Source organism: Acanthaster planci, linkage group LG18, assembly GCF_054643075.1.
Source record: "Acanthaster planci isolate LZ-2023a linkage group LG18, COTS_SCS, whole genome shotgun sequence".
Classification (NCBI taxonomy): Eukaryota; Metazoa; Echinodermata; class Asteroidea; order Valvatida; family Acanthasteridae; genus Acanthaster; species Acanthaster planci.
Window position 1 is genome coordinate 4,002,359 of NC_141794.1, and position 108,029 is coordinate 4,110,387.

The 108,029-nt window shown below is 42.4% G+C and overlaps 7 protein-coding genes across 9 annotated transcripts; 4 read left to right on the forward strand and 3 right to left on the reverse strand.

Moving 5' to 3' along the window:
• Positions 1 to 2,552: 2,552 nt before the first annotated feature.
• LOC110979022 (sodium-coupled monocarboxylate transporter 1-like) lies at positions 2,553 to 15,163 on the forward strand. Its single transcript, XM_022234468.2, has 15 exons — positions 2,553 to 3,330; positions 4,117 to 4,182; positions 5,213 to 5,264; positions 5,655 to 5,722; positions 6,014 to 6,168; positions 6,519 to 6,659; positions 7,252 to 7,387; positions 7,637 to 7,725; positions 7,880 to 7,992; positions 8,507 to 8,577; positions 8,891 to 8,977; positions 9,543 to 9,745; positions 10,127 to 10,227; positions 10,813 to 10,928; positions 11,329 to 15,163. The coding sequence occupies exons 1-15, from the start codon at positions 2,980 to 2,982 to the stop codon at positions 11,539 to 11,541; spliced, it is 1,962 nt and encodes a 653-aa protein (XP_022090160.2). The 5' UTR covers positions 2,553 to 2,979; the 3' UTR covers positions 11,542 to 15,163.
• Positions 15,164 to 15,465: 302 nt separating this feature from the next.
• On the reverse strand, positions 15,466 to 37,807 carry LOC110979011 (sodium-coupled monocarboxylate transporter 1-like). Its single transcript, XM_087148389.1, has 24 exons — positions 37,158 to 37,807; positions 36,555 to 36,620; positions 36,182 to 36,233; positions 35,809 to 35,876; positions 35,268 to 35,422; positions 34,246 to 34,386; positions 31,555 to 31,690; positions 31,266 to 31,354; positions 30,803 to 30,915; positions 30,412 to 30,482; positions 23,425 to 23,490; positions 23,159 to 23,210; positions 22,813 to 22,880; positions 22,294 to 22,448; positions 21,421 to 21,561; positions 19,726 to 19,861; positions 19,328 to 19,416; positions 18,596 to 18,708; positions 18,292 to 18,362; positions 17,973 to 18,059; positions 17,102 to 17,280; positions 16,488 to 16,588; positions 16,057 to 16,172; positions 15,466 to 15,962 (listed from the first exon to the last, which is right to left on the reverse strand). Exons 1-24 carry the CDS (start codon positions 37,506 to 37,508, stop codon positions 15,789 to 15,791), a joined length of 2,790 nt encoding a protein of 929 aa, XP_087004515.1. The 5' UTR covers positions 37,509 to 37,807; the 3' UTR covers positions 15,466 to 15,788.
• Positions 37,808 to 38,106: 299 nt separating this feature from the next.
• Positions 38,107 to 64,109, reverse strand: LOC110978998 (uncharacterized). The gene is made up of 25 exons (XM_087148529.1): positions 63,889 to 64,109; positions 60,932 to 61,369; positions 60,144 to 60,209; positions 59,458 to 59,509; positions 58,850 to 58,917; positions 57,658 to 57,812; positions 57,314 to 57,454; positions 56,738 to 56,873; positions 56,418 to 56,506; positions 55,825 to 55,937; positions 55,367 to 55,437; positions 47,075 to 47,140; positions 45,691 to 45,742; positions 45,282 to 45,349; positions 44,633 to 44,787; positions 43,905 to 44,045; positions 43,225 to 43,360; positions 42,816 to 42,904; positions 42,312 to 42,424; positions 41,989 to 42,059; positions 41,214 to 41,300; positions 40,488 to 40,654; positions 40,211 to 40,311; positions 39,505 to 39,620; positions 38,107 to 39,416 (listed from the first exon to the last, which is right to left on the reverse strand). The coding sequence occupies exons 1-25, from the start codon at positions 63,964 to 63,966 to the stop codon at positions 39,240 to 39,242; spliced, it is 2,946 nt and encodes a 981-aa protein (XP_087004655.1). The 5' UTR covers positions 63,967 to 64,109; the 3' UTR covers positions 38,107 to 39,239.
• Positions 64,110 to 64,150: 41 nt separating this feature from the next.
• LOC110980576 (uncharacterized) lies at positions 64,151 to 73,182 on the forward strand. Its single transcript, XM_022237402.2, has 8 exons — positions 64,151 to 64,713; positions 66,004 to 66,246; positions 66,766 to 66,852; positions 67,788 to 68,069; positions 68,617 to 68,820; positions 69,644 to 69,712; positions 70,196 to 70,277; positions 70,507 to 73,182. Exons 1-8 carry the CDS (start codon positions 64,587 to 64,589, stop codon positions 71,024 to 71,026), a joined length of 1,614 nt encoding a protein of 537 aa, XP_022093094.2. The 5' UTR covers positions 64,151 to 64,586; the 3' UTR covers positions 71,027 to 73,182.
• Positions 73,183 to 73,339: 157 nt separating this feature from the next.
• Positions 73,340 to 86,707, forward strand: LOC110980363 (uncharacterized). Of its 3 annotated transcripts, none has more exons than XM_022236979.2 (9): positions 73,340 to 74,071; positions 75,848 to 75,967; positions 76,862 to 77,107; positions 80,362 to 80,436; positions 81,317 to 81,559; positions 83,660 to 83,734; positions 83,944 to 84,171; positions 84,514 to 84,592; positions 85,230 to 86,707. In XM_022236979.2, the coding sequence occupies exons 2-9, from the start codon at positions 75,859 to 75,861 to the stop codon at positions 86,101 to 86,103; spliced, it is 1,929 nt and encodes a 642-aa protein (XP_022092671.2). In that variant the 5' UTR covers positions 73,340 to 74,071; positions 75,848 to 75,858; the 3' UTR covers positions 86,104 to 86,707. The 3 variants fall into 3 exon arrangements, with proteins under 3 accessions (XP_022092671.2, XP_087004653.1, XP_087004652.1); XM_087148526.1 differs by lacking the exon at positions 73,340 to 74,071 and adding an exon at positions 74,665 to 74,969; XM_087148527.1 differs by lacking the exons at positions 80,362 to 80,436; positions 81,317 to 81,559.
• A 146-nt stretch (positions 86,708 to 86,853) lies between these two features.
• Positions 86,854 to 96,309, forward strand: LOC110980370 (uncharacterized). Its single transcript, XM_022236993.2, has 7 exons — positions 86,854 to 88,149; positions 91,739 to 91,821; positions 92,248 to 92,481; positions 92,752 to 92,835; positions 93,506 to 93,868; positions 94,156 to 94,234; positions 94,673 to 96,309. Exons 2-7 carry the CDS (start codon positions 91,749 to 91,751, stop codon positions 95,565 to 95,567), a joined length of 1,728 nt encoding a protein of 575 aa, XP_022092685.2. The 5' UTR covers positions 86,854 to 88,149; positions 91,739 to 91,748; the 3' UTR covers positions 95,568 to 96,309.
• On the reverse strand, positions 96,206 to 105,931 carry LOC110980379 (monocarboxylate transporter 13-like). Its single transcript, XM_022237005.2, has 7 exons — positions 105,698 to 105,931; positions 102,033 to 102,487; positions 100,954 to 101,250; positions 99,721 to 100,085; positions 98,498 to 98,726; positions 97,797 to 97,940; positions 96,206 to 97,221 (listed from the first exon to the last, which is right to left on the reverse strand). Exons 2-7 carry the CDS (start codon positions 102,202 to 102,204, stop codon positions 97,040 to 97,042), a joined length of 1,389 nt encoding a protein of 462 aa, XP_022092697.2. The 5' UTR covers positions 102,205 to 102,487; positions 105,698 to 105,931; the 3' UTR covers positions 96,206 to 97,039.
• Positions 105,932 to 108,029: the final 2,098 nt, after the last annotated feature.

Here is a 108,029-nt window from a genome sequence, read left to right on the forward strand (position 1 = left end):
TCTTCTTAATCACTTCTGGGAGAGAGCAATAAAGACCGTCTACGCAATGCGACCAAAGGATAGGGTCAGTGTCTTCCCTCTTGGTGGCACCTTGAGTACGGGGAAAAATCCAAAATTGTTGAAAATAAGCCGGAGGTTCTCATTTTAGTTTTAATTGTTTCGGAGTTTTATAAATAAAGTTTTGGCGTTAATAGCTAATAAATGCGGTGTGCGGTTTAGGAGTTTCAAAAAGAGAGATGTTGTCCTTTTGGACGGACGTCCCCGAAGGGCTGTGATGCTACAGCGCAGACAATATATGGAAGAAGAAGCAAAACGAATCGAACAAAAAGAAGAGATAGATCATAAGGCAGAGCATCATGCTACCCGAGAAATGTCCAGGATGCTTGAACAACCAGAGAATTTAGAAACATATTCTCAAACATCAAAGAACCTTGCAGGAGAAATTGTGAAAGGCATTCTACCAAGGTTGACCCACACAGCTTCGCTGACGAACAACATTAAAAAATCACATGGCCAGCTAGAACCAAACACCAGTTCCTTTTTTATGGCAAAGAGGGAATTGAAAGAAGCTGAGATGCCCCAACTCAAGGCATGGACAAAAGGGACCATCTGCGACACACACAGCTGCCCAAGCTACAAGGAAGTAACATTCCACGTGTTACTTTGATAATTGGAATGAATGTTGCGGCTGCATCCACACCCCTACAGATGTCATGCAGTAAGATCGATGTGCCGTATGCCATCAAGTCGACATTGGGTTGGCTAGTTTATGGCCTGTCTGGATAGTTGAAGGGCCAGAATGACGTGAACATGAACGTCTGTTGAATTGACAATGGCTCACTACGGAATACCCAAGATAGTCCTTCGCAGCAGTTCGAGAGAAATAGGAATATGGCATTTGCAGAGAGACTCAGTGACGGGCAACAATACCCCTCAGAAGACTACAAGAAGTTCCTCTGCATCATGGAAGAATCAATTACAAAACAAGATGGGCATTATCAGACTACACTTCCACTCCGAGATACAAATGCGAAATTGCCTGACAGTTGCCTACCAGCTGAAGTGTATGCTGGGCGCCTACGAAAAAGGTTAATGGAGGATGGAGTGCTGAAGGAGCAGTACAGTGAGCTCATGACTAATCTCACTGGTAAAGGTTATGCAGAAGTGTCACGGCAGCCCGAATCCAGTGGTGGGAGAATGTGGTACGTTCCGCATCATAGAATTCACCACCGTCACAAACCAGACAAGATCAGGGTTGTATTCAACTGCCCAGCCATTGTAGAAGGCACTTCCCTCAATGACCAACTCCTTCAGGCACTAGATATGACAAATCTGCTGTATGTTGTCCTGGTCAGATGGCGCCAAGAACCAGTTTGCTGTGAAGGCAGACATAGAATCTATGTTCTACTACGTGAGGGTACAACCTGAGGACCGTGACCTTATGTGCTACCTATGGTTGTCAGACGGTGATCTAGATGCCGAAATACAGGAATACAGGATGTCTCAGTACATCTTTTTGGGGTAGTTTCATCACCAAGTTGCGCCATTTGTGAACTAAGAAAAACAGCCAACGATACGAAGGGGAGATACAACCCAAAAGTCACCAATGCTATTCATCACAATTTCTATGTGATGACTTCCTTAAATCAGTACCAACAGAAGACGAAGCCAATAGTCTGGTTTGAGAAATCCGCCAAGCCCTAGCAGAAGGTGGGTTTCGCCTCACAAAATTTCTAAGTAACAGCCTGGCAGTGCTGCAGATGATTCTGGCTGATGAGAGGGCAAAAATATAAAAGATCTGGACCTGCACAGTGATCCCCTTCCGGTGGAACGTGCACTTGGTGTGAAATGGTGCGTCGAAACGGATCAATTAGAACTTGGTCTTAAACTAGTGAATCCGAAAGCTACCAGAAGAAACATCTTATCTGTACTGAGCTCTGTGTATGGCCCGCTAGGATTAACCTCTCCTTATGTCCTTCAAGCCACGGTGATTTTGCAGTCACTCCCTAAAGAACAAGTAGGCTAGGCTGTCACGAACCGATTTTCAGGCAAGTAAGATGGGAAAGGTGGCCGAAAGACCTGCCAAACTTGGAGTATGTGCAACTGAACCGATGCTACAAGCCCAATGAATTTCGACAGGCTGTGTGTGCAGCTGCATCATTTTGCAGATGCCGGCCAAGATGGACACGGTACCCAGACGTACCTCAGATCTGTGACGAGAAAAGCCAGATGCACTATGAGTTTGCAAGTGCACAGGTCCGAGTTGCCCCCTGAAAGTGCACACAATTGTGAATATATGGCTATGTAAGAGCTAGTTAGTTTGGAATATAAGTATTTTAGCTTCGTTTTTCTGGAAGAAAAAACAATGAAATCTCATTGGGAGGGACCAAGCCTCTGATTCCCCCTCCCTGCGGGTGCACTACTGGTTTCATTCTAATTCAATAAAAGATTTTTATGACCACTTGCCATTTTGTTTTGGTAGTTTTCTCCGCTGTTTTACGACGTTCTGAAGGCAGAATGTAGCCCCTAATGACATGGAGAATATGTCATACACGCCCCCAACCATTTTTGCGTATGATTAATTTTTGATCTTTGGCACACGATCTGTTTACTGCGTTTGTTTGTTCTTTAGAGAAAAGATCAAAAGGCACCGAAGACAACCTGATTTTCAGCCGTGATATGTTGGGAATACAATGCACATGGGCTCAACAAATTACCACTCTAGTTTCTGTACCTCACAAGTACAAGGAATGTTCTTTGTGAGAAGAACATAAAATATCGCACAAGTACCATAAACAATACATCATAAACACACGCAATGACTTTTTACATAGATTTTGTGCTACGGGTTGCATGAGTTGCCTTGTCACTGTGACGATGCTGAAGTTTTTGTTGAATCAACTAAACTGAATCATTACCATTAATCCTGGAAGAACCAACTTTGGTCCTCGCGTAATTCGGAGCATCTTACGGAGAACCATGGCTGTTGACGACACCCAACGACTTTTCCAGGTCTGGGATTACGTGGTGTTCGGGCTGATGCTGGCCGTGTCAGTCTTTATCGGCATCTATTACGGCTGCACCGGCGGCAAGCAGAAGACGACCAAGGAGTTCCTGCTGGCCGACCGCAACATGAACCCCATCCCTGTGGCCATGTCGCTGGTGGCTAGCTTTATCTCAGCGATCACGGTGCTGGGCACACCGGCCGAGACTTACATCCACGGCACCATGTTCTGGCTGTTTGGGTTCGCCTACATCTTGACAGGGATCGCCGTGACAAGGTTGTTCCTGCCTGTCTTCTATCGCTTGGGTGTAACCAGTGCAAACGAGGTTTGTCTCTTTTGTTTTGTGTGTGCATGTTCTAAAACAGGCAAAGTAACACCGAAGAGAAAATAGCTTACTATGGGCTCAGGAGCGTTGGCGATTTTATTTCAAAACAAAAACCAAATTCAAAAATAAATAAAAAATCACGCAAAACTTTCAGAAGTAATAACAATAAAAGGAAATGCAAGTTCTGGTAATAAGTACGGTGCAGATGTAACTTATAAGTGGCAGTGTTAATTTTTGTGCATTTCACTTAGTGTTTTATGTCAACCGGCTTTTTGTAAATGTTGAGATGCCGTAAAATGACGACAAATTAAAGGCATTGTGAACACATGATCGATTGAAGTGTGGAAGGAATTGTTAAAAGTTGAAAAGGTGAACATAGAATGGATAGACTGATACATATTGCGACAGTAATGATGCTAAGTGACATAATTTTTGGCAATCAGGACAATGGTGAGTTAGATAATCTGGCGATAGTACTTGTGCTGATAGCTTTGCCTGCGTTGACAGTGACCACGACGCAGAACAAGGTAGTCACCAGTGTATGACAATCGCAACAAACGGTGAAGATGACAAGTATTAGGTTGAAAATAAAAGCAAAATAAAAAAAACCAAAAACAAAAAAACCCCCAAAAAACAAACCAAAAAAATAAAAGCCCCAGAATATAGAACCCAAATGACAGTGACGAGGCATGATATGGGAGAGTTTTCAACGATCAGCGTTAAGGTGAACTTTCTATCACGAGAGAAATTTTATTAATTTGGGGGAAAACTCCTTTCTCTTCACAGTATCTCGAAAAGCGCTTCAACAAGGTGGTTCGTGTTGCAGGAACTCTCACCTACTTCCTTCAAATGGTACTACTGTTATTTTGTTTATGGTCCATGCTTGCTTACTGCCCTCTACAAATTGTATGGGCATAACCTGAATTTGCTATGCAGTTTGTAATAAACTAATATTGACATAATGGAGTAGTTACAACAAACTTTTAGAGATAACCCAATTACTTAGTCTGTCTTTCATGTTTTCACAGCCTAATTTCACGAATTGAAACGAAACGAATATGCTCATAAGTTAGCACTAGCCGGAAAATATTTAGTGTTCAACTCTAAAATGATATAAGAAATTTACAATAAAAAAGTTACCATCATTGGACAGAATGCCAAATCTCCCGCTTTTAAATGTTGGGAGAAAATGCACCACGCTGGCTCGTTTCTACCACAACATTGGGGGAAGGGGGGATTGGGATTACTAGTCAATTGGATTGAAACCAACAACATTTGACACATTCTTTGAATCAAACTAGTCAATTCGACTATATTTTCTGCACCATGCTGGCTCGTTTCTCCGACACAACATTGAAAGTGGGGAATAGGGATTTCTAGTCAACTGGAATAAAAACCAACAAAAATAGGCAAACTGTTGACAGATTTAAGGAATCTTAGGAGTGAAATTTCTCACAGCATCGAACGACACACATTGGCTTATTACACGTCTTACACTGCGGGGTTGCCTTCTCTGGGCTTTGGTACTGCAAACAACACACATGAGCTTTTGCTTAGTCTTCCCTGGAAAATACTGTACATCTTCTGACACACAAGGGATGCTCTTGTGCACGTGTCCGGCACCTCCACTCTTTCCTGCTGACAGTAGGCCTTGGATCAGATAGAGTCGAAAGTCAAAATTTTACAGTCCACGGTTGGTGTTAAGACTATTATAAGACTTGCATTTTGAACACATATGCTTAGAAGAGCTAAAAATACTCGTTTCCACCACTTCACCCATCTGTGAGCATGTGCATAGTACAGACACTGCTGTGATGCAGGATCGGTTCCTCACATATGTTTGTTGTACTCAGTGACAGTATTTGTTTTTGTTTTTGTGAAGGTCCTTTATATGGGTATAGTCATCTATGCTCCAGCTCTGGCATTTAACGCAGGTGACTAATTTCTAGTTTTGTGCCTGTTTTTATGGCTTGAATTATAGGACAGATAAAATACTTTAATCATTTCTCCCTTTGCAAGCAGCGCAACAGTTGGCAACCATATTCTGCACAGTGCTCAAAAAGCCACAGACTCTTATTGAATTGACAGGCACCTTTATTTTTTAATCTTGGCAAAACCTACCCGACTCTGGATAATAATGACAGTACCTGGATTTTTATTTATTTATTTTGTTTTTTTTTTTAATTTAATACTTTTTATTGGAATCGGGAGATATGGATTTTTCATGGTATTTTTTCGCGTTGTTTTCCATAAATACAATAGTTCTTTTTGCTGTTTCGTTTTTGCTTTTAAACTGATTGCATACGTCTTCTTCTTGTTCACAGTGACCAATCTCAGCTTGTGGGGGTCCGTGGTTGCCATTGGTGTGGCCTGCACATTTTATACTACAGTTGTAAGTCATAGCTTTTTAAAAAAAAATTAACGTATAATGGGGAAAAGTAACTGATCAAAAAAGCCAAAATAATTCTTAAAAACAACGTCTTTTAGCATTCATTGAATTTCAGTGAAAGTTGACTTTGCATGTTTCAGATAAGGCATAATTCAGACTCAGAAGAAATCTTAGGGTTGTTTTGAAACAACTGACCAAGAAAAGGTCGTCAATGAGTTGCGATGTTTGCATGAAATAAATTGAAGAAGCGTTGTAGAGACTACGCGATTTTTTATATTTGTTTCTTTTTCTTAGGGCGGCATGAAGGCTGTACTTTGGACTGATGCCTTCCAAATGTGCGTAATGATGGCAGGATTTCTGGCCGTCATCATCGAAGGCTCCCTGCGTCTAGGTGGATTCATACAGGTCTGGAAGATCGCTGAAGAAGGAGGACGCATCGACTTCTGGAAGTATGTTGTTGTGTTGTGTCGTGTTTATATTGTGTTGTGCTAATTTGTTAAAATTTACTACACGTTGCGCAGATTACTGTTGTGTTGTTTTTGTTTTATTATTAAGTTTGAAGTCTAGTTCTAGGTTTGTTATTGTTTAGATTCTTGCGTTGCAGTACTGTTATTTTGTGTTGCGGTTAATCGCGTTGGCTTGCACTGTGCTGTCAGTCAGACGGTCTTGTTGGTTTGCACTGTCATCTGTAGGCTCTATAGTTGCCTTTCTGTTATTTTCTCAGTTTTTGTCGATATGTCAGATAAGTGCTCCGATCTTACCTTCTGTCACTTTATAACATGCCATTGTTGTGTTTCAGTTTTTCTCCAGACCCCTCTATCCGGCATACTTTCTGGTCGATTGTAGTCGGAGGGTGCTTCACATGGACGGCAGGATACGGCGTTAACCAATCACAGGTCCAGCGATACCTGACGCTTGGAAACTTACGGAGGTCTAGAATGTGAGTGTCAGTCTTGGAGTCCATTATACCGTACCGGTATGTCTGCGTGGACTTTGTGCAGGGAACCAACGATCGCGTTATCAAGGGAGAGAGATGTCAGTTGTGGGATTCACCATTCAAGTACGCACGATTTATAACTGTACGCTGAGCACACAGTATACGCTTATCGCCCTTTGAAGACGCCTTTCCATACCGTATACCCGTCAACACTTGCGCCAGGGTTGCGTATGCGACAGCCAAACGCAACACCCACGTGTGCTATGTTAATGAAGTCGATTTTTGTGTCCGTGTAGATGAATCGCATGAACCTATCGTGTACGCAACGCACCCCAAATACACACATGTGGTAAGGCGCCTTTTACATGACCAGTACTGAGGGGTGCCAATGTAATAAGTGCGAAACTGTTCTGGCAACCGCCAGTATTATTCAATGTATGTCTGTATCCAGCTATCGATGGTGCTTATCACGTGTACGGCCTGCTTTGTTAATTTCCGTCTTACAATGTCAGTACAGGAAAAAGAGGCAAGTAGTTACAGGTCAGCATTTTGCTAATTCGACCAAATTCCCATATTTAAATTCCTGGTTGTACAGCTCACTATACCTCGCAATTGTCGGCATGATAATCGTGGTGTCATGCGCCTGCTCAGCCGGTCTTGTGATGTATTCCTACTACGCCAACCAGCGATGTGATCCCTACACATCCAATCAAATCGACCAAACAGATCAGGTGTGGGCATGTTCTTAGGAATATTTAGTGGATTTACGTGAATCATTTCATCCAAATTTGAAAGTCTAATATTGTGATCGTGGTTTGGGTTAGTTGGTGTTAAATTTCACTGTCCTTTTCTGGCCGTCGGATGGATTAGGTTGGCCGATTATGTCGAGTTGGGTTTGGCAATGAGGTGGGGTGAATTTGGGATTGGCTGCATCACCGTTCCCGACTAATAACTTTTACTTCTGATTACATGTCTTGTAGCTTATTCCCATCTTTGTGATGGAACTATTTGGAGGTTTACCAGGCCTGCCTGGGTTGTTTACATCCTCTGTCTTCAGCGCAGCGTTGAGGTAAGACTTCTCTTTCGACTTTTCACGCCCACAGTACTCCTTTCTGTGGTTCAATCTACTTTCCAACCGTTATGTAAATTTTACATGCAAAGATACAGTATATGTGTAAAGTATCTGTATGTGTAGAAATTTGTTCCATGTCTCTTCTTCCTAGCACTGTCTCCTCGGGGCTGAACTCGCTCGCGGCAGTGACTGCGGAGGACCTTGTCAGACCCTGTTTCAAGAATATGCAAGAGGAGCGATACACACTCGTAACTAAAGGGATAGGTCGGTATACGTCATGTGCCTCAGTATACTAACTCTGTCGGGTTGATTTCTGATTGAGAGTGAAAGCGCTCAGCCCCGATAGAATATTCCCCAGAGTGCCTCTCCGGTTCTTTGCATGTGAAGACTCGGCTACTTGACTGTGGCTTACTGTTACCACCTCTTGTTTATTGCAGACATAGCTACTGAATACTTGAAGTACTTAATTAATCCTCAGTGCAAGCGATTACCTTGGAGGCCTAATTCCCGTGGAGTTGGAGGTGTTCACTAATTGGCTAATTCCAGGCCATCCAGCTTTCGGTAGCTTTGTCGAGTTGACTGTGGCTTACTCAACACAAAGAGGCAACAGATCACTGACTGGACCTTTAAATATATATATATTTTTACACTGATTAAAATGCCCTTTAAGAAGACATCTAGTTATTCATTTTGGCTTAACCTTGAAATTGTATAATTTTGTATTCTCCTCCCCCCCTTTTTCACTAAATCTTTCGTCTCGTTCTGGTATCATCCACAGCTATGGGATTCGGATTACTAAGTTTGCTGGCTGCGTACATTGTATCTCTCCTAAACAAAGGAGTCCTTCAGGTAAGTGAAAGTCGAAATGGTGAAACTTTTTCAGGTTTGTAAGCACGTGTACATCGAGATTTAAAGATTTTAGTCTGCTTTAGAATGTTTTGTCTACTACCAGGAATAATAATGTGCATCAAATGGAAGCCATGACGCAGTCTCGTAAATACTACCCAGCAGTAGTTTGATTAATAAATCTTAACATGAAACTAATACAGATAAGATCATGGACATCCTTAAAATTTAATATTGCCTTATAAGATTTTGTAGACTAGCCTTGCAGATTGTAAAAATGTACTTTAGCTGTTCGTTTCTTTTCTGTTCGATGCAGTTGGCTCTAAGTCTCTACGGCATGACGGGCGGGCCACTGATGGGAATCTTCAGTCTTGGAATGTTCTTCCCTTGGTCTAACTCGAAGGTAGAACATTGCCATAATCCATTTACACAGAACCCTTCTCATGTCTTGCAATGCACTTCACTGTGCCTCTTCCATGCAAAAAGATGTTTTGGTTTCTTTAACGTTCGTGGGGTCAGCCCCGCTGCAAATTCCATGCATTTCACTCTTAACGCTCTGTCTCCACCAGAGAATGCTTCACCTGCACCACCTTAATCATCCCCGTAGGCATTGCTCTAAACGTGATCAACGCCCTGACCACCATCTTTGTTGTCATATTCGATGTCATTATCACCTCTGCCTGTGTTGCCGCGTCCATACAAAAACTGTACATAGAATCATCGCTGTGTACTGTCAGGGTGCCACTGTTCATTCCTCAGGCCCTACACACAGACACATGGTCATCTACCATCAACACATTCTCTTCGACCGCTAATTCACTAACTTTCGCCAGCTCAAACTTTTCTACACATTCAGCTGGCATGCTTCACGCCACCAGTCGGGGTATTTGGATCCTAATCATCCACACTATTCTAAATGATTAACACTCAATTACACAATGATTAACACTCCCTCCATAATCCTCCAGGGTGCTCTGACTGGTCTCATCTGCGGACTCGCCACGGCCTTCTGGGTAGGCATTGGCGCGCAGATCTACCCGCCCGAGGTCTACAAGCCCCCGCTTGTCATTGACGGCTGTTACTCTACGAACGCAACCAACTCCACGTTCGATGGTATGGGCCCGACGGCCATGCCAGGCTTTACAACTATGACGCGTAACGAGGAACCCAGGTATTCCAGACTCTCGTAGACTCAACCAGAGGGACCCATTGAACATAATAGGCACGTCTAAGTCCAAAATACTCTGAGAAGGTTTGCTGAGCCCGTACAAGCTCGTCCTAAAGTTAACTGCCAATTCCAACATGGAAGTGTGACCTGATCTTGTTTAAGAGTTGCTTAACTTGTTCATCATTAAAAGTATCCGTAAACCATATCCGCCAAATGTATAATTTCACTCAAACTTAACGAATGTACGTACGTGCTATTCTGACAAAGGTAATATGGAAGCCACACGTTAAGCTAAGAAAGACATCCCCACACCACGTGCAAATCTTTCCCGAGCATTATTTTCAAGCATTATGTATTATCAATGCGTTGTGTCATTTCCTGAAGGCCCGCCATTGCTGCTTTGTACACTCTGTCATACTCATGGTACAGCTGCACGTATTGGCTGATCACCGTGGTTGTTGGCCTGCTCGTCAGCTTCCTAACCGGTTAGGCAATTGGTTGAGTTCATTTATAGGCTATATTGTTATAATTGGAATAAAGATATAGATTAGATTAACAGTTAGTTAAGATTGTCAAGTGACAAAGTGAGTCTTCCACAGCTAGTAAAGGAATTATCACTGATGAGATTTTATCTGGTACAAAATACATTCGCAAGAAGCAACCATACAACGCATGCAACGTTCGTTTCAGACTGGCCAAGCACATTTTATTCCTATTCATAAATACATTTTTGAGACAGAGAGTCAAAGCAGGTTTAAAAATTACACATTTTCAACGATTTTATTCAACAAGTTTCCCTTTTCCCCCGAATACCCCTCAAGCAAAGTTTTGGAATTTTCTTCTCGTGAGTAGTCGTAGGTAGTCTCCTCATATGGAAGTACGCGCGAGCGTGACGCCTTCTGCGTGGGGTATGCACAGCCAGCTGGTGTTTTGTTAACTGTCGAAACGGTTAATAAGTATTAATAATTAGAGTGAAAACATGAAAAATATTTCTGCCCTCCAACTGTTAGCTTTGACGAGAGTAATAAAACACCTACATGAGTTTTGGCGTCCATTTGTTTTTAATGCAGGAGCCAACAAGTCTAGCGATAACGACCCGATGCTATACCAACACATCGCCGATGCATGCTACTGTTGCCTGCCGGAAGTTATTAAAAAACCCATGCGCTGTGGACAGGACAAACTGGTGAGAAGCGGGACCAATATTAATGAGGAGGATCTGTAGGTATTGGAACTATTTGTTGACAAGCAAGCAAGAAAACCAAAGTCAAACAAATCAGTCAAACATTTCCTGTCGTCCGAGGTGACGTAACTCTTACGGTATCAGAGTTTAATAAAAAGGCCTTGCTAAGCTCAGAAATTGCCGAAGCAAACATAGGGTCGCTTCCGAATCACTTGGCTGCGGCTTGAAATAACACATGACTATATGGGGGCCTAGCTGCCGTCATTGCCATGGCTCGGACTCCTGCGCTTGATATAATAACAATAAGTGCCGCTGTACCAGGAAATTGTAAAGGGGTATATATCCATTTACTTTTACGTCACCGGCAGTACGAACTGAATGTTGTTTGCTTCATGTTCCTTAGGAATTCGAGGAAGATGATGACACAAGGGACATTGCATACTGCGTGAAAGAGGTTGATGACGTCAGGACGTCGCAGGACTTCCAAATGAATGACTACAACGGAGTGGGGATGATTACCAACTTGAAGTACGTACCTAAGCCGGATAATCCGGAGGAGAACGCCTACGATAATCCCATTGAAGACGACTCGGACCAACCCGCCACTCAAATGTAGGCCAGGTGTCTTTGCCTCCCTGTGCATGTTGATGAGCCCGATAAAAACATGCAAATTTGGTCCAAATTTGAAAAATAACAAGAGCTTGGGTTGTTTATACTTCATTAATTTCAAGTACTAGTCACAAGTCACAAACTGCAAATGTCTGCCAAGTGCTACTATTTCAATATATCACTTTCAGCGGATTAGTCCTACGTAGTGAAGCAAAAGAACCCCTCTCGTTACGTTAATACAATCTGTAGCATATCGCCAAGAATTAATTGAAAATTAAATGAATGAAAATGAATGAAATCATCATTAACTGCTATAGAGAAAAGGCCCCTCGGGTGCCATTATACAGTAAGGTTCCATTTGGTGGACAGTAAATAAGAGAGATTAAAACTTTAAATATTGCCTGGCTTTGGAATATAAATTTAATTAGGAACTGTTTCATTTAGATGTCTCTATATTTACCCAGAAAGTAACCATACAAAGCTCTTTGTGTGAACAGTAACTTTTGTAACAAATATTCAGGGATTTTCAGAGGCCATTTTTAAGTGTATTCGTGTACACTTAAAACACGTACATGTAGTGTAGAATAATTTGACAATGTGTAAAAATAATACTAACCCTATAAATATTGGTCTATGGTTTTGTCTTAAAACATTTAAAATGGTGGACTACGACAATAAGAAAACTACAAATCCTTTTACTGGCTACAAGACCGAATTATTTAACTTTTTTTAATTGGTATCTTTCAATAAGTAGGTTTTAGAAAACTTGACCGATCTTCCGTTTCTTAAATTAAAGGAGTTTGCTGTTAGTAAGTGTATGTAAAGGAATATGCTTGACGATTTCAATGTAAACGTACTGGACTATGAGACGCACGCTCAAAGCAATAATTTCTTTCCAGCCAACAATTGATAAACCTACAATAATAACGAGTAATAAGGTCATCCTAATGGATAATATTTTCACCGACAGCACTGAGCCTCATTCCACTGGAATCATAATATCTAAGTTATTAGTGATCATCTACCTATTTTTACATTTGGGCCCAAATTGATAAAACCAAAGAAAAACATTTCTTTAATTGGAAAAGAAATATTTGCCCCTCAAATATGAATAACCCTAAAAACAAATTAACTAACACTGATTGGAACTCGGTACTGTTGACGGAAAATGTTGATGGATGTTATACGAGCTTCATACAAAAGCTACATTATTTATTTGATGAACGTTACAAGAGATTTATAACCACGTAAAACATCAATGTTAATCCATGGATGACAATGGGGCAGTTAAAATCAATAAGACGGAACGAACATTATATAAACAATATCCCAGTAATCTCATGGATACCAGTAAGCATAAATACGTTAGATATACGAACAAACTTAATAACGTCATGAGAACAGCTAAGAAATTAAAGATTTTACCAAGATGTTTAACAAACAAAAAATAACATAACTAGTACTTGGAAACTCAAGTAAAATACAATAAGCATCCAGCCCCCACTGCGTTCAAAATAAACAACGCCAGCATTGTAGATCCCAAAACAATTGCTGACCAGTTTAATTTTTCACAAATGTAGGCCCTTAACTAGGTCAAGGGATCCCTGAATCCAATGTAGACCCACTGGATTATATTAGCGAGGATTTCCTTAATTCCTTGTTCCTTACGCTAGCCTGATCAACTGATGAAATTTATAATTGTATAAAAAGATTCCGAGTAAAAAAAATAGAGGACATGATAAGACCCACCATCAGGCTATCTAAGATATATCTCTATATATTCTGTGTCCTCTGGCAACATTCTTCAACTGCTCTTTTGAATCTGGTGAAGTATCAGATGAAATAAAAACAGCTAAAGTTATCCCGATATACAAAACTGGTGACCCATCTCTAATCAGCAACTATCGCTCTATTTCTATTGTACCGTGTTTCTCTAAAATACCAGAAACGTTTGTGGTAAATCGAATGTACAACTTTACGGATTTAGAGTCTCCTACTCAACTCAACTTGCACTGTTCAACTTTGCTGATCAAATAAGTTTATCGCTCGACAACTCCCTTTTACGATTGGGCTATTTTTGGATATGTCAAAGGCTTTTGACACAGTAGATCATAATATTCTGATTGGTAAACTAAATAAATATGGAATTAGAGGAGTTGCTCTAGAATGGTTAAAAAATTACCGAAGAGATAGGAAACTGTATGTAGTAGGGTAGAACACCAACTCTTCATTTGCACCAAACAGGATGTGGCGTACCTCCAGGCTCAATACTTGGTCCTATACTTTTTCTGATTTAAATTAATGATATCTGTAACTCGTCGAGTATACTCTCCTTTATTTATTTGCTGATGACACGTGTGTGTTTTAAAGCAGCAAAATCTTACCTGAGGCAATTCACATTATTAATTGGCAACTATGCAAATTCTGTGAGTGGTTCCATTAACTTGTATAAAACAAAAATGTATGGTGTTTTTTAATTAGAAAGTTACTACGAGTATCGCTGTTTATTTAAAAAATACACAAATAGAACAAGTTGATACCTGTTAATTTATGGGGGTAATTATTGATAAACTTTCTTGGAAGCAACATTGTCAAAAAGTCCTCATGTCACTTTCTTGGAACTAAGGCATCCTAAGAAAACTGAAACACGACTCACGTACATATAACTTTAGATATCTTATTCTTAATTTACAATATCTTGTCCTTGCCTCACCTTCAGTATGATACATTAGCATGGGTAACACTTACCCCTTCTATATTAATAAATTGTATATCATGCAAAAGAAAACATTAAGAGTAGTTAATAACTTGAAATCTACAGAACATTCTGCACCATAGTTTAGTAAATACAAAACCTTGTCACTCTTTGATTTATATAAATACCACCTCGGTGTACTGGTGTACACATTTGAAACGAAAATCTTAACCTAAATATATAACTCATTATTTAAGAAAAACTCTGATATATATTCTTATAACACAAGGTCAGCCGCAGATCTACACCTCCACAAAGCACGAATATCTCTTTATTTATCCAATGTCAGAAATCAAGGGCCTCTTCTATGGAACTACCCCAAACCAATGCCTACCTTTAGGTTACTGGAACTTTTCATAAAGTATCTTAAAACGTTGCTGTTGTCAAATTTTACTGACAATTAATAATTAATACTTATTTTCACTTTCGTCATTCCACATACTGTTGAACATTTATCATTATTATCTGGCCAGTTCCTTTTTGGTCATTGTTTGTTATTCCGTTGCTTTCTTTTTTTCTTATTCTTTATTTCAGTAGTTTCCTCTATCCCACATTGTAGTTATTGTCGTAGACATTTATTTAGTTAGTAAGAAACAGGATTATTGAGGCATACACAGATAAGTTATTCTATTTCTGATCTTTTAATATATAATAGCCCATTATTTAAATGATCAGAAACGGGTTAAAGATCTTGTACAAGCATTTGTTTCTTATCTGGAATCCTCATGTCATTTTTGTTATTTTAATATTAAATTCATGTGAATATTTCATTTAAGATATGGAAATAGGTAAACTAAACTAAACTAGAGCCTGTGAAATGAGTATTTCCTGTAGACAAGTGGAAATAATTATACATAAACAATTTCCCGTCCAACTGTAGTTTCAGTTTCTTTAATCTGCCGTTTTGGAGCCGCACGATGTTTGCCTTTCTAACCCGAATCCCAGTAACGCACGTGAAGTATGCAATGGGCGTCCCTACGCAACGACTGTGCATTCGTTTCATTGTACTATGGGCCGGCCACCTCATTAAATATGCGGAGCGCAGTGTGTACTTGCAAACTTTCCATATTTACAAGTTAAGTGTTGGTTCATCACGTATGCATATTTCACCGACATGTTTCATTATACGCTGCCGCAAAGAGCAAGCGAAGGCATCGTAGATTACGTTCTTTTAAATAAATTGTCTGGCTGCTCTATTGACAGTAAAGCATAATTTTAATCTTACAACATTGGAAATGTTTGAAAGTTACAAAGTTATTCAGAACGGGTGAACTTATATTGAAACTGCGAGAGAAATAACATAGACATTTTGCTAAAGAGATGAGGAATCCTTGCCTAGCAGAGATCTGTGTAAGATATAACCAAAGACACCTACAGTATACCCTGTCTATGTAATTTTCTTGCAATACTTTTGGGAATTCATATTAATACAAATTCCAAAGACCTCAGATATGTATAAAATTAACCCAGGCCTGCTTTTTGTGGAGGTGGTCTCATGATTACAGGGATGTGAAGACCTCATTGTCCAAGCCGTTTTCTGTGCCAGTGCCGCTCTGGTGCTCAGTGGCAAAGGTGGCCTTGCCAACGTCATCATTGTCGATGTCCGCGGCGTAAGTGGTCAAACCAGGTTTGACCTCAACGATCTCTGCCTCTTGGTCCTTCTCTGTGTAATCCTGAAATACCAAGAACATTGGTATTGCTTACATCTGACGGCTTGTTTTCTCAGTGATTGAAACATCTTCCTAAGTCTAAATTGGCATATCTTACCGGTTTCTCGTCTCCGCATCGCAGTGGCTTCTTAATCACTTCTGGGAGGCAGCAGTACACACCGTCCACGCAATGAGACCGAAGGACAGGGTCGATGTCTTGCCTCTTGGTAGCACCTTGAGCATGGGAAAAATCTTAATTTTATAAAGTAAGTTGAAGGTTTTCATTTTTGAGGCTTTATAATTAAGCTTCAAGCATGGACAGCCAATAGATAGTGGGCGTGTGCGCCGGTTAGGAGTTTCAGAAAGAGAAATGGCGTCTGTTGGGACCGTAGTTCCGGAAGCAGTTTCACAAGTCTAGCAGAAATCGTGACGTTGGTGTTAGGTGCACGCAGAGGGTGACCTTGGCACGAAGCCCACTTCATTAATCCCCCCCCGGCGTGCTTCGAGCTAAATTATGATAGTTGAACAAGGGAAATAGTGCAGGCTTACCTGTCAGAAAACTGACTAATAATCCAACGACAACGGTCACCAGCCAGAAGGCACAAGCATACCAGGCGTACGAGAGTGAGTATAATTCACCAATGGGTGAACTGAAGTGGTAAGAAAGGAGATATTGCTCTTGATCATTATGATTCAAACTTAGTAAAGAGCACTTTCACCCAAACGTAGGGCAAATTCTTAATACTATGGACAAGTATCAAGCAGTGGCGAGAATTTGTGCCGAAGATGGGGGTGGGGTGGGGAGAGGTGGGAGGATGACTTGCCCGGCCATGAAAATTTAAAAAGCAGTGTGGGGGATAAAACCATATGACTGTATAGAGGACAATGTTCATGGTGATCATGTGTATCTGCGTAAGGAATTCAGAGTGGTATATTTATGGCTTTTCAAAATTGTTTTCCCTTTTTGAGTGATATTTAATGCATGTTGGTTAGAAGTTTTAGAATTTTTTTCATAATCCGCATTAATTTTTTTTTGCTCAGCACAAAAGTGTGTGTGTGGGGGGAGGGGTGATTCAATAGCTCACCCCCCACCTCAAATGGGGGGGTATATATGTACCCCCGAATTTATGCCCATAGTATAAAGTGAGGCATAACTCACGTACGTTTCTGGAGCGATAGTTGTTGTCGTCATCAGAAGTGGGCTGGGTGTCGTGATGGACGTGGTCAGGTTGCATCCTTCGATGGTTAGCGGAGGTCTGTAGATGCTTGGCGGATAAATAATGGCCCCTATGCCGACCCAAAAGGCGAAAGTTAGGCCTGCTAAAAGTCCTACGATCGCACCCTTGAAAAACAAGAAGTGGATTTCAGGCAATATGTTACTTTTGAGTACGGCTCCAGGCATGCTTTCCTTAAAGTTGACTTTTTCGGAAAATCAGCGATGACTGAGGTGGAAATAATTTCGAGGCCGGTCGCGGATGGTAAAGCCGAGAGTGAAAGACAAAGATCAACGGGGCAGAGATGAAGGGCGATGGGTGGTAAAGATACCTGACATGAGGAAGGGACGATGGAACGCATCCTGACAAGGAAGCACCATAAAAAAATATTTTCAGCTTTTAAACACAATTTTGCTAACGATTACCAAACATATTTGGATGCCGAATATTCAGTTTTCAAGTTTGTTTTGTGTTCCTCGTAATTGAACATGTTCTATGTAATTTTAAGATTATTACGTTCAACCTTTAGTGCCTTGTGGCTAAATGGAATCCATTAAAAATCTAAACGCACTTAACATTTAAACATGTTTAAAAAAGGTACAGCTAAAAATGTTTAAATAGTGTTTACTAGCTATACACAGTTTTTGCAGCGTAATCATGGAAACAGGGACTGAAAAGAATAAAACTTTCAAGAATTACGGGATTGGATTTGTTGCTACGGGGGTTGTTGTTGATTTGGGGAATACAGTAGGTGAACCCACGCGGACAACAGTTGCAATAAGGCCTGCGCTGTGGGGATGTTGCTTCTGAGTGATCCTACCTTTGAATTTGTCCAGGGGAAGAACATCCCCAGACTGAACAGACCAAGCAGCGGACCTCCAGTCATACCGAAGAGGCTCAGTGCCAACTGGGGTTAAAAATCAATTTGAATGGATTTTATTCCTTTTGAAACTGTTATGATGCATGTCAATGTTGTTTGAAAATTCAATATGTCACGATACGAATTTAGGAAAAAACTCGGTATTGGTATGGACAGCCAATTCGGACTGAAATCTCACCGAATTTAAAACACTCACCTGACTTCATCAACAATGGATCGATTCAACCTGTACCTGCATAAACAAGGAGCCGCTACTCACCTGTAATATGCCTTGGCTGAGCAACGAGGTTATGTATGCGAGCAGCACGCACAGTAGGCCGAATCCAAGTGCTGAAAAACAACGCAGAGTTATACACAAATAGATACATGTGGATGACATATGGAAATAAATTGAATTGAATAGGAGTTTTAATGTCCTTGGAATACCTTGAGAAATGACCACTAATTGCAGAGAATGCCCGTTTACCACTCAAACGTCCATTATCAACTGTCTCCAACCGAGTGCAGCTGCCTTCTAGGTAGTGTACAGTTGTGTACAATGCATTGGATGATCTGGTACTCACCGATGCCCTTGGTTGCCAGCGCGTACCGCTCCTCACTGATGTGGGGAAAACATGGCTTGACCAGATCCTCAGCCGTCACCGCGGCGAGAGCGTTTAGTCCAGAAGAAACAGTACTACAATAAAAGGAACGTTATTTTTGATAAAAATGTATCTAAAGAATTCAGCTGAACATGAATATCTTGTTGAACTGAGCGGAAAACACATCTGGTTGGCAATTTCGACTTGTATATTGATAAGCCGCTGGGGTCAAACCAAAGTAGCGGGTGCTGGACAATCTTTACAAAGTGGAAAGTATTTTGTTTATGGGTAACAACGAAGTTAAATACCCATCCTCATTCATGCCGATCTGATGCGAACGATTTAGCTTATCAGTGCTGGTTTCCATACCCACTCCCATCGAACTGCGCGGGGGACCTCTCGCAAACACTTCACATCCTTCAAAACATTTGACAACCAATACTGGTCTTAGAATGTATGATAGTGTATTCACTTTTTAAGCCCAGGGAGTCGTTTTCTCATACAGATCAATGCTCCCCCATCTGTCTTGAGCAGAAGTACCCCCCCCATCGGTTGAAAAGAGCCATGTTTGTGGAGAGTGGTCATTTTGTTGGTTGCGACGCAACTGTAGCGCGTGCATTTCCTCGTCGAGCGTGTGTTGCTAGGAACGAGCGTGTGTTGCTAGGAACACTGTGCACTCTCTTGCTCTAGCTCGGGGCTCGGTTTATAACTCACCTCAGTGCGGCGCTAAAGACGGCCGAAGTGAAGAATCCTGGAAGGCCGGGGATGCGCCCAAACAGGTCCATCATGAAGTAAGGAATTAACTGGTGCAAATAAAGTCAGGTATGAAAATAATTGCTCACAGCGAGCCAATGTGTTATTCTGGAAACTACGGCACGATGGAAAAAGGCGGTATATACCGTTCTGCTATAAGATACACATTACACTTGTACATCTATATCATAAATATCACCCCCTGGTGTCTTATGTTGTCAGCATCTCTCCAACCACACCCGCTTTTCTAATTGCCGTGGCCAGGCAAGTCACCCCCCCCCCCCAATTTTCATCCCCCATCCCCCAAACTTTTCTGGCACAAATTTACATCACTGGTTAAAGCACTGTAAAATTCTCACCTGGTCTGTTTGTGAGATTTTTCCGCTGGTAAGAGGATCGCACTGCCTGTCCGCGTAAAAAGAATACATGACAAGTCCGGAGAGACAGGAAACCGAACCGACAATGACCATTCCCGCACCCGCCAAGCCTAAAGCGCTGCAAACAAATAGAAAAATCAGAACCGGGTTATGGACACCGACGATTGATGGACGATATACCTCTTTGCTAAACATTCTTCCCTTGGTGCATGGGACACTGCTGTCTCACACAGGTTAGCGTTTCAAAGCTATGTAGGTAGTGTAGACATGCCTTCGTAGACATGTAGGCAGGAAAACCAAGTCTTGGAGATAAGATTCGTTTTTTCGAATTGGTAACGCTCTTTCGAGGTACATTCTTGGTAAAGATTTCCCCCATTGTTCCTGTTTATTTTGTGACACATAGCCCTAACCTCCAAATGCCTTTAAAGCTATTTTTCAGAGATCAGGAAGCTTGTGTGCATGTGGGAAAGTCTACAGAAGTCTCTGCAACCAACATCTTTTGTTCAGAGGCTCAAACTGTGACTGTCACACTTGTATATTTAGACTGGCGCTGTTGCCTTTCATCTGCCTTTCATTTAGGTGATGTGTAAAAACGTACAGTGAGCTGGTTGGCACACAACTAGGTCTGCCATTGAAGTCTGTATAACACTTTCCGTAGTCACTTCTCCAAGGGTTTGTCCATAAGAGTGTTTGAGAGAGAAACCTCACTGTCGGTTTGTCGTCATCCACACATACATTGTTGCGATTAGTGGAAGCAGGACGAAAGAATATTCGAATACTTTTTTCGCACGCAGTGCATTTCTTTGGAATTCACTGAATGGTTTCTGTTTTTCTTCACCTAACAACCTGTTTTGTTTAAAGAGGAACACAGACTCCAATATTAGGTTTTGTTGAGTTAACTCATCTCCTTTCTTTCTAACTTTAACCAAATTCCAGAATGGTCTTGTATCGCCTTCCAAACCAAAAGGATGCACTTGTAACATATGAAGGGAATGATAGGCTGCAGGCTTGCGTCAGGTTTGGTCAAATGACGTCCAACTGACGTGGCATCTACAAGGTTACTAACGAACTTGGTCGAATCATAATTTATCTTGGTCTGGGATTTGGTTTTGTACTCTGAGGAGTGCACAAGCTACCTGAGAGCTTGGAAATGATCCACGAATGAAATAATCTGAATTCTTCCTGAAGTGCTCCTGATTTCAGAACTGACCGAGTTACTTTAATAGATCCAAATGAGCTTGAGGGAAGGTAATCGAACGCGCAGTAAAGTAATCCGTCTGTATGGTAAGAGCCGCATTCGGGGGTATTCAATTTGTTGGTAGGGATGCGACTGTGACGGGTGCCTTTCCTAGTTGTTCGTGAATCAGCGAGTTCAGTTCCGACCAAAGGAGCCTTTATTGCTAATAAAAAGCGCCCTCTCTTGGTCTAGCTCGAGGCCCATACTCACGTCAGCATCAATTTGTGCAGTTGAGACTTCAGGTAAGGAATGTATTGCTTGTTGATTTTGTGGTTTAAATTTCGCCCCATTAAAACAGCCGTTTGATGCAAATCGTTTAATGCTGACTGTAAACGAGATCGCATGAAAATGGACTTGACATGGCAGGTGTATTCTGCACTGACAATGTGACTGAATGTCATCCCAGTGGATTTAAAAACTCTGAGAATGTAGACACTTACACCCAGGCTCTTTTGACGCTTCCCGTCGTGATATAGCGCTGCACCTGGGCTTGATTTACGCCGTAACTAGTCGACCATGTGAAGCTTCCCCCGATAACAATGGACCAGAACGTGTGGCGAATGGTTGGGTCGAAGCTGAAACTGAGAAAGACAAGAGAAGTGAATGATTAGACGAAGCCGAGCAAGTGATTGTATATATACACGAGGTAACTTGTAGGTAGATTCGCATTCTCTATGCAAATACTTCCCTCAACGGTGACATACGATGGAAACAAGTAGTTCTCGCCACTGTCTTCATGGGGCGACGCTGTAGTTTTTGCGCGCATTCAGGTGAAAACCAGGCATGCGCACTAAGCTTCGCAGACGCGGTGTGTCAACGAAGGTGGTTTTTCTAAATACTCGAACTTGTCGTCTACCTACTATAATAAACAAATTTGATAGAGATATTTCAAGTAGATTGCCCTCTTGCACGTAGTGCTATGGTTTTGTCAGCATCATGTGGAAATCGTTATTGAGCCGAACACTTCAAAGTCAGGGGGTTAACGATTGGGCGAAGCACGAGACCTGCACGGAGTCAAGTATTTGAAAACCCTCATTATGACATTTTTTAATGGAAGTCGCCCAACACAAGAGGCCACTTGAGGTTAGGGTTAAATAGTAAAAAAAAAAAACTATGAGCATAAGACATTTAGAAGGAAGAAAAAAAATTGTTGATGTAACATTGTTACTTCGCAGAAAAGTATCCTCTATCGTCGTCAATAAGCATTTTAGTCCAAGATATATCATATTCAGAGTGCCATACAATATCCTTGCTTGTGTATCTTTTACTATAGCAACTTCTCTCTTCGAGATTTGTCTGATGGTTAGACTTACTTCCAGAAGTCGATGCGGCCCCCTTCCTCTGCAATTCGCCAGACGTTGCCGAGTCCGCCCAGCCGCATGGTTCCCTCAATGATGACAGCTATGAATCCCCCAAACATCACGCACGTCTGAAACACGTCGGTCCACAGCACAGCCTTCATCCCACCCTGTATGTTGCCAAAATGACAGAGTGACCTATCTTGACACTTGTATGCCTGTGCTTGCAAGTGAAGTAGGTGTGCGAAGCTTGGCCAGGGATCGCACTCTGGGAGAGGCCATGGATGGTTGTCTTGACAATGGGTAGTGTACAGTGATCATGTGCACTTGTCGCCATCGAACCACTGCTACCTAACTCAAGGTGGTAACATAACGTCGACGGTTTGTAGCATGAAACAGTTTGTCCTATAGTTAACTCAAACTCGTCGATTATTTGGTCACGATGCGCGGCAAAGACAGCAGTCGGACTTTCAAGTGAAAATCTCTGAACAGTTGGTCAGCAGACAATGATGTGTACGACAAGTCTTTACTTACAACTGTCGTGTAGAGGGTACAGACGAGTCCCGTTGCTAGAACAGACCCCCACAGGCTCACGTCAGTAACTGGCAGAAATGAAGCAAGTGAGAGTTTTTTAATTTAAGTGTTAATCTATATTTTCATCTTTTCCAAAATGAAAAAGGAGGAATTCTAGAAATGCAACCCTTTTGTCGTTGAAATAAGTTCCATCCACCGAAAGAATGACACTCAACACGCTTATTCTATAAATATGACCAAGCGTTGCATGAGATGACTTGGCATATTTTTAAAAAAGATATCTGCGAAAGGGAAAAAAAATTGCCTTATCCTGTATAACAGGCGGGCCTGAACAATACATACAAACCTGCATTGAATGCCAAGGCTGGAGCATAGATAACTAACCCCATGTAGAAAACCTTTAAAGAGAGAGAGAGAGAGGAAAAGATATTAAGTTCATCATCAAAATGACATTTCATGGAAAGTATGAATGCTGTCTTGTTGTTCAAGAGTTAACCAACATCCTTGATGCCCATAAAAGACATTTCGATAAGTAATTGCCTGAAACGGTCATTGTGGTACACGAATTTTGAAGGGAACTCTTAAAAAGCGAAAAAAACAAAGAAAACTTACCATATTCAGGAAAAATGTGATCGTGGCAGAAACGCGAACCGCTTTGTTGAAGCGTAACTCGAGGTACTGAAACGGAGAGAAACAATTCAAGAGGTGTCTTCACTATTTCTCTCTTGCTGTTTTTAACGATACCACTGTGCATGCCAATTTGTAACATCGCACATGGAACCATGGCGTCGATGACCAACGAAAACATGACATCGACAAAGGTGTACAAGACGAGAAATAAACGAGATAGACCTTGATGGTATAGTTCTACACAAAACATGGAAAAGAGTGGGGGAAGAAAAACAACGTTCACATTTTCTTGGCTTCATATCTTTGTCCCTCCCAAGCTCTCGTTGAAAATAAAACACATGAAAGCATTTCGAGCAGGCAGTTCTTTGTTGTAGGTGACATTTGAAATTCTGGGTGAAAAGGGCAATGGAAAAAAAAATGGCCGAATGTGACTTGTTTTGAGACGACGTTACGCCTTACCTCATTTGCACTTGTCACGTTCAGCCTAAAAAACACTGGGATGAACAGGCGAGACACTGCTAAACCGACCACTGGGTAGGAGAAGCAAAACAACCAGAACATGCTACCGAAAATGTAGACTTCGGCCGGCGTGCCCAGCACCGTGATGGCTGAGATGAAGCTAGCCACCAGCGACATGGCTACGGGGATGGGGTTCATGTTGCGGTCGGCCAGGAGGAACTCGGCCGCGGTCTGCTGCTTGCCGCCGGTGCAGCCGTAGAAGAAACCGATGCCCAACGAGATGAGCAGCATGCAGCCAAACACCACGTAGTCCCAGACGCCGAAATTGGCAGCATCTTCAGGCCCGGCCATGATGGCGACACTGCAAGTGGCTTACTGCGGCTAAGGGTCTACTCATCTGTAAGTCCGTGCTGGAGATAACCAGAGCAGTTTGTGATCTTGTCCCAATACTTGCCCTAATTTTTTTCAATTCATCTTGCAGGGCGTTGCAGAGATGTCGTCGAAGAACTTTGATCGGGCATCCGAAAAGCAGTAGCAGTATGTATAGTAATTAGCATTTATGAATAATCATAGCGGTAGATATTTGTGGTACTCAGTCACTCGTTTGGAAAATATGCTTTTGTTCCAAAACACTACCAAGTGATTTCTTTCAGATCATCCCTTGTTTCGTTTGTTCTTAGTGAATGGTAAGGGCCTTGGTATACAAAACGGAATTCAATGGTATAAACAATCTAAAGTAAACATTCTACATCAACGCTTAAAAAAGCATTTCAGCGCCCCGAGCCTGCGCAGTGGTAATACTTAATTAGTTCCAAACGGACAGAACGACTATACGTCCAGGTTTGGCTTATCTGCTCAGGCAAAGGCATTGTACTCCACCGGCCTAAAAAGATTATCAGTGGTATATGATAAAGGTCGTGCTAGCGTACGCCTGCCCTGGCATCGAGAGGGGCTGATGCAACCAAAAATATTCATGCTCTGAACTCCCGATGAAAAAGTTTGGGGTTCGCCTTTCAGCCTAAGAGGACTTTATCAGCAACCTGTTTATCCACTCTCAAACGCGGTGCAACGCAACAATGGCATTTATCACAGGTACTTTGATGCAGTTAATTTCAGGTTTTAACCGTCTGGACTGAATTTGTCCTCTTAATGTTTAGGAAATGACAACGGAGTAACACATGACATTATCGTCGGGTGACCCATTTCATTTCAGATCACTTTGGCTTAGACGGGGCCTGCTTGATCCGAATGAAATGATTTGGCAGACTAGGTATTAATCTTGAAGAGTAAACACTTTGAAAAGTACAGACTATCTTCTTTTTGAAGAGGGAATAATTCTGCTATGGATGAAACAATTTGAACGTTCTTTTCAGAAAAAATCCAGATTTTGCCTCCCAACATAAAACCTATAAAAACGCCAATAAGGCAGGACTAAAATAACCCATTCAGTTTGGTATCTTTTCTCCATGAGATATCAAAACACTGGCCTGTGAAGAGTCACTTGTGGAGAGCTTTCACAGACATAAATATACTGATGGCGCCAACTTGTGTTTCCACAGTCCCTATGTAAATCAGCTGGTGGTTGTACAACTGTGAGCCCAAACACGTTATGGGCAAAAGTCATCTTGTTTCCTTTGCACTGAGTGACACACGGGGCGTGTCTGTTGTTATGACCGTGTCCGACGTACTTGGCCATTGCTTGACAATGCACATACCCCTGTTAGAAGTGGCTGAATCACAATAGCAAACTACAGCGTGCGTTTAAGCTGCTGCCAAGTAGCTCGAACACAGAGGGGTCATGGTGGGCCAGGAAATTGTCGGGTTGCATTACCTTTGGGTCCGCCTGTCTGCAATGTTCGGACATAAAAATGCTGACGGGCCTGACCCCCCCCCCCGGAAAATTCCTGGATCCACTTTGAAGAGGGCAAATTTTCGTCTCCTCTTTCTGTACATTATATTGGTATTTTTGTACTACCAGTTGCTGGCAAAGTTACACAGCCGTGAGTAAAAAAAGGGAACAATTCACTTAGCGTTAAAAAAAATTCAGGTAGCTCTCAAACACTGAATAACAAACCTTAAAATGAAAATCTGGCCCTTGTTAAAATTGTTAAATGTACATACATTATTGACTTAACATCTGACAGTGGTGAAATTTTTTCAAAATTGGAGTAGCAGGCAACGTGACAGTGGTCTGCCAACCATGCCAACTTCCTCAAGGTTATTTGGCTGTTGAAATTTTGCATGCTGTAGTCGAGCCTGATGCGCGTTCCGTCACAAGTCCTTTCACAAGACCAGTGGCAATATGTATCCAAGTGGACCAGATGATAAGGTTTGTGACACTTCATTTAAACAACTGTCTACAAACCATTCTAATATAATTTTGATTTTTTTAAAGAATGCCTGACACTTTTTATTTCTCAAAGAAGAACGCTGTTACAGATCTATAGAAATACTTGTAATATACAGAAAGTTGAAACACTGGAAACTGTAAAATTGAGCGTGACAAACTGTTTACTAATTAAGCTATAGAACAATACATGCTGGCTAAGAAGCTAACAAATTAAAAGCAGATCCCGGTTTGGTGGAAAGGAAGAGTTCAAATGCCTTAAATCCTCTTTGGGTATGATGAAATTAAACACATCCCAATAAATATCCTACCCACGTAAGTTTCTTGGGCATATCATTAGACATTCACGGGTGATACGTGCATTAATTTGAAATCGCTTTGACTCAATAATTAAGCTAGTTTGTGCGTATGTGCCTTAAATGCCACCCATACAACCTGTAATTTTTGTTACTTTCTTTAGTCTACTTGATAAAATAATTAATATTGTTTTTTCTAATAACGATTTTTTTTGCTGATTGGCCTTGATCATATTAGGCATATTAATAAATATTCAAAACGAATGCATAGTTTTCTGCGAGGAGGGAGGTATGTGCACCATGGTTCATCATCAACATCGTCACCATAGTTACAGAGCTGTAAAACCATTGTTTTCCAGGCTATTTTCCTTTTCAGTGCTGCTTGGTTGCTCCGTGGCAACTGTTGCCGAGTCAACATCATCACTATCGTCTGCATTATCGCTCAAGTCTGGTTTGACCTCCTTCACCTCTACCATCTCCGCCTCTTCGTCTTTCTTGGTGTAATCCTGGAAGAAAAAGAGTGATACATTTCTTAAAATCGACGACATCTTTTTCTCTCTGACTCACAACGCCCTCTAAAGCCTACATCTTACCGGTTTTTCGTCCCCGCATCGTAGTGGCTTCTTAATCACTTCCGGGAGGCAGCAGTACAGACCGTCCACGCAATGAGACCGAAGGACAGGGTCGATGTCTTGCCTCTTGGTGGCACCTTGATTACGGGAAAAATCGTAATTTTATAAAGTAAGTTCAAGGTTTTTATTTTTGAGGCTTTATAATTAAGCTTCAGATGCGGACAGCCAGTAGATGGTGGGCGTGTGCGGTTTAGGAGTTTCAGAAAGATAAATGGCGTCGTACCGGAAGCAGTTTCACAAGTCTAGCAGAAATCGTGACATTGGTGTTAGGCGCACACAGAGGGTGACGGGAAGATATATGGATTCTATAAAGAAAGTTCCGAGTTTTCCATTTTGGAACTTGTTTTGGAGCCTTTATAATTGGGCGTTGGTAGCGGTAGACCGAAAAGGGGAAGACGCAGAATGGCGTGAGTCATATGCATATTACGCTCAGAAAGTGTACAGTTCGTATTTTATGCGGCCTGGGCATAATATGCATATGATGCACATCAATCTGCGTGTCCTGTTTTCCTTTTACGATGGCTAGTTTATAAATGAAAGGATGCATGGGTTACAAGTCTCTTTAAAGGAAGTGACGCCATTTAGTTCCAATGTACGGAAAGCAGTTTCAGCAGTCTGATGGACACTGGAAGTTCTTGCGTGCTTGCCGGTCGCACAGTACCAGTGGCTTTCAGGCTTCGGCCCACACTCTCTCATGGTCACTTATGATGGTGCTTTTCGGCACTGAGCTCCTATCATATCGAAATGTCCCCCTTCACAAGCTTTGAGCTAAAATACAGTAGTTGAGATATTGAAAACATGGGAGGAAAGCAGGCACCCTACCCGTCAGGAAGCTGACTAACAGACCAACGACGATGGTCACCAGCCAGAAGGCGCATGAGTACCAGGCGTACGAGAGTGAGTATAATTCAATGATTGGTGAGCTAATCAAAGTAAAAAAAAGGAAACCAAACAAAATTTGAAGCCTTGGATCATTACGATTAAAAAAAAACAACACAACAAAAACAAACACTTGGCACGAAACTCTTGTTCCAACTTCAGGAATTTTTTATTTAATTAGTTAAAATGGAAACGTGGGCAAAAGAAATGTAAGCAACACTTATTAGTTTGTTACAATGAATAAAACTTTGGACTGATTTTTCAAAGTTCCACTTACGTTTCTGGTGCAAGAGTTGTTGTCGTTGTCATCAGAAGTGGGCTGGGTGTCGTGATGGATGTGGTCAGGTTGCAACCTTCGATGGTTAGCGGAGGTCTGTAGGTACTTGGCGGGTAAATGAAGGCGCCAATTCCCACCCAACAGGCTACAGCCAGGCCTCCCAGCAGTCCCGCCATCGCGCCCTTCGAAAAACCAAGCAGTGGATTGGGGTTGTTTGCACAGATCCAAACGCAAGAACATGCATTTTCTGGGTTTTTTTTTCGTGTAATGGTGATAGGGGAATACTGAGCGATATCAAAGCGAGAATTAGTGGCAAGGAGGATGAATACGACAATAACGATATCAACCATAAGATAAAACAATTTGCCTCAAGCGGAAGCACCCCGTAATCGGCTGAAAAGAGCCACATTGGTCAGGAGTGTTCAATTTAATGGTAGCGATGCGACTATGACGCGTACATTTTCTAGTCGTTTGTGAACCAGTGAAGTTCCGTTCCGACCAAAAGAGTCTCTGTTGCTAAGAATATGGCGCCATCTCTCGGTCAAGCTCGAGGTCCATAATGATATATAAATGTCGTGTACACGACTGTAGCCATCTCACCTTGACCGTAATCAAGGCGACGGACCAGAAGCTGTCAAGGGCGAAAGTCGAATTGGTTCTAAACTCAAAGATGACTCATATAATGAGGAACTAATTCCGAGATCGGTTGGAGATAAACTGTTATATTGGACGAGGAAGAGCCCAAAAAAAGGGGGGGGGGCAATAATGAAGCTAATTTGACAAGGGTGACGATGTTGATTTCACTAGAAGAGACGACAGGGGAGCTCATCCTAGCTAGGGTGACGATGGAAACATGGCTGAAACTGATGAAACTAATAAGGGGACTGTTTGTTCTTATGCGGAACAGGATTGCGATCAGCGATCTGACGTTGGTTCACTGACAAAGCCTGCTTAAATCGAAAGCGCGAACCACCTCTGGGATCACTGATCGAGATCCATATCCGTGTGAAACAAATAGGCCCCTAAATTAATAGAGTGGATTTGCTCTGCCGAGGTGATCGCGGTGGGCGATGAAAATAATAGCTGAAGCTATGCTAGCAACATGCGGCTGTAATTTAGGCAAGAAATGTAACACTGTGAGAATGATGTCGCCCAGAATATTCCTACCTTTGAGTTTGTCCAGGGGAAGAATAATCCAAGACAATACAATCCCAACAACGGACCTCCAGTCATACCAAAAATGCTCAGTGTCAGCTAGGGTCAATATATAAATACAGTGGATGGATTTCATTCCTTTTGAACTTGAAATATAGGATGCTCATCGATGTTGTTTGAAAAGCAATGTCGTTGTAAGAATGTGGCTAAACGTCGATAGTCTGCTGGGTGTAGCTGATACCGATTGAAATCTCATCAAATGGAATCAATGATCACCATTGCCACTCACGAGGCAAAACGGACATCAACAGAGATAACCATTTACGGCACTTCCTGGTGGACCTTTTGTGCTCCTCAACCCTTACATTGATCACAATCCCTCCATCCCTATTCATTTCATTGTTCGCCATCTTTTATTACAGGCCGTGCTGAGCCCCGTCATTCTGAACCGGCGCCTTGGGCTATGTATGCAACCACACGAATGAAGCCAAGCCACCGTTGGCAACCATGTATGGAGCTCAACCATAAACACTTCACGTGTGAAATGAGGTTCCTATACAACATTCGGGCTTTATTTTCCTGTAAAAAAATCCTCTTCGTCCACAAATTCGAACCCATACCCCACAGATCACAAACCATTATACTGTAACCGCTGGATTACCGCATTTCACACGAGTTGTTGGTGTTTTTACTTTTGATATATTTGTAATACCGATGAACGGCTGCAACGCGAGCCTAATATTACATTGGACATGCGCAATACATACAAAACCCCAGGTGGTTGGGCTTCATACGTTGATTACATTTATATCTAACCGCCTTGGGTAAAATATTCAAGCCGTAGAGACAAACATATACCCGAATGAGTCGTCTTCCAGACTTGATCTCAATCCGTATCTGTTTAGACAAGAAACCGGCACTCACCTGTAAAACGCCCTGATTGAGCAACGAGATGACGTAGGCGAGAAGGATGCAGAGCAGGCCGAATCCAAATGCTGAAAAGAAGCCGCATACTGTTTCACAATAGCTCCAATAGAGAACACGTACAGACATCGAATCGAAGCAGGCTCGAGTCGCAAAGCAGACGGGTGTGTCCTTGTACTATTTCCGCACCCTTTAATGATTATTTTGCAATTCCCTTGTGCCACAATTCCTTCAAGTACAGTGTGCAACTCCTCATACAAAAGTGTAAGAAATGTCAAATATTTTATTGAAAATAATTAGTTTCCTTCCAAAGAGGACTGTGCTAACAACCTGCAGCTGCGTGCACCTGTCTTCAAGAAAGTATATATTAATGTACTGAACTGGTACTCACCGATGCCTTTGGTGACAAGTGTGTATCGCTCCTGACTAATGCGGGGCAAACACGGTTTGACCAGATCCTCAGCTGTCACAGCGGCGAGAGCGTTCAGTCCAGAGGAAACCGTACTGTCATAGAATCGATAGCATCCTCCAATGTAATTAGGGTACTTTTAAACGAATCAATTCAACTTGCAGATCTTGTTAAACTGAGTGGAACAGATGTCTACTGAACCCCCTCAATGTCATCCCTCGGCTATGTTGAGGCTGTGCAAAGGACTGAAGCTACGCGCCGGTACCCGTTCCCTCCATCGCAATCCCACATAGGGAACCAGTCGTAACCACTCAGCTCACCACTGAACAAAAATCCCCTCACACTACTATTGGTCGTAGAGTGCTCAAGGCCAATAGCCTATTGGTTTTTTTTGTTTTATTTTGTTTTTTAAATAGATCATTGCTGTCTAATAGCGTCAACTCACCTGAGTGCGGCGCTGAACACAGCCGAGGTGAAGAATCCTGGAAGGCCGGGGATCCGCCCAAACAGCTCTATTATGAAGTAAGGGATTAACTAATGCAAACAAAAACAGATGCCATAGTTGGGTATAACAGGACTGATGGCAATGCCACTTTACGCAACGAACGGCTTACGGCCGAATTAACTAACACAAACTCACCTGAAAGAAGTTAGAATAGAATTAATCGTTGAGAACTCTGGCTAAGGAAGAGCATACAAGCCACCAGTAATTCCGCGCACTGCGGGATTCTCACCTGGTCTGTTTGTGAAACTTTTCCGCTGGTGAAAGGATCACACTGTTTGTCCGCGTAGTAGGAATACATGACAACTCCGGAGAGACAGGAGATTGTGAGCACAAAGGCCATGCCGAAAACCGCTAAGCACAGAGAGCTGCAACCATACATAAAAAGGGATTCAGATGAAATGGCAGATACCGACAATTGACTTGTCTTTGATAGTGAGGCCGCGTCCGAATTACTTGGCTGTGGCTGAAACTATGCACTAGTCTATGGTAGTGGCCAAAGCTAGTTGCAATAGAGCCGTGTGTAATTCCAAGCCATAACCTAGATTTGAATCAGGTCGGACTTAGGTTGCTCTTCCCCAGTCAGCCATCCGTTCACACAGTACTGTCGTTGCATTCGGCCACTCGCATAACTTCTTATAAGGCGCCCTCATTTGATAGCTTTTCCGCGATATCTGGTGTCAACGTCAAAGAGTGTACAACGTGTATCCCTAGTCAGCAAGTCTGACTGGACGGATATTAGCCAATCAGACGCCCGTTGGTGATATGGAGTTATTCATAACTGCATATGAACGACATAGTCTTGCATAATGTATACAGAATTTACGCCAATCAAAGTAGTCAGACTACAAATCCACCAATCAAAATAGTCAGACTTGTAGTCCCGTTCATTATAATAGAGATATGAACGATGTAAAAACAAGTCCAGCAATTTAATTGGCTGCTAGCTGGTTTGATAGATCAGCCGATTTGCTATGTAAAAACGGCTGGCAGATTTGTTAAGTCGGGATTGAACTTGTGGTAATAAGTGGATACAAGAGGGTGCGAAGCAAAACGACGCGCGGCCTCCATATCCAAAGCATAAAAACAAGACGTCACGGAAATATCCGACTTGAGTCAAGTCTAGGCATAGCCAAGTATTTTGGAGGCGACCAACTGTGTCCCCTGATGGGGCGTTTCTGCCATCTTTTATAGGCTGGTGTTTTTATTTGTCACCTGCCTAGGGTTCACAGGCGTATAGGTGCAAGTAAGATTGGCGCACAGCTGGGCTCTTTATTGCGGTCTGTTCGTTGAACAGATACGCCCCTGATCACTGTTCCACTTGTTTGTCCAAACGTGCTTCCTCCAGTCACACTCTTTTTGAGAGAGTAACCTGGCTGTATTTTTCTCCCTTTCATCCATACGCCTACACTGCTATTTTTCGTAGGTGCAAAAGAAAAAGGAAACTTCAGTGATGCATAATTTTCTTCCGGATGTCTTGTGTGGTTCCTGTATTCCCCAAACTTGCAAAATATTGTGCTTCAAGGGGAGCATTAATTCCTATCGTCAGTCTACCAGAGTACTTTTTTCTCTCTCTCGTTTGTAACCCTGCTCCTTTAGCTTTGTTTAGGCGAATTTGCACAGAAAAGCTGGTACTATAGGTACTGTTTTATTTTTCTATATAGACCGACAGTGATGCCGAAGGGCTCATTCCTTGAGAATGATCTTCTTTTTTTCGCCAAAGATATTACATGTATTTGTTTTTTGACAGATTGCATCATCTCCTCGCACCTGTACGTTGGCCCAAATCTGACCAAAGTCCAGAATTGACCCAGCGAGATCACCTCGAGGACAAAAGAACCCTTACACTCGGAACTTGTGAGTGGAGGGGTGGGCTGAGAGTTGGGCTCAGGTGATTCGGTCGAATGAGGTCCAGCTGACGCAATGTCAGGAACCAAGTTATTGTTCCAGCATCTACAAAGGATTTGGTCGAATCAAAACTTCTTTCGGCCTCAACTAAACTGTTGGTTCGTACAGTGGATTGTCTGTAGCTCTGTATGATTCATCATGCGTGCTCTCAATCTCAGAACTGACCAAATCTCTAGCAGTGCTTTCGATTACTTCCCTCACGCAATCCCGTAATGTTGTCAAAGGTTTCAGTGAACAGCACAACCGTCGTAATCAAAGAACAATGCAAATGGTTGTGCAGAGCAATTAAATTTGTAGCTCGAATCTTAACTGTCGAAAGAAACGCACAGACACATTATCTTAACTTTATTCTAAGACTTATGTGATGTGAACCAATTTGCTCCTCTGTGCACAAATTTTTATGAATTATTTACAACGCATCGGTGTCTCTGTGCACCACACAATCCTTGTTATCACTCTTCTCAGAACTAAAGTCGCGATGTTTTTGCATTCCATCGTGGACCCCCTCATCAAGTAACCGGCCGGGGGGGGGTCGGGTCGGTCACTTGGATGAGGCCTGAGTGAGTGCAAAATTGAACGCTTTCGCGAGTAAGCTCGACAGGTGGTTACCAAATGCGCCTGTACGGTAATACTCCGTCAGCATCAATTTGTGCTGTTTAGCGGATCCGGGTGAAGAATCCAGTTTTGAGTTTTGTTTGAGGCAAACCAGTCATTCATGTTTGCACCACGAGACTGTGCGTGTATGTGTAAGATTTTGTTACATTTATCCCCAACAGGCAATACGATTGCATGTGATCCCGGTTGGACGAGGTATCTGAGATACGCGCAAGAATGGGAGACCTTCGAGAAGCTTGGTGGCGGCATACCGCTAACACGTGACATTTCCACGTTTGTTCGCATCAATCTGAGCTTGCACTCATTTGATCAGCCTGTCTTAACCAATGGTCAGCAGGTCACGTGGGGACGGCATGTTTGCCGCCTCCATGTGTCTGAGCGTCTCCCATTAAACACTTACATGTTGGCTCTTTTGATGCTTCCCGTCGCGAGGTACCGTTGCACCTGGGATTGGTCGACTGCAAAGGATGACGTCCGAGAGAACGTTCCTCCAATAACAATAGCCCAAAAAGTGTGGCGAATTGTTGGATCAAAATTGAAACTATAAAAGAGAAACCGGAAATGAATCGTGCAGTGAAAACACATGTGATGCATATGGTTGACAGGCATGTGTATATAAAATGATTAAGAATATTCATGCATATTATGGGCTCTGGGAAACCTACTCCCTCGAGGGTGGCACAGTGAGAGGGAAAATACCATCAACACCACCTTGTGACCAAACAGTTTTGAGCACATTCAAATGAAAACCACTCCCTCGCACCGTAAGCTTTGCAGGATTAGTGAGTCCACGGATGCGATTTTTCAGTACTTGGCTTCTTTTCCATCTCAGGATTTGTGTGTTCGTATTTCCTGCATAAACTGTGGGTGTTATCAGATAACCACACCATAAGGTGTTACGTTAACGTCACAGGGATTACTTCTCACACCGACAAGTGTTACAATGCACTGGAGGGTGTTAAAATTAACACCAAGAGTGTTGAAATAACGTCAAAAATTTTAAAACCAGTGAAAAGTGTTAGTGTAGTCCTCTGATAACACCGGGAGTGTTAAATTTAAAAAAACAGCTTGTTCAGTGTTCCTTCATGCTCAATCGATCCCTAAATTAAGGCCAAGAATTATTATTCAATATAAACAGAAATATTTCATTACTTGGCTCTGTTGCATATGTTTTGATGTTTTGGTGGCGACATCTAACAACTTAGCGATCCAACAGCTTGAAAGTCGGAGGATTAGAAAAAATGAAGGTGGAATAGCCTATTTGGGACAAAAAACTCCTCAAAGAGATCGTTTCTACACAAGAAGGCACCCTTTTAGCCAAATCACGCAATGGAGTATATTTGATGTCCTATCCAGAGTGTCATACATTCGGCTTATTTTATTAGTTCCACTCTACAGTGTTTGTTCAATGGATATACTCACTTCCAGAAGTCGATGCGACCCCCTTCCTCGGCGATCTGCCACACGTTGCCGAGTCCGCCCACCCGTATGGTGCCCTCGATGATGACGGCCAGGAAGCCACCAAACATGACGCACGTCTGAAACACATCCGTCCATAGCACAGCCTTCATACCACCCTGGTTGTTGCCAAAATTAATGACAAAGTACCCGTAATGATATCTTGACCTTGGCATCTTCAGCCCTGTATTGCATGTGCTGTAGGTGGACGAAGCGTGGCACGGGACATTGCATAGGAACGCATGCTGTCAAGTGCACCGTAATGGCTCCAGAGAGACGGTGTCTCGACAAGAGGCAAAGCATCTCATCATTTCGAGGGTCACCTCGGGTATGCAGAGGTCATGTGCATTAATTTGTCGACATCGAACCACACCTACCTAAAGGTATCGTGGGATTCGAAGTATTAGTTCACAATGCACGGAGAGCGAGCAAGAGTCAGATTTTTAAATGAGACAGTAGAAATCTGTGAAGAGTTTCGCTTACATGTACAACTGTCTTTACTTACTATTGTCGTGTATAGGGTACAGACGAGTCCCATGGCTAGAACAGACCCCCACAGGCTCACGTTGGTAACTGATAGAAAATAGAATAGTGTTATTTTCTTGAAGTAAGGTAATGGTACAAGGTAAGCTTTTCAGGTCAACTTCAATTTTCCCTTTCAAGTGCTCCTAAGTTGCTTTCTGGTATTAAAACGAATAAAGAAAAGTGCAGGAATTCCATAAAAGTAACCCAGTTGTAGTTAAATGAGTCCTTCCAACCTCAGAAAATGAGAAACAACCCTTGTTTTATTTTGTTATCGTGCCTTAGAGGTGAAGTGAAATGATTTGGCTTCGTTTCGGCTACAGAAAGACAGGTTGATCTGAAGAGTAGATACAAACCCGCATTGAACGCCAAGGCCGGAGCATAGATAACAATTCCCATGTAGAAAACCTTTCAGCAGAGAGGAAAAAGAGATATCAGGTCAACTGTCAAATGACATTTAGTCGAGAGCACAAATGGTGTTGAGTAGTCGTAGAGTTAACTGCCATCTTTCGCAATGGACGTATCCAGAGGAAGGGGGTCAATGTTTTTTTGTGGGGCTGCGGCAATTAATACATCAGATTTTTAAGATTGTCCATTACCTGATCTTTGGGGATTAGGACATTTATTAGTCTCTTACTCAAGACCAGGACATGCAACTGACTGTCATGTTTATTAGGAGTAAGCGATAAAACTGCCTAAAATGGTTGAAAAAGGAAAAGTAAAACTTACCATGTTAAAGAAATATGTCACAGCGGCAGAAACGCGAAGTGCTTTGTTGAAGCGTAACTCCAGGTACTGAAAAGGAGAAGGGTAATTTGAGAAAGGTATTTTCCGTTTCTTATTTCTGATTCTTTTGCACGGTTACGTCGTGTGTTCAAGTTCGAAGAGCACGGAGCCATCAGGTCCACAACCGAGTGGAAGAAAGTACAAAGGTGTATATGTACAAGCCGGATTCGTTTGTGTCTTGAAGGCATCGGTGTCGCCAGGATGTTTACCGATGGGGAAAAAATATTAAGGGGGAAAATTTCCAGAGGGCAAGGCGCTTATCAGCTGATTAATGATGAACGAGCAAAGTTTCGAGGAAATAGGTGTTTTTCACCCCCTTTCAACTATTTACTTCATCTTTTCGCATTCCTGCCCTTTTGTGTTCCTTTTCATTTTTGAAACAGTCATGCTTGAAGGTACATGTACTGCTTGACGAACAACATAGGAACGTGTCTATGTTTTGTGTGGGTGTGTGGGAGACATGGTCTGTGGAGCAGTTGGGATTCGTGTCCTGTGAGGGACCTAACGTAAAATCTTGATAAATTTGGAGACAATGTCACGTCGTACCTCGTTTACACTAGTCACGTTCAGCCTGAAGAACACCGGGATGAACAGGCGAGACACCACTAAGGCAACCATCGGGAAGCACAGGCTGAACACCCAGAACATAGAGCCGTTGATGTAGACCTCGGCCGGCGTGCCCAGGAAGGTGATGGCAGAGATAAAGCTGGCCACCATCGACATTGCTACGGGGATGGGGTTCATGCTGCGGTCGGCCAGTAGGAACTCTGCCGTGGTCCGCTGCTTGCCTCCGGTGCAGCCATAATAGATGCCGATGCTCAGCGAGATGAGCAGCATGCAGCCGAACACCACGTAGTCCCAGACTCCGAAATTGGTAGCATCTTCAGGCCCGGCCATAGCTTTTCTGCGAGTGGTTAGGTCTAGCGCAAGATGTGTTTCTCTGCAAGTCCGCGCTTGAGATTAAATGTGCAGTCTGTGATCTTGTCTCGGTACCAAACCTAGTTTTAAATTCTTTTGAGGGAGACGGGAAGATGTCACGGAGAGTTACGGGATCTCTGAATGGACATCCGATACAGTTAATTTGCATCTATGAATAATCATGTTGGACTAAGAGAGGTGTTAAATGAATCGTTTGGAAAATTCATTATCTAAAAGCACAACTAGGCGATATTTTAAATTAAAGGTGCCTTATATCACGTTCCTTTTTCAGAGTATAGTAGGGACCTTCGTACTACAGAATAAAGTTTATGGTGCAATCAATGGAAGGTGTTGCATCAACGCCGACGAAGTACTTCAGCTCCTTGTGCAAACCGATAAAGGCCGTGTTTCAATAGAAGCCCTCCCAGGGATCTGAAATGGTCTCTTTCAACCAGAAATAGTGGTGGTCTGACCACTCAACGGAAGAGTTCAAGGTTCACCTTTAAGTCTCAGCGTGCTTTATTGACTCATTTATTTGTTGATACTTGAAGTGGTCGTTAACACGCATTTGTGACCCAGCCAAAAAAAATCAGTAGGAAGAACCGGAGCCAGTTTGGAGGTGAAGGCCTTGAAAAGAACTTAACAAAAGGCCTAAACAATGGAATTGAATACTGGAACTCGAAATATGTTTTTACTCTCAATATGTTCGTTTTCATCAGCATTCCTGACGGAGAATTATGTTAAAAGAAAGAGCTCAATGCCTTTGAATTCTCGGACGAAATCTGTAGCCTGCGATATTGCATTGGGTCACGCATTATTTCAACTCTCAAAACACCAAATAGCAAAACAACGCTCAACGAAAATATGACTTTCCTTGAAGTAATGGCGCAAATGTGCCTTAACGGGTAACCACAGACGCGGAAAATCCTGTGTGCTGACTCGAAACTGTTCTTGCAGGTGAAACGAACGTTTTGCTTTCTCAGTCCTGTACTTGCCGCAAGCATTTGAGTACTCGAGTTCATCACAAGTCCCTTCACAAGACTTTCACAAGACCACTTTGTAAACAGGGTAAACAATAATAGTGTAGTAAATTTATCGCAAATCACTTGAACAATTGGCTACAAAACCAAATATTTTAATCGATATAGAAGGGGGAGGAGGGAAACAGATGTTTTAGAATAGTTGGAAAATAAATTACATGTATTTCTCATAAAGCATTTGGTCACACAAATGTATGGAAATAGACGTGATACGGAAAGTTTTTATACCTCTGTCCTGAATATAGTATTTTCACTGTCCAGAACAATAACACGAATCGTTGGAAATGTTGAACGAGTTCACCGAGCCTGTTTATTGTTTAAGCTACAGAAACAATAAATTGCTCTTTTCCTGAAGAGCTACTGGCTACCACTCTAGTGAAAGGTTACAGCAAAATGAAAGGCTCCCTCAATACCCCGATTAAGTTTAAATCCTTTTAATTCAATAATCAAACTGGTTTGTGCGTGTGTGCCCGTAATATTAGCACATAACGTGTCGTATTTTAATGTTAATATGGTAAGTATTTTGATAAGCGATCGTTTTAATCTGACTGGCCTTGGTTTCTAAATTGAGGCATACTAAGCGCTTAAAGTATTTACAAAGGCAGGCGTAATCTTCTGCGCGCAAGAGGTACGTCGTCACCATTAAAATGCATCTTCGTTGTCATCATGGTCACATAGCTGAGAAGACCTCGTTGTCCAGGCCGTTCTCCTTGCCAGTGTTTCCCGGTTGCTCCGTGGCAACTGTCACTATGTCAACACCATCGTTATCCACGGCTGGATCAGTTAAGTATGGGTTGATCTCTTTCACCTCGAGCACATCTGCCTCCTCGTCTTTCTTGGTGTAATCCTGGAAGAGCAGCGAGAGACTGACTATAAAAGCATTTCCCCCCTGTAGATTCACAACGCATTCTTAAGTCTACATGTGCATATCTTACCGGTTTTTCGTCTCCGCATCGCAGTGGCTTCTTAATCACTTCTGGGAGGCAACAGTACAGACCGTCTACGCAATGAGACCGAAGGACAGGGTCGATGTCTTGCCTCTTGGTGGCACCTACAGACAAAAATAAAAAGTATTCTCCTCCTGTACTGTTGAATTCTGGAATTATTTAAATTGTTTCTATTTGCCCAGTTAAAGCCTTGTGGCGGAAGGATAATAGGAAGCGACTGAACATTTGGCTGCGCTGATGCTGGATGTGCGAGCCTTAGACGCACGCTCGTGAACTCACTGGCTGTTGCCACCACTTCAAATAGACGTGCGTCAAATTTCAGTTTGCACCGCTTGATCCAGATGGGAGGGCTGTAAAAAATATCTTCCAGTGATTCCGCTAAAAACACGATGGCCAAAGTTTGTTTTTCAGGGAGAGTCGACAAGTGTGGGAGACAGGTTCACAGGAGGACAATCCTTGTGCCTACACACCGCGAGTAAATTGACATATCTGCTTGGTGTGGGTGGCAATGGCATTCAAGTATCGGCCCGTCCTCTCTTACCCCAAAGGGCGCGCCGTGGGGCACAGACCCCACAATATTTCATAACCTGTTGTCATAGTGCCATGCTGCACAATGCATTCAATACGCATGTTTCTAAAAACATGATGATATCCAGTTGGCTCGCTGCATGTGGAGGGTAGCATTCTAGCTTACCGGTTAGAAAACTGGCCAATAGTCCAACGAAGACGGTCACCAGCCAAAAGACACAAGCATACCAGGCGTATGAAAGTGTGTACAATTCAGCAGTAGGTGGGCTAATGGGGGAGAAATACAAACAACATCCATCACCTTCGAGCGTAATCATACAAACTGACACAAAAACACTTACATCTTAATTAAAAGGTTTCAAGGTTCGACCTTGGTGTTAGTAACACATAGATCCAGATAGAAAGGTCACCAAGCAGTAATGAGAATCAGTTTAAGAAATTACATTTCTGGCGGGAGAGTCGTCGTCAAAAGTGGGCTGGGTGTCGTGGTGGTCAGGTTGCATCCTTCGATGGTTAGCGGCGGTCTGTAGGCACTCGGCGGGTAAATGACTGCCCCTACGCCGACCCAAAAGGCGAATCCCAGACCTGCCACAAGCCCCGTGATTGCACCCTACAAAAAACAAACAAGTTTGGTTTTGAACATGGAGCTAAGCCCAGTTTTGGAAACATTTTCAGGTTTTTTTATTGTTTCTCTTTTCCCAGATGAAACAGATAACCTTGGAAAAGATAGCAATCATTAGACCTAACACATGCAGGGTGGCCACATTGCTGGCGATGACAGCAAAAAGTGATAGTCACAATGATAAGTGAAGTGACTTAGAACAAAAAGAGGCCATAACGATGATCATGCAGTGCTGTGACATGATGGCACCTTTTTGACAAAGAGGAAAACATGCATAAAGTTCATTTCGACAAAATGGGAGTTGTGGAAGACGGCACATGGAGAGGTTTGTGATGCCGTAGATACTCTTCGCAAGAGAGGCCTAAGATAACGATGGAGCTAAGGAGATAAAGTCCCTTAGGCACATGAAGTTCAAAATGAACGTACAAGTAGACTACAGAGAATCGTTGGACGGGGTTGATAATAATGACCGACCCCGCGTTTATTCTGATGACAATAACGATATTGTTCATTGTCATTCAAATGGCTGTGGTGGGGATATTTCTACCTTTGAGTTAGTCCAGGGAAAGAACAGTCCCAGGCTGTACAGACCCAGCAGTGGACCTCCGGTCATACCGAAGAGGCTCAGTGCTAACTAGAAAAATGAAAACACAAGCGTACGGTATTTAATTAATCCTTTGAATCCAAAAGGATGCTGGCCAATTTTTCTTAGAAAGCACGTTGTGGTTCGAATGGGCCTGAGTTAAGTTGTTTGACACATATTTTACTTCCAAGGCATTTAACGCAGATTCGAATTTCACCCAAAATTAAATAAAGTACCCAAAGCATTCTACTTACCAGAACAGACGGATACGTAGATGACAAAAGTACTTTTTTCAGATTTATCATCATTAGAAACCATTTCTTTCACATCGACTAAGCAACAGGTCATGCACATTCTCTGACAAATCTCATACAATCCTTGGCAATATTAAAGCAATCCTTAAAGAAAGGTTGCGCTTCATTGGGTACTTCGGGAATTGGTGATAGCCGGGAAAACATAAAAGTTTTCGAGGCAAGCAGGGCAGCATCTCCAACACAAAGCTACTTGAAGAGTAAGGCAATACTTGAAGAGTAAGGCAATTTAAGTCTGATAGTTAAACATTATAAATTCAATCGAGAGAAGAAGGGGAGACGGGATCCAATCAAAACCACACAGACATGCAGCTGTGATCAGATGGATATAAAATCCTACACGCACAATGCGGCACAGTGAAGGAGTTCATGAAGTGGACGGCTTGTACCGTGTGATATACCCGTGTATATTTGTAATTGACACAAACCTGCAAAACACCCTGGTTGAGCAACGAGGTTACGTACGAAATCACTATGCAAAGCAGGCCAAATCCAAGGGCTGAAAAATAAAGTACGCAGAATTATGAAAATGATAAGCTTGGAACCGAGGAGCTTGAATACTAGACGGACTCATAATGCTTAGGGCATTCGAGAAATCAAACAATACCCGTGAACATTTATTAGGCGATGCCCAAATTATGGAATGCATGTATGAACAAACAAAACACACAAATATACCACCACTGCCCCCTTCAAAAAGGAAAAAAATGCGTTCGTGTGACTGCACATTCTGGGAGGAACTAGTACTTACCAATGCCTTTTGTAATTAGCGTGAATCGCTCTTGACTGATGCGGGGGAAACAGGGCTTGACCAGATCCTCAGCTGTCACAGCGGCTAGAGCGTTCAGCCCAGAAGAAACCGTACTGACATATATAAGACAGAATTAAAACAGTCAAACAACCAAAACGATTTTTTTTAGATTTAAAATCCCATTGTATTAGAAACAAAAGCATGGTGGCGTGAAGGATTTTGCAGATTTGCTAGTCTGGACACGAGCCTTAGAACAGTTTGGTTTCAAATAATGTCTCTGCACTGAAAGGCCAGGGAAAATCTCCTTCAAAGTCAAGACAAAATAAGAGTCTCGCCCTAAGCGCAAGGTTGCTATAGAAGGATCAGAACGTAAGAGACGCGCTGGACAGACGGCGTGAAGGAATGAACACTCGTGGAATGAAGGTGCCACCGGTGAGGGCTTAGGACTGGCCGTCAAGGTTGAGTGCTCTCGATCCAGACGGAAACTTGTATGACAGGTCTCACCTCAGCGCTGCACTGAAAACAGCTGAAGTGAAGAATCCTGGAAGGCCGGGGACCCGCCCAAACAACTCCATCATGAAGTAAGGAATCAACTGAAATAAACGGAAACAGAATCGAAGACAGCATTTTTCTAACTTGAATATAAAAGTTAACAGAAAACAACAAATCAGTCCAGACGGTGATCGACTTGCTCAACCTCTGCAGCGTCAACTTATTTCAGCTCAAAAAAATTGCAGCTTTAAAATGTCATTTCCGATAATTTCTGTCAAAGTTAAGTCTATTAACACAAAAAGGAAATCTCGGCTTATGTGTGCCACCTTTGTTGCCTCAAAGTTGCATTGATTGTTTTCTGGCTTTGCCCCGTCGGTGGAAGGCAAGAAAGCCGGAAAGTCCTTAGTCTCAGAACTGATACCTGGTCGGTCTGTGAGACTTTGTTGCTGGTGTAGGGGTCGCACTGTTTCTCTGCATAGAAGGAATACATGACGAGACCAGACAAACAGGCCGCCGAGACGACAATGATCATGCCAACAGCTGCTAAACACATAGCTCTGCAAAAAACAAAACAAAAACAGAATTTAACCACATAATTTATGTAAGTTGACGACAGAAATGCTTCAAAGTCTATCAGCTATTGGATCAATAATTTGTGTTCAATACAGCTGCACAGAAAACAGTGACAAAAATCACTTGGAATAAGTTTTTGCAACTAAAAATCCAACACAGTCTTTGATGGGAAAAATAGGGTCTGTTGATACACCCTGTTAGGACGACGTTGTACGTCGTACAACATATAAATGTAAATACTTTGCAAAACTGGGAACATGCACGATGTGTTACAAAACAACAGAAGTTCAAATCTTGGATTTTGGCATCCTTCCTTCAGAGCTTCTCAAAGTAATCAATTTTTGCAAAATATTGTTATCTCTTTCTCAACCTAGTTTCAGTTGGCTGTTACTATGTTGCATTGTTTAAAAAAAAATGGCTGTGAAACTTGCGTTGACTATAAAAGACATAGTCTTCAGCTTTGTTTTCTGGAAAATTCGGTTAGTACAGGACTCTGCTGCAATGTATCGGCCGAATGAAGGCACTTACATCCGGGCTCTTTTGACGCTTCCTGTCGTCATGTAGCGCTGCACCTGCGATTGGTTGACAGCGTAAGTCGTCGACCACGTGAAGCATCCCCCAACAACAATGGACCAAAACGTGTGGCGAATGCTTGGATCGATGTTGAAACTATGAAAGGGAACAGGGACCACGAAATGAGCATTTCTTACATCAATAGCTTGATGAATAACTGCTACCTTATCATCTTTAAGATGACACGGAGAGATCGCGTCAGCTAAGATCAAATCCACCTGAAAACAGCCCTCTCTCTCCAAATGGCGTGGTTTTGACACGTGCTGAGTAAACCAAATCAGCATGGTCATCCTCGTGCTCCCTACCAACTTGTGCACGGGGAAGAGGTAGAATTAGGCAGACTTATATCCTGTAGGCCTAATGCCGACAGTATTGTTGCAAGAAGTTTCCAAAGGTAATATCTTACATTTATTCCGAGAGGTAGCCCAAATAAGAGCAAACTTGAGGAGCCTAGCCAACTAGTTAGTGGCTCAGTTTCCAAAATCACATTCACAAACTTTAAAAGCGTTCTGTGCTTTACGGTCATGCCTCTTATTTCACAAAACTGAATAATGTCTAGGGGCGTCGTTCGTGATAGCAAAGAATGTTCCGTTGTTCGTGCGTGGAAGTCATTTTTTTTTTACATCATTAACCTTGAATGGAAATGTTCTTCTCTACATTGCTTGTTTGATGGCTAGACTCACTTCCAGAAGTCGATGCGGCCTCCTTCCTCGGCGATCTGCCAGACGTTGCCGATTCCACCCAGGCGGATAGTTCCCTCGATGATGATGGCCAGAAAGCCCGCCATCATGAGGCACGTCTGAAACACGTCGGTCCACAGCACGGCCTTCATGCCACCCTGAAGGTTGTCCCAAACGGCAAAGTAATCCTTTATTATTAGCTCGTGTTTGGTATGTGTTTTATGCACAGCTCTATCCGAACTGCGCCACCATACGCATAAAAGAGCAGAGCCATCACCATGGGCTTGAGGTTTACGCCAGTTTGTATTTCCTCCTAGACACCCGTGGTGGTAATTGTACAGGTACACTGCATGTGTGAGTGGGCCCAAACGGTTGTTAGATGGTTTTAAAAAGGCTTCCGTCTGGGTTCAGTTACCCTGGTCAATCCTCCCGGCCATAACATGTGAAATTATGCATGTTGTTCCGACTGACATGTTCCCAGTTTGGTGAAATTTGCCCAATGTACAGGTATTAACTTTACGTCAGCCTGATTTCAATTATTGGTTTCGGCTGCGTGAAGAGAGTAAGAATCCCCAGTAGTTGACTCTAATATGTACCCCAGCAACATAATGTGAAATTCTGATCGAACAGCTGACCATTGGGCAATGCTTACAATAGTTGTATATACGGTGCAGACGAGTCCCGTGGCCAGGACGGATCCCCACAAGCTGATGTTGGTCACTGCAAGAAACGAAGGGGTTATAGATTTTGAATCAAAAAGCGAATGATAGAGTAATACAACCGATAAAAACGAAACAGCATGCCTTGAAACTGGTGTCAATCTGCTATTTCACGTACGCCCTTATCGTACCCCGATGATCACCCCTTTGAAAACGCACAAAATGAACAGTTTTTCTCTATTTGTTAGTCTTATCCCACCTCTGAAGAGGACATCTCCCTCCGTATCTAAACGTCTGGTCGTAATAAAAGCCGGAAGAAATTGAAAGTAAAAAATTGACACTGTTTAGAGCAAAGGGAAGCTATTTCTCTTTCAGAGGTTTAACTAAGTGATGGATACAAACCCGCATTGAGTGCCAAGGCTGGAGCGTAGATGACAATTCCCATGTAGAATACCTTCAGAAGAGAAGGGAGAGGGAGAGATCAAGAGAACTGTTTAATGGCACAGCACAATCGGATATAGGAATATTGTCACGTATCGAAAAGTGAACCCACTTTTGTAGCCATCCATTTCTGAAGGGCGGTGAAACACCACCTCCCCAGGGATCACTACTCACAGATTTTGTGCAATTTGTTTGGGACTTCCAATGCCCTTTCTCACATAGGCCTATTGGTCACCAAACCCATTTGGACGAGTCCCCACTCTGAGCATAATTCCTCACCCGTAAAGATGCAGCTATATTTTCGAAGAAATAGATGGATACTAAGATACATATTGCCAAATATATAAAATGAATGTTAAATAATAATTTTCTGTCAAACACCTAGGCCTATGTTTAATAGGCATACATAGTAGAGTAAATGTGTCTGAAGTTTATGAGACAAACATGGGTTTTATTGTCTGTCGTACTTCCGGACGACGAAAGTAAATTGTCCCTCATAAAAACAATGGTAGACGTATCACATTATAGGGCTGGAATGCTAGAATGAGCCACCAAGACAAAATTAATCATGACATACGAAAGGAAATGAGTCTTCGAGACAAATGCGAAGTGAACCGTGTATAATTTTTTACAAAAAAACCTTTCTTTTAATTTACATGAAAATCTATTATGTGCAGGTGTTGCTCGGCTTCTATTCAAGGCCGTCGACTCGTGTGAAGAAGGCAACGACACCGCATCGTTTGCAGAGTTTGAAAAGAAACTCATCGTACGCATGAACCGATATTTAAAGAGAGCCTTTTTATTGCAAACTGGTCTGTTTGAATGGTGCATTAACTGCATCCATAAACTAACACATTTTATAACACTCCGCAACTGGTTGCTTGACTGGCGCCCAACAATATTGACTGATGGCAAGTATGACACAACAAAACACAGGACATTCGTATGTGATCACAACCGAACCTATAGTATACGCAAATATTTGCATCACTACCATCGACAGGGTCCATCAATCCTTTCTTCAAATAATGACAAGATTATAAACTAAATCAGTCTGAATTCCGCGAGCTGCGTGAATTTTTCTCACTTTGGGCGTGTCTGAAACCGGTTATAGATTATATGCTACACCCTTCCACATGCGTCAAAAATTACGATTTAATAATGGCGACAATAATGCACACACGTGACAGACTTGGGGAAACATGACATCGCTTAGCCATTGTCGCACTACCCGGGCCAGAAATCGTGCATGTGGCAGTTGTGTATAAACAATACAGTCTGCCCACTTTTGGTGGATAATAGACCAACTTCAGAACAGAACAGGAAAGTGCAAAGTAGAACATACCATATTCAGGAAAAATGTTAGAGTGGCTGAGATGCGAACTGCTTTGCCGAAGCGTAACTCGAGGTACTGAAACAAATGGAAACATTTCAAAACTGTGCTTTTATAGCGCCCGAGGTTCTAAACTGGTTTAGGGACATTGAAGGAGAAAATCTCATAACAAAACTACACGTTTGGGAACTTGAGTTAATCATTTACAGAAATGAATGCACGTTACAAACAGAACAACAAAAATGAAAAATTTTCTCAGTGATTACAGTAATTGGATCCACATTTTCAAACCTTTTGTGAGTATTGTTCAAGTTTTATTCACATCACAGCGTTGATTTTACCCTTTAGTTGCAATCATCTTGAAGACTTTCACAAAGTACAGTCACTGTGAGATACCGGACTACTTCTGAGGAATTTGGGAAAAAAAATTAATTGTGCCTAACAAAAAACTTAAGAAACTTTAAAGCTCCAGGGAAAAAACGAAAACGACCTAGGATCTGAAATGATGTCATCATTTTTGTTTCCTGTATGTGAACTCATACCATACCTCGTTTGCACTGGTCACATTAAGCCTGAAAAACGTCGGGATAAACAGCCGCGACACCACGAAAGCGATGATGGGGTAGGTGAAGGCGAACAGCCAGAACATGGAGCCGTAGACGTAGACCTCGGCCGGCGTACCCAGGACTGTGATTGCCGAGATGAAGCTAGCCACCAGTGACAAGGCCACGGGGATGGGGTTCATGTTGCGGTCGGCCAGCAGGAACTCGCTGGTCGTCCGCTGTTTGCCGCCGGTGCAACCGTAGAAGAAGCCGATGCTCAAGGAGATGAGAAGCATGCAGCCAAACACCACGTAGTCCCAGACGCCGAAAGTACCAACAACTTCCAATTCAGCCATGGTGTCACTGCGAGGGAGCTACGGTAGAAGGCTAAACCAGGGGTGAGTCTCCACTGAAGGTGTGGCGCAGTACAACTTGTGATCTGGTGCCAGCTTCTTGCCCAGATTTCGTTTTCTGATGAGGAAGTGAGAGGTGTGAATACTGCCTGTCCTGCCACTCAAAACGATGAGTGAGCATGAGGCTACTAATACTCTGAATAATCATGACGTGTTATGTAAGGTATTTACTAATGAACCATTTACATATTAATTTTCAGCACACGAAACCGATCAAGCTAACTTTATCCCGTCTGTTTACCTGCCATGTCTCATAACCCTCTGAAATGTGGTTGCATCCACAACCAACCACTTGAGCGAGCATTTTAAAGCCACAGCCGAGTTCCCTGGCCAAGGGCTTTGGCTCTAGAGATGCCAGAGACCGGTAATGTATACCAGTACGCACACGTCTGCGCATATTCTAAGACTACTAAAAGAGGGCGCATTTTTTTAGCGTTTCATCACGGGGAGCAAGAGTCCCTTCTTTATGTACATTGTAGTTGTATTTGGCCACCAGTGGCTGGTAGAACTATGGCTGGCAGCTTTTAAAAGAAGCAAATAATAACGAACACAAGCATAGACGCAAGCATAATAGCTGTAAGAGAGCGTGTAAAGTTCAGCGATTGCCTGGCTAATCGGGGAAAAACAAAATAACATTACCGTAAAGCCTGAACAATCAAACGGGGGCACAAAGAAAGTTTACTCTATTTAGGGAAGCAAGAAGATTTTTATTTCTAAACGGTAACCCAGCAACAGATACAACGTGCATTGAGTGCCAAGGCCGGAGTATAGATGACTATTCCCATGAAAAATACCTTCAAAAGAGAAGGAAAACAAACCTACATAATTGTTCAATGACATGTCATAACATATAAGAATACTGTCTTGTCAGCAAATATTGACTGCTTCGAGTGGTAGCAAACTAGCCTCCCGAGTTATCCGTAGAGCATTCTATTCGTCCTGGGAGACTAGTTTTACTATACTAAGAGATAAAGCAGTCAACATTTGTTTTGCAACACCTCACCCACAGGTTTTTAACGCTATGAGCAGAAATTTCACGCCTGGGTACTATTCATGGTTACTATTCATTTCGCTGCAGCGGTTCACTATCCAGAGACCCCATGCACTTTGTAATAGACTTCCAACGCCCTTTAGCAAAGTGGTAGCAATGCCAATTTTTATCATGCGTCCCACTTTGAGCTTAGTTCTTCACCAGAAAGTGCAACGATTTTTAAGAATCTTCATTTAAAAAAGCATTGCGCGCCTCCGTGCGATATACGCTCACGCGAACTGAAAATTTTTGGAAATGCAGGTTTATAATTGTAGGTTCATTTTTTTCCTTGAACCTTCCTAGACGATAAACTTCGAATTTGTCCCAAGAAGACTGGAACGCGTAGACACAACAATGAATGAAGGCAGTGGTCATGCTAAATAGATGATTTTTTCAACACATTGTGTCCAGTCAGGGTCGCCACTAGCATGAACCAATTTTGAATGAAAGAGCCAAATATTACAAACTGATTCGTTTGAAGGGTACAAAAACCCCACCCACGAAACTAAACTGACCTCAATTTGGACGCTGATACGCCAGCATTTCATACAAAATGCTACACACCCTGGAAATGACTGCTCGACTGCCAAGCAACAGGGTTTGCTAGTGGCAGACATGACACAATAAAACATCGAAAATTCTTACAGGATCACATTACAATCTTCAGCAAATATTGACATCAGCACCATTGGCAGAGTTTAATAATCTTTTCTTTAAACAGCATCAAGATTATTCTTTGAAACAATTTGTCCAAGCTGCGACACATTGTCACTGTATACGGGTGTGTCTAAACAAACGATTGGAGTAAAAGGGTCAGAAATATGAATATCCAGGACGTCCGCGCATGAACTTGAAAAAACACTACATAAAATAACACCGTGGGTACAGCAATCATAATTTGGTAGTCGTGAATAAATGCTGAAGCCTGTCTAACATGGGTTGATAATTCAATGACTGCAAAAGGAGAGGCCGAGAAAGGAAGAAGTAAAACGTAACATATACAGGAAAAAATATTAGAGTTCCCACTTTGTTGAAGCGTAACTCGAGGTACTGAAACAAAATGAAAAATTTGAGGACTATTCATGATGTCAAAAGTTGGTTTGGAGACATTAAAAAGAAAACCACAAAATGAAAGTTAAGAATCCGTAGTCATTCATTTTCAACCGTAAATGATTGGTTAAAGGTGGTGTACGCCATTGGTAAAATCCCGAAAATCAGACTACCTTATAATCCTAAAGTATCTTACTTGAAAGAGAGTCCATAACAGTCTCAATCAGTCTGTTAAATATTTCCACACAGAATGCTGTAGTTTTCGAGAAAACAAAAAAATTGTGGTTTTTTTTTTTACGATAGTCTGCCGGCCACCGTAATAGAGTTAATTTCACTCTGCACACCACATCCTTTAACGGGCGCCAATTTTCTAAGGTAGTGTATGCAGATCTTGTAGGGGTTTCCATTAATGAACAGATAAACCTAAAAGCAACTAAAAATGTACCGACATTCTTTCACGAACAGCTCTGTGAACTGAAATTATAGGAACCCGAGTGTTAGGCGTAAAGTAGAAAATAAATCAGTGGATCAGTATGAAGTTGAATTTTATTGAAGGGAAGTTGTTGTTGGGAAAACTCTGCGAATTCAAATCACCCCTAGATAATAATAGTATAATCCAATATGGCAAACAAAGTACAATTTCCACACGTTAATCCTCCCTTGTTGTAAGATACAATTCTTTTTTACTTATAATTATTAATAACTATGAATGGAGTTTTAGACTTATCGACGCGTGTGAACTGACATGAAAGTGCCGTATAAGCACGGTCGTGCTCAGTTTGGGGGCTTAGCTGCCCAACAGGTTTCTCTTTTCAACGATAAGGGGTGTTTCTAGCACTGGCAACAAGCAACGTTGAAGTTGAGTCTATCCCAAGTCCCTTCTCAAGACTTTCCCAAGACCAGCCGTAGGAAACAGGGTGAAAAATAACATATAAAATAAGTAATACTTTGGTCACAAGTTATTTGAAAAGCTGGCTAAAAGCCCAAATGATTTAATCTTTCTATGAAAAGACGTTAAAAAACTAAGAAGTAAGTTAAACGTATTTCTCACTAAGTATGTACCTGTAGTCATACAGCTGTATGGAAATCAATGTAAAATAGTTGTGTTTTACCTCTTACTTGAATATTCTATTTTCAGACGAATCATCTTTGGCACCGAAAAGGACATTTTAAACACTGGACATTTTAATACTCTTAGCGTGGCTGTTTATTGTTTATGCCATTGGAACCATGAATTGCTCTTTTCATGAAGAGCTGTTGATTACGAAGCTGATACATTTAGCGGCCAATCAGAGTTCGTCTCAAGGGGAGGAGTGCGAATCCCCTAGATCTACTTTGCGTACGATGAAATTAAAGACTCCAAATGCTGTTATCTATCTACGTGAATATCATGGGCATATCATTTGAAATTTATGGTGCCGATTTCAAACTTCTCTGACTCATTAATCAAGCTGTTTTATGTGTGTGTGCCTGTAATGTTACCGGACATGTTTTTGTACACTGTTAAAAGTTTCTGTTAAATAACAGTAGATACTATTGTCAAATGGCTTTATATGAGTTGTTGGTTTGGGACAGCACTTTCTACGGTCAGTTTTTCCTCTGTTTACTAAAAGGAAATTTTTATGGAAGTGTATTTAGGAAATGGTAAGAAAAACAAATTCGTAAGAACGGATTACTATTTCGTACGTATGGATTACTAAACCGTATTTACGGATTAGTAATCCACATGTTGCATTGCATGACTAAATTTCAGGTCACTGGGCCCGAGCAGGACCAAGAGAGGGTACGATTTTCGAGCAACAGAGGCTCCCTTGGTAAGAACTCCACTTTGCTGGTTCCCGATTGACAATGAACGTTGCGTACGCGTCCAGCCCTACCAACAAAACAACACTCCCCACCAGCATGGCTCGTTTCAACCGATGAGGAGATGCTTCTGGTAAAGACGGAATTTAAAATGCGACCAGTGCCTAGGATCATTATTTACAAAACCGCACGTACAAACAAAGTATGTATGAGCAAAGTTTTTCTTACCCTGTCCTAAATACACTTCCAAAAGAATCTTCTGTTAGTATACAGAGAAACTGACAGTAGAATGTGCAGTCCCAAAATAGGAACTTCTCTATTATTCTATTATTAATGCCAATTAATAATAGAATCTACTGTTATATAACAGACAGTTTTTAACAGCGTATTACCGGTCCTCGATATATTAAGTCTGCTTCTTATGAATGATAGTGTATAACGGTTCTTTTTGTAACAAGAATGGTTTAATCTGACTGGCCTTGGTTTTTAATTGAGGAAAATTAAACGCTTAAAGCATTCATAAACGCAGGCATACTTTTTCTGCGCGGAAGAGGTAGGCCTACGTTGTCATCATAAAAATTAGTCATCGTTGTCAACATATGGTTAAAGAGCTGTGAAAACCTCATTGTCTAGGCCGTTATCCTTGTCAGTACCACCAGGATGGTCATTGGCAATTGTTACCATGTCAACGTCATCGTTACCCAGGGCGTGATTGGTCAAGTCTAGTTTGACCTCTTTCACTTCGAACATATCTGCCTCTTCGTCCTTCTTGGTGTAATCCTGAAAGAAGAGAAAGATAGAGATGACTTGCTTGACTATCAAAGCATTTTTTTCTCTCTGATTCATGACACAGTCTGATCGTGTGCTGCCTACCGGTTTCTCGTCTCCGCATCGTAGTGGCTTCTTAATCACTTCTGGGAGGCAGCAGTACAGACCGTCCACGCAATGAGACCGAAGGACAGGGTCGATGTCTTGCCTCTTGGTGGTACCTACGGACCAAAAAAGTATTCTTCTCCAGTACAGTCGCGGAGAACAGCAGTCTGTAGTTCCTACTGCATCCAGTTAGCACGCTTAACACACTTCACCTTCCACTTAGTCCAGTGAAGGGTGGTATACCTTCCGAATTCTGGATTTTTCTGAGTTACCTTTTTTATATACCATGGGACGGAAGGATAAAAGGAAGCATCTGTGATATTTGGTTTCGCTGCTGCAGGATATGCAAGAGTTAGGTGCGCGCTCGTGGAGTCCCTGGCAGGTAGCCAAGGCCACTTTCAATCTTCGATCAAAGCCAGTTGATCCAGAAAGGAAATTGAAAGGATTTCTTCTGGGAGGATGCCCATCTGAACCCTAGCAAAAAGAGGGCAGCAAGCTGGCTTACCTGTCAGGAAACTGACCAGAAGTCCAACGAAGATGGTCACCAGCCAAGAGACGCAAGCATACCAGGTGTATGAGAGTGTGTAAAATTCAGCAATGGGTGGGCTAAGCGGGGAAGAAGCAAAATACCATTACTTTAGAGCATGAGTGTACAAAACTGGCAAACGTAATTATGAACTCGGTTCGAATCCTGAGCAAACGATAGCCAGACAGATTCTTTTTAAAAGTTACATTTCTGGCGGGAGAGACGTCGTCAGAAGTGGGCTGGGTGTGGTAGTGGTCAGGTTGCATCCTTCAGTGGTTAGCGGTGGTTTGTAGGCGCTTGGAGGGTAAATGATTGCCCCGATACCGACCCAAAAGGCAAAACCCAGGCCTGTCACCAGCCCCGTGATCGCACCCTTCAAAAATTAAACAAGCTTGGTTTTGAACAGGAAATAAAACAGTTTCAGAAATATTTTCAGTTATTTGTTTATATGGTGTCTTAATAGTTTTCTGACTGAAATGACGTTAATAATGAGATTCCTAAGTGCAGAAATAGAGGACGACGACACCGGTGATAGAAGACGATGACGCGCAATAGACAATTAAGGGGAAAATAGCAATGACTTTGGAGGCACACATGAATGGCAACAATGATGAACCTGGCGACATTAACGACAGAGATGATAGCGACATATCAAAACTTGAACTAGCGATAACGAGGATCGAGCAGATGCTGTAAAATAATGAACTCGGGGTTTTCAAAAATGGCAGGCTTACATGAAGTTCATATCGACAAAGCTTTAGGTGTCTACGACAGCCCATGGGGAGGTTTGTGATGCCATAGATACTTATGAGAGGCATGGGGATGGCTCGGATGACCTTACAGCTGCAGTTGAAGTTGATGGCAGTGAAGCTGTATCAGACAAAGATGACGACTGAGCTGGAGAAAAAAGTTCTAAAGTATATGAAATTCACAATAAAACACACAGGAGGACGACAGAAATCGTTTGATGAGGGTGACTGTAGTGAGTCTGTACTTATGCAGGCGACAATGATGATAATTTAGAGTATGGTGGTGTTATTATGAAGGTATTTGCTACCTTTGAGTTAGTCCAGGGAAAGAACAGTCCCAGGCTGAACAGACCAAGTAGAGGACCTCCGGTCATGCCCAAGAGGCTCAGTGCAAACTTGAATAATAAACATTTTGTTAACAGTTTTTAATACTTTTAATCCAAAACGATGTTTGAAACCACACTCAAGATGCGAATGGCTTCAGCCGAAGTTGTATGGCACGTATTTTGCAAGGAATTTGATTGCGATTTAAAGGTCGTTAAGCTAATATAAAATAGCCACTACTTTCTATTCACCAGAACAGACAATTATACGTAAATGAAAAACGTAACGTTACTTTTACAGTTCAAAATGATAAACAATCGCCATAAAAGCATAGTTTCTACCTCGACGAGGGATAAATATCATTTGGCATTCTGCATTACTAGAATCCTTCGCAGTCAGCCTTCTTTCATTTGGTACTCTTAGGTAACTGGCTACTGTTGTCGTAACTAGAAAAAAACGGAATTTTCGAGGTGAACTGGCCTTATCAACAGAAGGGTAAAAGTTCAAAGAAAATTCAGGAACCAAGCTGGATAATCGGTGATCCCGAACTTACGGTTATGTATTGATTACAGCGCTAGCGGTGTTCTACTGGATTGAAAGATTTGAGGAGCACTTTCAAGTACAGGTGCACCTTTATTTTTTTTTTACTTTTGATCTTTAAACATAAAATTAAGTTAATCAAGTGAAGAATAAGCTGAGAATCAGAGGCCAATTTTATGTCACACAGAAATGCAGCAATCGACCAAATGGATGCCAAAAAAACCTAAACATGACGCCAGAGACACAAAATAAGTCACACTTCCTTGGAGTGGACAACTTCCATAGTGTTATGTAAAAACGGCTGGACCATTTTTTAAGCGAATTAGAACCCAGTTGTGGGGACATTTCTCTGTCTCCATAACATTTTTGGTCCCAACAAAATAGATGAAATATCGTGACCGCGTTTGTGACCATAACTACGGAACAAGGAACTTAATATATGAAATCCACATACCTGTAAAACGCCCTGATTAAGCAATGAAGTTATGTACGCGATCAGTATGCAAAGCACGCCGAACCCAAGTGCTGAAAAATAAAGCATGGAGAGTTTAGGAAAACGAGACGTTTCGAACCAAGGGGGAAAATGAAGCTTGAATATTATCGTCAGACACATGAACAAAATTGAAGACATTTGTCTCAAAAAGCAAGATAAGGTATCTAAAGACAGGTTTTTACCTAGATTTTAAGATTAAAAATATCAAATTGTAGCTGGTTATTTGACATCGGTAATCATGTAGTAAACATTGTAAGTACACATCTTGATCAGAGTTGATGTTCATATCCACTTTCAATTGTAACTGCCCCAGGAATTGCTGTCCAGGAGAAAAAAGAGGTGGAGACAGATTGAACCGTACGATTTCAACCTGCAGTGACTGCCTTTTAGTGCATTTTCTAGGACGATGTGGTACTTACCGATGCCTTTGGTAACCAGCGTGTATCGCTCTTGACTGATGCGGGGGAAACACGGCTTGACCATGTCCTCAGCCGTGACAGCGGCGAGAGAGTTCAGCCCAGAAGAAACCGTACTGGAACAGCAGTTGAAAAGGTGAAAGAAATTTTGATATTTGAAATTTCAGTGGGTAACGTGTACAATGTAGAGAGGCAATTAGGCACTCCATCTACAGGACAGGACAGGATGCGATGATATGTTCTCATTGAAATTGACCTAGCTTAGATAAACGTTGACTCCTCCCACATACAGTGTGTCGGTGTGTGGGGGGAGGGGCAATTAATTGACACCACTTGACGCCAGGGGCGGTGGTGATGATACAGTACATCTGGTGACACACACCAACTTTACATTAAAACGGCGTAATAAATGCTTTTTAAATTAGTTGTTCCCTTTTTAGTTCTACCAAATGTTTGGTTGTGAGTTCGAAACGTACCTTACATTCACCTTTTTGTCACCCTCTGGTCAAAATTTGGGAGGAGGAATATATCCCCTTCACCGGAATTTAAGCCCATGCCGACGGGGACATTAAGAAAGGTCTCAAAGGTCAACTGACCTGAGTGCGGCGCTGAAAACGGCTGAAGTGAAGAATCCTGGAAGGCCGGGGATCCGCCCGAACAACTCCATCATGAAGTAAGGAATTAACTTAAAGAAGAGGAAAACAGAAGCAAAGATAGAATTTTTTCTAAATGAAACATAAAAGTTAACACGATACAACAAATCAGGCAAGACGGTTGAACCCATCAGAGAGTAATCTTTTACACCGCAGCGTCAACGTAAAGTAGCTCCAAAACATTGCACTTAATTGTCACGAAACAAAGCCAAAAATAGCAGCCCCGACGCAAAATTATACATCCTCAATCTTGGGACTCATACCTGGTCGGTCTGTGAGACTTTGTTGCTGGTGAATGGATCGCACTGTTTCTCAGCGTAGAAGGAATACATGACGAGACCAGACAAACAGGCCGCCGAAACGACAATAATCATGCCAACAGCTGCTAAGCATAGAGCTCTGAAACAACAAGCAGTTCAGGAAATATTAAATAAATCTAACGTTCTAAATCACGTCATTATTAATGCAAAGGGCTAGTTTGATATATAGATTTATACAAGTTACACTGTACCGAAATGTCAGCCAGTACTTTGGCCTCATGCCGTTTGAGGCCTCTGTAAACTGTTTTTATTAAATGGAAGTTGTTATATCTCTCTTTCTAAAGCTTTCATTTATCTGTTCTGCCATTTTGTCACAAAGCTTAAAAACGAAATTGTAGTAGAACAATTTTGGCAGCCCAAACTAGTCAAAATTACGACTCATGGAGTAGAAACCTATGGAAGTTGTGCTCAGTGTGTGGATTTTTCATTTCTTATGTAACACAGTATCAAATAAATCTGCCGTCTTAAATGATTTTTCTGGCAAATTCGGCTCATTCCGAAGTATCATGAGGCACTTACATCCGGGCTCTTTTGACGCTGCCTGTCGTCATATAGCGCTGTACTTGGGCCTGGTTAACTCCGTAAGTCGCCAACCACGTGAAGGTTCCCCCAATGGCAATGGACCAAAATGTGTGACGAATGCTTGGGTCGAAGTTGAAGCTATGAAGAAAAAGGTTAACGAAATTGACATTTCTTTACAAAATTAAAACACAAACTATAATATGGTCTCTGAGTATGAGCATTTCCACATAAAAGGACTACCGGTTCAGTTCCCAAAACATCCTCGGAAGACAACAGACATCATCAACTTTGATTGGCCAGTATGTTTTTCTCCGCATGGCTTGTTTGATTGCTAGACTCACTTCCAGAAGTCGATGCGGCCCCCTTCCTCGGCGATCTGCCAGACGTTGCCGAGTCCACCCAGCCGGATGGCGCCCTCGATGATGACGGCCAGAAAGCCTGCCATCATGACGCACATCTGAAACACATCGGTCCACAGCACGGCCTTCATACCACCCTGAAGGTTGACAACACGACAAAGAAAGAGGTCTGAGTATAATTGGCCGTGCGTATGTCGCGGCCGTAGTAACATTCACATGGTGTTCTATATCTGCCATCTCGCCCTTACGAAGGTCGGGTTAGCGCTTGTCGGCCTAATCCTATAAGAGCCGTGGGAGGGCGGATAACGTTTCTCTGAAATTGCTGCATTGCATTTTTTCCTGTCCTCAAGCCTTCGGGTTCTTTCAGGCGGACAGTTTCCTGCAGTCATTGTTTTTACGCTGTAACACCGCTTTTGCCAAGACAGGTCATCCAAAAATTTGTACTTTTTCTGTCGACTCTCTCATGCTCAGAGCACATGGACTGAGTCTAGAGCCACGACATTTACATAACTGAATAAAACAAAATCATACGCTGAGTTAAAATGAAACTTCCTAGGTGTGAATTGAGTCCCCCCCTCCCCGCTGTAAAACAGTCCGACTCTTTTAGCTATCAAAATGCACCAGTTTCTACCACTCATCACTCAAGTGGCACATATCCTATGTGTCGGTGGACGTGGTTCTGGTTTGTAGGCTTCTTCAGAGCCACGCGCAGGAATCAAGCAGACGTGTATACATCACAACACCACGTCAGGAAGGCGCTGGCTGTCTTTATGATAGTAACGTGAGAAATAAAATGGTTCCGCGCATCTGTAGTTTAACGTTTCCGCCATTACTGGGGACGCATGACGTTCAGGGATTAAATGTCTGAATTTGCCGACACTGAACAGTCTGTTTCCAAAGACAAGATACCAAGCACGCCAATTTGTGAAGTGAGGACACTTTCTGATTCGCAGACACATGCAGGGTTTCTAACCAAAATATTATATATTGTGCGAAATAAAGTAATTATGTCATTTCTGAATGATTCACGGCCTACGCGCTAAGACAATTCTGTCCACCGCCGTGAAAATGATTTTGTTACGTTCAACGACTGGTGTCAATTTACTGACGCAAATAGGATCTCCCATTATTTAACCACAACAAAATCTCAGACATTGCATGATATAATGCTTACAACTGTTGTATAAACGGTGCAGACGAGTCCTGTGGCCAGGACGGACCCCCACAAACTGATATTGGTCACTGCAAGAAACGAGGAGAAATGAAATACATATTCTGAATTAACAGGTAAAGTGTAAAACTGACACCAAACTGCACAGCGAGTAAGTGTGCTTAAAGAGCCAATGGCTACAAACAATGGCTATATGCAATGTTTGACATGCACAAGGCTTCATCCTCTACGAACGCAGGGCGAGGGTTCCTCTCGTTTTTTTCTGTTTTCTCAGAATGACGCAAACTACATTCAGCATGTTCAGAATACGCATCTTCGCATGAACAGAAAAAAGCGCTTTTTTAATTTGTTATAATTGAACTGTGAAGACAAATGACACCGCGTTCGATTTGGATGCTTTCGTATCTATTTGAACCGATAAAATCAGAGAAAACGTGTTTTCCTTTGAGTTGCTCTTTAAAGCCAGTGTCACACTGCTAATTAATTAAAATGCGCTTCAATCTAATATAGAAGATATCCTTTGTCTCCAAACGAGTAGTTAGAACAGTAGCATAGGAAAAGGAAAACAATTTACATCGTTCAGGGTAAAATGAAGTGCAATAGATACTAACCTGCATTGAGTGCCAAGGCCGGAGCATAGATGACTACTCCCATGTAAAATACCTTCAGAAGAGAAGGGAGAGAGAGCCTAGGTAACTGTTCAATGGCATAGCATAGCAAATAACAATATTGTCTCGTATCAAATAGTGACCCCAATTTATGCTAATGTGTCTATCTCAAAAAGAATGGTAAACGCCACTTCGCCATGGTTCACAGACGAGGCAAGTACGCCCACTTTCGTAATGCGTCCCCAAACTCATTTGAAAGTGGATTGCGTGAGCCCCATGCCAAAAACGTATGGGCAAAACACTGTTCATCTTCACCCATGCACCGTTTCAGCCTGTGCGAACTGTCTTTGTGCTATGTTCACAGTTTCTAGTGTCGGCATGCCCTATCTCGTTGTCACCGTTGAGGGAGTCGTGTGCTAAGTTCGTAATGCTTAGCTGTTGAAAAGGCGCCTTGGTTGGATTGAATACCCTTTCCCTCGCGACAAAAAGTACGTTTGGTAAGACTTAGAAAGACGATCAACCGTGAGGCGCGCGTATGAACTTGGAAGAAGCATTTTGATTCAAAGAAGCACTACACGGGTACTTGTTTTGTTAAAAGTTGTGGATAAACAATAAAGTCTGCATACTGTAGGTTGATAATCAAAAGACCCTCAAAAGAAGAGCACAAGAAAAGAGGAAGTAAAACGTACCATATACAGGAAAAATGTTAAAGTACCCGCGATGCGAACGGCTTTGTTGAAGCGTAACTCAAGGTACTGAAACAGAAAGAAGCATTTTGAAACTGTTTATGACGTCCAGTGGCGTAACTAGGGTGCTACAGCTGAGGGGGCACCTGGGGTGCACATTTTGTTTTCAGGGGGCAGGCTGAAAATAATTGAACTAGGTGCCTGTCTAAACGCCTACCTACATAAATGGACGTAAATGTCCATTTCAAGGGGGGGGGGGCACCAGAGGGGCACGGGCCTCCAGGCGGGACGTGCCCCCCGTGCCCCCCCCCGGTAATTACGCCACTGATGACGTCCACGGTACTGGGTTTGGGGACAACAGAAGAAAACCACAAAATAAAACAACAAATTTGGAATCCTATTTCAATCATTTACAACTGTTAATATAGGATTCAGAAAAGAAACCTTTGCTCAAAGCAACACGTTTGTTTAGCACATATCACTTCAGTGGTTCAACACTTTCAAAGCTTTTATCGGTGACTGTTCTTTCAGACTTTTCTATATCAAAAAAGAAGAAATCGGTATACCTTGTACTGAAATAGTGTGGAATTACCACTGTTGAGTTAATACAGACTTCAATCAAGTATGAGTAGTGTGAAGTATCCAACAGCATTCGAGAAATTTGAAAAATTGACTCCCTATTACTTAATTAACCTTGGGTAGAGGGAGTGGCAAAATGCTGCCGTCGTGCCGTTATAAAATTCCAAGAAGACGACTTAGAATTTGTAGCTGATCATTAACCTATACCTTACCTCGTTTGCACTGGTTACATTAAGTCTGAAAAATGTCGGAATAAGCAGCCGCGACACCACGAGGGCGACAATGGGGTAAGTAAAGCAGAAGACCCAGAACATGGAGCCGTAGATGTAGACCTCGGCCGGCGTACCCAGCACCGTGATCGCTGAGATAAAGCTAGCCACCAGCGACATGGCTACGGGGATGGGGTTCATGTTGCGGTCGGCCAGCAGGAACTCGGCCGTGGTCCGCTGCTTGCCACCGGTGCAGCCGTAGAAGAAACCGATGCCCAACGAGATGAGCAGCATGCAGCCGAACACCACGTAGTCCCAGACGCCGAAAGTACCAACATCGTCCAATTCAGCCATGGTGTTACTGCGAGGGAGCAGCAGGGAGGAGGGCCTAGTTTTCTTCTGAAGAGGGTGAGAGGGAGAGGTGCTACCGCCTCTGTGGCCCTGCACGGGGACCCAAAACGACAAGCATGCATGAGATCACTAACATATATGAATAATCGTGCTGTGGTTGTATAAGATTACAAATGAACCATTTACGAAGTAATCTTTTTTGCACACCAAACAGAGCAAATTAAAGTTTTCCCATAGTGTTTGTTTAATGATATTACAGAGAGCCCTCAAAGTCCTTTCTTTGCGTCTCACTAGTCATGATTATATGCATCAAAATTCACAAAATGTAAAAAAAAAAGCACAGGACATACCAGTGTGGCTTATGTGAACAGACAAAAGAACTTCTGGACTTGCCCACAGAAACATCAACGATGGCATAGTTCGATGAAAGCAGTATTTTAAGTATGTTGAAGGTTATTACGCGGCCCAAAGAACAAGAATCGGCCATGTCGCCACCTCTCAAGTGTTCAAAGTTCGCCCTGTAATCTTTTGGGCAATGTCGATTATCGGCAAGTTGTTTTACGAATTGATGATGTGGGTAATAACGCGGTCACAATAACGCCGGAATTTGTCACAGCATGCTGCGTTATCAGACACAAATTAGTGCCACTTTGACTAACAGTTTGTGCAGAAGCCTCGTATGACCATTTGCCTTTCCGCATTTCGACCACGGTTCCAAGCACGAGACCAATATTTCAGTAAATATAATGGAATAATGACGATTTTGCAGTGACAGAACTGTTCCATTTCCCTTTCTCTGATGTACAGCGTGTTAAATGTCTTTCAATTAATTAGCCTTGTGCACGAAGAGCCCTGGAAAACAGGTTAAAAATCCTTAAATTACGTTTCCCCTGAAGAAAGTTGCCCCACCCCTGGATCCATGCAACCTTATAAATTTTTAACACAAGCAGAGATTTCATCGCTTATTCTATTTGATATACACCCTTCAAAACTAAAAAAAAAAACTACCTGGTGTAGACCTAAAATGCTTAGTATAGATCTCTCAATGTCTTGCTTGCAGACATGGTATGCAGACTTGTATGCTACAACGGCAGAGCCTTGAATTCAGTGGTTCTTAAGTCGTGTTAATTTATGGCATATAATGCATATTTAACTAAGCCAAAAACACGCTCGCAGCCGATGAAATCCAGTGAGCTTGTTTCTGATAAATAAACATAAAGGGTGATCAACGAACATGGGCCACATCTCTTGAAATGCCCGTCACAAATTCGCCAAAGCTGATTACCCTCACTGCCTCCTCCGTTAAAGAGAAGCAGAGGGCGCTATTTTGAATTTAGTGGATCATTTCTTCTGTTACGGATGCACCGAACTATGATTCAACCCCGTTGAAAACAGTCTAAAATCAACAAAGTTTGGTTCCCCATTGCACGCAACTGAAGTCCCTGAGACCTCTCAAGAAAAAAATGAGGTTTTAGTTCTTCAGATTTCATTTGATTTCAAATGGTAGTAAATGAATCTTTTAATTATCCGCCGAAAACAAACTCACCCCCCCAAAAAAAGTGAACGTTCCCAAGTCTTCTCAGTAGCTAGTTTTAAAATGACATCACTCACCTTTTCGAACTGTTATGGCAATATTTCAAAAACATTTTTGTCTGCTTTGCCCCAAGATTGGTGCCCCTGAATCTACAGAAATTATCCTGGGCCATATTTTCACAATCCCATAATTTCTTGGCCCGCAGAAACCCCTCTTTTCGAAAGAATTTGTAGGGGTACTTTTTAATTTTAAGCGCCTTGGCCTGGCGGAGAATTTTCCCTGAACGGGGACAGTGCACCCTTACGAGCATTGTCCACCAATTTGTAAAGGGCCGCCAACGTTAACGTTTCCAGAAATTTCCCCCTTGGTTGGACGACATTCGCCTCCAAATACTCATTTCTTTCTTGACTTCCTGTTGAAATGGAAGTCAGATCATTTCGGTATTTAGCACAAGACTTGGTATTTGGATATTTGTCAAAATTTTGTTGGATTATTCTTTTGGTTTAGCACTATAGTTTTGCCATAGTTTGCCAACTATACAGCATGACAACTGAAAAGTCGCTTGTGACATCGCACACGTACTCAATCACAATTACAGCTTAAATTTACCTTGAGAACAAAACTTTATCGGACTTGTATAATAATCACCTCCTCATAATTCACCTTGAAATACCATAGAAGAATTATGGCGATGTACCGAAACATTATTCTACTCTTAGATGCTTGCGGGAGATCTAGATTTTCCGGAATATGTTTCACGGTAACGTGCGTTATTTCCCGAATGAACATTTCAGACTTGTAAGTGGTTTTAAGATAGGCACATGTTGCGCTAACTGGGTTTTAGTAAATTGCATAAATACAGAGGGGTGGGTGTAAAGAACGTAATCACTAAGTATAAATTTGGATGACACCATTCTCCCAGTTTGTATAAAGTTACACTAATCCTGGGATTTATAGGTTCTGAATGGGATTTTTCTCTGGAGCGAGTGCAATTAATAGTTGATAAACTACCGAGGTGACCCTTAAAATGCAGCAATCGATATGTTACGTAAGACAAATTGTCATGGGGATTTACCGTGACGCAAGCAAACGCACCCGTCCGTAAACACTTCATCCTTGTGTACACACTGCAGCCTCTGGTTGGGCAGAGCATGGAGTTAGAGCAAGAGTAGAATGGAGTGAGGTATGGTGACCCAGCACTACCAAGACTACCAAAATCTTTAGTTCTTTACGCCCTTACAACACCGTTGTAAACGAAACTTCTTGTAGGGCGGTGATTAGCATCCGTTGAGAGGTGAAGTTGCGCTACCACGTCGCGCGATTGACCTGCAAGGTAGGAGAACACAAGCTGGAAGGTCACAGTACCAGAGCTTTGTGAAGCTTTCTCCACGGCGGTGAGACCGTTGAATGCCGCGTGGCAAAAAAGAAATACTATTTTATTGACAGACCGCGGCTCTTTTTGAGGCATGTTCTCCAGCGCTTGACCTTGCCAAACTAAAATCGCTGGAAAACACAACTACCTACGTGTGGCATCCCTACTGGAATATACGGCGGCTCCTTTTTATAGCTCCGGCATCAGGCCTCATATCAACGAATATTTTCGGGTCATCAACTCGACCCGTTCTGCGTTTCAAGGCTGATACGATTACGGCAGTTCGGCGTGAACGAGATCTCGGATCTGATCACAGCCTTTGCATTTTAGGTGGGCCCACTCGCTGCTCGTTGGCCTAACCGCCCTTTACTTCCGGGTGGCGATGTCTCAGCAAGATCAACATGGTGATATTGCCTAAGACTGTGGGGCGCATTTGTGCCTGCAGTAGCAGGGCAGTATTGCAGATCTATCAAGTTGTTTTCCTGTACGGACTCCTTGCTACTGTTTGGTCCCAATCTGTGCAATTCGGTAAGAGCATGGAAGATGCATGTATCCTTGACACGATTAAATAAGCCTACATTTACATAGAATGAATGTACATGACTACACGTAACAACATTCTCAAAGCCAGGTTGACAATTTATAAAGTTCACTGATGATAAGATCCTAACATTAAGGCCAATAAGCTGAAGGAAATTTACAAGCATGCATATGGACGAGAAACCATGTAAATGCTCAGCATGGCCGGAGCAAAGCTGTCGTGCAATTTAGCGTCAACAAGCGTCAACACACAGAAGTAGTGTCACGTCAGCAAACCGTCAGGAACTTGGAAATACCCTCTAAAGAGTGGCTTTATTGTATTTTAGAAACTCTAACATCCGCCACTGAATGAGAGGAATGGCGGAGCTGCTTCCAGATTCTCACTGGAAAACGAATTTTTTTATGTATAGGTGCCGCCATCTTTCTCTTGACGCTAAATAGCATGACCCGAAGCAAAGATAGGCTGACAATGGTATAGTGATGTAAGTGGTGTGTTTGTGCCCAGTGATCACGGTGTTGACTAGTGGCCCGTGGGTTAGACATAGGGATTGTGTTTGAGTTAATGGGGGGTCGAGAGTAAAAGGACAAATGGAACAGACTGGTTGTTTTGGTTCCATGGCCCCTCTCCCCCACTGCTGCTTTTATGATATCACTGTTTGTGACGATGCACGAAGTTCTGATACATGTAATAATGACGCAATATTGTGCGCACTTGATAGGGAATGGGGTTGATGTGACATTACTGCTGACGATGGTGACTGTTAATGTCGTCATGGTGATGATGACTATTGCAAGTGGTAGTGGTGACAGTAGTCTTGTGATAATATAGTTGTAGACCCTTAATGTGGAAATAAAGGGCAAATGCCTTTTTCTTGCTCTTTAAGCCGACAAAATATTGTCGAGAATTGTAGTGGAGTTTGAGGCCGCATCAATGTTAATCCCGTTCAGCCCAACTGTTCGCACCATGTGCCAGTGGCATAACCGGGATACATTTGCAGCAAGCACTTGGGGGCCCTCATTTTCGAGGGGCCGGGGCACGTTAGGATATAATCTATACCTCCTTTTCATGGAGTGAAAGGTAAAGTACTGACCAAGGCAGATTATTTTGAGATTTTTTTTCATTTTTAACTTCTGAGCGAGAGGGGCCTCCAAATCAATTAACAGCAACTGGTAAATCCTACACTTGCCATTTTGATGTGCTTAGTACTATGCCCTAACGTTGGCCTTAACGAAGAGAAATGCCGATGATTTCCATGCTTTTTTTTCTCTTCTGGCCAGACCTAACTGACATACGACTGGTTGGAGGGCCCGCCAACGCCCCTAACTCCGGTCGAGTGGAGGTTCTGCATGCCTCCTCCGGGAACTGGCTGAACGTGTGCGATGTGAACTACTGGGGCGACAACGACGGGACCGTGGCGTGCCGCCAGCTGGGTTTCCCGGGCTACTCACGGACGAGACGGGAGTCCTACTTCGGTGAAGGCTTGAACAACGGCTCTGTGGGAGGAATAGGGTGCAACGGGGGTAAAATTTGCCGGAAAATATTGGACGGTGTTGATGCTTTGGCAACAGTGACAACAATGTCTGTCGAATGATGGACTTTTAGTTACGAGACAATAGTACTGACTGTGACTCGTGTCGGTGATCTGTTGCCATTCATGTGTGGTTAAGGGACTCGTTTACTATGACATATGACCATGTGTAGTGGTCATACGAGTACTTTAGTTGGCATCAATGCCGGTGATGCTGATGCGGATGACAGGATTGACCCTGCTGAAGACTAAGATGACAAAACAGCATATAACGATGGCGGTGACAACAGAAAAGGATAAAAAGGACACTTGCTATCGTGATGCATGATCCCGAATGAAATGATTAGTTGGCTTGGGTAAAGCAAAAAAGTGGATGCTACATTTTTGCTAACACAATTATTTAGAATATAGGTGAACATAGGAGTGATCCTGTGTGGGAATGCAACTAAGGTGTCTTTTCCTAATTCCAAAGTAAAACTTTAACATTGATGCATTTGCAACCTTTCCACAGATGAAGAAACCCTCGGGGAGTGCGCCCATCAACCGGTGCAGGAATACACCGGCTGCAGCGGCCGAGTTGCTGGCCTGATATGTACCGGTAAGACGACGCAAGCTGAAGTCATCAACTGGCTTCCAATAATTATGTCTTGTTTCCTGTCGATGTCACTCGGTTTGAAGTGTAATCGGCAACTGAATGGGCGCAGTTTATCACTAGCAATCCGTTTCCGGTCGTTTGACTTTATATTTGAAGCGACCTGATGGTTTATAGTGTTCATGCAGAATTCCTCAGCAGTTGCCATTTTGGGGACATCTGTTCTCGATTACTGCCTTCAATCTTGTCATGCATGTCACACGTAATTGCTAGTATGACATTATTGTGTAGGTCAACTTGTAATCTGAAGAGTACATGTAATAAAAATCGACCATGGAGCAACAGCGACCTCATGCATCAATCCCTAAATATCTGGCCGTGAAAGTCAGTCAATGTTTTCAAAATGGCACTCAAAACACTCCTCTGTAATCTTGCTTTTGATACTGCGTTGTGAAATTCATTTATTTTCGTCCGTTCACTTTTTTTCTTTTGGAGCACCATGAGTGTCTTAACCTTGAGATGGATGTGTGCACTGTTTAAATAACCATTATTATTACTATCAGAAATTGGCGGCCAATGCGAAAAAAATGAGTCGCAAAAAGTCAAACAGGATATCTCATTCCATTCAGTCATACAAAATGTAGGCTGGTGTAGGTATAAATGTAGGTGTAAAAGATAGATTAAAATTTTGAACTGATTTTCTTTTGTTAACAGTCGCTGACCAATGGGAGACTTTTTGGCGGCAACAGACGTACTGGTACTTTTCAAGGTATTTAGTGTGTTCAGAACCATACACACATGCTCAGAACAACGCACGCAAAACTGGTTAAAAGAACCGGTGTGTTGTCGCCACCAAGTATCTTAAAGTCTCCTATTGCAGTGTTACCCAGCCAACCATTATTATTTTATACTACAATCTTGTTGGACTTTCACTCTTACAGTACCGGGCTTTCTCGGATGCTACACTGATGACAGGAACAACCGTGTGTTTACTGACCTGCGCTTCACCGCCGACAACCTGACCATCGGCCTGTGCCTGGAGCGCTGCCGGGGGCAAGGAGCGCGCTACGCCGGCCTGGAGAACCGGCGCGACTGCTACTGTGGGGCGGAGGGGACGCAGATCGACATCCATGGCCGGCTGCGCGACCGGGACTGCCGGAGCGCGTGCACAGGGAATCCTGACGAAGTATGTGGCGGGGGTGGCAAGCTTTCCATCTACGACCGTGAGTAAACTGACGCAGCTGTCGATTTTATCACTGGGTCCGAGATGTTGCAAAGCACATAAAGCTCTCTACAGGAAATTACGATGAAAGGTGCATGGGCTAGTTTATGGTGTTGGTAATTCTAACCGTCAACAAAACTATTCAAAGAGAGATGTAACATAGCACTGCCCACAGTTGCAGGGAATCCAAATACATGTAGTACAGTGCAAGCAATTAGGAAGAGATAGAGTTGTTTCACTCTATGTAAAATATTAGCATGGGAGTTTTGCAGAATTTTTCAAATGATGTAAAGTTTGGTATCAGAAGGTCAAGTTTTTCTTCAAAGTTCGCTTTCGATTTTCAGGCTTTTCGTTTCTCCTCCGTAGTTGTTTTTTGACCTGAACTCCAAACCTGCTTTAAATAGTTGTATGCAAAAAGTCTATTGGAAATAACTCTTGCAGAATTACGGCAATCTGTAATCTGATTGATGAGATCTGAAACTGCTCTTCGTTGGTATTAGAGTTGAAATACGAGTCTCCAATTTTTCAAACTCTTTACTGAATTTCAGTGACGCTGGGATACTGCACGGACCCGGGGACCCCGGCTAACGGCGAGCGCACATCGGCCGGTGGCGAGGCGTTCCGCTACGGCGCCAACGTCACCTTCTTCTGCCCTGACGGTTTCGAGCTAGTGGGATCAAATTTGGCGAGGTGCGTGCTGGGCGATTCACCCCAAGAAGTGAGGTGGGACGAGCCGGTGCCGCAGTGCAGATGTAAGCAACCCCTTTGTGGATAATATTGAAATGCAGACCTCACTCACTGGAACCAGAGGCAGAGAAACAGTATGGGTGGGTTCATCGTGCCCCTTCATGGGTACCTCTTCGCCCATTGTTCCATGGGTATCTGATGGGTGGTTTCAATGTAGCCGTTTCTATCCGTACTTTCTCGTTAGAAAGAAAAGCGGCAATATCGGCACAGGAATGCCTTGAAAATACAGGTCAATTATCAGAAAGGAATAAGTTAGAATATATTAAGTTGAACAGAGAAAAGCACACCTTGGTATTGACTAAGTTCAGTCTTCTTATCCCCCTAACAAAGATTATTTTCATGTCTTATTGCAAAGGTATCTCTGCCGTCCTTGGACTTTGAATAAAACGATTCACGTGCTCTTTCCTTCAGGAGATTTCGACATCCATTTCCCGAGTTCCATGTACATACTGTTGGCCGACTCTATGTGCATGTGTACTGATTTAAACGTCAACAACTTGTGCCCTCTCGCGCGCCAAATTGCAAAGCTAATTTGCATTCATTTCAGCGCTTGCATCGCTTTAAGATATTACTTTGCTCCGGGCAAATTTCAAAAAAGAAGAAATGAACGGTGGCGCCTACTAGTACCTGTTCTAGCTCTTAGCGGATTTAACTTTAAGTGGTGCTTCAAGGTATTGTCTTAGACTGGGTCCTTTCGTACCTACCGTTGAGGTCAAAAACACTTGCGGTAATTGTCTTTTCATAATTGTCGCAGATAAAATGAGGCCATAAGCTGCAACATTACTTCTTAACTCGCGTTGGATTTTAACAAGCGTGATTTTGTCGCAGATTGGCCGATATCAACGACACCAAACTCTGGGTCAGGTGACGATGAAGAATCGGGCACTAGCAGTGCAGGTAAGATTATTAAAAACAAATGATTTGTAGTATTTAAAACAGACAAGGAAAGTGTACCTGGACATTCAAGGAACATCGTAATATCTCCTGCCGTGTGGTTATTTTGAACGAGTGAACAAGATTTATTCAGACTGTTTAAGGAGTCACGAGAGCGCTGTTGTAAAGAAGTCCAGTCATGGACTCCAGAAAACGAGGCCGCTAAATTTCAGAAACTGTAGTATTCAAAAAGAGACCTTAACCCTTTTGATGCATTCATTAACAAATCGGCAAGACGTGGTAAACAATTTGTCCCCAAAAAGATAAAATTCGAAACTGCATTCCCCACTACCCTCGTACTTCTGAAGAATTCTTCCATTCAGTTACTTTACCGTTGGACCATTGGACCATGGGAGAGCACCTTATTTCTATAAAAAACAATACTTATAAAAAATGAATGAGTCCAAAAGACGAACTGAAATTCGTTTGAAACATTTCTCGTTTCAGGAAAAGTAGCTGGGATAGTCTTGGCCTTAGTCGTATTGCTACTACTCGTTGGTATTTTTATCGTATTTATCATACGAAAAAGGTAGGTCTATGTGAATTCGCTCCTGTATCAAATAGCAATTAGCCTTTGTCACAGTATTGTTTAGTTTCAATATCCATTGATGCAACAATCTCCTGTTAGCATTCTTTAACTAGCGTGGGCTTGTTACACTTGGTCTGAGTGTTCACATTCTGAGCAGGATTTTGCTGCCGTTTCTTCTTCACAAGAACGCATATCGTAGGCTATAAATTTATATTTCATTTTCGATCAGGAGGCGAAGACTTGACAAACAGGGAAACACAACTGCTGGGGATCATCAAGGCAATACCTACTCCGAGCCACATGGTGTGCCGAGGTACCAGACCTCCCCCAACGCTAACACAGAGTACCAGGACCTTGCCCCGCCATTAAAGGACGAGGAAGGACCGTACACATTGCTGCGGAAGCCCGGCTCGCATCAGTCCTCGGAGAGAGACATCCCGGAGTATCTTGAGCTTTACCCCGATTGCCAGGACGGCAGCTCCCCTGTCAACGCTAAGTGGACCGACAACCGAATCGTCATCGCCAAGCCACCGGTGGCAGCCAGGCAGAAGGCCTCGCGGGTCGACAAGGCACGCCTGCCGAGTCCGGAGGTTAACGAGAACGAGTATTCGTATGTGGACGCGTCCAGGTTCAGCGGCGACTCCCAGGTGCTTCAGGGAGCACAGCCCCGGGAATCGAAGCCAATGGAGGCAGAGGAGGTTGCTGGGGAGGATTCTGTGTACTACAGCCTCCCACCCGATGCACGGTAGCGAACAGAAAAGGAAGCCATCTGACAGGAAAATCGAAACTGAGTTCTCAGTCACTGACAGTGGCAGACATACGCATGTTGTGGAGATCTACTTCTCGGGCTTAGTGCCCGTTCAAAACATACCCTCAAATAGTCGTGAACTGCAAAGACGAGATGGAAGCTGCAATGTCACACCTTTAAAAGGAGGGAATAGGCCTATATGCTGATGACATCAAACGTTGTTTACATACGCACTTTTCTATGGAGCCAGTTAGTGTCCACTGTCCACTGAGCGCTGTAGGAAAGCACACACGTGATTAAGTGTGGCCTCATCAGGACCAAGGTCTGTTCCAGATAAGAATAACTTGGTTATAACTTGAATTCTACTCTCTTCAACTCCCGCCACCAAACTGCGCTGATTTTTACTTCAATTTTGAGCACACTGATCACAGGAGATGTTCATGATGTTTAATAAAGGAAGTTTCCAATGTGTGTCCGCGTGGATTACGTAAAAAGGTCAACAACTCTGGGACGAGTCGGGAAAAATTACACTGTTCATCTTCCTGTGGAACTGATCGAGGAGATTTTTAGTGTCATGGGACATACTGTTTTTATAACTTAGAAAAGAGCTTTATGTGAGCCATGAATTTCTCTTTAATAAAGGCGGATATCATTTCACTTAAGTTAAACTTCACGACACGACCCGACCGTCGTGTACAGTACTTCCAACTATTTTCCTACTTTAACCTGTGCTCAGAATTTCACTGTTGTCTGTTTTTATTGATTTCACTGAGAGTGTTGGGACCTTTGGCCGTGTTGTACCTTACTTAATGATTCATTTTAGTAGTGACGTGTAGTAAATTCATTATTTTTTTATATTTTGCACACACAAATTAAACCAGGAGGCCTACATTATTTCGCTAATTCGTGTCAGGGCCTCAAGATATTTCAGCTTTTGTTTTTGTTTTTTTAAACAAGATTGCTTTGAGGGAAAATGAGGAGGACCCTTTGAACTCATCTGTTACATGCTTGACTCGGTCCGCAGAAGATTGATAACTACATATAGCAGGTGCATGCGAGGCTGGGAGTTCGAAGAGACCTGGACTTCTCGAAGGTCTAAGTTTTATGAGACACAGGCATCCAAGAAACTGTGTGCTCTTCAATCAGATGAAAACGGTCCGTGGCAAGACACCTTAAGTGTTGCAGTATGAAATTCTGCACTGAATCAAACACAGGTTATGTGCCACACTGCGCAGTCCACATGTTGCAACTTACGGCCTTTTTGAAGCATGACGACACAAGAGAAGGGCGCTATTTGAGGAGGGTAAATTTGGAGTAATAACACAAGATATTTTACCCAAACCAACTATCGCCCTCCTATTGTAACCACATACCCCCAAAATGACAGCGTACATTTTTAGGCTGAGTGTCAGTATCCAGAAAAAAAGGCCGTATTTCATGGGAGATGAGCGTGCTTATGACGCATGGTAAATAAATAATGCATTGGTTACGGTTCATTTCCACCACTGTGGGTCTGTTTTTGTACATGTAAAAATACTATGCTTTCGTGTGTGTTTATAGATAACCCTTACTCACAAGGCCATGTTGTTCTGAAGTGGGAAGCATACTGCTTCGTCATTTTCTGGTTGAGGTCGTGCAAAAGGACTGGGGACTTTTGTATGATTTGGTTTCGTTTTTGGTTGCTTGTTGGAGGTGTTTCTTTGCATGTTTATTTACATTTATTATAGTGGTAGCGTTATGGCAAATATTTTCGCGCTACTGTTTTGTGACAAAGCAGACAAAACAGAGAAAGTGAAAGGAAAAATATGCTTTCCATGTAACAGTCGAAATCGTGCATGGAAAGACTGTCACTGTATGTAGCCTCATGACTGTTCATGACCCATGTCATCGGTTAAGCCCCGAAAATTGATAGGAAAATGATAAATGTGGAAATGAACTTTAATTTGATACGTGTCTCGAACACCTGAGAAACTTGTATTTTCCCCGATTGTTTGAAGTTTGGGTATTTATTCCTGTTGTTAACCTATAGACTTTTCAGTCCACTCACGTCATTCCTTCCAGTGAAGGAAATGGGTAAATGACGTGGAAACGAAGATACTGACAACATAATTACAGAAAGTTGCGCATAAGGGCATGCAAATACTAATAAACTATAGAGAGGAAAAAATGACAAAGTAAATGATTGTTCATTCATTTTTTTTCACAATGAGAGAAAGTCAGGGTAGTATATGAATTATTTAGAACTGAGTTACAGTGAAGCATCCAAGGGTGGATGAAACTTGACCCTGCCCTTCTTTTCCTGCCACTCTTTACACATCAGCCTAATAGATTTGGAGCAGTTCGCATGGTTGGGGTGGGGGTGGGGGTGGTAGCACTAGCAATTGTAGGCCACTTTTCTTTTCAAGATGTACTTTGCGTTGGGGAAATGTTAATTTAAATTACGGGTTTTGCCCTTACCCAGTGTATATATTTGCAAGCTCTCGGACAAGCACAGTAGTACAGTGTTTATAAATTTATAAGTTGGGTAAGGGAAAAACCCGTAATTTAAAAGCAGGGGTCTTGATTATTGATTCTTGGATGGACTCTGCAAGTTCAGCCTCGCTTTCGTATTATTTTTTACCATTTTGGTCATTGCGCAGAGAGCGAATGCCACTGGATAGCATGAATATCAGGTTTTAAAAATGCAAACAGGAAACTTGCGCTTAATCTTACCGGTCTGTTGCGGTTGTATGACACAGCAGTGTCGTTTTCCGAGTTACCCTTTCATTATGGATACTAATGCTGTGCGAGTGGTTTGTCTTTGAACGGTGCCAATCCTGTAACAGGTCTTTGTTGTTTTTTGACGGCGCCGCTCGAAAGTATAAGAAGCAAAACCACGAATGCAAGTCATTGGACTCACTACATTGCTGAGATTATTATTGATGTGAAACCACGGACGGAAAAATTGTCGAGATCGATTTTTTGCAATTACTTAAAACCAGGAACACTCAGCTTTGGGAGTATTTGTTCACTAGAAGCGATCGTAGGCAGTGGGTGACAGGCCAAGGTAAGCAACGTTGGGATAGTTTTACCCAGCAAGTCATTGTCTTAATTATAATGCCAATTCTGTTGGTGTAAGTATAAGGTTGAAGTATTATGGCTTCTTAGTATGAGATGCAGTAGGCGGAGAAATTTTCTGGAAGGGATACTAAGGAAGAAGTTTAGTTTTAAAATGGTTATTTTTTTATCATAGAAGGGGCACGCTGACTCCACAGTCAGGACATGAGTTCGGTTTATGCCTTGATCCCTGTAAGTTATGCTACTTACTATAAGACTAGAGCCAACCCCCCCCCCCAAAAAAAAACAAACCCAGAAACTTACTGCCCCGTCATATACGTAAAGGTCGTCTCTGTGAAGTGTTAATTGGAACAATGACATAGGACAGATTTCTCTATATAAAAATAACACATTTCTGCACCATAAACTTTTTTCTTCTGTCAAAATGACTGTTCAAAAACCTGTTGCGATCATTAAATTGCATTTCTGTTGTTTGGACATCTGTGAATTTGTTCCAATAGCTTTGACACGGAACTTGCAACACGCCAGTGCAACTGACGATCATGCGGATCTCGTCATTGACCCACATTACCACATTTCTACCTTCTGGCTTCGGTTTCCTCTGTGTATAAATAGTTCTACCAACGGAAGACCTTGGAAATTTTGCAGTGCTAAGTTCTCCTGCTGCAGACAAGCATTCAGTTCGCTTTGAACAGTTCCTGATCTCGGTTCAGTGTATGGAAATGAGAATCATGCAGCAAAAATGTTCAACAGAATTTTGATACTGCTTTTCTGGGATAAACAATACTGATGAATGCACCGTCTATGGGTGACTTGGTAACCCGATCTGCGTCTCACAGTTTTTCTTCAGGTCGTGAAGAACGTGGAAACTCGCGTTCGCACAAAAGGTTGGAATTTCATAATACATGTACCGTGAACCGCGGTGTTGTCAACAAAATGCCGAAAGCCTCTAAATTTTATTAAAACAAGAAACTTCAACTTTTCTTTTAATATCCGCTATGATTTTTGCACGCGTGTGGCAAGTTGCCTCGAACGAAAATCGTTGATCATGCATGCATCCGCCAAACTGAAATTATCAAATTGGCTTATCCCATGCGCGATGACTCAGTTTCGCTGCTTTTCCGGGCCAGTCACATGTCGGCAAGATAGCTTGGCTAAGTTCTTCGGATCGTTAGTAACTATAAAGAATGATTCTCCCAGGTCATTGCAACATGTAATATGCAGAGGACGTTAACGGCCATGAATAATTCTATCTTTCTCTCAGACCAGTCACACATAAATTAAATGCTATACAATACGTAGCCTTTGCTATAAAAGGTATAGAGCTTAATTAACTTCTATCTCATTCGTGTTTACACGGGAACACCATAAAGCGATAAGCCACTGCAGAACCGTTGAGCAACTGTATACTTTTGAGACTGCATATACCTTCTCACTACACTGTACTGGTATTGATTTGTTCACAAATTTAAACGCTAAACGCATTTAGAGTTTCATGGATGGAGTTTAGTAATGGAACTTACCTATATACCAAAACATAAGCATTGTCGTGTTCAATTGCTTAACAAGTTCTCTTTTATAGTGTATCGAACGTAACGATACTAGACAGCCTTCCTCCTTTGGGATTTCACATGCACATTAAAAAACCCGCAATGAAATCTTCACTTGAGTGCAGTTTCACTTCCACAGCCTGATGAACATGGTGGTATTTGTAGCTTCGGCGACTTTGGACTCAAATATCGATGTTTTTTTTATACCTCTTCAGGTGCATGAGGCATGAGGAGCTCCACCTTCCATCTCGTGTGGGTAATGTTCGTCATCGTGTGTACAGCGCCGCGTCGGTCCATGCTGATGCCAGGAGGACCTGGACCGGCCATGCAATATCGTAATTACATTGTACAATTCCAGGGAAATGAAACTGAGGCCAAGGAGTAGCCCTTTTCTATTTATAGTTGAAACGGAAACAACTTCTTCGTCCCCCGGATGCGTCAGTCTTTGTGCTATAAGTGCCCCTGTCTTCCAACAATCCGTTCCGGTGTTCTGCGTCCGGTTCTGGGTCTCTGACATCTCCAGAGCATCTCAATAGCCGAAGGGTTGTGCTCGTCTTTTGAAAACTCATCTATTAAACACCCAATTTGAAGGGGGGGTGCCACTTGAAATTTGCCCACGGACAGTCACGCAAAATGAGTGTAGTGTAGTTTGATTCCCTGGCACGACACCTACCTCCGTTTTCTCCCCCTTCCTTTCATCTTCATTTTCCCTTCTCTGTTTTTTTTTCATTTTGCCGACAGAGCATGATTTTTCCAACAAAACTAACCAAGGGGGGGGGGCACCCCGACACCTCCCCCAAGCGACGCCCTTGAAAACATCTGTCCAGATTTTTCCTCCAAATAAACGCCCGCGTATAGTTAGGGAAGTCTAAAGAATGCAAGAAAATAATTTTTTACTCTACAATCTATTCAAATTCATTGGTGGCTATTGAAAAATGACAGAATGATCTCGTAGCAGATTCACCGCGTGTTTTATAAAAGTTGTCCCTGTCCCATAACAAAACAAAATAAGCAAACCACAAGGCCCAAACCAACAACAAAGGATGAGGGAAGAGCTCATAGGCAGACCTTGGATGGTAGTCTTGCAAAATTTGGTACAAACAAACATGAGCCTCGCTTGTAAAGACTCGAGGTTTGGTAGAATATGCAGTCTTCGTCATCGAGTTAGGCCTGGCAGTAATACAAGGCAGAAAAATCTGATTACTCAACGTGATTTTTTGTTCTCGTAGAAATCACCAGTGCTCGGCTTGTTGGGCCACAGCTCAGTCGAGACCATGCCCACTCCGGTCGAGTGCAAGTCCAAATAGACGGCACAACCTGGCTTGATGTCTGCGAGAACATGTGGGATGATGGGGATGGTGAAGTGGCCTGCCGACAGGTTGGATATGCTGGGTTGTTGGACAGCATGAGAGGCATTAGAATTGATGAGGCTAACCAAACTTCAGAATCAGTCCGCGATTTTAGATGTGCTGGAGGTTAGTAGTTGGTTCACTTGGTTACAAAGTGACTTCAAGTTAAAAAACTCCCTTCAATATAAAAACACAGACATTTTTTCCCACATTCTGGAAAATGATCAAAGCTTTTGCAAGTGAGTCCCTTTAAAAAGTGTTTTTGTAGAAATTTGGGAGAAATCTCTTCATTAATTACGTCTATACAGAATATTGCTATACGCTTGCTTTAGATACCAAACTTTGAACTTCACAAAAGAGCGCAACAGAAATAAAACTACTCCATACAAATTCAAATTTGTATGAAAAACGTAAGTAATGTGTTTTATTGTTAAGTTTTCTTCAAGTGTGAACTAATTTACGACCCGTTGAAACGATATGACATGCTTTACAGACCCTTCATTATAATTCTAATCGAACACTTAATTAGCTGTTTCGGCAACTTTGCCGAAACAGTATTGTTTTTCTGATTATAATTTTTTTCCTTCTTTTTCAACTCAATTCCTTCCACCAGTCGACTGTGGCAGTTTACTGAATTTGATCGACTACAGACTTGGCAGACCTTTGAACCATCATCCAATGATGGTCTTAGAATATATTCACGGTGATAACTTAAGTAGTTTATTTGTTATTGATTTTTTAATTTTGTTTCGTTTCGTTTTTCTACTTGACACAAGTGAACAGGTAGTCTTTAACTTCGGTGCAAGATTACTATAAGAACAAAGGAGAAATCGGGTACTTTACGCTGAGTTATTTTATTTGAAATGTGTCGAAGAGTCGGAATATGAAGTAATATTTCATGAAAAGTGTTCAGTTTAAACGCAAATCATGTGACAGGAACTTAAAGGAGCAGTGTTTCTGCAAACGAGTTTATAGCCCATTGACTTTGTACACGTTTCGAGGGACAATTTTGATAACCTTGCAATGTTTGATCGATGGCAAAATAATAGCTAACAAAGTCCCGGATACAAGATTTATAGCCAATATATGACATCACGATGACGTCACTGCCTTATTTTATATTCATTTTTGAATACTTCATATTTTTCCATAAGTTTTGTACACGTTTTCCTACTTAACACAAGTGAACAAGTAGTCTTTAACTTCGGCGAAAGATTACTATAAGGACGAAGGAGAAATCGGGTACTTTACGCTCTGTTATTTTATTTGAAATATGCCTAAGAGTCGGAATATGAAGTAATATTTCATTAAAAGTCTTCAGTTTAAGTGCAAATCACGTGACATGAACTTAAGGGAGCAGTGTTTCCGCATATGAGTTTTTTGCGCTGGACTTTGTACACGTAATCAAGGTACAATTTTAAAACCTTTCCGATGTTTGATGGTTGTCAAAGTGACAGCCAATAAAGACCGTGATACAAAAATTATTGTAAGTAAAGGACGTCATGATGACGTCATCATGTGATATACTATTGATTTTCTAATATTTATTTCAGCCCTTTGACTTTGTACACGTTTTTGAGGCACTATTTTCGTACCTTAGTAATCGTTGATCATCGTCAAACTTACAGCAAGCACTAACTATACAACAAAGATAATTCTAAAATATTTATGTAATGATGACGTCATCACGTGATTTATTATTAAATTTTTTTTATACTTAAATATTCTTTTAAATGTATAAAACCCATATAAAATCAACTGTGGCCTCCCGCAACATTCCGTTTGCAGTAAGTGCCAGGAAAAAAATGTGGTCTTGATTTCGTCTCGCGTAGGTCAAATAACATGACCCTTCCTTCTGGTTTAAACCGGAAATAGTCTCATTGTTTAAAAGTGGCAAAAGCCGTAAAGTTTTTTTTAATAGAATGCGTCTGTCGGTGCTAGTGCTGGGTTGAAAACTTGCTTATATCTTGGAGAGGAAGTGCTTTAGGCAAATATTGAGCTCATTTAGTGATGACGTCATAAATAACTGGTTATTTCATAACGGACGTTATCAACATGTTAAATGTTATTATTTTTGCGTGGATTCTACTTTTCCGTTGATTGAAAAGGCGCGTGGCACCCGATGATCTGCGTGGGGACGTATTAAGTCCTGAACCCCAAACAGGACGGGTGATGAAGTCAAAGACAACATCAGACCCTTAACTTGCAGATTCAGCGTGGCGTCATTTGCCAGAGAATGGAAGAGTAGTTTCGAAATTTATATCATACAGTACAACTTCTAGTCACAGTTATCAAAAGTGAAATTCATTTTTGCGCCAAAATGTTCAGGATAGTGCAACAGATGTCATCTTTAGTGGTCCTGCAATCTTTGTTCTTATATTTTGTACACAGAAAATGTGAAATGTGCAATCAGTTACTCTTATGATAGATATTATCAATGATTTTTTGGTTTCTAGTGTGCAAGGCATATTTATGATTATGCAAATAAGGCGGGGTTCGCATGCATACCCATATCAACGGAGAATATACTCTTTAAGGCCCTATATCCTCTGGCGTACATGTCCGATTGGGTTCAAATTTTGCAGATACCTTGAATAGAGAGTGCTTTAGAGGAAAATTGACCTTATGTGATGATGACGTCATGAGGAGACAAGTCACGTGACATTAAAGTCGAACTCTTGAAGGCCCTATATCTCCTGATGTACTGGACCAATCGGGTTCAAATCTTGCAGATATCTTGAGAAGGGGGTACTTTAGAGGAATATTGACCTCATGTGATGTTGACGTCATCGGGAGACAAGTCACGTGACATTAAAGGGGAACTCCTTAAACCACTATACCTCGAAAAGTACATGTCCGATGCGGTTGAAACCTTGTGTGTGGCTGGAAAGGGAAGGGTTTTATACCCAAATTGATCTGATTTGATTCTGACCTCATCTGGTGACATATCACGTGACATTAAAGAAATAAAATTCCTGTAACTGATATCACATCCTCTTGTGATGACGTCAATAGTCGAAGAAGCCGTATATGTTATCTTTAAGTAAGTATTATAATTTTTAAGCTATTGTGAGAAGCTCCACAAGTACAAAGCAAACCCTCAACTGTAAGAATAATATCACGTGACAAGTCATATAAGACTATCTTCTGAAGTGGACATCCAATTGCATTGGTTGAATTGATTACAAATTAAACTTTTTCAGGGTATGTGTCACGTCCAGAAAACTAAATTGTTCACTTTTACTCTCATAGTTTCAGGTTTTTTCATCACATTTGCCAATACTTGTTTTGTCTCGAAACAGCTCTGTGTTTGTAGTAGGTTACAAACACTTCTATCTAGTTTTCACTGTTTTTAATCCTTGCTATTCATGGTTTTACAGAGGAATCTTCACTTGCACAGTGTGACCACAACAAACGGGGGAGATGCATGAACGGAGCAGGGATTACATGCTACGGTAAGAGCTAACTCGCTGCCCCCGGTAATTTAAGTTGCTGTCTCTGTTGCTTTTGTTTAACCGTATTCGCAATATAAGGAAAATTCTAGTCTGCAAAATGGTCGGATCGAGTGTCAAATGCGGAAGTACTGCAACGCACTCAAAGTGCAAGTTTGCACATCATCCTCACAGAAAGCCGTCTCAGGTGGTTTGGTCATGTCTTTAAGATGGCATCGGATCGACTTCCTCAGTGAATCTTCTAGAGTGAAGTTAGTATTAGAGTTCGATCTCGAGGAAGATTATATTTGGTTTCCAAGACAAGGTGTGGGACGACCTACGCCACTGTCTAATAGAGGAACGTGGAGTGGAGGAATATACCGCCAAGAGAAGAGCCTGGTAGAGCCTGGGGCAGTCCACGATAAGGCAACTGCGGGGAGTTGAAGTGGAAAGGAGACGCACGAACACGACGAAAACGGCCAGCCAAAGGCGCGATGGCATGATCCCCTTGGATCTTACTAGGCCAACATACGATAATATTTGGCGAATTGGGTCCAACTTCAATTGTGAACCTTTTACACCACAACGCTTGATTACTGGTTTGGAGAGGTTTTGACACAACTTATATACCAGATACCGAGCTTTTTCTCACCATATAAAATTTTAACAGGCAGCAATGTAATTAATTGTCTTCAAAATGCTTTTGTCCATTAACAAAATAACATGCAGACAACTTTAGATCAGACAATTTTAACATTTCCTCTGTAGTATGCAAAAGAGTCAGCTGCAGCATCTGATCTCTGGCTTTCGCATTTTTATTGGCAAATCATGTCACCTATACACAGAACATTCTTGTTGATAGTACCTTGAAAGTTTAAACTCAAAGTAAATTGGTTTCTTGCAGAAATCACCAGTGTTCGGCTTGTCGGGCCACAGCTTCGAGATCAGCCCCACTCCGGTCGGGTGCAGGTCCAAATAGACAGCACAACCTGGCTTGATGTGTGCGAAAACATGTGGGATGATGAGGACGGTGAAGTGGTCTGCCGACAGGTTGGATATGCTGGGTTGTTGAACAGCATGAGAGGCATTGGAATCGATGCGAATAATCGAACTTCAGAATCAGTCCGCGATTTCAGATGTGATGGAGGTTAGTAGTTAGTTCCCTGTGTTACAATGATTTGGAAACGAAATCCCTGTAATCATCAAACAAAAGAAAAGGTAGCGAAAGGACGCTAAAATCCCTACACTTGTTCTGATACGCAAATTCTTGAAGAGAGACAAAGTTATGACATTGTGAACCCATGTGAAAATTATTTTTGCAGAGATGAGAGGAAAAACAGCTCTTCTTTAGTTGGTGTGCATAACAGTGTTTACCCAGCTTAAAATGCCAATATATGGAGTCCTAAAGGACTATATATAAACACAATCAGTTTGACACAAATGTAACACTAATATGTTTACATTTGTGTAGAGAAGTAGTTGCTGTTGCAGGCAGATATGAACTGTATACAAGTTCACATTTGTATGCAACAGTAAGCGTAGTCTTTCCTTCCTTAGTTTCCCTCAAGCAGAGAGTGTGAACTAGCATTCTTAAGGAGGTAGGGAAAAGAAAATCTTCGTTCCCTAATCATAACCTTTGTTAAACAAGAGGTAACAAGACAATCTTCCAAAATTAACATGAAAAAATGGATCCGTGTTCCCATTTATGCATTAATGGTAGAAAAAATGGGCTTGCGCGAGTCCCTTTTTGCCGATTTCAAACACACTCTATATGTATTAATGATATGCCGGCGACCCCAACACGTCATGGGGAGATACGACTGCAAACAGAGTGCATCCTCACACGCGAGTCTCGTATGTAGTAGAGGCATGCTCAAAATGCAATGTTCTTGCTCAGTTCTTCTCCACTGTGTTAATTGGTCCATCAATCCATCTTAAGTGCATGATTTGTTGTGCTTTTATCAAAAATAAATCATACCCCGGTATTGCGTAGTTACCGGTAGAAATTTTGGACAGGAATCTCGTGCCCTGAGACTTAGTGTTCTCGATGTTGCCTTGCAATAACGCGTTGAATCGATCCTCCCCGGACAACGGAAACCTTTCCGGTTGTCGCAGATAAGTAATATAACAAGGATTTTTTTAAAGACTGCGTAGACAAATTTCCAGCGCCTGCAGAAGCACTTCGAGTTTAGAAACTGCTTGAGCTGCGTTGCAGCTGCCTATATACGGTGTTGTGCACACCGCCAGGTTTGGGACCACCACACCCCGGCAACGCCGACGGGTTTCGTGCAGTTGTCCTCATTCATCGCCGAGTAAATTATGGTTACTCTCATAACAATTGAATCCAGTTACTTCGACAAGAAGAATCCAATATGTGTTTAGCTCTTTCTGTTCGACTCAGCAAACAAGCGAACTCGTAGGTCGCTGTCTTTTTAGCTTCACACGTACACACATACAAAGTAGCCCGCGATTCAGCCCAAGATTCAGGTCTGGGTACCTGACGCTGACCGCGTTTTTCTCTGTGGCATAGGAATAGTCTGTTGCTACTGCACGTGAACACGAGTGCACTCTCACATGTTGCCACGTAAACCTCTTCATTTCGGAACAAATTTCACCATTATTTTGACCAGCCAAGAGGAAGATATATGCATCTAAAATATTAATGTATAATGTAATGATTTTCTGTACGTCATCAAAACTCCTCGTTTTAATGCATTTGGACCGCAACGGTGACAGTTTACATGTATCTTCATGCATGTTGTGCCTTTCTCCCAGTTCGTCATCAACCAAACATAAACACAAAATTTGACCTTGTTTGTTTCTGAAATCGGCCTAGTTGGTTGTGGAAAGAAATTGCCTCTTACTCCTCTCTTGTTGATTTTCGGTTGATAAAGTCATGAAATATTGGTTTTTGGGTGGCCAATCTACCTCCGAAACCCTATCGATGTCGAAATATTTGAGCCTTTTTCCTTTACACTTTAATAATAAACATGTTTATAACAAGCTTCATTTACCCTTCTTTATAAATTCAATGTCTCACTACGGGCGTTTCACAATAGCGCACCTACAAGAGTTTGCAACGAGTCGACCGATCACATTGCGCGAACCTGTCGACCCAATGCTCGCATCGACAGATTTTACGCACTGTGCGGATTAGTCAACACGTGGCAAACTCTTGGAGGCGCACTATTGTGAATCGCCCGTACTGATTTTCACTTGTTTATCATTGCTGTTCGTCGTTGTGCAGAGGAATCTTCACTTGCACAGTGTGACCACAACAAACGGCGGAGATGCATGAATGGAGCAGGCGTTATATGCTACGGTAAGAGCTGACTCGCTCCCTTGAGTTATTAAAGTTGCTGCCTCTATTACTGTGTTGTTTACCCTTAGAGATTTTGCGTCTGCTGTCAAAAAGAACCAACCAAGCACAAACAATCAAAGCCCCCTCCATTTTCATTATTATTGCATTATTTTTAATGTGATGTGACCGTCTTACATGTACTTGCCCTTCCTACTGTACAAACACTGAAGATATCGGGCAAGAAACGGAGGCAACCACGATAGAAAGGGTAGTAACTCCTGAGCAGACGACTCCAGGTCCGGCAAACACCTCACCGGTGACGAGCTCAATGTGGACCGTGACCGAGAGGCCCGAGAACCCTGGACTGACGCAATCAGCCACTGACGGACACGGCATGACAACGAAATTAGCCACGATAGATACTGGTGGATTAGACAGTCAACGTGAATCAAAGCCAGGTATCTTTACACTTCAACCATGCTATGACATCCCTCTAATTCATGTAAAAGTTATGTTCGCTCTTTTTGACAATCACAATGTTGCACTCGATAGTCCGAAGCAGGTAGGCAATTCTACCAAATCCAAGGACAAACAAAAGCTACGTTGACGAAATAATTAAACATGGATACATTGTCTGTTTGAGGCATTCAGAATGTATCTGTTTTTTTCTTGAAACAAATATTGAACATTGGTTTGCGTTGGGTTGCTCTATGATTGGGAAAAACTGTTCTTCTCTGACGGTAATGTGATGCTATGAGAGCTGGACATGGCTCAACTCTCTTTTCTTGTTTCTTTTAAAGGAAAATATATTGGACTAGCATTAGGATGTACGGTGTTCATCGTGTGCGCATGCTTCATGGTAGTGTGCCTTCTGAGAAGGTAAAAATACCAGATTGGAATTGATACCAAAATGATCAATCCTTTTTAAAAGGGAAATTCATATCAGATAAGGCAAATCTCTCAGCAAAAAGATTTGACTCTAGCCGAGTAGACATCAGAACCACAAATATTTTTCAACACCCATTTTTGTGCAGTTGAGTTATCTTCCAACCATTTATCCTTAGCCATATATAACCTGTCTAAAAGGTTATTCCAAATACCGATGCATGTGCTGAAATTTTTAGTGTCCGGTATGGATGATTGTGTCCATGATTTCTTGCGTGGTTACAGTTTAACAACGCTTGGAGGCAATGATATCAAGATATCCAGGCTGCCAAAAATGACGCCATACTGGGGTTTTCCATACATTTCCCGTATAGACAACAAAATGAAAAAAAAATAATTTAGGGTAACCAATAAAAGCCCTGTCCGATTGGGTCAAAACTTAACAGACTTGCTTGAAAAAATAAAGGGGAAAAACACACACACATGGACCCGCTAACAATAGGAATTAAAAGAAAAGGAAATAAAAATGCAACCGCTCAAACAGCTCGACTTCCTGAGTCCAGTTTGCAGATTCAGCACTTCGTAAATCCATTAGATAGAAAAAGATTTTATCTGGTCTCTATCGTTCTAGGTACAGACAAAGGAAACTTCCCGTGGCGACAACGGACTTGCAGCTGTCTGTGGGTTTCGAACAATGTAGATCCGACAACGAGAAGGTACTGGGCTTGGCGGTCCCTTGTCCATCACCAGTCGAACATTCACTAAAACAGCCAGCTTCAGCTCCGCCGGTGTCAAGGAATGAGTCTGCCAGCAAAATATCGGTTTACCTAGAACTCAACGGTGAGATGGCTTCAGGGAAAAGGTCATCGACAGAGGGAAAACAAAACACAGCAAGAGCGTCATGCTTCACGACGAAGCAATCCGAGTCGGATGCAATGGAAACGAACCAGGTGTTGAGCTGCGGCACAGACTATTTTACTGTCGAAGACAAGGGCGACTTGACAGGCAACGGCCAGTACACCACGGGGGTGGTCGGGGACAAAGCCACATCACAGGCAGTTGATGCGCCATCGCGGGATTCGGGTCTTCCGGGGGAAGATGACGTCGATGACCACGAGTACACGTACGCAGATCCCATTTCAGGTTCCACTGCACACGCAGAGGGGGAACCAGGAAGCCATAACGTTTTACATCCTCCCGTGTACACGTACGCAGACGTGCCTCGGCTGGGCGCCCCTGCAACCGGCATCGACCGGCCACCTAACGCCGATTATTTCATGATCGAGGAACAAGAAAACTCCATGGGCGCCCCGCTCTACAACGCCGGCGAGGCACGTCCCACTATTTCTACGAAGGAAACCAAGAATGCTGGCTGTCAACCGGCGGCAATGAACAGGGAAACCGAGTACGCCACCGCAGACGATTCAAATCTCTGCACTGGTTCCGCTGAAGAAACCGAAGGATGGGTAGAGAATATCGTGTATGTTCCCGGGCCCCCTGAATAGTTTCTTAAAGAACAATCTATCCTGGATTTGTAAGTGTGCATACTTACGTACCGTAACTGTCGACAAGTAGTCGTTGATAATAGTTGGTTGGCTGTATGTAGAAAACAATGTTCATTAGGCACATTAATTGTTCCTTATATGTTGTTCCAAATGTTCCAAAACCTATCTCTGCTTGCTCAGGCGAACATTGGACCGGCATTGGAGTCTGTCTCTCCCTAACAATGTGCAAGCGTTATACAATCCTCTCGAAGAAGCTTACATGTAGTCATACGTAGTTTTGACTGTGACACGTCGTTACTCATATTCAACATTGGTTGCACTTCTTTCCGTTCTCTCTGTCGCTGTCATTCTACACAACTATTTTCATAACATTGGTTTCCTCTGTAAACTGATTTGAAATCGAGGTTTCTCGAGAACCCTCGCGACTCGTCCTCCCAGAAGTTGGTTAGCCAACTGCACCCATCCAATGCCTCAGCAAAGTTCTTTAACCACAGTTTCCATATGTTCACTGGTGGAATACTAGTATATGTTTTACATCTAAACATGCTTTAATCTCTTAATCAATTCAGTGTATAGCATATATTACTGTACAATAAATATTGGACTTTTATATGTACGTTTTATAATTTTTTCTTGGTCGTACCAACTCGAGGCAAGTCTAAACGTCAATTGTGTACCATCTGGACGGTTTCATATCGAAAAAATATTATCACTTTTGACTGTAGACCATTCAAATTATAAGTCGTTAATAATGGTACATCCTGCAGAACCACAGTCCTTCCTATAAGCAAGAAAGGATAGGTGAGATAATATAGTAAAGGGAAAGGAACACTATACTTCGGTTATCAGTTCATTTTTCCGAAACTTTGTTTCACGCTATAAATAGCCTATTACCCGAGTATGGACGTTCTAGTACGGGAGGGGCTATTTGCTTCACTGGTAATTTTTCATTTGAATGACTACTGACTTTAAGATCTGCTACCCGATAAAGCAATTTGCATTTGTGACGTAAACAAAAGTCTCCCCAACACATGGTCGCAATTTTCCTTTGCTCATCGCACTGTACATTCGCGATCTTTGCCTTGACTGCAAGGGCGATACTGGTATTAAAGCGTCTGCAAGAATGAGGTTGGGGTCAGACACTTTGAAGTTCAAGTTCACGTGAAAACACGAATCATGCACATAGAGGGTACTTTATTCACTGGAGTACGTTATTGGGCTTATATTAATATATTAATGCGTGCAGCGAGTCCATTGCATTTTGAAGCAGTAATTATAGGTCGATGACTACTTGTAGCCAGTCTGTTGACACGCTATATCAATGCATTGGTAATTGATGCATATAGGGTAATGGACATGCCAGCTCGCTATTCCTGTTTGATAGGGAAATAAGTCACGGAAACGACAGTTTCCAAACCACAGAGGTTGGCACATGTTGTTTACGTTACGGAAGATATGCGCAAAGACAATGATGACAATAAAGAGGTCCCATTATCTAATATCCAAAACATCGACAGAAGTTTGTGGTTTATCTTAGGATTGAATCTGGACAAGCAACCTTTTTGTTCCAGTTTGCGTCGTTGGTTGTGGAATATAAGTTATGCAATTGCAGCCCTATGTGAAAATGTGCACCTCATGCCGTGCCACTGGATGAAACCGTGACTTGGTTAACACGAAACAGGAACCCAATGGCAAACCATCTTTCCGTCCTGCTGCTACAGTTTCCGTGAAAAGACTCGTTTTCCGCGGTCCCTCTTGTGCTTATGAGGTTCCTGTTCGTCCTTCGACTGCAGTGACTGATTCAGGCAATCGCAAATGAAGTTTGGACTTAAATAGCGACACACACGAGGGCCTGCACGGATATAAAATTATGAGAAGTCATACTGGACACCAACAGTAAGTTGTTGGACTATTTCGATTCGGTTATAATCGTTGACACCCGTGTTCACATATAGATTGACCCCTTCACGCGTGACCAGTTATCAAAGAAGGTGGACTTGTTACAGAGAAATACTTGCTCACCAGGAAGGGACATATACGCTCAAGGTAAGCACAGTGCTGCTAAAATTCCACACACATTTTTAGTACGATAAAGATTGCTAGATAAATTTTATGTTTAACAATTGACGTAAATGCTAGCACCAGTTTTTTGGGGATTCTTTTTTTTTGGTTGCACATGCCAGCATTTTAAAGATACCGTTTCTGCGGTCTTGTGTGTCAGTGTTTTAGGTTCTGTTAAAACCTGTAAATAATCCGGGGCAGATCCAGGAGTTTTTCGAGGGGGGGAGTTCAGATTTCTTGTTTAAGTCTCATTTTTGCGGCTTATAGTTTCCTGTTTGTAACACTCATCTTGAACACATAAGAAGAATCTCTGGGATGATACATCGTCTTTTAAATTTATTTCAGCTATCTTGAGTATTTTGCAATTTTTATTACCTTTTGTCTCAGAGCGAGGGGGGGGGATCAACCACCCAACCGGATCTGCGCCTGAACTGAACCGAAAGTGTGTTCTAGTAATTATCTGACACTCTAGTTGACAAGAAGCAGGGTCATGGGAAACGAACTACCTTCAGCGTTTTGTCAAGAGCTTGTTCCTGCCACAGCTGTTCGCGCTGATGCGAAATCTGATTTTGGCAGGAATTTGAGCAATAAATTGATCAGAATGTTTTGATAGAAACTTACTCCTATCACAACTGATCGATGTAGGCCTAATGGCGGTAGGCAATTATGGCAGATCTCGAACTTGATCCACTAATATACGTTTTCCCCCTCGAACTTCCTCTCGATTGGTATATGTTAACCATACCCGAGGAAGACCTTGAAACTGCGGAAATCTTACACAGCGAAGCAACAGACAGTCACCCACATAGTTTTTCAGTGTTGTCAGTAGTCCAGGATATATTTCAGGATATATTACATGATCCGCGTTTTTGGCATACAAAAGCAACTGCAACTGCTAAGACTCATCCACTAATATGAAAGATATAAATATGTTAACACATTTCTGAACAGGCTATAGAAAGCTTGACAGAACTATAGTCAGGCCAATGTTACTGGAATTTGCTCGTAGTATTCGATTCAAGATGGCGGAATTAGCTACATATCTCCACTCCGAGACATCGACATTGTTTGCATAGCTAAAACGTGGCTTAAAGACAGTTGTGATTTAAATGAGCTCGTTTTCTCAACTGATTACGTCATCTTTAGGCGAGATCGACAAAACCTAGCCCGGAACTGTAACAAGGAGGTGGTGCAGTCCTCACCGTAATAAAAGCTCACTTGAAACCACGCCGTTTGGTCCACCTTCAACACCCTGGCATTGAACAGATTTGTTCTGAGATTTAAATAGTCCTCTTTGCAATATATCACTCGCCAAATGCAACGGCTGAATTTTGGGATTACTTGCAAACTCCCATTGATGACATCCATTCTGCTTGCCCTGACTATCAGGGTGTCATTTTAACAGGTGATTTCAATATAGACCTTGCACAGTAGACGGGAGACGTAAGATGTGGCGCAGTGAAGCAACAAAACTAGGGGGCAGATATTTACCTTTCTCTAGTGCCAACGACAGTTCATTTGAAATAAGACGCAACTACGTCCTCCGATGCTGAACAATTTGAAATTTATTCCTTTCACCTTATAATGAAAACAATAAAAGGAACGTTTATACAGCTGCTGCAAATTTGGGCCCTTAATGAAGGTACGGTTATTAATAAATTCGGGATATAAACATTTTATTTCAGCAGACAAATTTCAGAGAAAATTACTAGTAGTTTTTCAATTTTAGAAATTGAGCTTTTAGAGCTGTTACAAGCTGTAATCGATACAAAAAAATATTACTGGGCAAGTACTTTGTAATCAGCTCACATTTTTTGAAGTGAACAAAAATAAAAAGCCAAAAAAAACCCCCAAAAACAAAAGAAGGAAACTAGAAAAGTTAGACGTCGGTCAATAGAATGAGACGTCATACATCGTACACAATTCCTCAGCTTTTTGTATTTTTCTCAACACCCACCTCGGTAATTTACGAAATGTTTAATTAGAATTCTAATCGTGAAATGAACAGGTTATTGAACTGAATAGGTGCTTATAAATGATTATAAAGATGAACCAAGATATCGTCTGGAGCAGGATTTGAACCTGCATCAAGTAAGAAGTGGAGAAAGAATAAGGATCGCTTTAATGGAAGGAAAAGGTCTGGCTTTGTCCTATCCCATCTTTGTGTTTCTTATAAAAATATTCCGGGAGCCGGAAGCACGCTTTTAAAACGGAAAACATGTCGGTTCTATTTTCTGTCAATTCCATTGCATGTTAAGACATCCCTTTTAATTCAATTGTGCTGTTGGCAATCCAAATATTGCAGGCCTTCGTACGTTCATTTCAAGCAGCAATTTTATTAGGTTTTGTAATGGGTAGAAAAATCAGGTCTTCCTCATGCATGCATTCGAATCATGACTTCCGCGATGTTGATGCGGTAAAAACGCATTAAAGACGAGATAGGACTACCAGAACAGGCCACACAAGGCAGGGATATGAATAGGGGCAAGGAAACAATCAATGACAGCTAGAAAAAAAGCTGATAAACTTCAAAATAACAGCAAGATGACGGTCAAAATTCAGGGGTAAAATCGGTCGATTTTATTTTCCAATTCAGTCAGAGGTTATATAGTTGCACAAGAGCGTACCCTGTAATGCAGGTATAGTCAGCAGTGACCGACAGATGACCAAGGGTACTTTTGGAATTGGTGTTAATGTCGAGGACGATTTTTGCTTTTTCTAAACTTATATAATTTGTTTTACTGCTTCTTTGGTCATATCTTTTATTTGTCCTTGTTTGCACTAGAGTTTAGCGCCAGTGTTTGTTATAAAACAGGTGAGCGGCCTCATCGTGCATGACAAGTTTACTTACGTAATTGTTCGTGGTTTATATTTCTCTTTTTTACCCCTCATTTTTGAACAATAATTTTCTCTCAGACCCAGTATTCAACGTTTTAACGGTAAAAGCTTGGCATACACAGCAAGAACCAATAACAGGGATGCAGCCAAGTGTGGCGTAATACTGACATCAAATTACATGAAATTACAGGTCAATTGACATCATATTTAAAATCACCATTACATTATTTCCAATGCATCTCATCAAATTTTAGAGTGGCAGAATATTTGTAAAAAATGCAAAGATTCTAATCTTCCCTTCTCACGTTTCTCGTAGGTCAAATAAAATTTTACAAATTTAACGAACTTTTACGTGACATGTCTAACCGATGAAAGTCATCCAACTGTAGGTTTTCGCCGGGAGAGATTTTCATGTTTACGGTTTCCCTGCTTTATTTGAATCCATCGTTCAACGCATATGTGGGCTTTTTTGGACAAATGCAGACACCAACTATTACAGATTTGCTGATAACAGGTACAACTGTCGCAAAATGGTCAAACTGGTCATTGAGTGCAAACTGACGCGTGACGTGAAAATCCCACAATTTCAGGCTTGCAATGTGCAAAGTAAATGCTACATTTTAAGGCCCTGTATTACATTTATTGTGTTTATGCTTTTTTGCAGTTGAAGTGATTGTGTACGGCTGTAGAGTAAACAAACAAAACCCCACTTGTCTTCTTTTTTCTCTCTCTCCAGGGTATTAGACATGAAGCTGCTGTACCTGCTGCTAGTCATCACGTGCATGGCGCCACAGCTATCAACGCAAATGCGAAATAATGGTATATATATGTTTTATTTATGGCCTATCTATTTGTACACAGATTTCCAAACACAAACTCTTTTCACATGCTGTTCAATTCTGTTTTGAAATAGCAATAGTGGTAGAGGAAGAAAGAAGGACAAATAAAGACCCAAAAAGTCTGGTTGATCCATGCACAAAAAGCATTTCACTGCGACATGAAATTGTGCCAAGTAACAGTTACCCGTGATCCTGCGTGGAACTCAGCCAAAGATGGACATTACTAAATAATAAATGATGAGGGCTTGTGCCATGTTCCAAATAAGACCGGGTTATTTAGCGTCCGTTAAAGCTAAAGCCTAAACCTCAAGCCTTAACTCTCGAAACACAGGGTACATAGTTTTCGCAATACCAAAGTGGCTAATAACGCTAGAACATCTCGTCTCCATGCACATTTTTCTACAAGGAGTAATCACTGGTGCCCGTCTGTTACCACTGGCTGGCCAACCAAGCTCTGGTCGCTTGCAAGTACAAATTAACGGCGAATCGTGGCGAGACGTATGCGATAAAGGTTGGGGAGACCGAGATGGTGAAGTGGTCTGTCTGGAGCTGGGATTCGAGGGGCTTTCCCGAACAATGAAAGGCCTTCGCATCGTTAACAGGAGTTCAAATTCGGTAGACGATTTCAAATGCAGAGGGAGTGAGTACTAGATTTCCCGTATTGTATAACTTTGGTAAAAAGGGTAAATCTCTTTAAGAAAATCATGAGATTTATTCCAGTGTCTTTCCCTGCTCTAATTCAAAAGAGAAGAATCAGTTTCCTTTCTCGAGTTTGCTCAAAATCCATAAACCGTGTTAATGCTATCCGTGGCACGAACTTCGAGATAAATCCTCCAGTCCTTTTTACTCCTGAACTCTGCTCGCAAGGTCCACCGTTAGACCTATGTCGGTCGTGTTTCCGTTTCTGCAGATGAGGTGGCACTCTCAGACTGTAGCCACAAACAATCAAACGGCAGATGCAGAGACACCAAAGGAGCCGGAGTGACTTGTATCCGTGAGTATCATCCAATAAATCAGCCTGAATTGTTCTTATTGCCAATTGTATCCCCTTCAACGGGTTTATTGTATAACTACGCCCATGTATACTTCATTGGAAAATATGCTACGATTAGGGCTAATTATAAGCTAAGTCGCTTTCAGCAGAAAGCTTGATCCTCATTGGTTGAAAAGAGCCAAGTTGGTAAGAAGTGTTCATTTTGTTGGTAGCTATGCGGCAGCAGTGCATAGTTGTGCGTGAACCAGAGTAGTGCAGTTCCCTCCAAAGGAGCCTCTGTTACTAGTAAAACGTCACCCTCCGTTGGTCACACTCGGACGGATTGGGAGACCAGATTCACAGGCAATTACAAGGGGTGACATCACACATGGTTGTGGGCAAGTGATACACGCCCAAAGCATGCCTCTCCAACCAATTAATGCACGCGTGCGTCAAGCTTATAGAGTACGCACTCGCGCACGAGCTTGACGCCACCGCAGTAATAACGTCTCTTGAGATCAGTCAGGGGGCAGGGGGTTAAACTCCAGTTTTTAGTGTAGTCTTGACAGATTAATGAGTCATATCTTTTCACAAAAATGAAGCATTATGCAAAACTTTTGCTTGAAGTATGTTACATCTAATTTTCTTGTCCTGCCTTCGGCTTCGCAATGCATTTTTTCTTTTTTGTCAGATTCTTCAACCACAGAGTCGCCCAAGGACTCTCAAATACTAACAATTTCAGGGCAGTCAACAGAAGACAGAACCACGCATCAGAGAGCAACATCGGTAGAATCAGGCCACAACACGCTCCGTGTCGCCTCTACCACCAAGCTGACGGAGCCAGGGAAGAGATTAACCACTGGCAGAGGGATGGTGAGTCCTGAGCAGACGACGGTGGGACCAGTTACCAACCTGGTAACTGGCAGAGTCCAGACCTTTACTGAGGGAACCCAGAGACCCATACTGACGCAGTTGATCGACCACGGACATGGCACGACAGCGGAAGCCGCGACCAATGCTGGTGGATTAGAAACGCAATATAGATCACATTTAGGTAAGTGTAACAGTAAGACCTTGCAATGATATCGTGGTCATTCATTTTTTTCAAATTATGTGTGCCCTCTTTACGATCAAAAGATCAACAGTCTCAATCGTATAATTCCACGTATCTGAATCTAGCAAATGCTTCGTTCACAGCGCCATCAATGGGAGGGATGGGACCATAGAGACGGTTTAATCTGTATATATCTGAAAAGAGAGACCTGTATCGCTCTTGACCGATATTCCATAGCAATTTGACTTGATGTATTTTAAACCTTTTTTGGTTCTTTTTTTTTCCAGGAAAATACATTGGACTAGCATTAGGATGTATCCTGTTCATCGTATGTGCATGTTTCATTGTCTTCTGTCTTCTCAAAAGGTACAATGAAGGATAAGATTTGATGTTTTACTGATTGTTTTTCAAAGAAAACCCCGTAATTTCTAACTGAATAGGGCACATTACATCGCAAAATTAAGGCTCCGCCACACAACGCATTCAATGCTTATGCCTTTCACAGTGGTCCTTCTGATTCACCATAAGAGCCCCCTGAAACATATTGAAGTCCATGCCCCATGCTTCGGATCGGAATTCAGTTTAAACATAGACCAATGGACTGATGCCTAGTGCATGTAAAATCCCAAATCATTTCGACCCGACGCTTTCACGAAATGGCGCAGGAGATCATATAATTCTTGGAAGGGGTGAAAACTCGGAAAAGGCCTCCTTAAATTCAGTCAAAACTTTGCCGATGAACATGTAGGGCACTTTTCCTCAGATTTCTTTGAATGTGTATTTTTCTTGTCTTTGTATTTCCAGACACCCAAGAGGAAAACACAACGGGTCTACAGCCGCTTCACAGCCGTCAGGGGGCTTCGAACAAAACAGTGCCGTTTATGAAAATGCACAGGGCTTGAAGCCCCTTATGATGGAAGAACGTGATAACGCACAAGCTGGGTACATGGTTCCCAGCCAAACAAAGGGTTCAGCAGACGATGTTTACTTCACCGTGGAGGAAGCGGTAAACGCACGATACGCTAGCGGTGTAGATGACGAAACCGAAAGAGATTACGTTGTGCCTATTTCACCACCAACCACAAATTCGGGTGAACACCAGGCGTCAAATCCATCAGGGCCGACCGATGAGACTGTCGGGAAAACCGACAGTCCATATTACCTAGAACTTCTCAGTGGAGAGATAGAACCACAGAAAGGGTCAACGACATCGAAGAAGGGCACTGAAAAAGCACTGTATTTTACTCTGGAACCAGCCAAAGATGTGGATGAAACAAATGAAGGGTTGAGCAGCAGTGCAGACTATTTCACCGTTGAAGACAAGGGCGACTTGGCAGGTAACGGGCAGTACACTACGGGAGTGGTTGAGGAGAAAGCCACGCCATCGGCGGTTGATAAGCCGTCACGAACGGGCTCCACAGCAGCCGCAAAGGGGGAACTGGGGAACCTAAACGTTTCGAATCCTCTCGTGTACATGTACGCAGACACGCCTCGGCTGCGCGCCCCTGAAACCGGCACCGACCAGCCACCCAACGCCGACTATTTCGTGATCGAGGAACGAGACAACTCAATGGGCGCCCCAGTCTACAACGCAAGCGAGCCACGTCCCCCCACCAAGGAAACTGAGATAAAGAACGGTCGGCTGGCGACAGGGATTACGGAGAACGAATACGCCTACGCAGACCCATCAGAGCTCTAAAGGCACCTTTCCATATATTTGCGTCAACTTTTGCACCTAGGGTTGCGTACCTGTCAAATCGCTTCCGAGGTGATTTTGAATGCCAAACGCAACGCCCACGTGTTTTGTTAAGGGGAGTCGATATTTATGCAACTCACCCCTACAAAACGTACATACGTAAGGGCGCCCTTAGTCGACCGGTTGGACTGGAGAAATCGCAGTATTTACGATTTGATAAATTCCACAAATTTAGGGAAAAATCAAACTTAAACATGAGTGACTGACGTTCTTCAAAAAAACATTTATAAAATACAAGCTCCTCATTTCAAGAACAAAAGACTACAGAGTACGGAAGTTAATGCTCAAAATGACGTCACACTTCTGTACTCTTCAGAATACCGAAGTGGATATGTCATGCGCACAGTATTATGCGTTTAAAAGTGCGTTAGCGTGAGAACCAGGGCGTGAACCAACACGCCCGCGTAATCCATTCGTTTGCACTACACTTTCTAGTTCAGAATGACGTCACACTTCAGCACTCTATAGACGAACGAGTCATACACGAGTAGTTATGATCAGGGCCACGGTGGTGGTTGCGGGACAACTTCTTCCGAGTGAAGAAAAGACGAAACGGAAGTTGAGAAAGCGTCTTACCAATGTTTTAAATCATAATATCAGTACGTGCTTGGCCATTCTCATGTTTGCGTTTAAGAACGGCTCAGTAGACTGAACACAACTATTTCCAGCGTTCGTTCTCCTGAGCAAGGTCTTAAACGTTAGTTTAAGACCGGCCAAGCACATATTTATTTCCATTATTAATACCTTTTTATTTAGAGAGTCAAAAGGAGTCAACATATGATGGACTTTCGACGATTTTGTTATTAAACTTTTACTTTCATTTTCCCGAACACCCCCATCCATTTTTATGGTGTATTCCTTTTGAAAGTTGTACAAGAGAATCCACTTCGATAAACCTGGCGCACGTGCGGCGTGTTGGGTGCACACAGACTACTGACCAATCAGACCCGATTAACAGTCTCTTATCCATTGATCTCCATTATAATGGAGATCAGAGCCCGTATCTATGCCCGTATCCATGTGCCAGCAGGTGAGTTACGAAGCGGGCATTTTCAAATGTTAATACACAGTCACCTGACAGGTTTCGACCAATAGGAATAGAAAAACTGTCCCAGGTATTTATGAAATTATTTTCATTACAGTCCCACCTTACTAAGCTTGCATAAGGGTAATACGAGTGTTTATGCTATGCACATCGCTGCTATGTTCAACAGTAATATGAGGAAATATTCCACTTATTTCCACAAATACTCTTCTTTGAGGAAAACACTTTAAAATTGGCAGATTTGTTTGTAAATAGTAAAATCATAGGTTATTTTACATTCAACATTAACCAATAAATAAAAGGCACCAATGCCAATGATAAAAAATCTGGCTCTTCACACAAAACGTGCATCATATTTTGTCTTATTAGACTAGACTTCTTCATAATACATGTATATGGAAGTGCCGTTAATTGTTCTTCCTATTGTAGGCGTCGTTTGCTGGAGTCGTTTCTTGATTGGGATTGCCGCAGCTCCAACCGCAGAAAGGAGAAATACACCGGTGATGACGAGCAGGCTTACGGTATAGTCTCCCGTCAAATCGTAAAGGCCGCCTGAAAAAGCATGCAAAAATGAAAGCAAATATGAAAATGCAAATGTGTTACAGTAAGCGTTGGTGTTGGCTGCGTATGGTTTACTATACCAAGTGCGGTTGGGGACAGAACGCCGGTATAGACTGGGTTTGGCGGGGTGAGGGTAAGCTAAGGTCAGCTGAAGTACTCAGGCTGGGCTGGGCGGGTGAATTAAGTTACGGGTTACGGATGGTTTGGGATCGGTGGGATTAGATTGTATTGGGTTAGGTTTGCAGGTTGGAAAGGAGTGGATTTGGCCAGGTTGAGTTTAATTGGATTAGTTTGGACTGCACGAGTTGGATAACGCGAGGTGGGGTCAGGTTAAGGACGATAGGCTGGGCTGGATTGGGCTTTACTGTGCTGAACTGGACTGAATTGGGTGGCATGGGTGGGATTTAATTGGAACGGACTGGGCAAGGTTAGGTAGGGTTGGGCTCATGAGTGGGTCTGGGCTTGACTAAACGAGGCTGGGCTTGATCGACTTGGCGAGAATGAGCTAGATCAGTCTAAATGGTCCGGCCGGTTGCCTATTATTATGCGTCGTGTAATCTTCTCACCGGACAACGGCGCACCAATGAACACCCCGAAGCCCCACGGCATGAGTACCAGTGTGGAGACAGCATCTGCCCCGTACTCTCCAAAGATCTCCATCGCAGCGGCTAGTGGCATGCCGTACGACCCAGCGCGGAAGAATCCCAGAACTTGGAAAAAAATACAGCAGTCTTTAAAGTCAAACATTACCTTAATTTCCTTTGCAAACATTCTGGTCAACAGTCAAAGCGGCAAAATGGGTAAAATGTCACTCTTTGAATGTAAGATATCAGGCCGAATTCCAGCCAAAAAACCCTCAACGGGGATTATGCAAGAAAGCCTGTCCACGGAGCTGAAAACATTTTCAAGGGCAGTAAAAGGTTGCAGAGGGGGCAAACCTTCGACCAAAAAAAGGCCTAAACTCACCTAAAAGCAGCACAGTGCACTAAACTCTACTTCACGTTTTTGCATAGGAAAGCAGACGTTACTGGGTGCAGAATGTAAGTGATTATAAACATGTTTGAAAACACCTACACTATGACTGTTCTGTTTTTAAACGAAAACATCTTGCAAAACAAATCAGCTCAACACAGTGTCCACTTCTTCCTTTATTTCTGAGGCTTAATATTTTCGACGTATTCTTAACAAGACGTCGTTTCCATGTGAAAACGCGCTACCTTTTGTTTCTGCATTGATTCGCAAGGTAGATTTGGATCTCCCAACTTACAAAATGAAACGGCCAACATGGAGGGTAGCGCACTCAGCAGGGTCATCAGTCCGGAGGCGAGGCCTCCCAAGACGGAGCCCGCCAGCACAACGTAAAGCTTCAGGCAAGGCAGGTGGTCGCCGACGAGGGACAGGCCGGCTTTACCCACAATCTCCCCCACTGCAAACAGGGCAATGGCAAGGGAAATGTTCTCGCGGGTGAAACGAAGATCGTGCTCCATGAAGCTCGCCTACACGGGGATGAAAATGAGGTGTAACGTTAAAAGGAAAACGTCATCGTTCATCTCTGTTCTATTTTACAGAACAACATTTTGAATGGGGGATTTTTTCTGGGGAGACTGACTACATGGTTTTGTCCTAGCTCTTAAGAAAACAAAGCTGCTTCCAATCTTCGAATAAGCCATTTGCGAGTTGAATTTGAATAAAATCTGGTGCACTGAGTTATCTGACTGCACATAAACATAACGATTTGAATTCCTCAGACTAAAGACACTGTTGCCATACTTCGTGATTCGGGGCAAGCTTTTGCATAGCGACCACCATTTCTGGAATGGACTGGTTCCTTTGCGTCTTTCTTATCCATTAAGAACAGTGTAGGCCTATTGTTACAAGGCGTCTCTTATGTCACTAAGCAAAAGCTTGCCCCGAATCACGAGGTATAGCAACAGTGGTTTTAGTAAAGAGAAATCAAATTGTTATGTTCATGTGAGTTTAAAAAACTCATTGTACCAGATTTGGGTCAAAGCTAACCCGCAAAAGGCTCTGAGGCACTGAGGGAGGGGGGTTGTAATGGCAGTGGTGGACAAGCGAAATCATGCCATCCTACCTTGAGGCTGGTTCAACCTAGCCTGTGGGAGTATAGGCGAAAGCGAAGCGAATTTGACGTCCCGACAACTTAGTGGCGAAATTTCACTCGAGTTGGAATGTATTCAACTTTTGCGAATTCGCAACACAAACATTTTGATCTGCCCTGCCTTCACAAATTCGCATTCGCACGAAGTATAAACCGGTCCTTAGATGTACTTTTATGTGGCCAAAGTAAGTAACGTAGGCACTTCGTTGCCTTTGCTGTTTTTTATACATTGCTCCAACTTGCTTGCTCTACGTACTGTATAACATACATGTACATGTAGGTTACCGGTCGTTGTGTTTTGTCCCCTGCTTTCGGCAAATGAAATCAGACTGACATGAGACTGACGGTTACAGCCAAAAGGACCAACTCACATAGCTGACTACAATGAAAGACCATCCGAGATTGCCCAGCGTTAGGCAGAGCACCCAAAGCCACGTGTCCACACGCAGCAAGATCCTGCCGAGCCCAAGTAGTTTTGGGCTTTGCCGACAATCGGTCTCAGTGACAGTCTCGGGCTCCAGGGCCGCTTCCGTTTCCTTCGCAGGAGTCTCGCTCAACTCCAGATGGCCATCCTTCGCGTCGCCTGTCGTCGGCGCGGCCGTCTGCGCTGGCAGCGTGATGAAAGCACCGTGCACGAGACTGACCAGCAAGTTGCCCACACCGATTATTATGAGGGTTTTGCGCCAGCTGTACGCCGCTATGAGCGCGTTCATTACGGGAGCAAATACGAGCATACCTTTGTCGAAAAGATGAAAAAAGAGCACATAGTCATAATTATACAATTGTTGGATGGAATTTAGCAATGTTTCAATTCTGATTCAGAACATGGGCTAAAAGAGGGTAAGAATTTGACAGACAGTCTTTCTGTCAACGTTCAAAGCATTTTACTCTTGTACCCGTGAACCAACTCGCCCCCTGTAGATTATTACGATTGTAATGCATCAGCAACATACACAAGTTTGATGTGTAATCTATTCCCAAAGAAACTTTAGTGACACAAGGCAAAAAGAGTATGCCTTTATGATTTCGCTGCATGACAGGACATAAAAATTGATAATTCGACCTTGCACTTTATATAGCAAACGCGTTCCAGAGGCCACCTGTTTTCCCCATCTGAAAGTACATTGATAATCATGAATTATTAACTTCCTTTTTCAAACCCTTACTCACAGACTGAAGTTACTATTTGTCTTATCAGCCGATGACCCGTCTAAAAGCGCGGGACACCCCTGACAGGTCAACAAAACCTTAACGTGCAGAGCCAGCTGGCACACTCTTACCCCCCATACACACACAGCCGAGCAGAAAATATTAAATTTAAAAGACCTTACTTGAACATAGGGTGGAGTCTGGTTCGAAATTTCACTTCACCTGATGACTTGAAAGGAGTAAGGATTTTTTTCAACTGAGAAAATCTCCCAACACAGACCTTTCTTGACTTGGCCTAAACCGTTTTCATGTCTACCGGGGCGCAGGTCAAAAATCACAGACAACATTTGTCCCGTTACACAATGTCGCATTCACAGCCCTCAAAGGTATTATTTTAGATGTTTGTTTGTGTGCGATAGCTAATTAAAGAGAGTATACACACAAGCAGGCCTTACCGATGGATGGTCCTAGGAGGGCCAGGGCCGTGGCGCGCGAGCAGTTCTCCCCAGGGAACCACTCCAACAGCACGGAACAGACCGACTGGAAGACGAAATTGGTCCCCAGGCCGACCAGCAGGCCGAAGGTTAAGAAGGTGTAGCCCAGGGCCGGCATGAAGGCGGTCAAGATGAAACCCCCGCAGTACAGGACTGAGCCGAGGAGATTGGTCGGGCGGTGGCCGAGGTACCGTATCAGCAGAACTGAGACGGGGCTGCCAGAGCAGAGTAGGCCGTTGGCAATCGACCCGACCCAACCTTGGGGGTGGGGGGGGGGAGAGAAATATAAATCAACTGTAATCCCCGTTTTGAAATGTTGAATTCCAAAAGCAGCTTCCCCAGTGGATTGGATGGATCGGACTTTAAAGTTCCTAAAGTAAATGCACGTTAAAATCGCCCCAGTTATTTGTCTGATGGAAAATGGTGATGGACAAAAGAATAACAAAGAGATTAATGAATTGTGACGAAGCAATAGTCGAATTGAGTTTTCATTTCTTTTTTTTGTCAACGAAGACATGTTGATACTATATATATAGGTGAATTTTGAATATGAAGGTGTGTCTGTCATCTACAATACAGGTCTGCCAACTGTATTGTAGACGACAGACACACCTTCATATTCAAAATTACCCAGTCAAAGCAATGGCATTCCTAGATCTTGAGTGGGGGCGGAAATTGAGTTTTCTTCCTTTTTTTGTTTTTGAATGTCCGTCCACTTTTCCAATTCAAAAAGAATCCTCACCCACCCCGAAGTGTCGTTGTACAGATTATTTTAAAAATGGTGCTTTTAATATGCATGTGGTGAAAAACAATGGGGACATGTCTTCCGACCAAAACTCGTCCTCCGATGTTCAGCCCTGGCAGACTTTAAGGCCTGATGTAAGTGCCAGAAGTGGAATATTTCATTTTAGCTGGAATGGAAACTGAGAAATTCTTGCTTTGAAAACAAGTTTAAAATTGGCTCTCGGTACGTAACACCTGCAACGGGAATAAAACCTTTTGAAATGCCAGAGGGACCAAGACATTCCAAAAGGACTTACCAGTCAGCGCTGCGCTGCTCTTGAATTCTTGGAGGAAACTGAGGAACAGGATGCTGTAGTTGAATGCCGTCCCCAGGGCCAGCGCCATTTGCACTAAGGCTATGTAGACGATGATCCATCCCCACCATCTCTGAAGACAGGAACATAGTAGTAACGGCCTTAACCCGCCCATGGTCCATAAGCCCCGAGCTTGACCAAGTGCAACAGTTACGGTCGCATCGCTGGTAGCGATTTGCTACCAACAAAACCTATACTTCCAACCAATATGCCTCTTTTCAATCGATGGCGGGGGGGGGGTACTTCTGCTCAAGGTGGATAATGATGATCGACTCCCAGTTCCACGCGAGGTATCATGCAGTTTAACTGCTCTTTGCGTCTTAGTCCTGCCAGACGCTGGTCCTTCACACACCGCTGACAGGCCTACATCTTGCAAGTGCCAGCTCTATGATGACTGACTATGATGACATGTAATTGAATAGAAACAGCTGTCTTGAGACTAGCTAGCTTCAAAACTAACGGTGCTGACTCAGTGGCTTTGACGCCTCTTGGCGTCACCGCCTTGAGAACATTTCAAGCCAAGATCTTCTTAAGAAAGATTCACAAGAGCTGATGAAAAAATGCCAATATTTTAAGCCTTGGACAGTAATTTGCCTCTTGAATCCTTCATTCTAAGAGTATCAGACATGGAAATAGTTGATCTAAATTTGTACTCAGTTTAGATAAGAAGAACATAATACAAAATATGCCCTCGTCCAGACAAGGGAGGTACGCCAGCACCACCCGGCATACCAAACTAGACCTAGCGGAAGTTCAATGAAAAGCGCGCTCACGGGAAAAATGAAACATAAACTGTGTTTTAAAAACAAGGCAATCGGTGGGTATATACGTACCCTAAAGGCCTTGTGCATATGCAGATATAAATGTAACTTTTTTGCATGGCATGGTATTTTGCCATTGCAGGCGCGATGAAACATGCACCCGAATTATTCAACAGTATTTTTTAAGTCTCAGTGTTCAGTGTAAAATGATGAGCGCGTGTCCCCGTCCAGCACGCTGCTTGTGCGAAGGACCCGTAGCCCATGCATCAAATTGAATATGCTACGCCACGAAATCAGGTCCGTTTGCCAAGCGTAATTATGTGGCTCATTGCCGCGGGGGGGGGGGGCGTTATTTTTGGCGCAGCTTACGCTAAGCCACCGATTTTTCATTTGGGAGTCCAAATAGGGTACGTTCAGACAAAGTGACAAACAGGGGTTGATCTGAAAATATCAAATTACCCCTCTGTTTGAACGCTGTAATCCACCTGAAGTGGCGTTAGTTGTTTCATTTGACCCTTCAAGCTGCGATAACAGATTAGGTCTATAGCTGCCTGACCAGCATCAGAGGAAAGGTAAACAAAACAGAAGTAAATGGGAATATTTATAACCCTCGAATGATGGGTCCCATTCTCGACTATACATCATCAGTGGATGGAAGGGGGTACCCGGGTGGACCTGTATCACGTCTTGTGCCGCAAACTTGAATGACAGAAATCTGTCTCATTGTTACTCGCATCATATTTGGCCAAAATCAGCTCTAAAGTTATGATTTTATTGACTTGTGATACAGCTGGCCTTTTCAACCTTTTAAAATCTCTTCTGATGTAGGCACCATTGTACAGGAATGGAACCAGTGGAAACAATTTCAACCGTTAAGTCACATCTAAAAGCTGCAACACGGTCGCACGACGCATGTGTAAGGACAAAAATGGCCCCACAGGCTTCAATACGTGGACATCCCACACGATTGCAGTTGCTACGTAGGTTTACAAGAGGCCATACAACAGGAGGAAGACGTACTTAATGCGGCACTAGGGAGGTTTCAGCATCAGGAATAACAGCTCTAAATTGTGAACTCCAGACCACTTAAACACCCGCCCCCGGGCAAAGTCTACTGATTAGAACGACCATAACCACTGAAGTTCCTCCCCCACGGCCGATAATGTTTTATTCGATGAATTACCAAATAATCGAACATTGATTTTGATAGGTCACACTGCCTTAGAGATTTAAAGGGTCAATACGTGGATTTTTTTTCTCACTAGACACAAATTTTGACATTTGAAACATTGTACTCTTCCAAAAATTAATATACGAAAACTATTTGACATCTCCGATCTTTCTGGTAAATTGTATTGAAATACATGCAATTTCTGTAATTTTCAGACAGTGTCTCTGTTGTGAATCCATAAGACAATTAGAAATAATAGTAACTGTAATGGGGTTCTGTTAAGAACTGAAATAACTGTGCAAATCATGAAAGAATAAGACGGCAGAATACCCAAGATTCTATCAAATTTCAGTGCTGACATAGCTGTAACACCGAGGTTCCTAAGGTGGAAAGCTTGCGGTAGGCACTATGCAAGGATACGATCTCTTTTTGTGAGTCTGGTTCTGAAAAGACCGTGAGGAACTCAAAGGTTTCTGTCCGTCGTCAGGAGACTGAGGTTCCTGTTTTCGATGAAATCGCACTTTTGCTCCTAAATTTTATTAGCATAAAACCGCACCCCCAGCCCTTATAGGCCTAGAGCCTTCAAGTTCACGATGGACCCTTTAAATTTTAACGTTGAGTGGGTTGTCAATGGAATTCAGTTGGAGCTTTCGCTTCTAACACCTATCACAATGGTTCTACATTCCCAACCAGGCTGGCATCGTGGGTTTGGGTTTCGAGGCCTCTCCAAAAAGGGGTAACTTTCCTGGGAATCTCGTACGGGGTTTCCTCCACGTTTTTGAAACTGAACGTTATTGTCATTTTTATAAAACGTTTCCCAGGTGCATGTTCCTATCCTGTACACAGGCCCCGAGTGTAAAATGTCAAAGGCTAGCAGACAAAGAGCAGGGTCATGGTGTTATTGATGAACATCATACAACTGCTACGGGTGCTTTTCTATTGGCAGGTCGACACTGAGTACTAAGGAAAGCACCAAATGCCTTAACGGCTACATGTATGTGCAGTCTTCTAAGGGTGCACTGAACTAATTCAAGCTCCATTGAAAATAGTGTAAAATCAACCAAGTTTGGAGCCCCATGGCAGGCAACTGAAGTCCCTGAGGCCTCTCAAACAAAAATCAATGTGTTGTTTGGTCCTTCAGATTTCATTTGATTTTCAATTTTTAGTAGGTTAAACCAATGAATTTTTCAATCCGCCCAAAACAAACTCACCCCCCAAAAAGTGAATGTTAGCAAGCCCTCCCAGCGGCCATTTTTCAAATGACATCCCCACCTTCCTGGAGCTCTTCTGACTAATTTTCAATCCCATTTTTGTTTGCTTTGCCCCCAGATGGGTGCCCCTGAATCTACAGAGATGATCCTGGGCCATACTGACACAGTTCCGCCATTTCATGGCCCAAACAGACCCCTCTTTTCGAAACAATCTCTGGGGGTACTTTTTGTGCGCCTCGGCCTGGCGGAGACAGAATTTTCCTTGAATTGGGACACTGCACCCCTAATTCTCGGATGGTCTTTCATCTGAATTTTCAGCAGGGAATTCAGCCTACCAAAGTGACGAACTGATGCAAGATCAATGTCTCGGTGCCATAATTCACGCTTCGTCATGCGTTGCTTGTGAGTGGAAAGAGACAATTCAATTTTTGTTCTTTTATTTGCATAGGCCGATATATCACTCACCGAAATACACGTACTGGACCAGTTATGTGAAATTACTTCTCGGAGACATGTCAAACAGAAAGACGATCATGGTCTGAAGATAGTGGTATCCACAAGAACTGAAGAGCTTCCGAGTCCGCTGGAGTTGAAAATTGCATTGATTTGCCAGAGTGTTCATTCCTTTCGCAAGCATGGAATGCAAAAGAATGTACACATGTACTGCAGCATGACCGCAGCGCAGTGATTACAAGGATAACCCCCTCGTTCTATTTGCGCTGTGAGCACAGCATTCAGTGCGTGACCTCGTTTGGAATAATTAATGAGCTGGCGACGACGCTTGGACTATTTCGGTGATCCTGAAAACAAAAAATAGTTTAAAATCTGTTGATGCCTTGGTGTGTTTTCTAAATTCATTATTCCAAACACGCGTGTGCACAACTACTTGCGTCACGGTAGCATGAATGATCATCACATTCAACATGTGCAAGCCGAAAACGAATGGCAAAAAAACAAATCTTGCTCGCGAAAAGTGTCAGAAAAATAATGGAAAACACGTGGCCACATGCTAGATTATTTTTCTAAATTAATGAAAGCTCATTACTCTACTTATCCATGTGTAGCGACGATTTTTGTTATTATAATTTTTTACCCAAGTAAGGGCGCAAAAGTTCATATTGTTACCCCCCAAAATCAGAGTGGGATCTTATACTCGATAGTCAAATGAACCAAATTTTGCCAAAAATTAACATTATTTCAGCAAAATTTACATCATTCGATACTTCAAAGGCCATATGTATGTTTAGCTGGCGTCGGCTAAATTTAACCGACAAAAGACAGTTTGTTGGCTTTGATTTGTTTTAACACAAGAATCTGCGGAATTATACGAGATGTGAATAAAGGCTATTCCCCTTATGGCTCATTGTTTCGCAGCCAACTTGTTCCTTCATTTCCACTATGTATAGCTTCCAAAACTTCTGGCAAGGAAATGTTCTTCCTTTAACCTGATTCGAAGCAGAAACGTCAAGGAAACGATGTATCTCGTGTATTTTGTTTAAAATTTTCAACGTGTTTAACGTGAGCCTGTTTCACGTTTGCCGCGGCCTAGTGCAACCGCACTTTCTCTTGTAAATGGTCCTTCTTCTCCATTATGAAATTGTGATCATATAGGCCTACAAATTACTTACGCTGACTTGATACCAGATACCATACGCAGTAAATGAACGCTGATTGAAAGAACAGCCAGGCACCAGATAATTTTCATTAGCATACGTGTTCAAAAATCGTGGAAGTGCAAAATAATCTAAAAAGCAGGTTGACAAAGCAAGTAATTAACCGTTTGGAGGCACTGTTCGATGGGGAGACTAGTCGTTCCCAGACAGCCTGTGAACAGAGTTATCTCATCGACTTAAGTGGGCGCATGAGTGCCCCTACACCTAGTCAACTTCGACCTTTGCGGCATTCCGGCGTGCGGCACTGATTTTATTTATAGGCCTACTAGATCATCAAGACGTCAATGCCAAAATGTTTGCAACGAACTAAATCGAAATAATAAGTAATATTTTTTTTCCAATTACACTACAATTTCCGGATTTGCACAATTTCCAGACTTATAATGCCCAAATAAAGAGAGCAGACTTTGCGTGGGGAGTGGCCCAGAGACAAAAGAGCATTCGAGAAGTAGGAAGTAGTATCATTTTGTCCTTTCCGCCGCGCTCTGGGAATAGCTGTGCCAGGCCACTCTTATGAAAGATTGACAGGAGTGAAGTCTGTTGGGTGCCCTGTTCTACTCAGCGTTCTTATATACACATATATAAACAACGTTTCGACACATTTTCGTAAGTCCTCTTTTTCAACACGTAAAAGCAGCGCTACGTGCACAGAAGTCCTTTCCAGTAATTGTATTGACATCAGATTAGAAATTTTTGTCCACATCATAAAAATACAGAAGTTTCATTTCTAATGGAACGATAAATACATACAGATAAAACAATAGACTTTATTCACCAAAATCGTACACAAAAGACAAAAATACACTCAGTTCAAATTACATATATCCATGACTGTAATAAATGTATGATGTGTTTAAGCTGTAGCTGGCACATCTCTGAGTACGTTTTGTATACACCGATATTAGCCTTAGATGCCGATGGCCCAGTAGCGTTTTGTGTAAAAGTTGTGTACTTAAATGGTGTTCCGGAGGATGTCTAGCAAGCCTCAGTGGCCTGTGTTTCAGTAAGAAATTTTTGAAAAAGTGTGCGGGGAACACACTTTTTAGATGACAGCATAGTGATGTCTACCTAAAAATCTTGAGCTTAATTTTGTCTGAAGTAACCGTTAACGTTGTTTATGTGAC

Bases quoted from the DNA above. Each gene is read 5' to 3' on its own strand.
- LOC110980370 (XM_022236993.2), top strand. From the start codon at position 91,749: ATGAAGCTGCTGTACCTGCTGCTAGTCATCACGTGCATGGCGCCACAG. The intron at 92,836-93,505 runs GTGAGTATCATC...CTTTTTTGTCAG, and splicing joins AGCCGGAGTGACTTGTATCC to ATTCTTCAACCACAGAGTCG. The intron at 94,235-94,672 runs GTACAATGAAGG...TTGTATTTCCAG, and splicing joins GTCTTCTGTCTTCTCAAAAG to ACACCCAAGAGGAAAACACA.
- LOC110979011 (XM_087148389.1), bottom strand. From the start codon at position 37,508: ATGGCCGGGCCTGAAGATGCTACCAATTTCGGAGTCTGGGACTACGTG. The intron at 31,355-31,554 runs GTGAGAATCCCG...TGTTTGCATTAG, and splicing joins AAGTTTCACAAACAGACCAG to TTAATCCCTTACTTCATAAT. The intron at 16,589-17,101 runs GTACGTGAGTTA...TTACCACTTCAG, and splicing joins ACAACTATCGCTCCAGAAAC to TTCACCCATTGGTGAATTAT.
- LOC110980379 (XM_022237005.2), bottom strand. From the start codon at position 102,204: ATGGGCGGGTTAAGGCCGTTACTACTATGTTCCTGTCTTCAGAGATGG. The intron at 101,251-102,032 runs GTAAGTCCTTTT...CCCACCCCCAAG, and splicing joins GAGCAGCGCAGCGCTGACTG to GTTGGGTCGGGTCGATTGCC. The intron at 100,086-100,953 runs GTAAGGCCTGCT...TTTTCGACAAAG, and splicing joins CCTCCTAGGACCATCCATCG to GTATGCTCGTATTTGCTCCC.
- LOC110979022 (XM_022234468.2), top strand. From the start codon at position 2,980: ATGGCTGTTGACGACACCCAACGACTTTTCCAGGTCTGGGATTACGTG. The intron at 3,331-4,116 runs GTTTGTCTCTTT...TTCTCTTCACAG, and splicing joins GTGTAACCAGTGCAAACGAG to TATCTCGAAAAGCGCTTCAA. The intron at 5,265-5,654 runs GTGACTAATTTC...TCTTGTTCACAG, and splicing joins AGCTCTGGCATTTAACGCAG to TGACCAATCTCAGCTTGTGG.
- LOC110980576 (XM_022237402.2), top strand. From the start codon at position 64,587: ATGGTGATATTGCCTAAGACTGTGGGGCGCATTTGTGCCTGCAGTAGC. The intron at 69,713-70,195 runs GTAAGATTATTA...TTCTCGTTTCAG, and splicing joins ATCGGGCACTAGCAGTGCAG to GAAAAGTAGCTGGGATAGTC. The intron at 70,278-70,506 runs GTAGGTCTATGT...ATTTTCGATCAG, and splicing joins GTATTTATCATACGAAAAAG to GAGGCGAAGACTTGACAAAC.
- LOC110978998 (XM_087148529.1), bottom strand. From the start codon at position 63,966: ATGCTCTGCCCAACCAGAGGCTGCAGTGTGTACACAAGGATGAAGTGT. The intron at 56,507-56,737 runs GTATGAGTCCCA...CTCTTCTTTAAG, and splicing joins AAGTCTCACAGACCGACCAG to TTAATTCCTTACTTCATGAT. The intron at 55,938-56,417 runs GTCAGTTGACCT...CTGCTGTTCCAG, and splicing joins GTTTTCAGCGCCGCACTCAG to TACGGTTTCTTCTGGGCTGA.
- LOC110980363 (XM_022236979.2), top strand. From the start codon at position 75,859: ATGAGGAGCTCCACCTTCCATCTCGTGTGGGTAATGTTCGTCATCGTG. The intron at 77,108-80,361 runs GTTAGTAGTTGG...ATGGTTTTACAG, and splicing joins CGATTTTAGATGTGCTGGAG to AGGAATCTTCACTTGCACAG. The intron at 81,560-83,659 runs GTTAGTAGTTAG...GTCGTTGTGCAG, and splicing joins CGATTTCAGATGTGATGGAG to AGGAATCTTCACTTGCACAG.